We start from the raw sequence: 123968 nt of genomic DNA, 5'->3' as shown, positions 1-123968 counted from the left end.
GAGTCGGTCTCCCCAGCTCGTGCTGCGTGCTCTGTTCACCCATCATACTTCCCGATGCTACAGTTTAATAAACCCTCCATGGAACACAACATTCTGGGTCGAGGGTCCCTAGCATATACTGTAGACAGAAGAAAATAAGTAATTGATAGTTATCAAACTTTTAACAAGTGCTAGATTCTATCCCCTTTCCCTGGAGCACTTAGATCAAGGCAAATAATGAATAGGTAATTGTTAGTTATCGGCTATCAGAGTGCTAGATTCTCCCCCCCCTCATGTGGGTTGCAAAGTACATTCACTCTATCGCCAGTGGCTCCATGACCCAGTCACTGGGATTAGAGATTCCTGCCAGGGATTCCATTTGCCCTCCCTTCATGTTTCAAATCGTGCGTCAGTACTGTTACAGTAGGTATTTTTTCTCCCCTAACCTCCTCCTCCTCCCAAAGCAGTCTAGCCCAAACCGCCACGCCACTGCCTCCAGCCCCCCTCTACTCCTTAGCTGAACTGAACCGCCCAGCGCCCCTCTCACTCTCCACAGCTCAAGGTCAAGGACAACCTCCCTCCTCAGAGCTACCAAACTAGCCCTGTGAATCTCAAACTAGCCCATCTGGGCCACTGCAAGAGGAGCGATCAGGGGGGGGAGCCATAGTCTTTAACCCCTTTAGGCCACATTCTCCTCAGGGGTATTTTGGCACACTGCGAGGCATACTCCCCTGTAAAACTACTTCATGTGTAGTCCAGCGGAGGTATGTTGAACATACAGTGCATTCGGAAAGTATTCAGATCCCTTCCCCTTTTCCACATTGTTACGTTTGAGTCTTATTCTAAAACGGGATACAATTCTTTTTTCCCCCCCAATCAATCTACACACAATACCCCATAATGAAATAGATGAGATGTTTGTACAACTTGATTGGAGTCCACCTGTAAATTAAATGAACATGATTTGGAAAGGCACACAACTGTCTATATAAGGTCCCACAGTTGACAGTCATGTCAGATCAAAAACCAAGTCATGAGGTCGAAAAAATTGTCCGTAGAGCTCAGAGACAGGATTGTGTCGAGGCACAGATCTGGGGAAGGGTACCAAAAAATGTCCGCAGCATTGAAGCTCCTCAAGAACACAGTGGCCTCCATCATACTTAAATGGAATAAGTTTGGAACCACCAAGACTCTTCCTAGAGCTGGCTGTCGGGCCAAACTGAGCAATCGGGGGGGAGAAGGGCCTTGGTCAGGGAGGTGACCAAGAACCAAGAACCCCACAGAATTCCTCTGTGGACATGGGAGAACATTCCAGAAGGAGAACCAACTCTGCAGCACTCCACCAAACAGGCCTTTATGGCAGAGTGACCAGACAGAAGTCACTCCTCAGTAAAAGGCACATGACAGCCTGCTTGGAGTTTGCCAAAGGGCACCTAAAAAGGACTCTGACCATGAGAAACAAGATTCTCTGGTCTGATGAAACCAAGATTAAACTCTTTGGCCTGAATGCCAAGCGTCACATCTGGAGGGAACCTGGCACCAGCCCTACAGTGAAGTATGGTGGTGGCAGCATCATGCTGTGGGGATGTTTTTCAGCGGCAGGGACTGGGAGACTAGTCAGGATCAAGGGAAAGATGTATGGAGCAAAGTACAGAGATCCTTGATGAAAACCTGCCCCAGACAGCTCAGGATACAAGCTTGTAGCGTCATACCCAAGAAGACTGGAGGCTGTAATCGTTGCCAAAGGTGCTTCAACAAAGTACTGAGTAAAGGGTCTGAATACTTATGGAAATGCGATTAGATTACATTTCTTTGCAAAAATGTCAAAAAGCCTGTTTTTGCTTTGACATTATGGGGTATTGTGTGTAAATTGATGAGGGGAAAAAACAATTTAATCAATTTTAGAATAAGACTAACGTAACAAAATGTGGAAAAAGTAAAGTGATCTGAATACTTTCCGAATGCACTGTATTTATTCTGTTATACTCAGCGATATTCCAGGAAGGAACTACTGAATCTCTGAGCAGAGCAGGATATGACTAATCATCTCAGAAGGGGGCTGAATCAATAACTTGACTGTTAGCGGTTTGTTAAGCAATACGCAGGAATGTCATTTTATAAACACTTCCGAGTGAGTCCTTCATGAGGCAATCATGACGCACACAGATAATTAGCAATCAGCACTGTGTTTCATAGCATCTGGCTAGTGTTTAAGACACTCATAAAAATGAGGTTATTGCCAACCCAAAAACTTCAGTCCTTCCACACCAACATGCAACAAGGCACCATCCAGTTCGACGTGTCCACTTCAGACCCCTTCAAAATCTGAGGTGGAGTTAAACAAGGATGTGCTGGCACCCACCTCGCCAGCAACTTCACTTACCTTGGGTCCACCATCATCAACGGCCGCATCGGAAAAGCAGTCTCCACCTTTGGTAGACTGGCATACAGGGTATGGAACAACCACAGTACACACAAAGGTACAGTACAAAGCTTGTCTCACCAGCTCGCTCCTGTATGGCAGCAAAACCTGGACATCATACTCACAACAATAGCGAAGGCAAAACAACTTCCACCTGCACCGCCTGTGGCGAATATTGGACATAACCTGGGGAGAGCACAGCTACCCAGTATGTTCTCTCTCCTGGGGCAGCGACGACTTCGCAGGCTGGGCCACGTTCGTTGGAATTAATATTCTCTATACAGAATTGTCCGCTGGAAAGAGACCAACTGACCACCCACAGCTACGCTATAAAGATGTCTGCAAGCAAGACCTCAAGTCCTTTGCCATCAACGTCAACACCTGGGAAGCTGCCGCTCAGGACCGTCTCCGCTGGCAGCAGGGACTTCGCAGAGGGCTGCAGACAAGCGAAATTAGCCTTAGCTCAACATAGAGAAGCAAAGAGGTAACAACAACATTCGGGCCGGCCTACAAATGTGACATCTGTGGCCGAGTTTGCCTCATGGATTGGACCTCACAGCCACATCAGACACTGTGATGAGACCTAACCCCACAAGCCTGTGATGCCGACAAGTCGAGGCTAAGGAATTATTTTCTCTTTTGCATCTCAGAAGAAATATCCCAGAATTGTCTCCTTTTCTTCAACCATCTCTCTGCCTCTCCCAGGAAGTACAGACTCCTGCACATCGAAGGCATTCTCGATAGTCACATGGCAGAGAGTGGAGATTGGCCTAATGATGTTTGGATGGCTTTCATAAAAGAAGCCAAACAGCCGGCCTCCTCCTCCTCCTTGTGAGTGCATCTGCTCAGGCATAATGGGGCCCAATTTGAATGTGTAAAGTAAGGATGATTAAAAAAAACACAAAAACCACACCCACACACATTGAATTGCACTTACAAATCTCAAACGTTAAACTTTCAGAAGGCAAGCCATATGATCACAACCACCAGCCAACTACGTATGTGCACTGACAAACAAAACCCTCATTTGTTTTCCCCACTCGACCTCTCGCTGATCCCTAGAACCCATTCATATAGGCATGATTCACATTAGTCCCAACATGACTGGGGAGGAGGGCCAGTTGACAGAGAAAGAAGTTGTCTAAGCAGGAGACTAGCTCTCTCTACTGGCCAAATGGGACAAAACAAGAGCAATTATTTTGGTGAGGAAGGCATCAATAAACAGCAAGCGCTTTTGTGCCGTGTATACAAATGAATTCAATTTAAGACTTATACAGGCCCTCCTTGAGGGTAACAAATCTAGTATGTTTCTTCTTGAGAAAATAGGAAAACGCACATGATCTTTGCATTATTATGTACAGCGGTTTATTTGTGATTTTCCAAAACATTATATACTACATACAATGCACATAAATTATTGTACAATGGATCAACTTAAGAATAAAAGAAACGTAAAACATACAGAACGGGCGGTGATTGAACAAAGACGATGATAATACTATCAATTAGATCAATGACATGGCTATGTTGAAAGACATTTTGAAGCATCTAGTCTTGAGAATTACATGGTGTGCATGTATAAAAGTACTTATCTTGGGACTTTGAAATCAATTACAATGATTGATTACTAATGAGTAATAGTATGACTAGCAGAAGTCACAGTCAACCAATTCCACGTTCAACTAGTCCAAGAGTTTACCAGTTTATGTTGCATTTCTGGACCAACTTTTCACAAGATCAATTTAGATGCTACTTCATAAACTCAATAGTAACATATTGTCCTTTGAGAACACATCAAGGAAAGCGGTTAGGATTATAAACAAACATACATAAGGAGAACTCGACCACTAGTGCTTGCTAACAACTATTTACTGGCATCCAATAGGAGTAAAGATTCAGAACAGTTCACGCCGCCTTCCATTCCAGTGACACTTTCGCTACATACAGAGTACCAACTGTATTTGGCAGAAGTATACATAGGCTCTAATAACAACTACGTTAGCATAGCATGGCACTTAACATAAATATGAGGAAGAATGGCCATTTGTTGTATTTCACACAAATATACTGAACCACATCCTCTCTGCAGAGCAATGCACTATGATGGTCTATAGTATTAAATAAAAACTGTTAGGTGTGACATGGTGTCTATATACATGTTATGTTGGCCTTACGTATGTCCCTAAAGCATCACCTATGTTTTAAGGAATCTGCCTAAAGAGAGCCCCACAGCTTTAAAGATGTGAAGCATATTTGTGTCCGGTGGATCATCATTTGACATGTGCTTCCCAGAAGGGGTGAGCTGATGGTTATTCTCTAAACCACTAAAGATTGATTTGACAATAAAAGGAATGTAGTTGTGAAAAGCCACTTGAACAAGGTCTTAAAAAAAGAACAAATTTGTTTCATTAAACCCCTGATATTGTCCTAAAATAAGGCTCTGGGTTCTAGGCACACCAAGGTAACGGCGCTAAAATGTGCATTCGATGTTAAAAGACAAACTGTTAAATGACCCTGCGATGCCTACATCATTGCAGATTTGCTATAGTGATCATCAGTAAAATAATTCAGACGTAAGTCAGAGCACAGAGACAGAAACATGAGTATATCATTGGCAAAAACTGCTGGTGAAAGTGTGGACACCGAGTGTGTGCACATATTGTAGTTCTGTGTTTGTTTGTGACATGTGTGTGAGCAAGCGCATATTAAGAGGTAGCAGATAACGATCACAGCAAAACGAAAAGATTCCAAAAGTGACCAATATGACTACAGACAAAAAAAAAAAAAAGAGGCTTTCCTCCTCAGAGATATACACATTCCATCATCTCTTTTCTCATCGCTCTCTAGCAAAAGAAAAGCTTTGCCTCAAGAAGAAAATAAAGACAGTTTCACCCCCCCTTCCTATGATTACACACACATCTTCCTTGAGTCCTTTACAGAAACATTTAAAGAGCATGCTTTGTTGGTAAAGCACTGTGCCACCATAGGGCTGTGTCTTGTACGTCAGCGTTTTTACAATAAAGACCTGGATTCCAGAGCAATGAGCTATAAGTAAGAGGGGCAGTAGAACACTTTGCTGAGAGCAGCCTGAGCAAGCAATGGCAAAGACATAAGACAACTAAAACATCAAGACAGGATCCCAACATAACCGTTTCATAAAACCTTTCAGAAATCTTGACACTACATCATACACCTACTAACTCTGTATGATTGCTAACTGACGCTAACTGAGGCCTCTAGCATGAGGAAGCAATGTCATAATATCCCAGCTACAAGCTGTCCAAACCAAGTTGTTAGCATAAATGCATTGAAGGCGACACAATAAAAAGAGGAGCCATTTCAACCCCTCCAACACTAAGAGACGTGGAGTGGCGACAGCCCCCTCTTGATCTGTAGGCTTATTTTGAGATGTGTTGAGGTAAATCATCCAGCATTTGAGAAGTAAAAGGAATAAATAAAATGAATTAGTGTTAAAATAGATGAAACAATCATGGCAAAAATACATGTGCGGATGGGAGAGGTAGTTTGTTTTGGTTAACACAGCGCCTGGCGGCACAACTCTGTATACAATCAACTCTAACTGGGATTCAGGATTCGGGTTGCAAAATTCCAGGAACTTTCAATAAAAGTTTTTTGCAACTCTATTCAGAATTCAGCTGGCTTCACATGTCAATAGAGGAATATAACAGAGCCACCAAAAATCTGGCTGGGCCGCTGTGAGCAGTGCCTTCTCAGGAATCTGTCTGCAACCTTTTACAGAGCTTAATATTACACTGAAACAACACATTTATTACTTCTATGTATTCTTTTTGCCAAGTCAGGTTATTTCATGTTGGTAAACCTGACAAGGCACTGATCACAGAGACATTGCCTCAAATCAGCCATGGTGACTGCATGATATACATATTATTAGTCATTCCTCAGCATCACTTATTCCTCTCAATAAAAATACTGATCAGGACTGGACACAGTGGCAGCGGGATCCATTGAGTCAGACGCACTATGACTCAGTTTTTTTTGTGTGAAATGTTGCGGCCTGCCTCTTGTACACATGATTGTCTTGCTGTGATAAAGAAAAACAGACCGACACCTTGTGTGAAAATAATGGGATCCCTCTACACTGGGTCTGCAACGCATCTCTCTAGGCAGTTTCACTTCAAACAAAGAACTTGACGAAAAACAGAACACTGCAGAGGTTGCCGAAGAGAAAGTCATGGCGTGTGTGTGGATGTATGCATGTGTGTTTGTGTCACTGTGTTACGTTTGGTTCCCTTCTATGCTATTATGAACGTTTTCAGTTTCAATGAGGTATCTGTTAAATGTTGAACTGAGAGTTTTGTAAGGCTACCGAGGTGAAGTTGCTGACCTGCGTCGGGAGAGAGGGGTGCAGTTTTTGGGGTGTGTCTTTCTGAGCCAGCTTGGCAGCAGGCAGATGGCTCTTGGAGGAGTTCCTCCCATTAGAGCCCCTTGACCCCATCTTCCCTACATTCCTTTACATTGGTTTATGCACACGTGATAGGTGTCTCCACATGACCTGGCGTACACACAGTGGGGTCTGGACAAGGGCTGCAGTGTGAGAAAACCACTTTGGGCCGGGAGGAGGACACATCAATATACGCTCTGCACACCAGTATTCTATGATTCTTATTCTGAAATGTATCTTTAAATTTGCTATACAGTCTCAGGGTTCACTCCCGAGTCCAACTCCCCAAGTGCTCCTCGCTAGATCAGTTCAGTCACTTCCTAGGTAAGGGATGTCACCTATCTGAGTGACAAATTCAAAGCCACTACACACGAATTCAGTCCCATCAGCCCTTGGTGCACTACAACCATCGAGTTGGGCCTGAATGGCTGTGGTCGCGTTAAAGCTATGAAGAGTCCTGCGAGGCTGGCTGCTGTTCTACTGCAGAAAAAGAGGCGTTGGTTGGCTTGTTGAAGAGAGGCATGCCCGTCGCTACGGTAACTGATTGATTGGCCTGTATCCTTGTCAGTTTGAGTTGAGGCAGTGTTAGTAGTAAAGCGCATGTTTGTGTTTGTTGTCTTTTTCCTGGTTCCAACGGTATGGTAGCTTTACAGAGCAGCTTTACAGAGCAGCTTTATAGAGCAGCAGGTTGAGTCAGAACGTCTCCTTGGTATGTGAGAAGGTCTTGACGCAGCTGAATGAACGCTGATTTTAGGAAACAATCTTGATTCAAATCAAACCAGTCCAAAGTAAAACAATTATAGATATATAGTTGTCAAAGCTTATTGAGACCTCGAAGATAGGTACAACATAAGAAAATAGTCCATCTCATTTTTGCATATATCTCCAGAGCATTCTTCTCAACTGAATTATCTTAGTATTTGCCATCTTTTTCCTTATGTACAGAAATAACAAGTGGTATTTACAGGCAATGACCACAAGAGGGAGAGCCAGACCTGCAGAACACTACTGTGATATGCTGACCCTTCAACCTACTAAGCAAAACCAAACGGCTCTCAAACAAAACTGGTGGGAGTGAATTTGTGATTGTATTTTATTGTGATTAGAATTTGATCTAGCCTTAAAAACATCTTCAGATTTGATTAAAAAGTTTGAGTAATTACTATGGTAATTATTACATCATGACAGGCAGGTTTGACTAAAGAGGACAACCGTTTTTGTTTTTCACTCCGATTGTAGGCTTGCATACAGTTGAAGTCAGAAGTTTACATACACTTAGTTTGGAGTCATTAAAACTAGTTTTTCAACCACTCCACAAATTTCTTGTTAAACTATAGTTCTGGCAAGTGTGGTAGGACATCTACTTTGGGCATGATTAGTATTTTTTTAACAATTGTTTACAGGAAGATTATTTCACTTATTATTTCACTTACTATTTCACTTATATATAATTAACTGTATCACAATTCCAGTGGATCAGAAGTTTACAAACACTAAGTTGACTGTGCCTTTAAACAGCTTGGAAAATTCCAGAAAATGTCATGGGTTTAGAAGCTTCTGATAGGCTTATTGACATCATTTGAGTCAATTGGAGGTGTACCTGTGGATGTATTTCAAGGCCTACCTTCAAACTCAGTGCCTCTTTGCTTGACATCATGTGAAAATCAAAAGAAATCAGCCAAGACCTCAGAAAAAAAAAATTGTAGACTTCCACAAGTCTGGTTCATCCTTGGGAGCAATTTCCAAACGCCTGAAGGTACCACATTCATCCGTACAAACAATAGTACGCAAGTATAAACACCATGGGACCACGCAGCCGTCATACCGCTCAGGAAGGAGATGCGTTCTGTCTCCTAGAGATGAACGTACTTTGGTGCGAAAAGTGCAAATCAATCCCAGAACAACAGCAAAGGACCTTGTGAAGATGCTGGAGGAAACAGGTACAAAAGTATCTATATCCACAGTAAAACGAGTCCTATATCGACATAACCTGAAAGGCCGCTCAGCAAGGAAGAAGCCACTGCGCCAAAACTGACATAAAAAAAGCCAGACTACTGCACATGGGGACAAAAATCGTACATTTTGGAGAAATGTACTCTGGTCTGATGAAATGAAAATAGAACTGTTTGGCCATAATGACCATTGTTATGTTTGGAGGAAAAAGGGGGAGGCTTGCAAGCCGAAGAACATCATCCTAACCGTGAGGCACGGGGGTGGCAGCATTATGTTGTGGGGGTGCTTTGCTGCAGGAGGGACTGGTGCACTTCACAAAATAGATGGCATCATGAAGATGGAAAATGTGGATATATTGAAGCAACATCTCAAGACATCAGTCAGGAAGTTAAAGCTTGGTCGCAAATGGGTCTTCCAAATGGACAATGACCCCAAGCATACTTCCAAAGTTGTGGCAAAATGGCTTAAGGACAAAAAGTCAAGGTATTGGAGTGGCCATCACAAAGCCCTGACCTCAATCCTATAGGAAATATGTGGGCAGAACTGAAAAAGCGTGTGCGAGCAAGGAGGCCTTACAAACCTGACTCAGTTACACCAGCTCTGTCAGGAGGAATAGGCCAAAATTCACCCAACTTATTGTGGGAAGCTTGTGGAAGGCTACCCGAAATATTTGACCTAAGTCAAACAATTTAAAAGAAATGCTCCCAAATACTAATTGAGTGTATAACTTCTGACCCACTGGGAATGTGATGAAAGAAATAAAAGCTGAAAGAAATCATTCTCTTACATTTCACATTCTTAAAATAAAGTGGTGATCCTAACTGACCTAAAACCGGGACTTTTTACTGGAGTTAAATGTATTTGGCTAAGGTGTATGTAAACTTCCGACTTCAACTGTACATATGTATTTAGCAAAGGCTAACTTCTCCCTGAGGCATGGTCGTTAGCCACCTTACTAGGTTATTTTAGCTAGCCAATAATCCATAATGAAAATGAACTAAAAACATGTTGCTCTTTCCTCTTATGAAGGCAAGAGCTTTTTGAGTGGCAAATGTGTATATTTTGAAGGGGGCAACAGATCCAAATAGTTTCCAGATTTTCCACACATATCCCGTGTGGCCTACACTTTAACCGATCCATTAATTGCTACTTAAACACAGATGTTAGTCCCACTACTAAACACTCAGTCAGAGCCTGTACACAACACCCTCTTGTGGTCATTCAATATACAAACATCAAAAATAGAAGGCCCCTCACACTCTACTCGGGGTGTGTCTGTGCGTGTATGCTTGCATGCATGCATTATATTTTTTACATTTGAAACACCATGTCAACACATACACACATTCATATGCACACAAATAGGGCCTACATATCCTATAATATACAATAGATTACTCATCCATTTGTTTTAATCGAAACAACCTTTCTTTAAATATAGATATTTGCTTATGTATGTATATATATTTATAAATACATTCTGTTTGAAATTCCCTTTTTCTTATCAATGGGAAATTCCAACCTTATCAAAGCCCCTCACTCCTCTCTTTACTCACAATCCCCTAATTAACCCCCCAAAACCTTCTTTGACAGTGTGACTATCAGGTCCATTCGGCTATCCCCCTCAGATACCCTTCCATCGCTGAACCCTCCATCCAGCATCTCAACGCCATCTAGGGGGTCCCTCATGGGGAGGGGTCAGAGGGGCTGCTATGACACCTCGCTCCCAAACACCTCCAGCACCAGCGGGGTGAGCTGCATGCTGTGCTCTGGCTGGAAGGACAGCGAGCGGTACTGCTTGGAGTGCTCCTCGTTGAGGCTGCGCAGGTCGGCCAGCTTCTGGATCATCCTGGCATAGAGCAGCCGTCCTCCTGGGTGGTTCACTCTGATGTAGGCCTGGAGCACCTCCGACAGACGGTCCTGGAGAACCTCGATCTTAGCGTGATCCTGCACCCCAGGTCGATCTACAGGGAGGAGAGAGGCCCTTAAAAGGAGGGGTGGAAAGAGGAGAATGCACACAAAAACACCATGCAAACAGATGCTGCACATGTGCCCACAAACATGTACAAAAACATGCAAAGCACACATGACAGCAAGTGGGTAGATACCTGGAGACAGCAGGCAGATGGCCATGAGCAGCACGTGTTCCTCCTCATGGAGCTTGAGTTTCTTCAGGCCCACCTGGAACTTCACCAGTGGCTCCAACAGGTCCAGAGTGTGACCCGCTACAGGGAGGGGCCGACAGTGGGTAAGTGTGTGCTCATGTGGTTTGACACGGTCCTCCATATTTGTTTGGACAGTGAAGCTAAAATGTTTACATTTGTCTCGCTACTCCAGGTACACTAAGTACTTGGACAAATTCACTTCGTGTATTAAAGTAGTCAAAAGAGTAGTGTTTGGTCCCATATTCCAAGCACACAATGACTACATCAAGCTTGTGACTCTACATACTTGTTGAATGCATTTGCAGTTTGTTTTGGTTGTGCTTTGTATTATGCTTTGCCCAATAGGAACTGAATGGTGAATGAGTGTCATTTTGTAGTCACTTTTATTGAAAAATTAAATAAGATGTTTCTGAACATTTCTACATTAATGTGGATGCTGCCATGATTAGGGATAATCATGAATGAATCTTGAATAATGATGATTATACCCCAAAATAATGAAGATATTTTCCCCCCAAAATGCTAACCTCTCACCATTAACAATAACAGGGGAGGTTAGCATTTTTGGAGGGGGTATGGTCTTTGTGCCTCTAACATTCTCACTCATCTGCGTTGCGTTGTACTTAAAAGCTCTTAGCCGTGGTATACTGGCCATATACCACACCCCCTCGGGCCTTATTGCTTAACTATTCCTAATTAAGGTAGCATCCACATTAAAGCTGCAATATGTCCGTTTTTGGGCGACCCGACCAAATTCAACTTAGAAAAGTGTGTTACAGATCTGTATGTCATTCTCATTGAAAGCACGTCTAAGAAGCGGTAGATCTGTTTTATGTGCGCTATTTCTATTTCCTGTTCTTAAGTTTCGTTTTTCCGTCTTTTACTTTCGGGTTTGTACACCAGCTTTAACCTGTTGGGGCTAGGGGGCAGTATTTTCACGGACGGATAAAAAAAACGTACCCGATTTAAACTGGTTACTACTCTTACCCAGAAACGAGAATATGTATATAATTAGTAGATTTGGATAGAAAACACTAAAAAGTCTCTAAAACTGTTTGAATGGTGTCTGTGAGTATAACAGAACTCATATGGCAGGCCAAAACCTGAGAAGATTCCATGCACAAAGTGCCCTGTCTGACAATTTGTTGTCCTTCTAGGGCATTTCTATCAAAAATACAGCATCTCTGCTGTAACGTAACATTTTCTAAGGCTTCCATTGGCTCTAAGAAGGCGCCAGAAAGTGGAATCAGAGCTCTGCAGTCTTTGGGCGAAAAACAGCAGGAGTGTTTGTGAGTGGTCAGGCAGGGAACACTGACACTGGAGCGCGCGTGGACGAGAGGAATTTTTTCTTTCTCTCTTTGAACGAATACAACGTCGCCCGGTTGGAATATTATCGCTATTTTACGAGAAAAATTGCATAAAAATTAATTTTAAACAGCGTTTGACATGCTTCGAAGTACGGTAATGGAATATTTTGACATGTTTTGTCACGAAATGAGCCTGCGCGTCACCCTTTGGCTTGTGACCTGAACGCACGAACAAAACGAAGCTATTTCAATATAACTATGGATTATTTCGAACCAAAACAACATTTGTTGTTTAAGTAGAAGTCCTGGGAGTGCATTCTGACAAAGAACAGCAAAGGTAATCCAATTTTTCTTATAGTAAATCTGAGTTTGGTGAGGGCCAAACTTGGTGGGTGTCAAATTAGCTAGCCGTGATGGCCGGGCTATCTACTCAGAATATTGCAAAATATGCTTTCGCCGAAAAGCTATTTTAAAATCTGACACCGCGATGGCATAAAGGAGTTCTGTATCTATAATTCTTCAAATAATTGTTATGTTTTTTGTGAACGTTTATCGTGAGTAATTTAGTAAATTCACCGGAAGTGTTCGGTGGGAATGCTAGTCACATGCTAATGTAAAAAGCTGTTTTTTGATATAAATATTAACTTGATTGAACAAAACATGCATGTATTGTATAACATAATGTCCTAGGATTGTCATCTGATGAAGATCATCAAAGGTTAGTGCTGCATTTAGCTGTGGTATTGGTTTTTGTGACATATATGAATGCTTTGAAAATGGCTGTGTGATTATTTTGGCAGGGTACTCTCCTGACAATCTAATGTTTTGCTTTCGCTGTAAAGCCTTTTTGAAATCGGACAGTGTGGTTAAATTAACGAGAGTCTTGTCTTTAAAATGGTGTAAAATAGTCACATGTTTGAGAAATTGAAGTTATAGCATTTATGAGGTATTTGTATTTTGCGCCACACGATTCCACTCGCTGTTGACTAGGTGGGACGCAAACATCCCACCTTGCCCAGGGAGGTTAAACAGCAGAAAATACAATATTTTTTATGGAAAATATAATTCACAGCGGTTTACATGGTACAATGATACCCTACACTATGCTTGTTTCGTCACAAACAAACATTTGGAAAAACTAGAATTTTAGCAACAAAGAAATTGGAGAGCAATTTCTGTATAGTGCATCTTTAATGTAGAAGCATTCATAAACATCTATTCTTATTTGCAATAAAAGTGACTCCAAAATGTGAATTCCTTATTTGCCATTAATATGTATATTGGACACAACCAAAACGAACAGCAAATGCATTCAACACGAGTCATACGCTTGATGTAATCATTGTGTGCTAGGAATATGGGACCAAATACTAAACTCTTGACTCATTTAATACACTATAAGTGAATTTGTTAACCTGTTAGGGCTAGGGGGCAGTATTTACACGGCCGGATAAAAAACGTACCCGATTTAATCTGGTTACTACTCCTGCCCAGTAACTAGAATATGCATATAATTATTGGCTTTGGATAGAAAACACCCTAAAGTTTCTAAAACTGTTTGAATGGTGTCTATGAGTATAACAGAACTCATATGGCAGGCAAAAACCTGAAGATTTCATGCAGGAAGTGGCCTGTCTGACAAGGTGTTGTTGTTCTTGCCTCTGTTTATTGAAGACAGGATCTTAGCTGTAACGTGACACTTCCTACGGCTCCCATAGGCTCTCAGAGCCCGGGAAAAAGCTGAACGATATCGAGGCAGCCCCAGGCTGAAACACATTATCGCCTTTGCCAAGTGGCCGATCAGAGGACAAAGGGCTTAGGCGCGTGCCCGAGTCGACCCCATGCTGTATTTTCTTTCGGCTGTTTACCTAATTGCAGATTCCCGGTCTGAATATTATCGCTTTTTTACGAGAAAAATGGCATAAAAATTGATTTTAAACAGCGGTTGACATGCTTCAAAGTACGGTAATGAAATATTTAGAAATCTTTTGTCACGAAATGCGCCGTGCGCGTGACCCTTATTTACCATTCGGATAGTGTCTTGAACGCACGAACAAAACGCAGCTGTTGGAACATAACTATGGATTATTTGGGACCAAACCAACATTTGTTATTGAAGTAGAAGTCCTGGGAGTGCATTCTGACGAAGAACACCAAAGGTAATCAAACTTTTCTAATAGTAAATCGGAGTTTGGTGAAGGCTAAACTTGCTGGGTGTCTAAATAGCTAGCCCTGTGATGCCGGGCTATCTACTTAGAATATTGCAAAATGTGCTTTCACGGAAAAGCTATTTTAAAATCGGACATATCGAGTGCATAGAGGATTTCTGTATCTATAATTCTTAAAATAATTGTTATGCTTTTTGTGAACGTTTATCGTGAGTAATTTAGTAAATTCGCCGGAAGTTTGCGGGGGTATGCTAGTTCTGAACGTCACATGCTAATGTAAAAAGCTGGTTTTTGATATAAATATGAACTTGATTGAACAAAACATGCATGTATTGTATAACATAATGTCCTAGGTGTGTCATCTGATGAAGATCATCAAAGGTTAGTGCTGCATTTAGCTGTCTTCTGGGTTTTTGTGACATTATATGCTAGCTTGAAAAATGGGTGTCTGATTATTTCTGGCTGGGTACTCTGCTGACATAATCTAATGTTTTGCTTTCGTTGTAAAGCCTTTTTGAAATCGGACAGTGTGGTTAGATTAACGAGAGTCTTGTCTTTAAAATGCTGTAAAATAGTCATATGTTTGAGAAATTGAAGTAATAGCATTTCTAAGGTATTTGAATATCGCGCCACAGGATTCAACTGGCTGTTACGTAGGTGGGACGATTCGGTGCCACCTACCCTAGAGAGGTTAAAATATAAAAAACAGAAATACCTTTATTTACATAAGTATTCAGACCCTTTGGTATGAGACTCCAAATTGAGCTCCGGTGGATCCTGTTTCCATGATCATCCTTGACATGTCTCTACAACTTGATTGGAGTCCACCTGTGCTAAATTTAATTGATTGGTCATGATTTGGAAAGACACACACCTGTTGATATAAGATCCCACAGTTGACAGTGCACGTCAGAGCAAAAACCAAGCCATGAGGTTGAAGGAATTGTCCGTAGAGCTCCGAGACAGGATTGTGTAGAAGCACAGATCTGGGTAAGGGTACCAAAACATTTCTGCAGCATTGAAGGTCCAAGAACACAGTGGCCTCCATCATTCTTAAAATGGAAGAAGTTTGGAACCAAGACTCTTCATAGAGATGGCTGCCCAGCCAAACTGAGCAATCAGGGGAGAAGGGCCTTGGTCAGGGAGGTGACCAAGAACCCGGTGGTAACTCTGACAGAGCTCCAGAGTTCCTCTGTGGACATGGGAGAACCTTCCAGAAGGACAACCATCTCTGCTGTACTCCACCAAAATCAGGCCTTTATGGTTGAGCGGCCAGACAGAAGCCACTCCCCAGTAAAAGGCACATGACAGCCTGCTTGGAGTTTGCCAAAAGGAACCTAAAGGACTCTGACCATGAGAAACAAGATTCTCTGGTCTGATGAAACCAAGATTAAACTATTTGGCCTGAATGCCAAGCGTCACATCTGGAGGAAACCTGGCACCAGCCCTACAGTGAAGCATGGTGGTGACAGCAGCATCATGCTGTGGGGATGTTTTTCAGCGGCAGGGACTGGGAGACTAGTTGGGATCGAGGCAAAGATGAACGGAGTAAAGTAGAGAAAGATCCTTGATGAATGCCTGCTCCAGAGCGCTCAGAAACAGACTGGGGCAAAGGTTTACCATCCAAGAGGACAATGACCCTAAGCACACAGCCAAGATAACGCAGGAGTGGCTTCGGGACAAGTCTCTGAATGTCCTAGAGTGGCCCAGCCAGAGCCTGGACTTGAACCCGATCGAACATCTCTGGAGAGATCTGAAAATAGCTGTGCAGCGACGCTCCCCATCCAACCTGACAGAGCTTGAGAGGATTGGCAGAGAAGCATGGGAGAAACTCCCCAAATACAGGTGTGCCATGCTTGTAGCGTCATACCCAGGAAGACTGGAGGCTGTAATTGCTGCCAAAGGGTGCTTCAACAAAGTACTGAGTAAAGGGTCTGTAAATCTATGTAAATGTTATGTAAATGTTATATTTCATATATATATATATTTTTTTATTATAAATTTGCAAACATTTCTAAAAAACAGTTTTTGCTTTGTCATTATGGGGGTAGTGTGTGTAGATTGATGAGGAAACTATTTAATCAATTTTAGAATAAGTATAACGTAACAAAATGTGGAAAAAGTCACGGAGTCTGAATACTTTCTAACTGCACTGTACATAGTACTTCCATTTCTAAACGGTAAAACAGATATGAAAATACCCTAAAATAACTGCAGAATGTCACCTTTTGCTTTATATGAAACATTTGATCTCAAAACCAAAACGCTGGAGTATAGAGCCAAATTTAAACATGCGGAGGGGAGTTTAATACATGTATTGTGTGTGTACATGTATTTCACCCTTGGTGACGTCGTTGACGCAGTACTTGAAGTCAGGACCACCACCACAGCTCCAGGACATGTCCTCTAGGTTGAAGGACTGGTTGGAACGTAGCATGATGATCTCGATGGCACTGGATTTCAGCAGGGCGATCTGGTCCTCAGCAGTCAGCCCTCTGGAAACACACAATACATGTATTGAGCCAAACATGCAGATTGACAGGGTGCCCTTACCCCTCATCGCATCACACACAGAGGACCTTATCTGCTTTTATTTTACCCGATGAGAAACTGTGGCAATAGCAACCTATTTCTCCCAATGTGAAATTCATTCCAGATGATGGCAGAGACGTAAAGACAGTGTTTCGTTGGTACCAAAAGATGGGGGAATCGGCATAACAACAACCAAAGGCTGGAATCTTACAGCACATTGGGCGATGTCATTCTTCTATTTCCAAACTAAACAAAGTAGTTCTTATCCTTGAAACTGGAATTGCCTCTGTCTGACAAACAAATATTTAATTGCCATCTTATGCTCGTTTCAATTTTTTGTACACACAGATGAATGAATGAATGAATGAATGAATGAGCACTGTTTTCTAGAATTGTCTAAGGGAGGGGGAGACCGGAAAGGACAGGTAGTACAATGCATTTTATGGTTACCGGGACAACAGCGTTCCATAGTGCACTGCAGCGTGTGCTTCACTTAAATGTTGCTATTGGAGGCATGAGCACTTTACCTCATCCAACCTTCCATATTCACACACTTGTACGAAGGTTAACACCAAACTAACGAGAAACTCTATCCGCTCTGCCTCTGTGCCTATTCCCTTCTTATGATGAGTCATCATGAGCCACACTAACAAAGGCTGTCAGGCTAACACACAGCCAGCCATCCTCCGACACAATGGGAATCCTGAATACATGCAACACTGACTGACATGGCTGGAAATGGAGATCTGTTTACACCTGTGATCTAACCCTTCGTCACAAATACAGGATTCAGCCATTTACCTGAATGCTTTCTGAGACCGAAGTTTAAATAACGTTTCTTACCCATTTCGTTTCATTTGATTCAAAAACAAGCATATAGCCTCCCCTCCTCTTAATAAAAAGGCAGTTGTTTTTGTCCTGCCCAATGCAAATCAAACTGTCACCTGTGTCGAATACAACATGTGTAGACCTTACCGTGAAATGCTTACTTACAAAGCCTTAACTCTTTCTTGAACTGCACTGTTGGTTAAGAAAATATTTACGAAATAAGAGTAAATTTTTTTTAATAAAAAGTAACAATAAAAATAACGGGGCTATATACAGGGGATGCCGATACGAATTGGTGTGGGTCTAGGGTATCCGGGAGGATGCTGTTAATGTGAGCCATGACCAGCCTTTCAAAGCACTTCATGACTACTGATGTGAGTGCTACGGGGCGGTAATCATTTAGGCAGGTTACCTTAGTGTTCATGGGCACAGGGACTATGGTGGCCTGTTTGAAACATGTAAGTTTTACAGACTCAGTCAGGGAGAGGTTGAAAATGTCAGTGAAGACACTTGCCAGTTTGTCCGCTCATGCTTGGAGTACACGTCCTGGTAATCCGTCTGGCCCCGAGGCTTTGTGAATGTTGACGGTGAAGGTCTTGCTCACCTCGGCTACCGAGAGCGTTATCACACAGTCGTTCAGAACAACTGGTGCTCTCATGCATGCTTCAGTGTTGCTTGCCTCAAAGCGAGCATAAAAGGCATTTAGCTTGTCTGGTAGACTCGCATCACTGGGCAGCTCGTGGCTGGGTTTCCCTTTGTAGTCCGTAACAGTTTTCAAGCCCTGCCACATCAAACGAGCGTCAGAGCCGATGTAATAGGATTCAATCTTAATCCTGTATTGACGCTTTGCTTGTTTGATGGTTCATCGGCAGGCCTAGCAGGATTTCTTTTAAGCATCCGGATTAGTGTCCCACTCCTTGAACGTGGCAGCTCTAGCCTTTAGCTCGATGCGGATGTTGCCTGTAATCCATGGCTTCTGGTTGGGATATGTACATACAGTCACTGTGGGGACAACGTTGTCGATGCACTTATTGATGAAGCCGATGACTGAGGTGGTATACTCCTCAATGCCCTTTGATGAATCCCGGAACATATTCCAGTCTGTGCTAGCAAAACAGTCCTGTAGCGTAGCATCCGCATCATCTGACCACTTCGGTATTGAGCGAGTCACTGGTACTTCCTGCTTTAGTTTTTGCTTGTAGGCAGGAATCAGGAGGATATAATTATGGTCAGATTTGCCAAATGGAGGGCAGGAGAGAGCTTTGTATGCATCTCTATGTGTGGAGTAAATGTGGTCTAGAGTTTTTCCCCCCTCTGGTTGCACATGCTGGTAGAAATTAGGTAAAACGGATTTAAGTTTCCCTGCTAAAGTCCCCGGCCACTAGGAGCGCCGCTTCTGGATGAGCATTTTCTTGTTTGCTTATGGCCTTATACAGCTGGTTGAGTGCGGTGTTAGTGCCAGCATCGGTTTGTGGAGGTAAAAAGATGGCTACAAATAATATAGATGAGAACGCTCTTGGTAGATAGTGTGGTCTACAGCTTATCATAAGGTACTCTACCTCAGGCGAGCAATACCTCGAGACTCCTTTCATATTAGACATCGCGCACCAGCTGTTATTGACAAAAAGACACACACCCCCACCCCTCGTCTTACCAGACCTAGCTTCTCTGTCCTGCCCATGCATGGAAAATCCCGCCAGCTCTGTATTATCCATGTCGTCGTTCAGTCAAGACTCGGTGAAACATAAGATATTACAGTTTTTAATGTCCCGTTGGTAGTATAATCTTGATCATAGGTCATCCATTACGTTTTCCAATGATTGCACGTTGGCCAATAGAACAGAAGACAGTGGGAGTTTACTCACTCGCCTATGAATTCTCAGAAGGCAGCCCGAAATCCCCCCCTTTTTCTCCTTATTTTCTTCACGCAAATGAAGGGATTTTGGCTCGTTCCTGAGAAAGCAGTATATCCGTTGCGTCGGACTCAAGTAGTCAAGACTATCAATAAGGATTTGGCTTGTGACACCTCTTTGAAATAAGTCTTAATCACCAAAACTTTATTAAACTAATCAAGTTTTGAATGTGCGTAAAAAACCCTTGGGAAAGTATTCATACACCTTGACTTTTTTTTTTTACATTACAGCCTTATGGACTGTCGTTTCTCTTTACTTATTTGAGCTATTCTTGCCATAATATGGACTTGGTCTTTTACCAAATAGGGATGTCTCCTGTATACCCCCCTACCTTGTCACAACACAACTGATTGGCTCAAATGCATTAAGTAAAGAAATTCCACAAATTCACTTTTAACAAGGCACACCTGTTAATTGAAATGCATTCCAGGTGACTAACTTATGAAGATGGTTTAGAGAATGCCAAGAGTGTGCAAAGCTATCAGGGCAAAGTGTGGCTACTTTAAAGAATCTCAAATATAAAATATATTTTGATATAATAATTTAACAGATTCATACACGAAAAAAACAGAGCACAAAATGTAATCAAAATGTTGTTTTAAAGTGTCCTATAGCTTTCTTATATAAGTACGATCAGGAATGTATTTTTTTAAACATTGAACCATATTTAACAAAGTACTAACATTTTTAAAAAAACTTACCAGGCTACCTTCAGACGAGTCTTGTGAGGCATCCTAGAGCAAAACAACCAACGTACGTGTTGGTGGAAGTCTCACCTTTCCATAGAGGGGTCATATTAGTGTGTAGCCCAAACGGTTCAGACGCTACAGACAGAAGTTGGCAGAGTCCCGTGACGCTTGTGGGGGTTGTAGAGCAAAATGGAGAACACCATTGTGTTCGTGACACGTAGGCCAAACCGTTCAGATGTTTTCATGAAAAGACTGATTTTCGGGACAAACACCACTGTAGCTTGGCCACCTTCCACCGCAGATGCGAAAGGCCGCCATTTGCGGATGCGGTGGATTGAGACGTAGCTCATGTAAAAAGACATAACTCTAGTTTAGACAGACTTTGTTGGGGATATTTATTATAATGCTAATTAGATTTCCACTTTAGATGGTATAGAAATATACCAAGTCACTACAAAAATAACTCAGTTGCTGGAGACGAGGGAAACTGCTTAGGGATTTCACCATGAGGCCAATGGTGACTTTAAAACAGTTACAAAGTTTAATGGCTGTGATAGGAGAAAGCTGAGGATGGTTCAACAACATTGTAGTTACCAAATAATACTAACCTAATTGACAGAGTGAAAAGGGAGCCTGTTCAAAATACATTTATTCCAAAACATGCATCCTGTTTGCAACAAGGCACTAACGTAATGCTGCAAAAAATGTGGCAAAGCAATTCACTTTTTGTCCTGATTACAAAGTGTTATGTTTGGGGCAAATCCAATACAACACATTACATATTTCCAAGCATAGTGGTGGCTGCATCATGCTATGGGCATGCTTGTAATCATTAAGGACTGGGGAGTCTTTTTTAAAGAAAAAAAAAACAACAAATGGAACGGACCTAAGCACAGGCAAAATCCTAGAGGAAAACCTGGTTCAGTCTGCCTTCCAACAGACACTGGGAGATGAATTCACCTTTCAGCAGGACAATAACCTAAAACACAAAGCCAAATCTACACTGAAGTTTCTTACCAATGAGACAGTGAATGTTCTTTAGTAGTTAAGTTACAGTTGACATAAATCTATAGCAAGACCTGAAAATGTTTGTCTCGCAATGATCCACAACCAACTTGACAAGCTTGAATAAATTGGAAAATAGTAAATGGGCAAATGTTGAATAATCCAGGTGTGGAAAGCTCTTAGAAATTTACCCAGAAAGACTCACAGATGTAATCTCTGAAAAAGGTGCATCTGGAAAGTAGATATCAATACATTTGCAAAGATTTCTAAAAACATGTTTTCACTTCGTCATTATGGGGTATTGTGTTTAGATGGGTGAAAAAAAAGAATTAATCCATTTTGAATTCAGGCTGTAACAAAATGTATAATAAGTGAAGTATGAATACTTTCTGAATGCACTGTGCATCTGGGGAGCAGATGGATAGGGAACCTTAACTGAACTGGTGTTGTACCCACTCTGTTCCAGTGTATTCCAGGAATACCACTGAGCCATAGGGCTTTATTAAATGCCTTACATACATAATAACACACTGTACCAAAGCATGTAGCTATGCAATTACCGAAGTCATCCACCCACAAATAACTATTACAAGCTTAATGGACAGTAGAAGCCTGACTAAGATCCAATTTCAGATTGAAAGGTTGTTGTGTAATGGCCTAATTAAAGATATATGGTGGAGCAATCATGTGTCCTACACAATCCTTTTAATGTACCATATTAAGGCTCCTGGGCGAAGTTTCCACTACGTACAGATATAGGATCAGTGTCCCCTTCCCCAATCCTAACCTTTAACATTAGTGGGGGGAAACACAAAACTGACCCAAGACCAGAATCTAAGGGCAACTCCACCCTACACCTTTAGTAGGCACACGATATGCTAGAGTCCCACCTGAAGCCAGGAATCATCTTAGCGAAGCCGATGACCTTCTGGATGCTGTAGCTGACCAGGTCAGCCAGGTGGGGCAGCATAGAGAGTTTGGAGCCATCGTCCTCACTGGAGTCTGGGCTGCCAGCACTGTCCTGGTACATCATCAACAGACTGCTGAAGTTCATCAGCTTGGTGTCCACAGACTCTACATACACAGAGAGAGAGTGAGAAAGATATACAGAGAGAGAGCGATACAGAAACACAGAGAGAGCGCGAGAGACAGAGCGAGAGACACAGAGCAAGACACACAGAGAGAAAGAAAGACCGAGAGAAAGAGACAGAGCGAGAGAGCGAGAAAGAGACAGTAAGAAAGAGCGAGAAAGAGACATTGAGAACGAGAGAGGGAGAACGAGAGAGGGAGAACGAGAGAGGGAGAACGAGAGAGGGAGAACGAGAGAGAGAGTTGGAGAGAAAGACAGAGTGAGTGAGCGAGCAATCAGAAATATAATAGTTCATGGGGAATATGAACAAATGGTTGCTAAAAGAAGCAACAGGTTTACAATGAAAGGTACAAAAGGCTGCAGCCCATTATGCCATTATGTAGTGTAGGAGTAAGGCAGGGACACAAGTGTTGTTAAAGAACCTTGGTACAACTGGACACTATGTTTGAGAGATTTTTCAAAAAGACACACAGGCAGGCATTTTATAAAAGCAAATGTATGGTACACAGCAGCTGTGTAACAAACCTCGGCGTGGTGTGTGATTGTGAATTTTTCCACAGCCAAGTTATGGCCTTTGGTTTTACCCTATCACTGTAAGGAGACCTTTGAGACGTTTAATGCCAACACATCTTGCTAATGGAAAATGTGATTGTGGTGCATGTATACCGTGTGTACGAGTGCTATATGTGCGTGTGCATGTGTCCCTCACCTGGTGAGTGGTTGAAGGAGTCTGAGGAGGCATCTGACAGAGAGTGAAGGGAGGCTGCACGACTGGCACTGCGTGTTACTGGGCCCTCTCGCACTGGGGGCTGCAAACACACAACACATACAATTGACATATAATGCAACATATTTTGATTTGTCTTGGAATGTGCACATAGAAGTGATTGATAAAACAGACCCATGATCACTTGAAAAGAGAATGGTAAAACATTACATTAACATCATGCAATATCTGTGATTAATATATAAAAACAATATTGCAAAAAAAGTGAGAACGTGAGCGGCTCGGCTAGTTTGACCAGTACTGACCCTGAAGCGTGAGAAGTCAGAGTAGGAGTCATCATAGGTCTTGTGGTGGGCCTCCACCAATGAGGCGATGACCTGGCTCTGCTCGTCGTTCAGCCTAGGTCTCAAGGCCTCCCGCGCCGCCTCTTCCTCCTTCCTCTTCTGGATCAGGTCCTTCTTCCTCTGCACCTCCTCATCTGTCAGGATGACTGGGGCAGAGAGAGAGGCGAGGGGGAGACGGGTGAGAAGAGGAGCGGTGGGGGACAGAGAGAGAAGGAAGAACACAGCTAGCTTGATTGCCTCACACAGGAGCCTCAGATCTACTGACAACCATGTTCGTTAAGTGACTGTCACTTGCTGATAGTTTTCTTCACACAAACAACAGCTAGCTATGAGAGACTCTAGAATGTGTAGGCTTATAACCTTCCAAGGAGAATACCATTAGCCCCACGAGTGCTGCAGTGTAATCTGAGCCGTGCTGTTTCTCAAACTAATCTGACATGCCAATACACCATGAATCAAACTCATTCCACAGAGGGCAGAGTGTCCGCGGGTTTTTGCTCCTCCCTTGTACTTGATTGATGAATTAAGGTCAATAATTAAAAAGGAACTCCCCTCACCTGGATGTCTAGATCTTAATTGAAAGGAAAAACCAAAAACCTGCAGCCCTCCATGGAATGAGTTGCACAAAGATGATGCACAAAGCAATGGATGAATCAAATCAAAATAGAACTGTACCAGACAGAGGCTAACAACTACAAAATAGAACTGTACCAGACAGAGGCTAACAACAACAAAATAGAACTGTACCAGACAGAGGCTAACAACTACAAAATAGAACTGTACCAGACAGAGGCTAACAACAACAAAATAGAACTGTACCAGACAGAGGCTAACAACAACAAAATAGAACTGTACCAGACAGAGGCTAACAACAACAAAATAGAACTGTACCAGACAGAGGCTAACAACTACAAAATAGAGCTGACCCCTTTTAGTCGACTGATCGATTGTTTGATCGATAGGCTGTTGGTTGACCAAGATTATTTTTGTCGAGCAGTCGTTAATATATATACAGTACCAGTCAAGTGTGGACACACCTACTCCTTCAAGGGGTTTTCTTTATTTTATTTTTTTACATTGTAGAATAAGTGAAAACATCAAAATGATGAAATAACAAATGGAATCATAACCAAAAAAAAAGTGTAAAATATATACAGTGGGGCAAAAAAGTATTTAGTCAGCCACCAATTGTGCAAGTTCTCCCACTTAAAAAGATGAGAGGCCTGTAATTTTCATCATAGGTACACTTCAACTATGACAGACAAAATGAGAAAAAAAATCCAGAAAATCACATTGTAGGATTTTTAATGAATTTATTTGCAAATTATGGTGGAAAATAAGTATTTGCTCAATAACAAAAGTTTCTCAATACTTTGTTATATACACTTTGTTGGCAATGACACAGGTCAAACGTTTTCTGTAAGTCTTCACAAGGTTTTCACACACTGTTGCTGATATTTTGGCCCATTCCTCCATGCAGATCTCCTCTAGAGCAGTGATGTTTTGGGGCTGTCGCTGGGCAACATGGACTTTCAACTCCCTCCAAAGATTTTCTATGGGGTTGAGATCTGGAGACTGGCTAGGCCACTCCAGGACCTTGAAATGCTTCTTACGAAGCCCCTCCTTCGTTGCCCGGGCGGTGTGTTTGGGATCATTGTCATGCTGAAAGACTCAGCCACGTTTCATCTTCAATGCCCTTGCTGATGGAAGGAGGTTTTCACTCTGAATCTCACGATACATGGCCCCATTCATTCTTTCCTTTACACGGATCAGTCGTCCTGGTCCCTTTGCAGAAAAACAGCCCCAAAGCATGATGTTTCCACCCCCATGCTTCACAGTAGGTATGGTGTTCTTTGGATGCAACTCTGCATTCTTTGTCCTCCAAACACGACGAGTTGAGTTTTTACCAAAAAGTTCTATTTTGGTTTCATCTGACCATATGACATTCTCCCAATCCTTTTCTGGATCATCCAAAAGCCCTCTAGCAAACTTCAGACGGGCCTGGAGATGTACTGGCTTAAGCAGGGGGACACGTCTGGCACTGCAGGATTTGAGTCCCTGGCGGCGTAGTGTGTTACTGATGGTAGGCTTTGTTACTTTGGTCCCAGCTCTCTGCAGGTCATTCACTAGGTCCCCCCGTGTGGTTCTGGGATTTTTGCTCACCGTTCTTGTAATCATTTTGACCCCACGGGGTGAGATCTTGCATGGAGCCCCAGATCGAGGGAGATTATCAGTGGTCTTGTATGTCTTCCATTTCCTAATAATTGCTCCCACAGTTGATTTCTTCAAACCAAGCTGCTTACCTATTGCAGATTCAGTCTTCCCAGCCTGGTGCAGGTCTACAATTTTGTTTCTGGTGTCCTTTGACAGCTCTTTGGTCTTGGCCATAGTGGAGTTTGGAGTGTGACTGTTCGAGGTTGTAGACAGGTGTCTTTTATACTGATAACAAGTTCAAACAGGTGTCATTAACCTGTTGGGGATAGGGGGCAGTATTTGCACGGCCGGATAAAAAACGTAACCGATTTAATCTGGTTACTACTCCAGCCCAGTAACTAGAATATGCATATAATTGTTTGATTTGGACAAAAAACACCCTAAAGTTTCTAAAACTGTTTGAATGGTGTCTGTGTATAACAGAACTCATTTGGCAGGCCAAAATCTGAGAAGATTCCAAACAGGAAGCGCTCTCTCTGACCATTTCATGGCCTTCTTGATCATCTCTAACCAAAACAGGGGATCTCTGGCATAACGTGACATTTTCTAACGCTCCCATAGGCTCTCAGAAGGCGCCAGAACGATGAATGGTGGCTTTGCAGGCCATGGCTGAAAAACATTAGCGCATTTGGTAAGTGGTCGATCTGAGGACAATGAGACTGGAGGCGCGTGCACGAGCCGACACCATGTTTACTTTCTCTCTCTTTGAACGAAAACAACGACTCCCGGTCGGAATATTATCGCTTTTTTACGAGAAAAATAGCATAAAAATTGATTTTAAACAGCGTTTGACATGCTTCGAAGTACGGTAATGGAATATTTTGAATTTTTTTGTCACGAAACGCGTCGGGCGCGTCACCCTTCTTTACCCTTCGGATAGTGTCTTGAACGCACGAACAAAACGCCGCTATTTGGATATAACTATGGATTATTTGGAACCAAACCAACATTTGTAATTGAAGTAGAAGTCCTGGGAGTGCATTCTGACGAAGAACAGCAAAGGTAATCAAACTTTTCTAATAGTAAATCGGAGTTTGGTGAGTACCACACTTGGTGGGTGTCAAAATAGCTAGCCTGTGATGGCCGGGCTATCTACTCAGAATATTGCAAAATATGCTTTCGCCGAAAAGCTATTTTAAAATCTGACACCGCGATGGCATAAAGGAGTTCTGTATCTATAATTCTTAAAATAATTTATGTTTTTTTGTGAACGTTTATCGTGAGTAATTTAGTAAATTCACCGGAAGTGTTCGGTGGGAATGCTAGTCACATGCTAATGTAAAAAGCTGGTTTTTGATATAAATATGAACTTGATTGAACAAAACATGCATGTATTGTATAACATAATGTCCTAGGATTGTCATCTGATGAAGATCAAAGGTTAGTGCTGCATTTAGCTGTGGTTTGGGTTTATGTGACATTATATGCTAGCTTGAAAAATGGGTGTCTGATTATTTCTGCCTGGGTACTCTGCTGACATAATCTAATGTTTTGCTTTTGTTGTAAAGCCTTTTTGAAAATCGGACAGTGTGGTTAGATTAACGAGAGTCTTGTCTTTAAAATGGTGTAAAATAGTCATATGTTTGAGAAATTGAAGTAATAGCATTTCTAAGGTATTTGAATATCGCGCCACGGGATTACACTGGCTGTTGACTAGGGTGGGACGCAAACGTCCCACTGGCCCAGAGAGGTTAATACAGGTAACGAGTGGAGGACAGAGGAGCCACTTAAAGAAGAAGTTACAGGTCTGTGAGAGCCATTAATCTTGCTTGTTTGTTGGTGACCAAATACTTATTTTCCACCATCATTTGCAAATAAATTCTTTAAAAATCCTACAATGTGATTTTCTGGATTTTCTTTTTTCATTTTGTCTGTCATAGTTGACGTGTACCTATGATGAAAATTATAGGCCTCTCATCTTTTTAAGTGGGAGAACTTGCACAATTGGTGGCTGACTAAATACTTTTTTGCCCCACTGTATAAGTAGCCACCCTTTGCCTTGATGACAGCTTTGCACACTTGGCATTCTCTCAACCAGCTTCATGAGGTAGTCACCTGGAATGCATTTCAATTAACAGGTGTGCCTTGTTAAATTTGTGTAATTTCATTCCTTCTCAATGCGTTTGAGCCAATCAGTTGTGTTGTGAAAAGGTAGGAGTGGTATACAGAAGATAGCCCTATTTGGTAAAAGACCAAGTCCATATTATGGCAAGAACAGCTCAAATAAGCAAAGAGAAACGACAGTCCATCATTACTTTAAGACACAATGATGAATCTGGCTCTCATGAGGACCGCCACAGGAAAGGAAGACTCAGAGTTAACTCTGCTGCAGAGGATAAGTTCGTTAGAGTTAACAGCCTCAGAAATCAGCAATTAACTGCACCTCAGATTGTAGCCCAAACAAATGATTAAGTAACAGACACAACAACTGTTTAGAGGAGACTGTGTGAATCAGGCTTTCATGGTCAAATTGCTGCAAAGAAACCACTACCAAAAGGACACCAATAAGAATAAGAAACTTCCTTGGGCCAAGAAACCTGTGCAATGGACATTAGACCGGTGGAAATCTGTCCTTTGGTCTGATGAGTCCAAATTTGAGATTTTTGATTATTCCAACCGCCGTGTCTTTGTGAGACACAGAGTAGGTGAACGGATGATCTACGGATGTGTGGTTCCCACCATGAAGCACGGAGGAGGAGATGTGATGATGTGCTTTGCTGGTGACACTGTCTGTGATTTATTTCGAATTCAAGGCACACTTAACCAGCATGGCTACCAGAGCATTCTGCTGCGATACGCCATCTCATCTGGTTTGCACTTAGTGGGACTATCATATGTTTTTCAACAGGACAATGACCCAAAACACACTTCCAGTCTGTGTAAGGTCTATTTGACCAAGAAGGAGTGAGATAGAGTGCTGCATCAGATGACCTGGCCTCCACAATCACCCAACCTCAATCCAATTGAGATGGCTTGAGATGAGTTGGACCAGAGTGGGAACTCCTTCAAGACTGTTGGAAAAGCATTCCAGGTGAAGCTGGTTGAGAGAATGCCAAGAGTGTGCAAAGCTGTCATCAAGGTAAAGGGCGGCTTTGAAGAATCACAAATATATTTTGATTTAACACTTTTTGGTTACAACATGATTCCATATGTCTTATTTCATAGTTTTGATGTCTAAACTATTATTCAACAATGCAGAAAATAGTAAAAATGAAGAAAAACACTTGAATGAGTAGGTGTGTCTAAACTTTTGACTGGTATTGTATTTATTTTTTTATTTTTTATTTTTATTTTTAAATGGGACACACGACACCTATCGGATCCACGCCTGTCTCAGTGGACTAATCCATTGTGGAGGCCGCGGGGATGGCACACCAACATTTACCGTTCCTATAATTTTCTAATCTGCACTATTTGTTTGGTTACGGTAATTTCTGTTAATGCATTCAATATATTATTAGTCTTTTACCGTTGTCATTGTCGGAGTGAACACGTTGTGGAGGACCGCACAACCTAGGCTACACTTGTGAGGAGCAAGTTGATTTACTTCATTCCATTTTGGAGTTGTCCATATATTCACTGACTTTTGTTTGTGGTGCTCCTGTCAATGTTGAGTAAGGACGCGCAGCTGATTATGCGTAGAAGTTGGCCCAGGCTACCTGGCTTGCGCACAAATGTGTGCCCATTTGGGGATCTGGTATCTGAAATATCTTTCCAGATCTCTTGGTAACCACTGGGCGTTATAGGGGGAAAAGTATTGCTCTTATCTGGTGGAAACGTTATAAAATAGGCCTACCTGATTACTTCTTATCCCTGGCGCAAATAGCCTACAGCTATGTCACGAGCTCACTGGGCAGGAAACTCTGAGGGCCCCGAATATTTTATACAATGTTGCAAGTTTGCTAGTGCCAGCTTCAGGCCAGACCCAAGTTCCACGTTTCAGGCCATGTGTAGCCAATGTTTTTACCAGGATATTTTCTACCTTCAGACTGCAAGGTTTTTATTGCTGGCTTTATGCCAACTATGTTAAAATAGCCTACAATGACAATATAAGTTATTTTTATTAAAACACATAGGGTGTGTCTATATAGGGAAAAATACACGTCAAAAATGTAGATCAATCGATTGGTCGAAAGAACAAACTACTCTAGGTTGACCAGGATATAGACAGTATATATATTTAGTCAGGGACAGCTTTACTACACACTGGTAAATAAATAGAAACTAAACTAAAAGCACATTTTAGTTTCAATGATGAAACAAATAATCATCCAAAATGTACCAGACAGACTAACTGCTACAAGTTAGCCTTGTAAATAACTTGCAATTAAAAGCTAAAAGCCTTTCCTGCATGTGAATAGGGCTGAGAATTGTCAGGGACCTCACGATATCACAATACTTAGGTGCCGATATATGTATTGCGATTCTCACGATTCTGTGTGTATTGCGATTCAATACTGTTATTTTATTGCGATTGTTGCTCTTGAATTACTTGTTACTTTAATTTCTTATCCGTATTTTAAGCTGCATTGTTTTAGGGGCTCGTAAGTAAGCATTTCACTGTAAGGTTGTATTCAGCGCATGTGACTAATAAAATTTGATTGCCTCCTCAAACACCATATGTGTGCTGCACATGGACAAGATACAACATGAGAAAACGAGTTTCTCAGTCATGGAAATAAAAGTGCTGAAAACAAATTGGCTCTCTATGAAGGAAAAATATGGGAGTTTTGTTGCAGGTACAGCCAACTAGCGCAAAAATGATATTGTGATTGTCAAAACGATACAATATATCGTCAAAAATAATACCCCAATATGCAACTGTATTGATCCCCCCCCCCATCACAAAATGTGAATCATCTTCATGGCAGGGCAATCTTGTCATGCCTGATGTTTTCTACAAACTCCTGCACACTTCATTAGCAAAAAATTGCTTTTACCACCCTTTTACCACCCTGTATTACGCAACAGTAAAACAAATGTTGCCTATTTCACACACGGACAGATCGAATTCCTGCTAAACCAAGTTTGCCTGCCATTAACAGCAGCTGTGGTAAAATACATTTTATGTTTATGTCTATCACTTGCCAATAGTCTTCACTGAACAGCAGATTGAAGGAAATGTACATGATGTAGGTGATAAAACCAAAAGACTTTAGGAGCTGACTACATTTTTACATTTACATTTTAGTCATTTAGCAGACGCTCTTATCCAGAGCGACTTACAGTAGCGAATGCATACATTTCATACAAACCACAACCAGGCAGCTGGTTTGTGTTATATGCTAGCTTGTAGCTACCTATTGGACTATTCCACTGCGGCTAAACATTTTATTGAATCTATTGCCATATTTAGGGATTATCAACAACGGAGACAACATACTGCTCAGAACTAGAGTTGGACCAGCTTTACTCTATGATAGAATCTTATTTTACTACTGCTGCCTGGCTGACATCAGGCCAGAATGGGACACCGAGTAGCCCATCGAGCATGGTATAGTCAGAAGGACCGCCGCCGCAGCCAGGCAAGCATGTGGTCATTTCCCAGAGTACACCAGCAATTGTCTGCTGTGCTGGCTGGATAGTATTTCACAGTGCCTTTTTGTTTGGATGGCACAGCGGTGAAGTGTGAGACAGCGGAGGCCAGAAAATCGAGCTGTTTACCACAAAATTGTCCACAATTATTCATTAGCCTCATGCCTGGATCGACATGGCAGAGGACTGAGCTGCAGGGTGAGAGAGAGAGAGGATTAAGAAAGAACGAAAGAAGGAGAGAGAAGGTGAAAGAAAGGAGGAGCACGAAAGAGATGAGAGGAAGGAGAGAGAGAGGAGAGGAAGGAGAGAGAGAGGAGATGGCAAGAGAGAGATGAGAGAGAAGAGAGCAAAGAGAAAGGAGAGAGAAGAGAGCAGAGAGAAAGGAGAGGCGAGAAGGCGAGAGAAAGGGGAGAAGTAGAGTGAAAAAGGAAGGAGCGAGAGAGAGAGGAAGGAGCAGGAGAAAGAATGAGCGAATGAGGAGAGAGAAAGAAGTATAAATAGGAGAAATAAAAGGAGAGGAAAGGAGAGCAAAGGAGTAAGAGAGCAGAGAGGGAGAAGGACATAAGAGTGAAAGAGAAGGAGAGAGAAAGAGGGGGAGAAAGAGAGGAGAGAGAAAGAGGAGAGAAGGCGAGAGAGACCTGGTCAGAGCAGAGTAAGGGAAGCAGCAGCGACGTGAATTTGTAAGCTACTTTATTAACAGAGCTGATAAAGTGCGAGGGAGGGACACTCTAGCAGGTGTAGGAGGGGCCTTGAGGTGTGAGTAATGTGAGCGAGTGATACAGGAGCAAGGATGAGGGAGAGAGACAGCAACAGACCATACCAAGCAGACTCGCGCTAGTGTACTAACTTCTAGTTTGTCACAGCTAGATTTTTTATCATTCAATATGATTATGTGGTAACTGTTTTGACTGCATCAATCCAAATAATACCTCCATTCAGATTATTAAGTAGCAGCGTACCTGTTGGCTCTTGGTTGTTGTAGCATATCTTTCATTTTAATTCCATTTTCCATTGATTAGATAATCTTGTAACTTGCTTTGCCACACAGGGAGGCTCTTTGACTGTAGTTTCGCTTTGACTTGTGAGTGGCCGACAACAAGCCACTGCATAGGATATTCTTGTTGAGCAGTGGCGACATACAGTTAACGTTTTATCCACAACTCTGTCCATCGCCATTGTAATCTGTGAAGCCAAAATGTTCCCAAACAGAAGATTTAAACGATTTTCTTGGGGCGCGGACATCAACTCTAGGGTGTTAATACTCTGGGTCAGGATATAGTTAATATCTCCACAACTACTACAATCCCTCTATTACTCAGAGAAAGTAAGGAAGGAGGCACCTCCATGCAGAATGAGGAGAGAGGCGCTATTCCTGGCAACCCTGCAGCTTAAGGGAGCATGAGTAATTGTGTACTGCTCACTGATTTGTCAGGCTGCGCCGAGTGGGCAGGCCTGCTCTGTTGTCTTGGCACTAACACTAACAACTGCGGACAATGTGGCTGGATCCTCAGCATGGCAGCGGTGCTTTGAAGAAGCAACAAAAAAACTTTAGGGGCGAGGCTTGAATTGACCAATTACAGTGTTAAGACTACACCCACAGGTCATCAACGTCAACTGTCATTAACACACACAAAAACATGATTTATTAATGTGTACATACAGTGCTAAATGAGACGCATACCGTAACTGTAGCAGTCCAAAAATGAGGACCAACAGGCAACATTTAAAGAACATCAACATTTTAACACTTTAAATAACCGCCTCCGCTTGTATCCACATCAAGCTTAGCACAGCTCGACAATTGCTCAGTCACCATGCTCATCCAATCGCAAGTCTCATTCTGTGCCACACCTCTGCCTGAAATGTTTTGTTCCACATAGTTTTTTTTACATGAGTGAGGTCCACATGACTGGGGCATGCAGCGCCAGGCAGCTCCCTCCTCATCCATGACCCCATGGCCTGGAGCTATAGCACTTGTGCAGACAAAGAGGCCATTTTAGCGGTTTGGATCCTTTTTATTTTCCAGGGGGCTCATTTAGGCTTGTGACTGTTTGCAGGCTAGGCTACAGGGCAGCAGCACCACTCTGTATCAGACCATTGTGTAACGGGCAGGAGAAAGACTATCATTGTTGGACTGGTCTTTATTTCTCTCCCATCTCCTCCCACTCGTTCCCCTTCTCTCTGTCACCTCAAAATGCACAACTTGCCTATTTTCATAACCATGCGGATTTGTTGGTGTTCCGGCACAGTAAAGTGGAGGGTATTTCATAAAGCAGGATTAATATGACTTAGCCAGTAAATTTGTCTAAATATTCTGAAACCACCACATATTTCCTAATACGGTACAGAATGTAACAGTACAACCCTGGTCTATTTTCTGGCTGAAGGCAACCCAAATGTGACCGACCGCCTTGATTCAATCTTGTGTAGCAAAATTAGTGTTTACACATTGGATAAAAGCAGACACACAGAGCTACAAAATGGTAAATCATACATGATATTTGAGGAACAAATATTTGCTTTGAAAGTGGCTAAACTTGTATCTTCACTTTTGAGAAAATGACCTTTGAACGTTTTGGTACCAACTGGAGAGCTCTTCTTTGTCTACACCCATTCACCATCGTTCACACCCTCTTAAGCTTTAGAGATGGGTCGGGCTAAGGGTCGACACAAGCGTTCTGTACTAACAGCAGCAGTCAAGCACCCAAGCTAACTGGCTAACTACTTCCAGACACAAATGAGAAAACAGCTCACTGAACATTACTCACCCTAGCAGAGCTGGTTAGGCTGTTTTTATGTTATCCAGAGCGTTGGTGGCTGCAACTGTGCTGTCAGATTGTCCATTCGTAAAATCAGAGCATTTCGCTCTCGGAGCTTTCAGAGCGCACACTGGACACTATTTGATGAGGTGATCCCAGCCTTCTGACCTCACAACGGAAGTCAAGCACCCAAGCTAACTGGCTAACATTGGCTAGTTTGCTAGTTACTTCCAGACACTAATGAGAGATCACCCCACTCTGACCACTTTACTTGCCCTAGTAGAGCTGTTTAGGCTGTTTTCATGTTATCCAGAGCATTGGTGACTAACTGTGCTGCTGGCAACAATTTAATTATGCTTTTTTGCTGGATGTTTACTGACACCAGTCATATTCAACAGGTGTTGAGCGTTCGTAAATTCATCAGTTATTCTGCGTTCTGGCACAGTCAGACGAGAGTGCTCTGAAATCGAAGTAGACGGCAAGACTGAATTTACGAACGAACCCGAAATTGTTACTTGCATAGCAGAGTCTTTTGTTAAGACATGTAGCTAGCTAGCTAAACAATTAACCATAATCCCAACTCATGACGTTACTACCCTGCATGAATCTGCAAGTAGCTAACCAACCAGGTTCAGTGTTAGCTAGCCAACATTAGACTATAACTAGCCAAGAAAAATGGCTCAGATACGAATAATAAGATCATACATGTAACGTTAGCTAGCGAGCCAGCTAGTTAGCTAATAGTACACTTTAACTTGAAAGAAAATACTATGTCAAAATTTGAAATGTGTCAAATCTGAAAATGTAGCTAGCTAGACTATCTTAGCCGTATACATCATGGATGGACGCCTCTCCCTGTCACAGATGCCATGGGTGCCCTTAGTTTGAAGATGTAATCCGGAGACAGGTGTTCTCCATCTCCTTAGCTATCATACTTTAATTCCACTGATTTCAAAACTCGGTCCTCCAGCAAATGGAGAGCAACACTTATGCAGTTCTACTATGTAAAAAAAAAATTAAAATTAAAACCAGCGTTAGACAGGATTACCTACACATACTGACCAGCTCAAATAGACAGAAGCGTGCTATATGGCAGAACAATCCAAACTCATCTCTCGGCATGTCCAGCCCACTTATTATCTCAGCCAATCATGGCTAGCGGGAAGGTTGCTCTCCTTTTCTGTGGCTAAACCAACTAGGCTCGTAATTTAGTCATTTTATTCATATTTACAGATGGCATACAAGTTTGTTATTAAGGCACATGAAAGTTCACATGTTCCAGAAGGCATTTCTGCCAAAAAAGGCATTTTGATAAAAAAAATTAAGATTATATTGAAATGGCTCTCGTGTGAAGTAGTGACCCGCGACATACGCCTAGTTTCCTGAAACAGGTCAAAAATACAGATATCTTAAACATAAAGAGCATGTCCAGGCAAAAATGACTATGCATGAATGTACAGTAAAACAGATTCTACTAAAATTCTATACAGTACACCGTACTGCTTTTTCACATTTGGCCTATATGATGTAGTCTTAAGCCAGCATGAGCCTAGCACTTAAAGTGCTGAAGTTACTGTATTTATGACCATTTAGCAATCAGTCTCTGAGCACTCACACTCCTTCATCATGCCGATGTCCACGCAGCGTTTGAGCCGGCAGGCCTGGCAGTGCCGCCGGTTGTCCTTGGTGATGGTACAGCTGCCGTTGAAGGGGCAGGTGAAACTGGCCTTACGCTTCATGCTGCGTCTGGTGGAGGCAGCGAGAAGGAGATATTGAAACCTGGCTCACTGACACTTTCAAATATACAGAGACATTAAAAACACTGAATTTATTTGCAAAATGGAGGCAGATGGGATTATTACGCAACTGGATTACATTTGCAGACACACAAACGGAATAAGAAAGACAACCTACCCCTCTCACAGAAAAAAAACGAACATATCATGAGCAGTCACGCAGCGTGCCCTTTGAAGGAATTTGTTTTTTTCATACAGCCTCCCATTTACAGCAAGTGCGCACGCACACATACACAGGTAGACACACACACACACACACACACACAGGTAGACACACATACGCACAAAGTTCAGAAATTGATCAACACACCAAAAGCATAAATAAAACAAACCCATAGATAAGTACTTGAGTCCCTATTGTTCCCACATATTCACACACTGGGGTACCTACAGGTGTCAGCTGACCTTTCTCCAAAAGAACAAATTGGGAACGACAGACATGAGAGGACAGCTGACTTAAGAGTTAATGGTTGAGTTTAATGAGAACAGCATGATGCCTGAGAAAGACAGTCTGGCATTTTTTCCCTTCTTTCTTTTAGGAACTGCCTCTCATCCATATAAACTCAGCAAAAAAATAAACGTCCTCTCACTGTCAACTGCGTTTATTTTCAGCAAACTTAACATGTGTAAATATTTGTATGAACATAAGATTCTACAACAGACATAAACTGAACAAGTTCCATAGACATGTATGGAATAATGTGTCCCTGAACAAAGGCGGGTTCAAAAAGTAACAGTCAGAATCTGGTGTGGCCACCAGCTGTATTAAGTACTGCAGTGCATCTCCTCCTCATGGACTGCACCAGATTTGCCAGTTCTTGCTGTGAGATGCTACCCCACTCTTCCACCAAGGCACCTGCAAGTTCCCTGATATATCTGGGGGTAATAGCCCTAGCCCTCACCCTCCGATCCAACAGGTCCCAGACGTGCTCAATGGGATTGAGATCCGAGCTCTTCGCTGGCCATGACAGAACACTGACATTCCTGTCTTGCAGGAAATCATGCACAGAACGAGTAGTATGGCTGGTGGCATTGTCATGCTGGAGGGTCATGTCAGGATGAGCCTGCAGGAAGGGTACCACATGAGGGAGGAGGATGTCTTTCCTGTAACGCACAGCGTTGTGATTGCCTGCAATGACAACAAGCCCAGTCCGATGATGCTGTGACACACCGCCCCAGACCATGACGGACCCTCCAACTCCAAATCGATCCCGCTCCAGAGTACAGGCCTCGGTGTAACGCTCATTCCTTCGATGATAAACGCGAATCCGACCATCACCCCTGGTGAGACAAAACCACGACTCGTCAGTGAAGAGCACTTTTTGCCAGTCTTGTCTGGTCCAGCGACGGTGGGTTTGTGCCCATAGGCGACGTTGTTGCCGGTGATGTCTGGTGAGGACCTGCCTTACAACAGGCCTACAAGCCCTCAGTCCAGCCTCTCTCAGCCTATTGAGGACAGTCTGAGCACTAATGGAGGGATTGTTTGTTCCTGGTGTAATTCGGGCAGTTGTTGCCATCCTGTACCTGTCCCGCAGGTGTGATGTTCTGATGTACCGATCCTGTGCAGGTGTTGTTAAATGTGGTCTGCCACTGTGAGGACGATCAGCTGTCCGTTCTGTCTCCCTGTAGCGCTGTCTTAGGTGTCTCACAGTACGGACATTGCAATTTATTGCCCTGGCCACATCTGCAGTCCTCATGCCTCCTTGCAGCATGCCCAAGGCACGTTCATGCAGATGAGCAAGGAACCTGGGCATCTTTGTTTTGGTGTTTTTCAGAGTCAGTAGAAAGGCCTCTTTAGTGTCCTACGTTTTCATAACTGACTTTAATTGCCTACCGTCTGTAAGCTGTTAAAGTCTTAACGACCGTTCCACAGGTGCATGTTCATTAATTGTTTATGGTTAATTGAACAAGCATGGGAAACAGTGTTTAAACCCTTTACAATGAAGATCTGTGAAGTTATTTGGATTTTTACGAATTATCTTTGAAAGACAGGGTCCTGAAAAAGGGACGTTTCTTTTTTTGCTGAGTTTACATCGGTTACATTATACGAAGCTGCATCAAGTAGCCTAGACTGAGTTATGATATGGCCGACCCTTTGATGTGGTGCTTTCTGCGCTGCAGTAGTACTTCTATCACTATGAACCCTATAGGTATACGCTATAGGGGCTAGAAGTCGACCGATTAATCGGCATGGACGATTTCAAGTTTTCATAACAATCGGTATTTTTTAACGTCGATTATGGCCAATTACATTGCAATCCACGAGGAGACTGCGTGGCAGGTTGACCACCTGTTACACGAGTGCAGCAAGGAGCCAATGTAAGTTGCTAGCTAGCATTAAACTTATCTTATAAAAAACTATGAAATCTTAACATAATCACTAGTTAACTACACATGGTTGATGATATTACTCGTTTAACTAGCTTGTCCTGCGTGCATATAATCAATGCAGTGCTTGTGAATTTATCATTGAATCACAGCCTACTTTGCCAAACGGGTGATGATTTAACAATAGCGCATTCGAGTCAGGGTATATGCAGCAGTTTGGGCCACCTGGCTCATTGCGAACTGTGTGAAGAACATTTCTTCCTAACAAAGACAGTAATTAATTTGCCAGAATTTTACATAATTCTGACATAACATTGCACAACCAATGTAACAGCAATATTTAGACTTAGGGTTGCCACCCATTTGATAAAATACGGAACGGTTCCGTATTTCACTGAAAGAATAAACGTTTTGTTTTCAAAATGATAGGTCATTAATATGGTCAAATCCGGAAACTAAGGCTCGTATTGCTGTGTTAATTATAATATAATAAAGTCTATGATTTGATATAGAAGTCTGACTGAGCGGTGGTAGGCAGCAGCAGGCTCGTAAGAATTCATTCAAAACAGCACTTTCCTGCGTTTGCCAGCAGCTCTTCGCAATGCTTGAAGCACAGCGCTGTTAATGACTTCAAGCCCATCAACTCCCGAGATTAGATTGCCTATAAAAAAATTCAATAGCCAAAAGGTATATGAAATACAAAATGGTATAGAGAAATATTCCTATAATTCCTATAATAACTACAACTTGGGAATATTGAAGACTCATGTTAAAAAGAACCATCAGCTTTCATATGTTCTCATGTTCGAAGCAAGTAATTTAAAAGTAAGCTTTTTTTTTTACATGACACATATTGCACTTCTACTTTCTTCTCCAACACTGTGTTTTTGCACTATTTAAACCAAATTGAACATGTTTCATTATTTATTTGAGACTAAATAGATTTTATTTCTGTATTATATTAAAATAAGTGTTCATTCAGTATTGTTGTCATTATTACAAATATATTTAAAAAAAAATTAAAAATAAATGAAAATATTGGCCGATTAATCGGTAGCGGCTTTTTTTGGTCCTCCAATAAATCGGTATCGGCGTCGAAAAATCATCATCGGTCGACCTCTAATAGGGGCAGCAGGTATACCCTATAGGGGCGGCAGGTAGCCTAGTGTTTAGAGCGCTGGGCCAGTAACCGAAAGGTTGCAAGATCGAATCCCCGAGCTGACAAGGTAAAAATCTGTCGTTCTCCCCCTGAACAAGGCAGTTAACCCACTAGGCCGTCATTGTAAATAAGAATTTGTTCTTAACTGACTTGCCTAGTTAAATAAAAGGTTAAATAAAAAATAAATAAAACCTACAACCCTACAGTTTTTTAGATGTTTCTTGATTTTCTTCATGTTTCAAGAAATCAAAGTTAAAGAATCGAAGGGAAACCGCTCAGCTTTGAACTCAGCAGCGAACTGGTCGTCTATGACATACTTGATTTTACTTCTAAAGATATACAGTGGCGTTGGACTCGCTGATTACGATCACTTGTTTCTATGATCGACTAAACTAGTTTACTGTGAACAAGTTTATAACAAGGCTGTGGTTTCTGACATCGTGTGCTGTAAAATAGCCACAAACGACAGATCTTGGCCACATTAATAAAGTTACAACCTCTCGGCCTATTCCTTGTCATTAAACAAAAATACATTCTCCCGTTCCTGCTCAAAAGACCAGCTTGTTCTAGCTTTAAAAAGATTCCAGATAATAAGCTTCCATATGGACAACACTTTAGTTTGGCTTGGATCAGAGGCTGTCAGAATTTCAATATTGCCTACATTGCTTTTATTCCCGGACAGTGTGGTATGTCCTCCGCTGTGTGGGAAGTATTGAGCCATAATAAGCCCTGGAGCCCCACAGGCTACTCCACTACATTGTGTTCATTAGGGCAAGCAAGCAGAAATAAAAGACAACCCTGGATAACCCTTTCTGTTCCAAGTCAAACTGGACCCTCCAGCAAACCCATCCCATGCATAGTGTACCTGTCCTGGTCAGTACCCACCTGAAGAAGCCTTTGCAGCCCTCACAGGTCATGGCGTTGAAGTGGAAGCCTGTGGCCTTGTCGCCACAGACGCCACAGATGCGCGGCGCGTTGCGGTCAAACTCATCAGGCCCCACCAGAGACGTGCTCACAGCCATGGTCTCCATCACTGCAATGAGAGAGGAGAGAGTGTGTTTGGTAAGCAGTGGTCTGGTGCAGTCCATCCTTCCCATGTGTTGCAACTCAAATTATAGAGACAGGTGTTGGGGAAATCATCATAAGCCACAAGACAAGAAACAGCCCAATATTTGTTCCTGTTATTGGCTCTGTAGTGAGTTAACGCCATTTGTCCCTGTCAATGAAAAGAACTGAAGTAATGCACACCCGAGGTAGCACACCCAAACCCCTTTTCAATCTCACTCTGCCTAATTTCCTTTGACAGCCAAAAGATCCTCTGGCATTGTATGGAGAGAGAAGAGCAGAGAGATATTATATTCTAGTAGCGGTGTTAAATATAGGAATTAGGGACCTCCCAGGAAGATGAAGCAGATCTAACACGGAACAGGAAGCTGGACCAAAGAAAAGAGAACCGGGAAGAGGTTATGATTGACGGGGTGTGAGAAAGTGTCAACAGTCAGTCACATGGCCAGACAGGGATTAGCCTGCCTGTAGGGCAGGGTTCCCCAACTGGCTGCCCGGGCTCAATTTGGCCTGTGGGTGATTTTAGACTAAAAACACCAGCAAATGAGCTTCAAGTGGTTTTACATTTTCATAATCTGTTCCAATGTATTCCCACGCATAATTAGAGATGTGATTGTATATAAATGTAAGAAAGATTTGAAATAATGTTTTAGTAAAATTTTATAGCATTTATTATTTGTAATCATGTTCTGACCGCTGACCATCCGCTCAAGAAATACAAAAAAATGTGTCTGAATGTAGTTGATGATCCCTGCAGTAGAGGATGAAGCAGGAAACTGGGAACAGGTCCAGGAAGGTAGCGTAGCGATTAAGAGCGTTGGGCCAGTAACAAAAAGGTCGCTGGTTCAAATCCCAAGCCGACAAGGTGAAAAAAAATCTGTCGATATGCACTTGAGCAAGGCACGTAACCCTAATTGCTACTGTAAATCACTCTGGATAAGAGCATCTGATAAATAACTCAAAAGTTAAGGAAAAAGTAAAACCAGGGACAAACAAACATGGAATAAATCCAGTCACCCGGATTAGCAGGGCAGGGTGATACGACCTAAAAATCACCTCAATTTTTTTCTAAATTAAGAGTGATTCACAACATACATCTTGTTTATTAACTGTTGTCTAAATAAATGTTGATGTACTATTAAAAGGTAAAATAGACAGCATTTCAAACAGTCACCAATAATCTAATTAATTCTGGGTTTGTTACATTATATCTAGGCTAAATATAGGCCCAAGCCTTCCACAACCCAGTAATAATTATATTATTTTAACATGTCATTTTTTTTCAATATTCACTGATCTGGTTTTTAAGAGTCTATAAAAATGCTATTTTTGTTACAAATTTAACCAGAACCATGCGTAACTTCTTAGAATAAGCATGAGACTATATAAAATGAACACGGGTATTACACTGAACAAAAATATAAAACGCAACATTTAACAATTTCAAAGACTTTACTGAGTTACAGTTCAGATAAGGAAATCAGTCAATTTAAATGAAGTCATTAGGCCCTAATCGATGGATGTCACATGACTGGGAATACAGATATGTCGGTCACAGATACCTTAAAAAACACCTTCGTATAGAGATAATCAAGTTGTTGATTGTGGCCTGTGGAATGTTGACCCACTCTTCTTCAACGGCTGTGCGAAGTTGCTGGATATTGGCCGGAACCTGAACACGCTGTTGTACACGTCGATCCAGAGCATTCCAAACATGCTCAATGAGTGACTTGTCTGGTGAGTATGCAGGCCATGGATGAACTGGGACATGTTCTGCTTCCAGGAATTGTGTACAGATCGTTGTGACATGGGGCCATGCACTATCATGCTCAAACATGAGGTGATGGCGGCAGATTAATGGCACAACAATGGGCCTCAGGATCTCGTGTTTGTTGTCCGTAGCTTATGCCTGCCCATACCATATCCCCACCATGGGGCACTCTGTTCACAACATTGACATCAGCAAAACCCTCACACATACACCACCGTATGCCCAGTACAGTTGAAACGGGAATCATCCGTGAAGAACACACCTCTTCAGCAGGCCAGTGGCCGTCAAAGGTGAGCATTTGCCTACTGACGTAGATTACGACGCTGAACTGCTGTCAGGTCAAGACCCTGGTGAGGATGACGAGCACGCAGACGTTTTAACAGTTTGTACAGTAACTCTTCAGGTTGTGCAAACCCACCGTTTCATCAGCTGTCCGGGTGGCTGGCCTCAGACGATCCCGCAGGTGAAGAAGCCGGATGTGGAGGTCCTGGGTTGGCGTGGTTACTGTGCGGTTGTGAGGCCGGTTGAACAACATTGGAGGCGGCTTATGGTAGCCAAATTAACATTAAATTGTGGCAACCGCTCTAGTAGATTCCTGCAGTCAGCATGCCAATTGCACGCTCGTGGCATTGTGTTATGTGACTAAACTGAACATTTTAGTGGCCTTCTATTGTCCCCAGCACAAGTTGCACCTGTGTAATGATCAGCTGCTTGGTATGCCACACCTGTCAGGTGGATGGATTATCTTGGCAACGTAGAAATGCTCACTAACAGGGATGTAAACAAATCTGTGCACAATATTTTTGAGAAATACGCTTTTTTGTGGAAAATGTCTGGGATCTTTTATTTCAGCTAAGTATATAAACAACCTCTCAAGCACAAGACCACCTGCTTGTGAGTAGCTAGCTAATCTTTATATTTCAAGTTTAGCCAACTTAGAATTGTTATGAACACACCCTTCGGTCCGTCCCTAACTGTTTGAGCAGCATGTTAGCTTGTCCACTTTGTTCAGATGTTAAAATCAAGTGGCCTACCTTATTCCTCAGAATAACAATGAGTTGCCAATTCCTTATAATTGTGATTATTGTTGCACATTTATAAAACACAGACTAGACAGCTAGTACAACAGTCTTCAGCTATAAAGCTGCTAACAGCATGTGGTACCACAACGATGCACCCGACAAACTGTGCGTTTATTTTCCAGAATCAGTGCTCATTGATGGTCTCATTTTAGTAGTGTCTGCTCTGCTCACAATTTGAAGAGTTGAAACATAAAAAGGTTATCAATAGAAAAGGTTAACTTCTCTATTACAGTAAAATAATGTCTCAAAACGTTTGTGTCCATATGACCGATTCTGTTGGACCAAACCTCAAATGCAAAAAGTTGAAACAGCTCGTCAGAGAGGAAGAAGTGATCGCTCATCTTTGTTGTTTTGAGTGGCAGGGGCTTGGTTTGTGTGTAAACCATAGAGGGGAAGAAGCAAAGCGAGAGGTTTCACTCTCGTTATAATCTGTCCAAAATAAAGCCAATGCGTTTCTATGGGCTTATTTTGGGCCTAAGCTTGTTGCCTGCCTTCCCGCCTTTGGGACAACGACTCCCATTGTTAAGGCAGAGACATAAGCATCTCGTCATTATATACTAATCTCTGGTGTAAATGGGAAGGTATACAGAGCATAGAAAGAGCATAGGAGACGAGACCAAAAAGACAACACGAGAACAAGTGCACAAAAGCTCATAAAAACATTAAAAAAAATATTACAGGCATTAGGAATATCACACAAAAATAGAATTCATTTGATATAGGTCGCCCAACCCTACTGATTAGGCAGTTCCATCAAAATGCCAAACACCAATAACCCCCTTATACATAGAAAACAAGGACATGCCATTTCTCAATACACAGTACTAGCACATTCTGAACCAGACTGAAAAACAGCAATAATAAAATTCTTATTTAGCAAGTAATGACCCATGTGTAACAGGGGTGTGTGTACATATGCATGGGGATTCAATGCAGACACAGGATGTTGATTGATAAACATGGGCAACACACTATCAAATCAGCCCAACCACAGACCATAACATAATTCATCGCTGTACTAGAGAAATCAACAAGGTTTAGCCAAGATGTGAATAACTGAACAGCTGTCATCTGTTTCTCTGCTGACAAAGGCACTGGTTGGTTTGAGCATTTTGTTCTTTCGTCCACGGCTCACCACAGGGCCAGAACAGAAAAACAAGTTGTTTTTCTTTAGCTGGAAGCTGAAAACATAATGCAGACTGGCGAAGCGAGTCCCTCTCTATTCCTGGAAGCAATCATTAGGTTGTTGGTCTGACTGGCAAAGAATTGCATAGAGACAGAGGTGCCTAATATAAAGCCAGGCTGCCCCAATGGTAAACTATTCCAGCGTTGCCACTTGCCAGTCTCATATGAGATAGAGGACCAATCCCAAATCAACCCAAGCCCCTACACCCTAGCCTATCAGAGGGCAAGATGGAACGATTACCATATTTCTTACACCTGCCAAATCCACTCAGATCTCCACAAGTGCATAGGGAGTAGGGCTTAGGGGTCGATTTAGGATTGGGCCAGGGCTTCCCCATCATTGTGCCAATCATTGAAACACAGGCTTTTAAAGCCCCAAACACAGAGCTGAATGAAAACTAGGACTAACTTTCCTAATAGTGCTGGGTCAATGTATGTGCACTTTCAACATCTGCTGTATTTTTGTTAGCTTGGCTGGTAGCTTGGTTTAATTGTCATTTTGACATGGATAGTGGCGGTTGTCCCATAAAACAATTCTCTGCGCTCTCCACAACATGGGGATAATCCCTTTCTTTCGAAACATGATCCACCAGCCAACAGTGCTGTTTAATGAATAGAGCAAGAAGACAAATCTCTGTCAGGTCAATGCCATTTAGTCCTTGAGCAGATGCTCAACAAGACCCAGTAAACATCCAACTATCAACACATGTGGTGCAGCAATGTATGCTATTTCACTGGATGGGGGCTCTTATGTAAACAAATGGAACAAGTGCAATAAAGCAACAATATTAAGCTAGTTTCATCTAATTTATGCAGGCCAGGAGACAAAACATGGATCCTCCACCCTGCTTTGACTGCATCTGTCTTCTGGTCTCTTGACACACACCATCCACTAACAAGTAGTACAGTGCCAGTCTTCTCTTTGTGAGTTCTTGCCATCACAAATCTGATGTTCCACAACAGACCTCTGACAGTGAACGACCGCCTGCCTGGAGTCTCACACTGAGAAGATAATGAAAAGAAAGGTCAGGGCTCCAGACTAACTTTCTCAGTTGGTGGCACCAGCCCATTAAATTAGTAATCACCTTATAAATGCATTCAGCGCGATTTTTTGTTGTTGAAAATTTGACTACTGAGATGGTATGATAGATTTTTCAAACCAAATATGTCCAACCTAAAACGAGTGATTTTAATACATTTTTGGTTGACAATTAGGTTATTCTTGATATATTCTACTGTCAAAATAGCACTCCAGAATTGAGATTTTATTTTTGCTCAATAGAGATCCATTTGCACTCGCTAACAGGCTAATTCATTTGGGGATAACTCAAGACCTGAGGAAGTGGAAACACATTAGCTAGATGGGCAACTTTAAATAGTGCTGATAGTTAGCTGTGTAGTTGATTCATCTAGCAGTAATATCCTAAAAACATTTGCACGCTCTACAGCTGAAAGACATGCCAGAAACGTTGGTTTTTAAAACTGTGTCAATCGCACAATATTGAGTTGAGAAAAGACACTCCTCTCTCCAACTAACAGCATATTTTATTACTTATTTTTTTAAACAGTTTTTCCCACAATTGCATTTTGAAGAATGCATTTCTTTCCTCAAAATGCATTGCGCAGGGGAGGGAGAGGGAATGTGAGTAGCTCTCTCATCACAGCAGGAACAGTCAGAGGCAGGGCATGCACTTTCATGGCAGAAATCAATGCACTTTAATTTAGGTGTACGGTTTGACCAAATCATGGTTTTAGACGCCAAATGCTTGACATTAATGGTTGTCCGGGACAAGTAAAAAAAGACAAGAACATAGATTTAAGTTGTCCGAATGGCTACACCTTCATGTCCAAAACAGACGCAGACATGCAGACATTAATTATTTTATCAAGACAAATAGTATTTGGTTGTAAATTGTAATGTTGCAATATTTTAAATTGAGGTCGACCAATTTTGCTTTTTCAACGCCGATACCGATACTTGGAGGAAAATGTAACAAAACTTTAATGAGACTTTTTAATTATATAAATATAGGCTAGACGCCAGTCATGTTTGACAAATATAATGAAGGATAATTTACATTAAACGTCTAAAAGACTTCATTCTGTCGACATACTTGAGGCACGGTTCGTTCAGATCAAATGGTCACAAGACCGGAGAGTGAAGGACAGCACCTCTTGTGCACCACACATCACCCACATGGAATCTGAGCAGAGGCAAATCAGCATTTTGAAACTTTAACCATAAACGTAATTGTTTAAAATCAACGTTTTATGTCATTTTATGATGCATGTCTTACCTTGTTTCAAAGAAGCCTAGCCAAAATATAACTATAGACATGTTGAGGGTATTTTTTTTTTTTTTAATAAACACTTCACATGTCATTGAAACCAGCATTTCTCTCAAGTTCTATAGGTTTTCAAATCAATGTTACTTAACTGTCCAGCAGCCAAAGGCACAATCCTAGTCATATTAGTAACCCATGCCAGTTGATGCATCTTTAGATCTCCCCTCTAACAGATATTTATCTTCCTCACATGAAACCGCTCACACGTGTGGTGAGCTTTTAAGAACTGTCAATATTTTACGCTAAATGGTCTGATCTGTTGCATCAGCCTCATTGCTTTACAATATTTTGATGTGGAGTGGTTGTATGATTTTTGGATCTGTCATCCCAGAACTGTCCCAGTGTGTTTTGGTCTTCGCCATTTTTTTGTAATCGTCCCAGGGACGCCTTTAATTTCAAGCCCAGGAAGGAATTCTTTTATCAAGACAAATAGTATTTGGTTATAAATTGTAATGTTGCAATATTTTAAATTGAGGTCGACCAATTATGCTTTTTTAACGCCGATACCAATACTTGGAGGACCAAAAAAGGCTGATACTGATTAATCGGCCGATTCTTTTATTTATTTGTAATAATGACAATTACAACTAGAGGTTGACCGATTAATCGGAATAGCCGATTAATTAGGGCCGATTTCAGGTTTTCATAACAATCGGAAATTGGTATTTTTGGACGCCGATTTTTTTTAAGACCTTTAACTAGGCAAGACAGTTAAGAACACATTCTTATTTTCAATGACGGCCTAGGAACGGTGGGTTAACTGCCTTGTTCAGGGGCAGAACGACAGATTTTTACCTTGTCAGCTCGGGGATTCAATCTTGCAACCTTACAGTTAACTTGTCCAACGCTCTAACCACCTGCTTTACATTGCACTACACGAGGAGCCTGCCTGTTACGTGAATGCAGTAAGAAGCCAAGGTAAGTCGCTAGCTAGCATTAAACTTATCTTATAAAAAACAAAAATCATAATCACTAGTTAACTACACATGGTTGATGATATTACTAGTTTATCTAGCCTGTCCTGCGTTGCATATAATCGCTTAGGTACACGTTGCTCCAACCATAAACATAAATGCCTTTCTTAAAATCAATACACAAGTATATATTTTTAAACCTGCATATTTAGTTAATATTGCCTGCTAACATGAATTTCTTTTAACTAGGGAGAATGTGTCACTTCTCCTGCAAACAGAGTTAGGGTATATGCAGCAGTTTGGGCCGCCTGGCTCGTTGCGAACTGTGAAGACTATTTCTTCCTAACAAAGACAGCCAACATCGACAAACGGGTGTTGATATAACAAGCGCATTTGCGAAAAAAAGCACTGTCGTTGCACCAATGTACCTAACCATAACCATCAATGCCTTTCCTTAAAATCAATACAAAAGTATATATTTTTAAACCTGCATACTTAGTTAATATTGCTTGCTAACATGAAATTGTGTCACTTCACTTGCGTTCATTGCACGCAGAGTCAGGGTATATGCAACAGTTTGGGCCGCCTGGCTCGTTGCGAACTAATTTGCCAGAATTGTACGCAATTATGACATAACATTGAAGGTTGTGCAATGTAACAGGAATATTTAGACTTAGGGATGCCACCCGTTAGATAAAATACGGAACGGTTCCGTATTTCACTGACAGGAAAAACGTTTTGTTTGAGATAATAGTTTCCGGATTCGACCATATTAATGACCTAAGGCTCGTATTTCTGTGTGTTTATTATATAATAATTAAGTCTATGATATGATAGAGCAGTCTGACTGAGCGATGGTAGGCACCAGCAGGGTCATAAGTATTCATTCAAAACAGCACTTTCGTGCGTTTGCCAGCAGCCCTTCGCAATGCATTGCGCTGTTTATGACTTCAAGCCTATCAACTCCCAAGCCGGATACGCGCTAATAGAGTTTCAAACGTCACTCGCTCTGAGACTTGGAGTAGTTGTTCCCATTGCTCTGCATGGGTAACGCTGCTTCGAGGGTGGCTGTTGTCGATGTGTTCCTGGTTTGAGCCCAGGTAGGAGCGAGGAGAGGGACGGAAGCTATACTGTTACACTGGCAATACTAAAGTGCCTATAAGAACATCCAATAGTCAAAGGTATATGAAATACAAATCGTATAGAGAGAAATAGTCCTATAATTCCTATAATAACTACAACCTAAAACTTCTTACCTGGGAATATTGAAGACTCATGTTAAAAGGAACCACCAGCGTTCATATGTTCTGAGCAAGGAACTTAAACGTTAGCTTTTTTACATGGCACATATTGCACTTTCTTTCTTCTCCAACACTTTGTTTTTGCATTATTTAATCCAAATTAAACATGCTTCATTATTTATTTGAGGCTAAATTGATAGTATTTATGTATTATATTAAGTTAAAATAAGTGTTTATTCAGTATTGTTGTAATTGTCATTATTACAAATAAAATAAAAAAATAAATTATATCTTTTTTAAATAATAATTTTTTAAAAACTATTTTTTTACGTCCGATTAAATCGGTATCAGCGTTTTTGGTCGTCCAATAATCGGTATCAGCGTTGAAAAATCATAATCGGTCGACCTCTAATTACAACAATACTGAATGAACACTTAATATAATACATCAATAAAGTGCAATGGAGTGCAATGTAAGGCAGGTGGTTAGAGCGTTGGACTAGTAACTGGAAGGTTGCAAAAAGGAATCCCCCCTGAACAAGGCAGTTAACCCCCATTCCTAGGCCGTCATTGAAAATAAGAATGTCTTCTTAATCTGACTTGCCTAGTTAAATAAAGGTGTAAAAAAATAAATAATACACACATACATATAAAAATTAATTCGGCAAATCGGTGGCCAACAAAACCGATTATTATGAAAGCTTGAAATCGGCCCTAATTAAATCGGCCATTCCGATTAATCGGTCGACCTCTAATTTTAAAGGTTTCCAAGGGTAGCCAACCATCCTCCAGGAGAGCCTTAAATGGGAAAAGTTGTATTTTTAGACGGCTCATTTAGCATATTCAAGCCTAATAGGCAGAGTATAGCCTACATTTGACTGGTTCTATGGAAAAAGGATAGTAAAGCATTGTATTTGTAAAGTGGTTCCTTGCATAATACAATGCAGCAAAAATGGTTTTAAGACTTCAGCTTTCGGACAAGTGAAATAAATAAATATATCTTTCCTACTTGTCCAAAAGAACAAGTGGCAAAAAAAAGTTCACTTCAAGCCTTGGTTTTGAGTGAGGTGACCATTGAATTTGACACCTGCACTGACGCGACCAATTAAACATTTTACTTGCGCAGCCATGTCAAAGGGTCGCAAAATGCGACTAAATGGTCGCAGCCTAGAGCCCTGGGCTAGGTTGAATGTTACGTTGCTGTGCAATAGTTTGCTACTCAGGGACGTAACTATTAATCAGGATGATTAACCAGTCACTACACGTTGTTCCTATTGTCGCTCCAGACCTGACCTGAGAAACAACCAACCTCAGTGCAGCTACAGGACATCACACAAGAGGGAAGAAAGCGCTGATGTTATCTAACCGGACACTCGCTCATAGAGCAAACGACCCAGAAACCATTAAGATGGGGGGCCATAGGAAAGGGGCCATGTGAGAGTCGCATTTAGTCACAGACATAAAACCCAACGACGGGGCAAAGCCTTCCCCAGGCCTTCCCAAAAAAATTCACACAATGTTCAGATTGGCTAACGCGGCTACCGCGCCCCCCATGGACACATTGCTCTGATTGGCCAGTGAAACCACACCCTAAGTTACACGCAAAAAAAATAACAAAGACCAGGTCACAGCACCATTGCGTGCTGCCTCACTTGTTGTGCATGTTATTACAGCAACAATCATAGGGGCAGAATTGAGCTAAAGGGCCAAAAAAAGCAGGTGGGCGGCCTCCTATTCTTAGTGAGTTGAGGGCAGACAAGGAGCAGGCGAGGGTGAGACCAGGGTGAGATGCACAAACGTGACATGCCAAAAAAAACACATGGTGGCATACGGGCCAAGTCATCAATCCTGTGTACTTCTGCAGCAGAGACATGGCTGTTTAACAATGGGCACAGTAAGCCCAGGTTCAACACATGCCCAGCTGTACAGTCGTGGCCAAAAGTTTTGAGAATGGCACAAACATTAATTTTCACAAAGTCTGCTGCCTCAGTTTGTATGATGGCAATTTGCATATACTCCAGAATGTTATGAAGAGTGATCAGATGTATTGCAATTAATTTCAAAGTCCCTCTTTGCCATGCAAATGAACTGAATCCCAAAAAAGCATTTCCACTGCATTTCAGCCCTGCCACAAAAGGACCAGCTGACATCATGTCAGTGATTCTCTCATTAACACAGGTGTGAGTGTTGACTAGGACAAGGCTGGAGATCACTCTGTCATACTGATTGAGTTTGAATAACAGACTGGAAGGTGTAAGTGCATCTGCACACACAGTGAGGCCAAGACTTTTGGACGTTGGCCTGGTGTCAAGAAGGGCAGCAAAGAGCCACTTCTCTCCAGGAAAAACATCAGGGAGACTGATATTCTGCAAAAGGTACAGGGATTGGACTGCTGAGGACTGGGGTAAAGTCATTTTCTCTGATGAATCCCCTTTCCGATTCTTTGGGGCATCCGGAAAAAAGCTTGTCCGGAGAAGACAAGGTGGGCGCTACCATCAGTCCTGTGTTATGCCAACAGTAAAGCATCCTGAGACCATTCATGTGTGGGGTTGCTTCTCAGCCAAGAGAGTGGGCTCACTCACAATTTTGCGTAAGAACACAGCCATGAATAACAAATGGTAGCAAAACATCCTCTGAGAGCAACTTCTCCCAACCATCCAGGAACAGTTGGGTGACGAACAATGCCTTTTCCAGCATGATGAGCACCTTGCCATTAGGCAAAAGTGATAACTAAGTGGCTCGGGGAACAAAACATCGATATTTTGGGTCCATGGCCAGGAAACTCCCCAGACCTTAATCCCATTGAGACCTTGGGGTCAATCCTCAAGAGGCGGGTGGACAAACAAAAACCCACAAATTCTGACAAACTCCAAGCATTGATTATGCAAGAATAGGCTGCCATCAGTCAGGATGTGGCCCAGAAGTTAATTGATAGCATGCCAGGGCTGATTGCAGAGGTCTTGAAAAAGGAGGGTCAACACTGCAAATATTGACTCTGCATCAACTTCATGTAATTGTCAATAAAAGCCGTTAACACTTATGAAATGCTTGTAATTATACTTCAGTATGCCATAGTAACATCTGACAAAAATATCTAAAGACACTGAAGCAGCAAACTGTGGAAATTAATATTTGTGTCATTCTCAAAACTTTTGGCCATGACTGTACATAACAGATAATATGCTAATGAAATCACCAGGCTTCCCTAAGCATCCCTGGATATGGGCATCCGAAACTGGATAACTAATATTATTCTCTTGCTCATCAAAGCAATAGAATAAAATAAACAAAAAACATTATCCCTGTCCCCAGGTCCACACTGCTGCAGCGACTCTGAACTTTGGACCTTGTTTTCGGCATTGGCTGGAAATGAATAGGCCGCCGTGTTGTTGGCAGGCTGACAAAAGTGAGAAGGGAGAGAGAAAAAAAAAAACACTTGTGGTTTAGAGTGGTATGGGGGGCCCCAAATCCCTTCGGCAAGGCCTCGTAGGGATGAATAACAGGAACATAAACTTGCATAGCAGCATAACTGAGCTGAGCTTTACGATGCCGACTGTCCACACACACACCTCTCTCGCAACCATGGTGGAATGTATATCTGAATTCTACTAGCTATGTATTATTAGTAACTAAGCCAACTTTCCCTTTGATCAATCTTTTATTTACTTCAACAGTAAGAGACTGTCATTACATTAATAGATACATTTAAGAGCAAACTAAAAAGAGAACTGTAGTGCTTATGGTCTCCGAAACTGGACAGGATGAAGTATGGCATCTCTGACTGGGGTCAAGGTGTGTCATCTTGTGACCACACAAAATCTAAACCTCTCACCCCGTCCCTTCTCTAAAATATGCTTTCAGCCCATCCTCCATTTGCCTTGACTTAATCAAGAGAGGGCTGTAGTTCAAAGTTCAGAGGCGCAACAGTCAGAGGATGCACACAGACAGAAACACAAATCAGATTACCACAGCAAAGAAATCCCTCTCTGTGGGAATGATTGCCTGAACTCTGATAAGTGCATAAAGCAGTTAACAAAAACAGACTGGCTTGTAACCTTTGGGATGTAAACTAGTGTGAGACACGTCCAACGGTGTAGCCTATCGGGCTGAGAGGTTATCACAGTGCATGATGAGCTGGAGGGAGATGAACTTCCTTATAGAGCAGCAAGCCATTTGTTACTCCTAGTAAGACTGATATGTCAGCCATCTTACTCAGGCAGCTTTGACTGACAATTAGAGAGAATGGAGGGCAGACCGATAAGGTAAAAGGAGAGATGACTTGTATGTTCCCCACAGGGCAGTAATAACATACATGGTCAAAGGTTTAGATGTGGCAAATCCTCCTACCTTGCGGAAACAACTAGTCAAATAACTGCATGAGAGCACAAGCATGTACTACAGCCCTGTGTAATGCAAAGAAAAGTAGAGTACTTTTAAACAGCTGGGAAACAGGATATTGTTAATGTGTAAAATAACAAGCAAAAACCAAATAAGGCAAATGACTAGAGCCCGACCGAAATGTGATTTTTGGGTCAGATACTGATTTTAGGGAGGCAAAAATCCCCAATTACATCTGCCGATAGTGTGGAAAGAAAAAAATACTTTCAAATATTTAAAAATTGTGCTCCAAAGGATTCGCAGATATTTTAAATTATGTTTTCTTAACATTACAAGTACATTACTTAAAGAACATTGTGGTTTACATGATAACCACCAAAAAGCAACTTTATCCTCTATAAATATGAAAGTAAATACAAAACACTTCTTCAGTTTACCTTCTTAGACATCTTTAAGTTGTACCCATCTATGGGAGTAGATAAGAATGTAGAAGTGTTTGTGCTGAAGAACCACAAGCACACTAATAAACAAGGGCTGAATTAATTGAACTTGGTCTCAAAATAAACCTGAAACTGCACTTTTCATAAGATCAAACTATGCAGTAAAATCCTGTAACATGCGGTTCATAATGCCACCACTTTGCATTGAGTACATTTACTAGTGCTTTAAAACAGTCAAAGGTCATGTAAATAAACACTTTACGGCAACCTCGCAATGAGAGCTTGTTCAGAGATACTTTCGAGAGATGGGGAAACTCCATTGTATTAACAGCCATTGTGTATGTTTCCCATGCATCGTCAATGAAACGCGCAGTGCATTCTGGCAATTCTGGGACAAGGAGAGCTTTCCTTCAATGACTGTATGGGAGTCAATTGGGAACTAGCTCAAAAACAAAAACCATTAGCATGAATTTTGTCAACAAGAAGTACAACATTAAATATTTTTCAGAGATGTGAGTTAATTAACTTGTTCTCTGTAATATCGCAGTTTTGGAATTGTGATATTACGTAGTTGAGGAAAATAGGCAGGTTTCTTGACTCACCCTGACTGAGAAGCAATTGCCTGGTGAATAGCTCGGCAACCACGCAACACAGCATGACAACGTGAACGCGACTGATCGAAAGTGCTGTGAGGCGTTATACGTTCCTCCATTCATTGCCCATTGGGATTCCTATCTCCTCTTTTCTCTCTCTCTCTGGCTTGTTATCACAATGTACTGTGTTATGACAAGCTGTTCATTACAAAAAATTATTCTTACTGAAACCATAAATTACTGTTTTTCAATACAAAATGTACTGGCTATATATTTCAACTGCAAATGGCATGCACTGATGACAAAACGTTAATGCAGTAAAACGCTTGCCTGCCGCACTGGTTTTAATTTAGTCTTAATTTAGCTAGCTAGCTAACATTCTCATCACTAATGATGCACATGGGCAGAATGATTTATCTGCGCCATCTAAATAACGCCATTAACATAACAGGCCCAGATGGTAACAGTGTTATTATTGTATGAAGGATGAGTCAGCGTTGACTTGGGCACCAGTCTAGTGTTTGCACATAAGTAGCACAGATTGCAAGCTAGCCTGGCTAACTACCTTGCTGGCTAGATAGTGCCTAACTACCTTGCTGGTTAGCTAGTCAGCTAATGTTAACCAAGTGAGCATGTGATGACAGGGCTACTTGTTTGGTAAAGTGTACTTTTAATTATAACCACCATGCACCACCGTCAAACCACCATGCCCACTTAGTCACGTTGGGACTTTCGGGCTGAATGATGTTCAATGAGCAGCAAACGAGCACATTTGTTCATTCTATGTATATACAATTTGTGCTTTATCGGCGGAAAAAAGACTTGTACAAATATTTCGGTGAAAGGCTAATAATCAGCCGATAATATCAGCCAACCGATTTTTCGGTTGGGCTCTACAAATGACACAGCATTTCTGAACTCCTCATTTAGAGCAGAACTAGGAAAGTAGCCAATTTTGTTAGGAAAGGAATTTCAAAAACAACTGAAAGAGATTTACCAAAACTGCAAAATACAAGGGACTAGTATATTCATATTTTGCTGTTTTTGCAAATCCCTTTCACTTTTTTGTTTGTTAACATATGTTAAGACTGTCCGTAAACAAAATAGCTGCTCATGATCAATATAGGCCTATGTTGTAGTAAAGTGATCCTCCTGTGGGGAACAATGCCCCTCTGCTGGAAAGCCACGTGGGGTCTCTTCAAGTCAGATTTCAACACCAGTGTGACAACTCAGCAATGGAATTCTGTCAATTACAGAATTGCAGTATAGAACCAAAGCGTCAATGAAAACGCCCAGCAGACAGCTGCAGTGCATGAAAAATGAACTGAACTGACACACTTATAGCTAATGTGGGGCAGCAAAGTCCGACTAGGCTAGATTTTACTATGGCCACCATCACTTTTCCCTGAAGAGTCACATTAAAACTTGCCCATTAAAACCCAAGAGGCTAGGTACTCACATTCAAGTATTAGATGGGCTCACTAAGCATTCACCGAGTGGAGCTGTCAATGAGTGCTCAGTGCTCACCGTGTGGTCTTTTTCTGTCGACAGCTTGTGTTCACACATTCATTGGCCCGGGCATTGAACACAGGCTAATTTAATAGTCCAATGCACAAAGATAAGCTCCCAAAGAAACTGCTCAAAAAAGTGTTCACCTCCTAAAATAAAAGCTAGAATACCTTACATACAGTGGGCACTATTAGGCAGAAACTACAAGCAATTCTTAAATGACTAAACATAGAATTGATAAGTCAGACTTCGTCAAACTAGGTAAAACACAGGAGCACTGACCTGAGCGACTCAGAGAGGGGTCTGTGGATCCATTTCCTCTGAATTAGAAAATACAGTTCCAGACAAAATCCCCCAAGGTCTGCGAGAAAACGAGTATTCTCCTCTCTCCTCTGCCCAACACTCCTTTAGGTGGCTCTCTTATTCTTTCAACCCCTCAGGTGCAGTAATGTCTCTCTTTGTACCGGTTCGGTAGTGATGCAAAAGAGGCGAGTGGTGCTAGCTAATGTTTAACATAGTCATGGGGTCAGCAGTGCAAACTCCAGGACTGGCGTGGGCAAAGGAGAGAGGTCCACAAATGTGCTCATAACATAGGGAGACGCATTACAAATGTTCTCTCAACATCCTGACATGCAATTCCATTAATCAAAATAAAAAGGACCATGAGCAAGGAAAGGCTAGGTAGTGAAACCGCAACAGTTAACAGACCAGCCTTTAAAACAAGAGTATGTACTTGACATTCACTTAAGTGGGGACATAATTACATAAACACAGTAAGTAGGATGTGTGGACAGATCAAAGTTAGCATTATATTAACATAATGCAGCGTAACGGTATTGTGGTGCTCCGATAGTTAGTGGGGTTGCTTTCAACCAATATTTGGCAAAGCAAAACTTACATTCTAGCTGAATAAGCCCTTTGATTTAGATTTTTTTCTATGGTATTGGCTATAAGCTGGAACAGCCCACATGACATTGGAATGTTGTAGGTTAGCAGAACCATGTTCTGAAATGTCTGAAGAGTTTAGCTCTGCTATGTTGTTACATCACCTGACCAATGGGAGTAGGGCCTACAAAAAAAGTTTGGATTTTATTACAGTACTGCATTACAAAAACAAACAGGTGATGGAAAGTGTAGGGGAGTGCACTTAACCTCAAGACAAGACATGGCAGATGAGCCCTTGAGAAGAGAATCATCCGGCTACGCATCTCTATTAAACATACTGGTAGCGACATATGACCTTCGGAAACGCCACATTGTCTGTACAGCACTGAGACCAAGTTTGTGAGGGGGTTGAGGAAACTATACATTAAGTTCTCCTCAGCTAATAGGGGCGGACTCAACAAGAACATTGAGATTTCATCAACTTGGTTCAGAAGGGGAACAGATTAAGATCTGAGCTTTGTCCACTGCCAAATCTTCATGTTAGGCAAAAAGAAGGTGCCAAGCGTAACATATTAGCCTGTTGAACAAAAAGGTGCCTAATATGGCAGTAATAGCCCTACAGGCAACATGAGGAGATTTATGATTAGGAACACATTCATCTTCACTTCAGCCACTCAAAATAAACTCATTTAAGAAAATCCCTTCATTTTAGATCTGTAGATTGTTGAACAATTACTAAATTGGTTGAGAGTTAGGGTAAGCGTACCTATTAACCCTTGGGTGGTGTTCATGTTTTTGTTATTCACCCAATGTTCACAGGTCTGACGGACCCACAACATTGGGTTTTTAAAACAATACAGCCATAACAATTTACGTAAAAATACTTAACTTAGATGACTTAAATTACAAGCAATAGACAGCATACAATGGTTAATATTTGCCATTTACCTCTGCTAGATAACATTTATCAATAAAAGCGCTATTTGAAAAAACATTGGTGGAATAAATCATGTTATCATAAACAAATATAAATGAAACAAGGTTTATCACTATTGATGTTTACTGCTTTGAAATGAACAAATTGGAAGGACAAACTGTACATACAGTATTTTATGGAAATTATTTTAAAAAGTCCCATTGATCACAAATTAAGGCCGGTCTACACACCACGAGGGACAGAATTTTACTGTGTGTGTTGCAAATGTCTTTCTTGCACGTGTATTGTGTCTTCCTGTCCTTCTTGGGTCCAAACATACGTCACAGCGCTTCTTCTTGTTGCTACCAGCAGCAATCTAGAATAAAGAACACTTAGTTCAGGAATTTTACTCTCACACACACCAGGGTAGGAGAGTCAGACACACACACACAACATCACTCACACTTCCTTCCAGTATTGGAGATGTTGGTTCTGTGGGTCGGGCAGATGGGTCACCAGCACCCTCCTCACGATGGCTGCAGAAGCTGTGGTCCTTGGGATATGTTGCCTCCTCTGGATTTGTGGCCTTACCAATGCCTTGCCCAGCTCCTCGAGAAAGAGACGTTTCCTTCGGAGCTTCCCTCTGTTCCAATCTGGGTTCAACGCCTTCCAGATGACAAACGTGTTGTATGCCGAGATGTCCAAGATGTTGAAGAATATCACAGGTGGCCAGTGCAGGGTGTTCCTTCTTTTGCAGCTGTAGCCAGTCACCAGCTTGTCTAAATTGTCCACCGCTCCTTTTGTGGCATTGTAATCCATTATGATTTCAGTTTTTTGTTATGTTCCTGGCCACAGATTCCCATCACTATGCAGAGTACTGACGAGTACCACAGTTTGCCTTTATTTGGCACGTAGGACACTAGGGACGTGTCGGCCGTGAACACAAACTTAGAGGAATTGATACGCCTGTTCCGTGTATTTAACAGCTGAGGTGGGAGCTCTGGCTTGTTTTTTCGTACTCTTCCTACCATCATCAGCTTCTTCTTGAGGAGCTCCTGTCCCAACTTGTGCTAAGTAAAAAAGTTATTGCATGTGATGTTGTGGCCACGGAGTCCCTGTGTCACATCCAGGACAACTTGCATCCTTTGGTTCTTCTCAGGGGCTCCTCCATCTGGCTTCCCCGTATACAGTTGCAAGTTCCACGCATATGATGAAGCAGCATCACAGGCAGCCCAGATCTGATTCCATATTTTGCGGGTTTAGACAGTACGTACTGCCTGAAGGGGCACCGGCCCCTAAATGGCATTAGCTGCTCATCAACTGTAACGTTGGGCCCAGGGTTATTAAAAAGGGGAAGGCGGTCCACCCACTTGTCCCACACTGACCTGATTGCAGCTAGCTTGTTTCTCTGCCGCCGAGCTGGTCTGGTGTCTCGGTTATCGAAGCGGATAATCCTGGAAATAAATGTGGAAGTTTTCCAGAGACATTGTTGCACAGAAAAGTTCTCTGCCAGTTTCTGCATCCCACAAGAATTACATGGATTCCCCACTGGATTTGAAAACACCAGCAAGGATAAGAACCCCAAAGTATGCATGTAAATGAGTTGGGCCCATCTCCGTCCATCCATCGCTCTCCAAAAACACATCTTCCCTCCAAATTAGTGCAGTCCAGAATCATTTTTGGGAAGGTGTCTGGGATGAACAGTTCAAAAGAAGACTATGTCCTGCAGATGAGTAACCGCCATCCGTGTTGGCCCTGGTTGTATCCTTATCTCATTGGTAGCCATGCGGGGTGGCTCATTCCTTCAGCAAGAAGACCATTCAATTTCACAATTTTTTGACATCCATATTTCTCCTCCTGCAGGCTGTTGATGAGCTGGTTACTGTCGAGCTGGTCCTGGGGCTGGCTGAGAGTCAATCTCATCCTCTTCTTCCAACTCACTGTCAGACTCCAAAGTGACAGAGACATGAGCCTCATATTTAGAAAATTCTTAATCTTCCAAAGTGAAGATGCTCCTTCCACACTAGCTTCTCTCTGCAAAAAATGTTTTCTAAGGCAGAGATTATTTTTGCCATACTGATTGTGGTAAGGAGCCACACATGCTAAGCTATTTATTTGTTGTCCCTCCCTCAATGTGCACCTGGCTGGGGTAGAGCAGGAATGTACTGAATTATTTACAATGTATCAAAATAATGTATTGTAATAACATTGTGCAGGTTCCCGCAAGACATTGTGTAGTTTCACACACTAGAAAGGGTAAAGAGTTTGAGAAAAGCGGGAGACAGGCAGGTTTTTGGTGCTGTTGAAACAGCAGGCACAGGAAGGAGGAAGACCGTGAAGGCAAACCTTTTTTGTTTAATTTTTACTTGTTTTCACCTACACAAACACACATTTTTATTACCCTCAGATGCATTGGACCTGAACACCACATATGTAATATAAATGTGTAGGGAGGTACACAGTGTGCTCTCAATGAAAATGTGTTATTTTGCATGTTCTTCACAGAAAATGAGCCAAGGCCAATGTGTCTCAGATTGAAAAAATAATTAATTGTATCATTTTTCTTTTAGTAATAACTGGATATAGGTCCCACAGACCCAAACACCACACCTATGGGATGGTCTGCAGAATGCATTTTAGATTTGGAGACTAGAGAGTCATGGAATCAGAAGTTGAAGTGCAGAGGTTTGAATATGCATCAAACTGACTACAAATGCATAAGAGACCAAGAAATTCAGTGATTGAGCGGAGAGGTGGTGAGACAAAAAGCATTCCTTGGGAACAAAAATAAAAATTGGAATATATGCTTCAAAAAACTGTTTTGATCACATCAACTGAAAAATGTTCCGGTTTGCCTCAGAACAGTAGACACATACAATGACTCGGTGACTGAGTTAGCCAAACCATGGATATATGGTAGCATTTGCACAAAACTGAAAGCGCGAACCACCGTATTTAACCACGACAAAGTGACTGGGAACGTGGGCGTGTACAGACCAGACCAGCTGTGACCCCCATAAGGCAATCAAAAAGGCAAAACAGTACAGGGTCAAAGTGGAGTTTTAATTCATCGGCTCAGATACGAAAAGTATGTGACAGACTCCATACAATCACGGATTAAAATGGGAAAGCAAGCCAAGTTGCGGACGCCGACACCTCGTTACCAGACAAGCTTAACATCTTTGCCCGCTTCAAAAGAATAAAAAGGCCACCACTGCTCACGAAAACTGTGAGCTCTCGTTCTCCGTGGCCAATGCGAGTAAGACATTAAAGTACAATAACCCTCGCATGGCTGCCAGCCCAGACAGCATCCCAAGCCGCATCCTCAAAGCATGTGCAGACCAGTTGGCTGGAGTGTTTAGACATATTCAATCTCTCCCTATCCCAGTCTGCTGTCCCCACTTGCTTCAAGATGCCCACCATTATTCCAGTACCCAAGAAAGCAAAGGTAGGGGCCTCCAGAGTGGCGCAGCTGTCTCAGGCACCGCATTGCAGTGCTTAAGGAATCACTACAGACCCGGGTTCGATCCCAGGCTGTGTCACAAATGGCCCAGGGTTGTCTGGGTTAGGCCGGCTGGGAATTCCTTGCACATTCACACTCTAGCGACTCATGGTGGTCCAGGCGCCTGCAAGCTAACTTCGGTCGCCAGATGGACTGAGTTTCCTCCAACACATTGATGCGTCTGGCTTTCGGATTAAGCGAGCAGTGTGTCAAGAAGCAGTGCGGCTTGGCAGCATTGTGTTTTGTAGGATTCATGGCTCTTGACCTTTGCCTTGCCTGAGCCCGTAGGGGAGTTTCAGTAATGGGACAAGACTGTATGGGGGAGAAAGCAAGTTAACTAAAGAGGCGAAATAATTACAATTTAGCATTAACACTGGAGTGATAGATGTGCAGTTGATGATGTGCAGGTAGAGATACTGGGGTGCAAAAGAACAAGAGGAGAAGTAACAATATGGAGATAGTAGTTGGGTGTGCTATTTACAGATTGGCTGTGTACAGGTAGTGATCTGTAAGCTGCTCTGACAGCTGATGCTTAAAGTTAGAGAGGGAGATAAGACTCCATCTTTGGAGATTTTTACAATTCATTCCAGTCATTGGCAGCAGAGAACTGGAAGGAAAGGCAGCCAAAGGAAGTGTTGGCTTTGGGGATGACCAGTGAAATATACCTGCTGGAGCATGTGCTACTGGTGGGTGTTGCTATGGTGACCAGTGAGCTGAGAAGGTGGGGCTTTACCTAGCAAAGACTTAGGTGACCTGGAGCCAGTGGGTTTGGCGACGAATATGTAGTGAGGGCCAGCCAACGAGAGCATACAGGTCGCAGTAGTATATGGGGCTTTGGTGACAAAACGGATGGCACTGTGATACTGCATCCAATTTGCTGAGTAGAGATGTTTCTACAACTTGGAATTCACCTGTGGTAAATTCAATTGATTGGACATGATTTGGAAAGGCACACATTGGTCTATACAAGACCTTACAGTTGACAGTGCATGTCAGAGCAAAAACCAAGCCATGAGGTCAAAGGAATTGTCCATAGAGCTCAGAGAGGATTGTGTTGTGGCACAGATCTGGGGAAGGGTACCTAAAAAAATTCTGCAGCTTTAAAAATGTCCCCAAAAACAGTGGCCTCCATTCTTAAATGGAAGAAGTTTGGAACCACCAAGACTCTTCCTAGAGCTGGCTGCCCAGCCAAATTTAGCAATCAGGGAGGTGACCAAGAACCCGATGGTCACTCTGACAGAGCTCCAGTTCCTCTGTGGAGATGCGAGAACCTTCCAGAAGGACAATCTCTGTAGCACTCCACCAAGCACGTCTTTATGATATAGTGGCCAGACGAAAGCCACTCCTCAGTAAAAAGGCACGACAGCCCACTTGGAGTTTCCCAAAAGGGTACCTAAACGACTCTCAGACGATGAGAAACAACATTCTCTGGTCTGATGAAACCAAGATTGAACTCTTTGTCTTGAATGCCAAGCGTCACATCTGGAGGAAACCTGGCACCATCCCGTCGGTGAAGCATGGTGGTGGCAGCATCATGCTGTGGGGATGTTTCTCAGCAGTAGGGACTGGGAGACTAGCCAGGATCGAGGGAAAGATGAGATCATTGATGAAAAGTGCTCTGGAGCAGGTTAGGACCTCAGACTGGGGCGAAGGTTCACCTTCCAAGAGGACAACGACCTAAACACACAGCCAAGACAACGCAGGAGTGGCTTCGGGATAAGTCTCTGAATGTCCTAGAGTGGCCCAGCCAGAGCCCGGACATGAACCCGATCAAACATCTCTGGAGAGACCTGAAAATAGCTGTGCAGCGATGTTCCCCATCGAACTTGACAGAGCTTGAGAGGATCTGCAGAAACTCCCCAAATACAGGTGGGCCAAGCTTGTATCGTCATACAAGGCAGTAACGCTACCAAAGGTGCTTCAACAAAGTACTGAGTAAAGTGTCTAAATACTTAAATGTGATATTCCAGTTTATTTTTAATACATATGCAAAAACCATACATTTCTACAAACCTGTTTTCACTTTGTCATTATGGGGTATTGTGTGCAGATAGATAAATAAAAATCCTCACCAATTTTAGAATAAGGCTGTAACATAACAAAATGTGGAAAAAGGGTCTAAATACACTGTATATAGTTTCACTTTCAAGAGTAGAAACATCGACCCTTATACAATCTACATTTGTAATTTTATTTTCCAAACGATTTGTCGCTCAGTAAATATACCAAGGCGAGAATAAATAATAATTGTAAGTATGCATGGGCTTGGATCACGACATAACAAACATCGTCAGTAATAGAATAATTATACGGAGAGACAAAGTAGGCCTACTAAACAACACCAAGTAGACAAACAAAAATAAACATATGGCTTCAGCAACGTGTACAGAAAATAATTAGATTGAACAATGTCTAGCTACAGATTCATACATCATCTTTGGAGAAGGGGAGGCTTGTGCCCTGAGATAAGTGAGTGAAACGGAGTCGCGCGTGCCTGTCTTGGGAAATAAAGGGGCTTGTTCTAGTCGCTGCAGCAGGCTCAACCGATACCCCGCCCGCTTCATTACAGACAGAACTAGCCAATAGGATATCATAAGGTGAACGCACCAATTTGTAAGTCGTTCTGGATAAGAGCGTCTGCTAAATGACGTAAATGTAATAGCTGTTTGGAGCACACAGCGCTTCACACGGTGAAAGAGATGCGTGCTGACAGCTGAAAATAACTTTGCCGATCACTGATCACGAAAAATTCTCCATATCCGTTATAATACTCATTTTGTCAGAGTACTCAGCACACCGTTAGTTAATACTACTGTACAGAAATGCAGCTGATATCACAGTAATAACAGCAGAAAACACCAATTTATGGGACATCTAGTTGACAGAGGCTAGAGGATATGAAAACTCAAGTGATGTTTGTTTTTGGCAGGCATAGATGGCTTACATGGTCATTTTAATAATCGTGTAACCGACGATTATGGATGAAGACCATAATGAAAACACAATAAGTCATAATCGTTATATTTTCTGAACTTCATTTAAGACCAACTTTACCCAAAAAGCAGTTCAATTACACCTGGTTCACATTTAACAACGGATAAAAGGAGAGAAGGAAAAAACGACAGTTTTTTGTTGGTATGAAACAAACAGCTGACTGAAGACTGCTGCAGCTGTGCAGTGGGGTCCATTTTCCATGGTAACAGACACTTTCTAACGTGAGGAAACTTTGTTGCTCCTTGTTCAGCAACGTTTTGTAGCAAACGAGTATCATGAAATTCATGCACCAAAAACAGGGCACACTGACAGTCAGGAGCAAGAGTGAAAATGTGTGTTTTGGGGGGTAGGCAAGTCAGTTAAAACCTGTTGAGGCCAGGGGGCAGGATCTTATCCCGGTATTGGGATTCATTGTCATGTGACCATGGCGGGGAATTCAAAACTGCAAGAGTAATCATTTCAAATAATCAAATAATCAACTATTTTCCTCCATTTGAAAGATATATCTCCTAAATCTAACCACGCTGTCCGATTTTCAGAGGCTTTACGGAGAATGCATAAAGTTAGGTTATGTGAGGAGAGTACATTGACAATAGCTGCGTGTAATGTTTAGCCAATTCAAAGAAGGGCATCAACAGACAGAAAACTAGCTAGAATTATGCACTTACCTTTGACAATCTGCATCAGATGACACTCATAGGACATTATGTTAGACAATACATGCATTTTTAGTTCCATCAAGTTCATATTTATATCCAAAAACAGCATTTACAGTCGCGGTGAAATTCAGAATTTTTTTTCGGCTCGAATGCTCCCAGTGAATCCGGCATTACAAATCACGGAATTACTATTCGAAAACATTGGTAAATTATAATATTGTCATTCAAAGAATAATATATTATCATCTCGTAATTGCTACCGAATGGCCAGATCTCAAAATAACTTTACTGGGAAATCACATTTTGCTATAAACTGGGTACTATGCTAACAACATAAGCTAAGCTATAAGCTAAGCTAAGCTAAGCTATACCGTTAGCATCATCTAATATCGATAATAACATTCTAAATATCCCCTTACCTTTGATTATCTCCATCAGAAGGCGCTGCCAGCGATCCCAGGTCCAGAACAAAATGTGGTTTCTTTTAACACAGTTCATAATTTATGTCCAAATAGTTAGCGTTCAGTAGGCTCCCACAAAATGAGGTGGGCAGTGTAAAGTCACGCCGAAAAGCTAAAAAAAACCTAGTAAATAATCTATTTATGTTTGTTCAAACATGTCAAACGTTGTTTAGCATTAATCTTTTGGTCCATTTTTAACGTGAAACATCAGTAAACATCAGTAATATTTTCACACAACCTATCAAGTGTCTAGAATAAACGATTATGACAAAGACACTCTTCTCAGATTCATGCGCAGGCGCAAAAAATGAAGTGATGACGTGTCAACTTGTAAGCATTCTAATTCGGTCTGTATTCATGACAGATGCTTCCAACAACTTTCTAAAGATCGTTGACATCTAGTGGAAGCAGTAGGAGTTGCGAACTGAATCCTTTCTCACTGTGGTATCTATAAAACAATGACACTAAATAGTACAGTCACAAAATTCTCATTTTTTAAAATCTATTTTTCACAGGTTTTTGCCTGCAATATGAGTTTTGTTATACTTACAGACACCATTCAAACTGTTTTAGAAAATTCAGAGTGTTTTCTATCCAAATCTGGTAATAATATGCATATCCTAGCTTCTGAGTTGGTGTAGGTGGCAGTTAAAAATGGGCACATATTTTTTCCAAAATTCTCAATACTGCCCCCGTAGCCCGTAGAGGTTAAGAACAAATTCTCATTTACAATGACGGCCTAGGAACAGTGGGTTAACTGCCTTGTTCAGGGGCAGAACGACAGATTTTTACCTTGTCAGCTCAGGGATTCAATCTTGCAACCTTTCGGTTACTGGCCCAACACTCTAACCACTAGGCTACCTGCCGCCAGTGACCGTGGTCATTTGACTGACAAATCACCGTCATCCAAAATTCCATGACTGTCACAGCCCTAGGCAGACAGGGGTAGAGTTTGTTGCACTTTAGTAACCGTCTGGGCCAAGACATCAGAGGTGGTTACAAAAACAAACAAGGGAAAGTTAATCAAATAAATGTGGGTTTAACCAAACAAAGTTGTGGCTGCACTCAGCAGTCTACAACAGATGCTGCCCCCATGGAGCAAACCAAACAGTCACGCCTCTAATGCTTTACCACCATCAGGCCCCCCGAGCCCCTTAGTTCCAACTGTCAAATCACCCTCAATATCTCCATGTTGTCATTGATTGCAACCATACTGATCTCATGAACACTGGCCTCCAAAATATACTTAACACAATCCATCCCAAAAGATTAAGCTTTAAACTTGACACCTCATATCCATCCACATCAGACTACTGTTTGGCAGAAAATGTGACCTATTTAGATAGCTCACAAAATGCTAAGGTGAACTGGTATTTTTGTGTGGTGGGGAGGCCAAAAGCAGAGGATAACCTCAACAGGTAGGCCTATGCAACTCTATCCCATCTTCTGTTCCGACCAGGAACAGTCAGAAGGCAACATGTTTATCCTCCATTTTGTCCACATCTGAATGAACAGATACTGGCAATGAAATTGAGGAAAGCAGTTTCAGGCTCAGACAGTCATATGTGGGTACCTAAACACAAGAAACGTATCAGCAGAGTGCACCCACAAAGTAGGCATGCTTGACTACAAAACAACAAATCAGCAAATCCAAATAGCGCCCACACAAATGCATAAGCTAGGCCAGCCTATACCTTCATTGAGTCATGCAGATTCTTGCCTCCCGACCCATTCACCTGACTCGTTGTCTCGTAGACAAAGTGTGAAGGACGGCTAATTAATTCCATCTGAATTGCTGCAAATGCTTGTTGAAAGTAATGATGTCAACATTACCTTAAGTATCACCACTAATGATCATGGGAGCACTGTGATGAGTGCTCCGGTCTACGCAGCCAAGCATGTAGACCCTCCCCCCAGGCAAGGGTGACGATCAACCAAGAAAACTGTTTCTCTCTGCCTTGTGCCATTGACTGAAGGAGTGGTGTGCTAGGAGATTGATTTCATCATTTAGCTAGGCAGTCTGATAATCAAAACAAAGATCAATATGAAGCTCTCATCGAAATTATCTCAGATTGGCCAGTGCAGCTCACTTGAAGGAATTTCATTAGCAACTCACTCATTTTCCTAAAAGGATGAAATAGAAACAAGAGTAGGGATAGGAAAATGTGGAAGAAAAAAAGATCTTGGAAGAAAGTGTAGAAAAAAGTTAAGTGGTCATGCAAATGGTAGTACTAAGTGTACCATACAGGCTAGCATAGGAATAGGTATCAGGGCAGAGTGGGTCACCATAGTCATCCAAAGCCCCTCCTTCCTACTCTCCATCCTCTACTCCTTATGCACCATATCCACAGATCACATGACATTTACAATGCCTTCAGAAAACATTCAGACCCTTGACTTTTTTCACATTTTGTTACATTACAGCCTTATTCTAAAAGTGGACTAAATAGTCTACAACCTACACACAATACCCCATAATGACAAAGCGAAAACAGGTTTAGACATTTTTGCAAATGTATTAAAAATAAAAACAAACACCTTATTTACAAGTATTCAGACCCTTTATTATAATACTCGAAATTGCGCTCAGGTGCATCTGGTTTCCATAGAGTTTCTACAACTTGATTGGAGTCCACCTGTGGTAAATTCAATTGACTGGACATGATTTGGAAAGGCACACACACACACACACACACACACACACACACACACACACACACACACACGTCTAGATAAGGTCCCACAGTTGACAGTGCATGTCAGAGCAAAAACTAAGCCACAAGGTCGAAGGAATTGTCCATAGAGCTCCGAGACAGGATTTTGTAGAGGCACAGATCAGGGGAAGGGTACCAAAAAATGTCTGCAGCATTGAAAGTCCCCAAGAACACAGTGGCCTCCATCATTCTTCAATGGAAGAAGTTTGGTGGTTCCAATCAGACCATTATAGTAAAGTGGTCAGACGGAAGCCACTCCTCAGTAAAAAGGCGCATGACAGACCACTTGGAGTTTGCCAAAAGGCACCTAAAGGACTCTGACCATGAAACAACATTCTCTGGTCTGATGAAACCAAGATTTGGCCTGAATGCCAAGCCTCACGTCTGGAGTAGAGGTTGACCGATTAATCGGAATGGCCGATTTCAAGTTTTCATAAGTCGGTAATCTGCATTTTTGGACGCCGATAATATTGCAATCCACGAGGAGACTGCGTGGCAGGCTGACCACCTGTTAGGCAAATGCAGGCAGCAAGGAGCCATGGTAAGTTGCTAGCTAGCATTAAACTTACCTTATAATTTTTTTTTTTTTTTAATCTTAACATAATCACTAGTTAACTACACTGTGTGAAGAACATTTCTTCCTAATAAACACAGTAATTCATTTGCCAGAATTTTACATAATTATGACATAACATTGAAGGTTGTGCAATGTAACAGCAATATTTAGACTTAGGGTTGCCACCCGTTCGATAAAATACGGAACGGTTCCGTATTTCACTGAAAGAATAAACGTTTTGTTTTCAAAATGATCGTTTCCGGATTTGACCATATTAATGACCTAAGGCTCGTATTGCTGTGTTTATTATATTATAATTAAGTCTATGATTTGATATAGCAGTCTGAGCGGTGGTAGGCAGCAGCAGGCTCATAAGCATTCATTCAAACAGCACTTCCCTGCATTTGCCAGCAGCTCTTCGCAATGCTTGAAGCACAGCGCTGTTTATGACTTCAAGCCCATCAACTCCCGAGATTAGGCTGGCAATACTACAGTGCCTATAAGAACATCCAATAGTCGGGGCCTCCCGGGTGGCTCAGTGGCCTAAGGCACTGCATCGCAGTGCTAGCTGTGCCACCAGAGATCCTGGTAGGGACTGAAGCTCTGCCGCAGCCGGCCGCGACCGGGAGGCCCATGGGGCGGCGCACAATTGGCCCAGCGTCGTCCAGGTGAGGGAGGGTTTGGCCGGCAGGGATATCCTTGTCTCATCGCACACTAGCGACTCCTGTGGAGGGCCGGGCGCAGTGCACGGTGTTTCCTCCGACACATTGGTGCGGCTGGCTTCCGGGTTGGATGTGCGTTGTGTCAAGAAGCAGTGCGGCTAGATTGGGTTGTGATTTGGAGGACGCATGGCTCTCGACCTTTGCCTCTCCCAAGTCCGTACAGGAGTTGCAGCGATGAGACAAGACAGTAGACACTACCAATTGGATACCACGAAATTGGGAGAAAAATAACATCCAATAGTCAAAAGATATGAAATACAAAATGGTAGAGAGAGAAAATCCTATAATAACTACAACCTAAAAACTTATTAACTGGGAATATTTTAGACTCATGTTCAAAGGAACCACCAGCTTTCAAATGTTCTGAGCAAGGAACATAAACGTTAGCTTTTTTACATGACACGTATTGCACTTACTTTCATACACACACACACAATATATGTATGTATGTATGTATGTATGTATGTATGTATGTATGTATGTATGTATGTATGTATGTATGTATGTATGTATGTATGTATGTATGTATGTATGTATGTATGTATGTATGCATGTATGCATGCATGTATGCATGTATGCATGCATGCATGCATGTATGCATGTATGCATGTATGCATGCATGCATGCATGTATGTAACGCCTTTTTTTGGTCCTCCAATAAAATCTGTATTGGCGTTGAAAAAACAAAATCGGTCGACCTCTAGTCTGGAGGAAACCTGGCACCATCCCTAGGGTGAAGCATGGTGGTGGCGGCATCATGCTCTGGGGATGTTTTTCAGCAGCAGGGACAAGGAGACTAGGCAGGATCGAGGGAAAGATGAACAGAGCAAAGTACAGAGAGATCATTGATGAAGTCCTGAGAGCTCTGGAGCAGGTTCTTAGACCGGGGTGAAGGTTCACCTTCCTAACAGGACAACGGCCCTAAGCATACAGCCAAGACAACACAGGAGTGGCTTCAGGACAAGTCTCTGAATGTCCTTGAGTGGCCCAGCCAGAGCCCTGACTTAAACCCGATCTAACATCTCTGGAGAAACTTGAAAATAGCTGTGCAGTGATGCTCCTCATCCAACCTGACAGCTTGAGAGGATCTGCAGAGAAGCATGGGAGAAACTCCCCAAATACAGGTGTACCACGCTTGTAGCGTCTTACCGAAGAAGACTCGCGTCTGTAATCACTGCCAATGGTACGTCAACAAAGTACCGAGTAAAGGGTCAGAATACTTATGTAAACATGAGTTCAGTTTTATTTTAATGACAAAGCAAAACTGTTTTTTAGAAAATGTTTGCAAATGTATTATGGGGTAATGTGTAGATTGAGGTGAAAAAACGATTTCATCCATTTTAGAATAAGGCTGTAAGGTAACACAATTTGGAAAAAGTCAAAGGGTCTGAATACTTTCCGAACGCACTGTACATATCAGAGCACTGATCGCTTTACTTACTTCATAGCGTTTCTATCAGATAAAGCCAGCAGGCATTAGCCTATATATCAAACACAGCTTGGAAAACGTTACGACAGGGAGCGATTCAGGTCAGTGAGTGGTATGCTGGGTAATTATGGGGCAATTCCACAGTAAGAGTGACAGACTCAGATCTTTCACTTTAAAATGTATGTCTAACAAAATCCAATGATTGCCAAGTTAAGCCATACAACTCAATGGAAATTGTAAAAATTAAGCATTGTGCAGAGTTACAGGTTCTTTAACTTTGCAATCATTGATTTTTGTTTGACAGATTTTAAAGTGAACAATCTGAGTCTCAGTGTCACTCTATAACGGTGGAATTGCCCTATGGTATCACACACCAGAAAACTTCAAGCGTGAGAGTAGTATGGCTATAAATCAATCAGCTAACTAATCAGAAACTTTTGTTAATCCAAATTGGAATCAATGTTTAGGCTATGCATATCAGAGTGTCTAGCCATGTCGTACTGGCCGTGTACAGTAGGTTTGGTAAAGGGGCAAAAGGCCACACTCTTTCTTCATGTACTTTTTGGAAGGAAATGGTTGTGATTGGTACTCCAGATAAAAAGCTGTTCCGGGCAGTTTAAAAATGGTGAAAAGTAGCACCCTAGAGGCAGAGAGCTCCTCGAGGCCAGGGAGACAAAATGTATACAGGCTCCCCACCGAGCCTCAGTCCCCACCATCGCCAATTTGACACCCCTTGGCCTTCGATCTGAACGCACTGAGATGAACGGCAGGACAACTTGAAAAGGAAAAACCTGCACTCGCTGAAATATTTGTTTTAATGTATTTTTTTTAGCAGCAGAGGTGAGAAGAAACGGGCGCATTTAGGCGGCAGCCTTCGTAAACGCTGGTGAAGGATACTGCCAAAACCTCTCAATTTTTTTCTTACCTCTGCTGCTATTTTTTTCATTAAAATCTAAATAATATTTGTGAGCGCAGGTTTTTCCCTTTTTCATGTATATTCCTTTAGAACCCAGCACCTGAAGATATTTTGTCACAACAGACATTTGAGCTGAACACAATCTTTTTATGAACAGGACAAGGCATCTTCAGTGTTTCCCATATTTCCTTTAGCAGCAGCGAGCTGCTAAAATCTTTATAAGCCTTGTGACAATTGTGACATGGATTGTGTAACGTGTGCCATTCAGAGGGTGAATGGGCAAGACAAAAGATTTAAGTGCCTTTGAACATAGTATGGTAGTAGGTGCCACGCGCACCGATTTGTGTCAAGAACTGCAACGCTGCTGGGTTTGACACTCCCCAGTTTCCCGTGTGTATCAAGAACGGTCCACAACCCCAAGGACATCCAGGCAAATGGAGTCAACATGGGCCAGCATGCCTGTGGAATGCTTTAAACACCTTGTAGAATCCAAGCCACAACGAATTGAAGATGTTCTGCAGGCAAAGGGGGGTGGAACTGAATATTAGGAAGGTGTTCCTAATGTTTGGCATACTCAGCAGTTACAGTGCATTCAGAAAGTATTCAGACCTCTTGACTTTTTCTACGTTGCTATGTTACAGCCTTACTCTAAAATTGAACACATTTACACACAATACCACATCATCACAAAACAAAAACAGGTGTTTACAAATGTTTGAAAATGTATAAATGTAGCCCAATGTGTAAGTCGCTCTGGATAAGAGTGTCTGCTAAATGACGTAAATGTAAAATGTAATGTATAAAAAATTACTAATATCACATTTACATAAATATTCATACCCTGAACTAAGTACTTTTTTGAAGCACCTTTGGCAGCAATTACAACCCTGAGTCTTCTTGGGTATGACGCTACAAGCTTGGCACACCTGTATTTGGAGAGTTTCTCCCATGCTTCTCTGCAGATCTTCTCAAGGTCTGTCAGGTTGGATCGGGAGCGTCGCTTCACAGCTATTTTCTGGCCTGTCCACAGATGTTCGATCGGGTTCAAGTCCGGGCTCTGGCTGGGCCACTAGGACATTCACAGACTTGTCCCAAAGCCACTCCTGCGTTGTCTTGGCTGTGTGCTTAGGGTCAGAGTGCTCTGGAGCAGGTTTTCATCAAGGACTTTTCTCCATCTTTCCCTCGATCCTGACTAGTCTCCCTGTCATTATGGGGTATCGTGTGTAGATTGAATTGTTATTTAATCCATTTTAGAATAAAGCTGTAATGTAACAAGGCTGTAACGTGCACACACAGAGAGCCTTTAGAAATTATTCTTATTCCACATGTTACTTACAGCTTGAATTCAAAATGGAAAAAAATAGATGTCATTATGGGGTATTGTCACCCATCTTCACACAAAGTGAAAACATTTTTAGAAATGTTTGCAAATGTATTGAAAATGAAAGAAATCTAATTTACTAGTATTCACACTCGAGTCAATACTTTATGGAAGCACGTTTGGCGGTGATTACAGCGTTGAGTCTTCTTGGGTATGTCTGTATCAGCTTTGCACATCTGGATTTGGGAATTTTCTCCCATTCTTTCTTGCAGATTTTCTCAAGCTCTGTTAAGTTAGATGAGGAGTGGCAGTGAACAGCAATCTTCAAGTCTTTCCACAGATTATCAAATGGGATTCAAGTCCGGGCTTTGGCTGGGCCACTCAAGGACTTTCACATTCTAGTTCTGAAGCGATTCCAGCGTTGCTTTGGCTGTATGCTTGGGGGCATTGGCAGGACAATGTTTTTTTGTTTTATTTTCCATTTATGATGATTGGTACCCGTTATCACAAACCAGTACTAATTACACTGATTTTAATTGCAGCAGAAAAGATTCAACTTCATTTAAAACACAGATTCACAGCCCTACTGTAGCCTTGAGGGAAAAATGTATAGGGTTGAAGTGGGACAGGGAACTTCAGAGACAAAAAGCTAAGCGCCTGTCTCCGAGGAGAGGGAGAGCCTACAAACCAAGGATCTATAAAGTCCTGTGATCTAAGTGGCTCTAAACCTTGAGGAACTCAGGTGTGCCACCAATCCTTTCCTAATCTTGCTATATATATTTTTTTACTCCACAGGAATGCCTGTGGAATTTTGACTTGGGATGTACATGTCAGTACATTTTTCAGCCGACTAACCGACCCTCATTAACAAGTCAACAAATGGTTACATTTTTTCCAAACAGTAAAATGACGAGACCAACAGAAAATACTATGCATGCATACAAGGAACTGACATTGGGTGACGCACTGATAGCCTATGCACTCTAATGGAGAATGGGAGGTGAGCTTTAATTACGAGTTGAGAAATAAAAAGTAATAGCCATTACAGTTTAACACACGGTTGCATTTAGAATTGCTATTTGTTGCACAAAGATTGGGCTTATAAAAGCATGTTTCACTCCAGTACCAGCTGACAGGTGATGGGTAATGAAAATATACGCACCAATTTAAACTAAATTACGCAAAATAACCTATACACGGTAAGCATAACCAGTCAAATGTAATTTTGGCAGCTATCCGATTATCATCCCTACTTAGGAGCACTAGCGCCGCACAGATAATACATTATAAAAAAACGGCACACGTATAAATCTGTGAAATTTTACTTTGTCTGAAAACCATTAGCACAGGCAAGTCTGATTAGGTATACCACAGCCTCTGCCTGTGGTTGCACCTTCACAATACAGAAAACCGCTCGTCGGTAGCTCAAGCCATTCAAAACTAAAAAATACCCATTTTACTGGAGCTACATTTTCTTTCTGGCTCAGAAATTCAGCACAAAATAAATAATGGCATAATAAGGAATAGTGGGGATATGACAACAGCCACCAATTGTCAATTATTTATTTGTTGGATACCACGGCAAATGTGTTTCCAGGCGGCGTCATGGTCACGTTTCTTAGTCATCAAAATGATGGTAACACATGATCGATGAAGCATTACCATGACATGGTTTCTCCAAAGAAAGGTATCCCATACGTCTGATCAGCTCTCCATATACACGCTCTTTCCACCGAATGCTCCACATACACACAGGATTGAAATGAATGCTTCCAGCTCATCAACAGACAGATCCCAGGCAGTGTCTCAGCCACAGTAGTCCCTGCTGTGCTGTAGCATCATCCATCTCACATAAACAATGAAAGCTGGCGAGTGCATTGCTGATGTTTTTTTGCTTAAGAGGTGTAGGGCCTGACATTTTGTGCTGATAATTGTCCCGTAGCATTGTCACACGCTTGTTCTATCCAAATGGTGCCGTCCCTTACCCTCTCACCGTTTCATTTGGGTGGTGGAGCGGGCCCCTGCTCAGTGTGCACCATTCTGGCTTTTTTGTGCTTCAGGCTGAAGCCCAGAATCAGAAGAATAAATCAGCGATGTCATGATTCATTTCTTTCCCACTAACCGAGTCGTTTCATTCAGATCTTGTAGCAGCGCTAACCTAGCATGTGCATCCATTCGTCTTGGTCTTCTTGACATGGTAAATTGCGCACGCTCTCACTGTGTACTCCAAGTAGGCCAGAGTAGACTGATAAGACTGCTTGGATTTGGTGGACTGATATAGGGTACATACCATTTTGAGATTATAATTAGAAAATAAAAATACAACACAATGGCCAGCCATGTTCTTTATTCACAATTGGTGATTACATAACTATGCATTGTTCACATCAACTCACCCATCATACTTTACTTCATTCATTTCATCTGTTGAGATACATAACTTAAATTAGTGACGGTATAGTTTAGGTTCAGTTGAGGCAATTTGGGAGAAGGCGCAGATCGGCCCTACTGTCGGGAAGCTGGGCAACGAGGGGAAACCATAAAAAAAAAAAAAAGACATACCCTCCTACAACTTGTTATAACTCCAGTTCTGTTTGTGATATTAACATTTAAACAACAGCATGTTGAAATATTTAGGAAAAGTCAAGGACAGAGGGGGTCATGACTTTAAAAATGGCAGAGAAAATGTTTATAATCATGAGCAGTCAGAATGACTGCTTTAGTGGTTCTAGTGTTAAAGGACTACACAAATTAACCATCATGAGTATAAGAAACTATGAAAATATTTCTAATAAACCCCATTTAAATCTTTTTTAAATTCTTAGAAAATAGATGATTTGCAGTAGGTCTCACTTTGTAGAGTTCACCTAATATTAACCCTTCCTGGAGTCACATGTCCAAACCCACATCTTCAGCAGACAGACACACCACCACTCAATCTGCTCAGGGATTCACACAACCCTGGCATCAATTAATGATTAAAAAAAATATATATAGAAGTGGAAAAAAGGTTTGCATGCAACAAAGAAAATGACTCATCCTTTTAAGAAAAAAAACACAAATATACAGGCTGTTCAAGAAACTGACAGCGAGGAAGAGCGTGAGTGAGCGGGTGAGTAGACAATCATGCCAGCTCAAATGCAGCCCACAGCTGAAGTCAGGGGAGGATATTTATAGCAAAACGTAGAAGAGGGCAAGTGGGGAAAGGACATAGATGCCACTAATTCAAGACCCACTTGCTGCACTTACCACACTTGACTAGGACAGCAGAAAAAGACCTCACACACAGCAAGAGTCAGAGTTCATTACTGTACAGTGTGGGAGGTACCTGCAGGGAAAGCTACTCTGCTCCCCACAGACAAGCCCCAGACTACACATACACAGTGTTGGATCCGACCACTGCTGCCTGCCATGGAGACAAATAGTTCTCTATCACTGAGAATTATCACAAAGGAATTAAATCAGATTGATCCATCATAATTTTAAAAAAAATTATAAAATCAGGTCACAGTAAAACATTTGTTTGAACAGTGAATATCTGATTGCAAAATCTGGTACACCACCTCTATCCAACAGAAGTGTAAACAAGGCCTTTTGACAAAATGGGCACAGCAGCACACAGCTACATTGTCCCTCCAGTCCAGAGGAGCTGGATGTTTTTCTGTATTCCTCAGCCAGGCATGAGTCGCTCCCACATGAAACCTACGTGAGGGAGGAAAAACAACAACCAAGTCCATATGGGGAAAATAATGAGAGAGAGCAGGAGAGGCAGTTCCGAAAATCATTACCTCACTCTTATTTGGTGTTGGCTTAGTTTGTTTCTCCCTCCCGCCCTCACTCAGGGAAACGACTGATTGCCTGTGTTAATGCAGCAGCAGTGCACATGAGAAAAAGGCACAGTTTTGTTGGCTCTTGGCTAGTACTGCAATGGGGGAGTGTGTTGCAGCCTGCCATCACATCATCCACTACTACTGCACCACCATTACACTACTGCTGTAGCCTACATCTCCTAAAGCTGACCAGGCCCAGCTGGCACACAGGACAGAGTTATGAGTGCAGATCCATTGAAGGATTTAAATTCCTGGCAAAGGGGAATTAAAGGAGTAGTTTACTATTTTACAACATGTTAGATGGTTCCTCACCCTAAAAGTAGGCTATGAGCCAGAAGAAATTCTACTCCATAGTTTAGTTCTTTAAACCACCACTACAATATTCAGCTAAAAATCTAAATCGCCGTGATGGGGGCATGATATCACCTGTGACCACAATCACTGGAAATCAACTTCATATTTGGTTTGATGTTACTTAAAATGGTGATTTGGTCATTTTAAAGCTTCAATATGTCGACCTGACCAAATTCACATAGAAATTAGTGTTATAGATCTGTTACGTGCACTATTTCTAATGCTTCCCGTTCTTAAGTTTAGTTTTTGCATCTTTTACACCAGCTTCAAACCACTGAATAAACAAAATATTTTTTGTTATGGAAAACATACTTCACAGCGGTTTAGATTAGAGGTCGGCCGATTATGATTTTTTTCAACACCGATACCGATTTATTGAAGGACCCAAAAAAAAGGCCGATGCCGATTAATCGGACGATTTTTTCCCTGTATTTGTAATAATGACAATTACAACAATACTGAATAAACACTTATTTTAACTTAATATAATACATCAATAAAATCAATTTAGCCTCATAAATAATGAAACATGTTCAATTTGGTTTAAATAATGCAAAAACAAAGTGTTGGAGAAGAAAGTAAAAGTGCAATATGTACCATGTAAGAAAGCTAACGTTTAAGTTCCTTGCTCAGAACTTGAGAAAGCTGGTGGTTCCTTTTACCTGGGGATATTGAAGACTCATGTTAAGAAGTTTTAGGTTGTAGTCATTATATGAATTATAGGACTATTTCTCTCTATACGATTTGTATTTCATATACCTTTGACTATTGGATGTTCTTATACGCACTTTAGTATTGCCAGTGTAACAGTATAGCTTCCGTCCCTCTCCTCGCCCCTACCTGGGCTCGAACCAGGAACACATCGACAACAGCCACCCTCGAAGCTTCGTTACCCATCGCTCCACAAAAGTTCTCAGAGCGAGTGATGTTTGAAACGCTATTAGCGCTCACCCCGCTAACTAGCTAGCCATTTCACATCGGTTACACCAGCCTAATCTCGGGAGTTGATAGGCTTGAAGTCATAAACAGCTCAATGCTTGAAGCACAGCGAAGAGCTGCTGGCAAACGCACAAAGGTGCTGTTTGAATGAATGCTTACGAGCCTGCTGCTGCCTACCATCGCTCAGTCAGACTGCTCTATCAAATCATAGACTTAATTATAACATAATAACACACAGAAATACGAGCCTTTGGTCATTAATATGGTCGAATCCGGAAACTATCATTTCGAAAACAATACTTTTATTATTTCAGTGAAATACAGAACCGTTCCACTACTGTGCATGTCTACCACTCAAAGAAGCAAGTCCCTCAGATCTTAGACCAGTCAGTCAATTCACTTTTGTTATAGTATGACTTGACTACAACTAAGGATGTGACAATTGGACAATCTTTAAGACACCTTCCCTGATTGTCCATTAAAATGCTATTAAAATAAATCCTAGAAATCCAGAAATTCACAATGCAGCTGCGCTGCTGCCTGCAATGGCTTGGGTCCAGTGGAGGCTGAGGCGAGGACGGCTCATAATAAAACGGCAGGAAAGGAGCAAATGGCATCAAACCAGCGGCGTAGCCACGGGTAGGCCTGGGTGTTTGATCTCAGGCCTACCCCAAAAAAGTTATTATTCTTCAATATACATTTATATTGGTATTTTATTACATTTTTAAAAGGAAAGCATGTGAGATTTATTTTCTATGGGTAATTTTAATATAAACGTAATAGTCCGTGACGATCAAGTTGGCTTCCAACTATTGGTTACATTTCAAATGAAATCATATGGTGGTTTACCTGAACAACGTGGATAAACTTTGTAGCGCATAAGCTAGCAAGCTCTACCACGCTAGCTTACTCGAATTGACTCACCAGCTGAGGTCATTTAGTAGTTCTAGCAATGGCAAACCAAATGTTGATCGCTAGGTTTTTCAAAAAAAGACAACTGAAGGAAAAAGAGTGTGCCAGAAAATAATTTGGATCAATCTACCGATATCTTCCAGAACGAGACATTAACAGGTGGCGCCAGGATAGAAACAACCGCAAACGCCATCACAACCGCCAATGCCACGTTGAGCCAGGCATGCTTGCCTACCCCACTGTCTCCACTCGTTCTTGATGCTGCGGGTGGGGGTGAACCTGCAGTAGGTCCACCTACAGATTTGTCTGCCGTTGATGAACCAGCCTGTCAACCAAAGCTAGCAAAGTTCCCTTCAAGTATGATAAATCACGCTGCTTCTCTTCAAGGTGGTATGACCAGTTTGTGTGGATTGAGTATAGTAAAGCAAAAGATGCAATTTATTGTAAGTTTTGTCGTCACTTTCCTGGGGCAAATGTCAAATTCAGATTTGTACGAGATGTATTTAAAAACTGGAAACTCCCAAGAAATGCTTGCTGCAAGCACAAGAATAGCAAATTACATGCTAGTGCCCTTGCAAAATGTGAATCCTACAAGGCGACCCATGAGCCTAGAAGTCGTGGGACTGTTAAACCAAATACATGGTGATGCAAACATGGATTTTATAGAACAAAACCGTGCACATGTTAAAGTGGTCACAGATATTGTTCTAATGTGTGCAAAGCAGGATATTCCACTCAGAGGGCATAGAGAAACCAGAGGCAATCAACAAAGGTAACTTTTTAGAAATCTTCAATTTCATCTCAAAGTATGACTCAGAAATACAAAAACAGGCTTAATGAGCCATCTCACAATACCACGCTTATGAGCCCTGAAATTCAGAAGGAGTTGCTGGAGTGTGCAGCATCATTGTCACTGTGCAGGATAAAAGATGAAGTTCATTCTGCCCCTTCCACGTATTTTGCCATACAAGCAGATGAATATAAAAGAACAATCTAAACGAGAACTTACTGCTGTGTGCATCTGATTCATTCATGCTGGAATGATTAAAGAAAGAGCTGTTGGGTTTGTGGAAACCGTTGATTTGTCTGAACAAGGAATTTCTCGGAAAATACTTGAAGTGTTTCAACCCCTGGAGTTGGATCCCACTCTGTGTGTGGGTTTTTGTTTCGATGGTGCTTCAGTCATGTCAGGGAACATGTCCTACTAAAGCAAACATTTAAGCAAGCGGAATATGTGCATTGCAACTCCCACCGTTTGAATTTGGTTCTGTGCACCGCGGCAAAAGTGTCGGGACATGTCAGTAGTTTTTTTGACACAATAAACCAGCTACACACATTTGAGTGGATCCCACTGACATGCTCTATTCATAGAAGTACAAAAAGAGTTGCATCCCGATAGACCATGTATTGAGCTAGAAAGATCCACAGATGTACGTTGGCGTTCAAAATCAGGGTCTGTGAGTAAAGTGCTTTTAGAGGTTCTTGCAAATTTTTCAGAGGCTTGTGGAAAAACCAAATTAGAAGCCGATGCCCTCTTACAACAAATGCAGAACATGAAGTTTTTATTCCTGTTAGTCACTTTTCGCTAAATGTTTGACACTAGTGATTTTGCTACGAAGGGATTACAAAGCTCTATATTATCTGTGACGGACTGTATTGGTTTAATTGAAATCCTCAAAAGCAGCTTTTCTGCATTCAGAGATAGCTTGAACTTTATCAAAGTCTCCCCCGAGTTAACTGAAGAGATGATGATTAAGCATGATATTAGTAATTGGGATGTGAGTGCATCACGGCAGCGAAAACTGCCTGTAAAATTGGCAGACAGTGTAGTCACAACTTCATTAGGGAAAACATCCAGCATCAAGAGTGACAGTAACCTGAAGCAACTTTGGAACAATATTCTAGACAGACAGATTACTGAGTTAAACTCAAGATTTCAAGAAGACACATATGGGATCATGCAAGCGCAGTCTCCTTTTCCAAAGAATCCCAAACCTGCGGCCTTAAAAGAGCAGCTGAAGACCATATGCGATCATTATGCAATATCAATTGAGGATGCTGAATTCACTGTTTTTATTCAGCAGTTGAGTCGCAAAATGAACATGGGCAAGAGTGACTTTTCCTCCATAATGAATGTACTTGACAGCTGCCCTGAAGATATTTTCCCTAATATAAACTTTGTTAAGGATCACTGTCACACTTCCAATGACAGCATGCAGTGCGGAGAGACTTTTCTCATCAACAACTAGGATTAAAAAAAATAGTCTTCGCACATCAATGACAAGCGCCCGGCTGAACCACTTCAGTTTGCTGTCTTTTGAGCGTGAACTGAAATACATTGGATTATGATGAAATCATCACTATAGTCAACTCAAAGCCTCGCTGTCTGCACCTTGTGATGTAGGTCACGCCTTATGATACGTCTACTAAAAGGTACCTTTTTATAGTACTACTGCCCGACGTGGTATACATGGTAACATCAAACATAGGCACGTTTGCCCATCGAGATTAAAGTGCGCCTGAAGATCAGTTTTATGTTATTGGCAACTGTCTTATTTTAATATGCTGGGATATGTAATTATTTGTATATGCAACGAGGTTTCTCCAAGTACTATGCACTAGTATAAAACGATTGTATTACGAAATAATATACGGTGCACATCGCAAAATAAATGTAATAAACAAGTAGGAAAAAAATGCCTATCCACATTTTTCTAGGCCTATCCTCCCAAAGAATTCTGGCTCCGCCCCTGCATCAAACACATGTTTGATACCATTTCACTTATTCCGCTCCAGCCATTACCACAAGGCCATCCTCCCCAATTAAGGTGCCACGGACTTTCTGGGCTTGGGTCTCATGTGTCCCTTTCAGATGGTTAAGCATTGCAACTGTACTAACATTATTGTAGGCCCATCTCAATTCCACAAAGCAAAGTTTACATTTCCTTCTCATTAAACTGCCATACAGGACTTTGTTGCTGTTGCTTGCCTTTCCTCTGCTATTTTTCCCCAACGGATAACGACGTACTGGTGGTGAGTTGACTAAAATAATTGATTCCTCAACTCCTTGCATGTCGACTCACATTTGAGTGTAAAGATTAGTTTCCGCTAGGAATCGACACCTAAGATTCAGTATTTTTGGAACAGAGGAGACTGTTGTCTGAAGTACGGCAGCTAATCAAACACTTGTATCTTTCATAAGAGAGAGAAAGAGGCACAGTATAGGCCCCCAGCTAGACAGTCAGAGCTGTGCACTAGGCCTATCAATCGGCAATCAAAAGCTGTATCTTGCAATGTAATGCTTTATCTCACAATTTCGCAACTTCAGTAGAGTAGGGCCTAGCATTAATGAATAGGCAAGGATATTCTACACACAACATACACTTGCATCAGAAGAGAAAGAGCAGGGGTGTAATCGTTCAACTAAAATGAGTTTCTATTGGCCAAATTCAGGAAGGTCCCATTTGCACCCATTTAAGAAACGTTTTGTAACATTATTCAGCGTAATGAATACACCCCAGGCGAGCCAGAGCGACAGAGAGAGAGGGGCAGGCCGGGTGTGCATGTGTCTTGGTAATCTGTCTTGCATGCTTTGCAAATTTCACCAAAGTTGCCTAAAGTTAACCTTTTCCGCTCTGGTTTTATTTAAATTACACAACTTTTCCCAGGCCTTTATAGCCTATTGTCTAGTTGGGCTATAACGCGGATAATAATGTTTGTGATAACTGCACTGTGATTTTAATTTTGTGGAGGGGACATTTCAGTTTAGGATTTTCATAACGTTAAGGATCCCAATTTTGTTTAAACGTTAACACCCCGCACTACAACAGTGCAATAAAGATGAGTGATGAGATTACAGACACATTATGCAATAGAGACAATAGCCACCCACAGAACTAAGGTTTCATGGTTTCCTGTGTTAACGAGCAGCATCAAAGAATAAGCATAAATGTCAGATGTCCTTAGTTCTCACAATATTTGCAATCACACATTGTATCCGTTCTCTTTAGGTTTTCCATATGCATTCCAGAGGTACTCCATTTCAATAGTCAACAGCATTTTGTTAAGTCAATAACATCCCTGTGATGAAAGGTGAACACAGGAACGCAGCATGAGCGTAACTGTAGCCTGTGGTGTAGACAGAAAGGTCACTGAAGCATAGTGGTGTCCGCTTTCACCTCCATACGGGGAACCCCACATACAGCAATCAGACAAATACATCATGCCAGAAGAAACCAAACAAAATATTATATCTAACTACCCCATTAAGTCACTCTAATGCATGCTGCGTCACTGGGTAATATCTGTCATCTGATCTGACAGAGTTCCTAAGAGAGAGGTAAGTGGGTGTTGGTTTAAAGCATACTATGGCTGGCAAACTACAAGCACAGACAAAACAAATCTGACCCGAGAAGACCTCAGTGGCCCAAAAAAATAGCACAGAACCACAGAGGCTACTAAGGACAAGAACAACAGGAAAACAAAGATGGAAAACCAGAGCGAGAAAAACATTTCAACAAGCTACCTCATATTACACACCTCTGTTTGAGACAGACACCAAAATGAAAATCAGAACCATTCAAAAACAGGAGGAGAGAAGAGAAGAGGAGACAGGAGTGGAAGGAAAGGGGAGAGAGTGTGGACAAGAACACTTCAAGCCAAACATGCTCAGTCCTGTTCCATGGGCTTACCCCTGTGTTCTGTATTCACAGAAGATCCACAGGAGTCAGCAGCTCTTCTGTGCAGTAGTGGCGGTGGTGAGGATGAGAGGAGGGGGGGGTCTGGGGTGCGCATGACTAGGACACAAACAGGAAGGGGAGGGGGCTGCAGTGGGGGGCTTGTTGTCTCTCAACCAATCCTATCCAGTGGACTCAGTTTACACCCCATCCCTCCCTGATCCACTCGACCCATGAGCTGCAGAGAGAGGAAGGAGGGGAGCGAGAGAGCAGGAGGGAGGAGTGGATACCCCCCTTGCGCTGGGCCTCTTTGTGAGGACAACCGGTCAGAGAGCGAGAGCTCAGACCAGAGTCCTTTACAAAACACAGCCCCTCCCTGCTGCTATGCTCTCTCCAAGTCCAGGGATCATACACTGCACAGGACAAAAGCATGTGAATTCCTGCACTGCAAGCCCCAGGGATACACTTTACACAGCAGCACATCAACACTGCCCATTAAGGCTTAATGAGCACTACGAGCAAATGTTATTGTAGCAGTAAAAACATTAAGGTAATGGTAGTTAAACTAGTGTAATCGAGTAGCCAAAAGTAAAAAAAATCTGAAGTAAACCTTGGTCTCTGGTAACTTTAATTCCATGTTGTATGCACTGTGCAAGGCCTTTACAATTGATCGAGCCACCTACTTAGAAAAAAATGAACACTATGAAAACCTTTTGAAAAAGTCAAAGTCCTCTCCAAGAGCTGTTTTGTGAAAACATAAATTGTTCTCAATGGAGTACTTCAACTTGTCGTTTTCTCATTGAATGCTAGCACAGGATTAACCAGCCATGTGGCTTCTGTCAACGTGCTTGGAGACTAACAGTGTCAAGGTGTACAGATCAGTCACAGAAAGCCGCCTGGCTTGCCTGTTACAAACATTGGCCGCCCCTGGGGATCTCAAAGCCCCTAAGGCCAAGGCCTAATCACAAAACTATAACATCAGCGATTTTTCTAAAGGCCTGAATTATACCTACACTTATTTTGTTCCATTGCAATTACACTCATGTGGAAACCATTAGCCCCTTTTTCAAAGTAATCCACTACTCAGGCTGCAAGGCTACTGGAGTGTAGTGATTTAACAGTTAAATACTTAGGCGTAAACTGCATCTTCAAGGAAAACAATGAAAGACAGTGAGGCAAAGGGTAATAATTAATAATGGCATGGGTCTCTACTCATTAAAAAAAAAAAAAAAAACGGACCATTTTTATCTTGTTGAATGATCTCCCTCGTGTCACTCATAGCTGGGTGGTCCTACGCAAAGCGCAAGGGGCCTTTCAGCACAGCAAGTTATTTGTTTGCAATGTGTGGTTGGGGGAACACAACGAATGATACCCATTCAGTTCTGTTTTCAAAGCATGTACACAAAATTTCACAAGCCTTGCCCATATGGGAGCCGTCAAGAGAAAGCCCACCGTCTGTACAGCAACACGTGCACTCACACCACAAGCCAGGGAATTGCTGTAGACCAGCAATAGCCAAGATACTTGGACGTGTTTGTTTATGGTGTTGGAAACATTTCTGCTTGACAGTTTGTACTGCACTTTGAACTAACCAGCTACTAGGGCAGAACTCAGATGAGCTGGGAACACTTGCCTGAATGGGGGCCTATTATGTAAGGCCATATAAAATGCGGAGAACGCGGAAGGAATACAGACAAAATCGTATTCAACAATATTCAAAAATGTATTGACACTGAAGGAATCAACAAAATGTATTGAAAATGTATTCATTTGCCCAAGTTTATCATAAGACATGAACAGAATGCATCAGTGATGTGTATCTCCTGCAACTTTCTAAAGAGACATTGAGAATTCCCCGTTTGGGTATGTGTGGTGTGCGAGTCTACCACTTTGTGTAGCCATTAGCAATGATGCTAATGAAAGTCTTCTGGTAGATGGAAACTCTTTCCCAAAAACCTTCTCAATTATATGTTAACTACAAAGTAGCCTATGCTTACTTGGCAGAATGATATGATTATTTGCCAACTCCACCATCACATAAAATCTCTTTGATAACAACTCTTGCCTACAGTTGGGGGTAAACAAAGATCATTGGCAGTGCTAAATCTTCTGGCTCTTTCCCTATCGAAGTGAACCTCTTGTTTTGCTCTGGGGAGGTGAGGGGTAAAGGGTTTTATCAGCACCGCCTCAGAAAAGCATGGAGTACCTCACAATCTGACCACATCAAATAGCCCAACCATGCCAGCCAAGATCTCTGCATGGTAATGGCTTCTGAAACAATACAGTGACTCCCAGCGTAATATGGCCATCGGCCACAAAAAGTACCGTAGACAAAGTCTCTTTTCACAAAGGTACGAGATTTAGCCTATGGGTTAATGGTGCTAAAAACAAAACGTCAAATTTACCCATACATCAGACCACAAATAAGGCCAGACTACAACATTTAGGAACAGTCTGAGCTGCAGAGAACACTGACAGAATCCAGACATTAAAATTAACAATATTTTTTTAAATGTGTTTAACTTTCATTGAAATCAACTAAATGTATTAACTTATTAGAAAATGCATTACATTTGCCAAAGTTAAACATAAGACATGAATAAAATGCATCATAAGACAAAATGCAAAAGCACAGGAATGCCTGTCTGTGTGTGGTGCGTGCGCATGTCTACATGTGTAGCTGTTAGCGACAATGCTAACGATAACCATCTTCTGATTCAGATGGAAAGGCTTTCCCAAAACCGTCTCAATTAAATGTGAACTACAAACAAGCCTATGAATCCAGTGGCCATTTGTTTTGCAAACTCTGCAATCACATGAGGGTTACAGAAACATTGCTAATGAAACAATAGTCTCTTGCTGGTATACACTTCCATTAAAAAAGTAACTACTCAAAAGAAACATTTTATATTTTTCCCCAGACCTCAAAAGTAGTCTGTAGTTTAAGCAAGTGTTTTTTTTTTTTATTAAACAAGTGATTGACAGTAAAAAACCTGAAGCAACAAAACAGAGAGAACAGAATTTTTGGGGGAAATAAATTAAATGAACCACTCAGGCAAAAAAAGCTAATAGTCTGGCAAGGTTATGAACACTGCCATGTTACTAGAAATGTGTCCGCAACAGAGAATGTCTATAGAGTCACATACAGGAGGATATAACGTTACCCACATAGTTTTTTTAGTGAGTAGGGTTACATGCACACAATAATGAGTATTGTGGATAGTCAGATTTAAAAAAGGCGACTCGGCAACCTTTCAATCTAATATTCATTATCTCCAGAATCAAACCAGTGTCTGTGTGTGAAAACGGCACATTTGTAAGTTGTAGGAAGAAAAAATAAATCAAGTGCGTTAAGTCATTTTCAAACACAGATTTGCAGTGATATGGGGGAGAAAAAAAAAACCTCCCTAATTGCAGGTTTTGAAAATCATTGTTTCTCTTACTTTTAAACACTTGAAATATAATTAACATAATTTTTTTAATCCATCTGTTTAAGATAGGTTGCACATTTTGGGGAATATTCAGAAGTGGAAACTTTACAGAGAATATATGCAATTAATATTAAGATACCATTTAAATGTAGAGGTTTTTATATCATATGGAGACAGAAACCTTTTACCTTAATATAAGTAGACATAATTGCAAATGATTAAATCATTCCAATAGAAAAAAAAAAAAGAAAAAAACAATTTAGTTACGAACTGAACTTTAATTAAATGAGTTGACGCTTCACATGGGAAGATTTCACTGAACAACAAAAAGGGAATACTGATAAGGGAATAATGATCCCCAATGATCTCCCAAAAACATTTAACATACATCTGTAAAATTATAGTCCTGAAACTAAAGCTTTGGTTGTGTTCCTCTTCTCCCTGGACCTCCTCAATGTCCACCTCTTGAACATCAGACTGTGAGGCCTCATCTTCCAACCTTGTTGAGGATGGCTCGTTGTCAGGCTCAAAAACCCTCAAAATTGCCCGGATGGCCACCAATTTTTCAACACTAGTATTGGTCTGACTGTTGCGTGCTTTGGTGTGTGTTCCCAAACAAGGACCAGTTGCGCTCTGAGGCGGCTGATGTTGGTGGGATTTGGAGGATGATGGAGGCAAAAGAGAAAAGAGCCTCAGATCAACAAAGTCCCTGCCACCAGGTGGCTGATGAGATATGTTGGCACGACTCCCATATTGCATCTCCATCCCAAAGCCCTTGCTTGGAAGTGTACTTCTCCAGACGCTTTTTGATGTATTTCAGAACTGCCGTATCCTCTGCTTGGAGCAACACTGAACTGGGCAGGGCAGTACAGATTTATTCTCTTACATCTGCAAGCAGTCTGAACATCAGACAGGATGGCATTGTCTCCCTCAATCTGTGCAATGGCTACTGCTATAGGTTTCAGGAGTTTCAGGCTGCTTACCCACTCTCTCCCAAAATGCATTATCCAGGAGGATTCTCTTGATGGGGCTGTCCATATGGGCAGACTGTAATATGGCCATTCCTTGGAGAGACTCATTCCCCTCAAGGAGACTGTCAAACATGATGACAACACAACCCAATGGGTGTTGCTGGGCAGCTTCAATGTTGTGCTCTTATTCTTCTCACTTTGCTTGGTGAGGTAGATTGCTGCTATAACTTGATGACCCTTCACATACCTAACCATTTCCTTGGATCTCTTGTAGAGTGTATCCATTGTTTTCAGTGCCATGATGTCCTTGAGAATCAGATTCAATGCATGAGCAGCACAGCCAATGGGTGTGATGTGAGGGTAGGTCTCCTCCACTTTAGACCAAGCGGCCTTCATGTTCGCGGCATTGTCTGTCACCAGTGCAAATACCTTTTGTGTTCCAAGGTCATTGATGACTGACTTCAGCTCATCTGCAATGTAGGGACTGGTGTGTCTGTTGTCCCTTATGTCTGTACTCTTGTAGAATACTGGTTGAGGGGTGGAGATGTAGTTACTTATTCCTTGCCCACGAATATTCGACCACCCATCAGAGATGATTGCAATACAGTCTGCTTTCTCTATGATATGCTTGACCTTCACTTGAACTCTTGGTAGATAAAGCATGTCTGGTTGGAGGGGTGTATGCTGGGCGAAGAACATTCAGAAATCTCTTCCAATACACATTGCCTGTGAGCATCAGAGGTGAAACAGTTGCATACACGGCTCGAGCAAGACTTTCATCAGCATCTCTGACTACGTCCCTCCATTGAGTAAAAAAAAAAAAAACTTGATTCCAGGAGGACCCTGAGCTGTTGCTATCGATAAGGTGTCTGATTCATCATTTTCACCTCGAATAGAAGTAGAGGGACTTTTGTCAGAGCTTGTTTGTTGCGAGTGCTGAGGGAACTTTATGCACTTGGCCAGATGATTCTGCATCTTTGTTGCATTCTTCACATATGATTTTGCACAGTATTAGCAAATGTACACAGCTTTTCCTTCTATATTAGCTGCAGTGAAATTTCTCCACAAATCAGATAGTGCCCGTGGCTTTTCCCTGTAAAGATTAGATGATGAAAAAAATGAGTAAAAAAAAATACAATTCCATGTAGAGATAAATAGTTAAGCAGTTAAACAACTCCTTTATAAGATAAATGTTTTAAAATGAAACACTCAGTTAGCAGGCTCAACCAAGCTAAAACCCACATGGTAGTAAAAACTGACTTAATAATTTCTAACGTGTTACAATTTCTGCTAAACACACTTTGCTGTAGGCTACTATTTACTAGTTAACAACAAATCATGTGTCATAAAATATATTCACCCGACCCAGTATTGTAATCAAAACTTACCAGAAAGCATGTAGTCCTTGGCTCAGACAGTGTAGTAGTGTGGGCTCAAAAGCATCTCATTAGTGTGCAAGATCTTGAGAATCAGCTGCACATGTGATGGAAGAATGCACTGTGCATGCAGAGGGTTGCAATTCCATTGAATTGGGGATAGTTTAACCAAAATAGGCCACAATACCTAGAATTTCCTTATGTGTATCATATCCCACAATAAAGTTCACTGTTACAAGCTAACTTTTTTGATGAATTTAAGCAAAATTCCTGGGCTTAAATTCCCATGGAAAATTTCCAGAGAAATTCCAGGTAATTTCGTGGAAGGTTTCAGACAGTTTGCAAACCTAGATAGAGATGTTTTTTTTTGTTGCATGGGCTGCGTCTCAATCCACCACATCCGCCAATATCGCCCTTCCGCATCTGCGGTGAAAGGTGGCAGAGCTACAGTGGTGTTTGTCAGACCATAGACTTCACAAAAATCGATCTTATCACAAAAACGTCTGTAGCATCCAAACAGTTTGGCCGATTATGACCACTATTGAAACCAGAGACTCTCGTGAACACGATGGTGATCTAGGATGCCCACAAGCCTCGTATGAAGGTACCTGGAACCAGTTTTAAAAAATGAATGGAAGTATATGGAGATAGTTTAGTGTCTGAAATAAGGGACCCATATAGCTATTTTAGTGAGTAATTAGGGTTTGTGGATACTCATTAAAAAGGGCAACTCAGAAACTTTTCAACCTCATATTCATTATCTCCATTATCAAACCAGTGTCTACATAAGAAAAAAATTGCACATTTCTAAGTTGCAGAAAAAAGAGAAAAAAATGGAATGTAAAGAAGTTATAACTGATGATATCAAAAGTTTCAACATTTTAAAAGTAGTGATTTTCAAACAGATTCACAGTGATTTGGGGAGAAAGAAATACCATCCCTATGGCTAGAAACAAATTGCAGGTTTTGAAAATCATTGTTTTTCTAACATTTAAATCCTACCCTGCATTGTTTTAGGACCTTTCTGATCTTTTTTGACCACAAAAGTGCCTTTTTCACATATGTAGACAATTGGCTTGGTGCTGAGATAATGAATATGAAGTGGCAGAGTTTCCCTTTAATATAATAGTTAAAAAAAACATTCACATGCTTTCAAGAATAACTATTTCCCTAATAATCTTGTTTACAAGGACACATTTAAAAGCAGGCTACCTGATGGGACGTAAAAGAAAATCACACTACCACATTTTTGCAAAGCCTATTCGATTCGATTTAGGACAGACCTGTCAGAACCTTATGATTTATTTTTTGACTGTCTGTTTTGCCATGTACAAATGAGTAATTCAATGTGTTTCTATGGGCTATAGCAGCAAAGGCCAAAGTACATTTTAGAAATGTTAGATATTTTAAGTCGGTGTATTAGCAAAAAGTTATTAAAAATATGAATTTCAGCAGGACCGCAGTTGTAAAGGAAAAACAGAATCGTTTTCAGAATTGACATTTTCACAAGGACCGACTGATAGTAACTCAATAAGTAGGTTTACAATTAGTAAGTTTACCCAATAAAAATGATATTAAACCGATTATGCAATAGTTATGTAAACACCATACTCTGCTTATCTTATCTTAAAAAAGGTACACTAGGTAGAAAATCACTGTCCTGGTTGCTAAAATTCAAGTAGTTTGCCTAATTTCAGTTTGTGAGAAAACAAGTGTAAAGAATCATTGTACCATTTAAATCGCTGTTAAATATATTTTCAATAACCCCAAATATTGTATTTTTCAGATTTTTGAAGCTGGTGTACAAAACAGAAACTAAAAGATGCAAAAACAAAACTTAAGAATGGGAAGGTAGGACAGATGTACCTTTTCTTAGACTTGCTTTCGATGAGAATGACAGATCGATAAGTCACATTTCTACATGAATTTGCTCAGGTCCCCAAAAAGTTACATATTGCAGCTTTAATCTGCGTAAAGTCAAAATCAAGAGAGCATTCGCGGATTAAAACACCTGGTTTTCTGAGCAATCTTTCGAAATGATTACGACACGTAATGACCTTAAATCGGCATACCAGCGGTGCATTTGATCTGCGCATGTGCTAGCACCAACCGAGCGAGCCTCCCTCTTCAGCGTGAGTGAGGTGTTTTCGGAACTGAATGCATGCATCTTGGAAGGAGTTTGCACATACAAACTCTATATGTACGAACTCAGAATCGAATATGCTTAGCAAAAATAACATGTTCGCTGTGGTGGAACGTTTATTTTGATTGGCAGTTTTCTGCTAGTGCCGAGCAAGTTACTTTTTGGTTTTCAAACAACTAATAACAGTTGCTTTGGGAAGCATCTACTTGAAAATACATGATCTAAGGGATTGATAGTTGGTATTCAGCAGTCATAAAAGTATGCCTCATTTACTTTGAAGAACTACAAAATAGTGATTTTGTCAGATAGCATAGGCAGCATTTCTATAGAGATGAGATGACTTGGAATGAAATAGTCAGTGAATAAAACAAAATATACACAACTGAAATATTTGAATTAAGTAAAATAATGTGAATAAATGGTTAATAAGTGATAAGCAGTAATAGGCGGTCACTACCATCATGGGACTTTTATTGACCGTTTTATTCTGTCTTGTTACAGCATTCAACCCGCATAATGCATTCGATGTTTAAAAATAATTATCGAACCCAAACCAAAAAACACTAATCACTCAGCACTATTTTCTGCATTTATCAGATTGCCATCATGTAACCTGATTTCAGATGTGTTCATGTAAAAATTATTATTAGGTTCTAATTGCAAAGTAAGTAAACGTTTTAATCTAACTATTATAATAATCCGACTATACAAAATAATCGTTTTTGTGTGCATGTAACCGCACTGAATGTTGTTGCTAGCAAATCCCGCGACCAGATATCAAAACTCAATTCAGCCTCGATAAGAAAAAGGAGTTGAGCGTTCCTCAGCTAGCTGCATCACAGTCCCTGCTGTTGTGGATGAATCGAGTTTGTGACTAACGTTAGTTAACTAGCATTATGCAAACTTGCTAAAAAGCTATGTTCATACCTGATGTGGCATGTCACGTTTCTTTACTTTGCTGGGTAGGGTCTCGGGAACTGCTAAACTTGTAGCCAGGTCAAGAATTTCCCAAATGTTTGGTAGCTGGTGAACGTATTCTTCGTTCAATGGAAACTTTTCTGGTGTTAAACTGAAAGAAATGGCAATGGATCACACAAACCTTACGTAACCGTAACGGGCTAGCTATGAATAAAGACGATAAATCAAAACATGTATTATGCAGAACAAAATAGCTAACGTTAGGAGTATAAACTCGCAAACAAGTAATATTGTAGCAAGATAGCTAGGTAGCCATATTAAGTAGCTCGTAAAGTATAACAATAATATTCACCAACATTACCAAATTAAACGCAGTAAAATGACATTAGCTAACTACATTGTCAGCAAGTTCAAATATTAACAAACTAGCTGCCTACAAATGCCGCGAGCTAGCCGCGCAGTTGCGAAGCGCCAGAAAAGCGTGCAGCGCTGCGCGAGCGAACAATTTTTTCAGTCTCAAACGCATCAAAACACATATTACTGAAAGTCCGTGCATCATTATCAAATGTATTTAAAACGTGTGCATGTTATAAAGACCAAATTGAAAGCTTATTAGTAAAAATACTTACATTAATCCGTACGGAGGCAAATCTTTAATCTATCCATAAATAGCTACAACCACCACTTCTGCGTTGTCCCGCCCCACAGCTCAGCAGAAAGGTATATCACCGCAAGTAACCAATCATAACAAACATGTAAGAATAATCTCTCTTTTTATTGGACAGGAGGAGCATGACAGTCTCATGTTTTTGGTCGAATAGAACTCCTCTGAATTTATTGAAGACGATGCCCCCCCTGCCATATAGGGGTGTGTCCTGACGTCATAGAAAACCAGCTAAGAGCTCAACAATTCGGCTGTTGTGAAGTTTGGAATTATGTGTATTTGGGGATTTCTCATAATGACTGAAAGGAGAATTGGTGAATGTTGTTGTTTTTCTACAGTGAGCTATGATTCTATCGCAAGAAAGAGACATTAACAATGTGGATACAAAAATGTAAAGTGTTTCTGGTTATGAATTATACATTGTCAAAGGCTGCATCAAAGCCTCTCTTCCTCTCTGCATTGAAAACGAATGCCACATCCCAAAGAGGAGGAGAATCAATTGGTTAGGGAAACTGATTTTGTATGCAGCCCAGTGTTGTTGAGTTAGAGCTTAACTTGGGGCACATGCCTTTCTGGAGGTAGTCTGAAGGAATTAATGTCAGGCCTCTTTGTCTGTCAGTGATCATGTGTGAAGGCTGCGAGCTGAGCATGGCTAGGTTGGTTTCACTTACAAATAATGGAGAATTTCAGACCTTTAAACCAGAGCCACATCTTTGACCAGTAGGCTATTAGAATTTTTATAGCACCAAGTGGTTCCCCAAAGCCATATTGTGAACAGCAGGACACATGCTCACTCATCACTCATTGGAAAGTGATGTTGTTGTAGGGTCACATGGGCCCCACTCAGACGGTTTCCTGCGACCTGGGTGTGTCTCTCAAATCTAACCTACCAGAACTCTCCTCACAAAGCACTTTGCAGATGGCTAGATGTGTGTAGTGTGGAGGAGGAGGCTCAGTGTGTAACAGTGACCGCATGAAGCTTTGTCTGCGTACCTTGTGTGGGCGTATACATGTGTGTGAATGTGTAGGCAATGGTTAGTAGTCTAGTCTTTCAACGTGCTCATACACACAGCATATGATGGAGTGTGTGAATCTGGCGTGAGCGCCATTGTGCTATGTGTACATGTAAATGAACATCTGGCAAGGTATGTGGGTTGCATGTGCAACAGAACAGGCATGTGTAATATTTTCCCTGTGCCTTTATGTGCCTGCGTCTGCACGTGCAGGAATCTAGGCCATCCCTGTGGCTTTGTGTCTGAGGGGCGGATCAGTGTATGTGGGGGAAGTGAGGCATGGGGGTGTGTGGTGGTGCCTGGGTCAGGGGTGTGTCCACTGTGTAAACACAGTGCAACTGAGGAACAGGAGACACTCTCTCCCTCTCAAATTCCACCCCATGCTCACACCCCCTCCATACACTAGGCATCCTCTCTCCCGAATGCAGACTCCACTGGAACATAAACAAGCCACAAATTCTCTGGATTCACCTCCAATGGTGGAAATTCCCATTTGCCCAGTGCTCTTGATGGTGAGTGAAATGTGTATTAAAGGATGATGCACAAAGGACGTTTGCAATTTTCAGTCCATCATGTTTACTGTTCTGCTTTTACTGTGTTCACCACAAGGGCACATATCCCAGACTGTCCTATTTAAAAAGCCCCAGAGCCACAGTGAGTCCAGCTGGAAAAGCAAATAAAAGCTCACTGACCAGGCCCATGACTCTATGAATGCAGTCTTGAACTTGAACTCATGGTGAATGTAGTAAGTTTAAAATGAATTGAAATAGAGGCTCTTTCCGCTATAAAAGTAATAATTTACCATTTAATTATCAATGATATGACATATTCATAAATCCTAACACTTATTGTGACCTCTTGCTGCATTATGACTTATTTACAAAAACTGACTTCATTTTATACAGCCCTGTAGGCGGCTTGGGTGAGTTCCCAGCCCACTTAGCCCAAGAGAAATGTTTGATAGACAATTTCCACTTATTTGAGGAACATTAACAAGCAGCAGCTTTGTCTGAAAAGGATTCTCACCCATCTACGTATAACCCTTCCTCTGAGATAAAGTATAGAGAAAAACAATACAACACAAATCATCCTGGTAATAAACACATAATCAACAATGTGAAAAAATACTGGTAACTGCCAAAATAAAGGAAACACCAACATGAAGGGCCGGTTTTGCGGACACAGATTAATAATCTAATCATAGACTAAATTGCTTTTAAACTGGACTAACTGAATTGGCCTTAATCTAGATCTAAGTGAAGCCTTAAATGAAACCTGGCCAGAGACAGGTTAAACTTCGGATGAATGGATGTTGGTACCCAGGTTGACCTTGGCAATGGAGGAAAATGGATTACCTGGACTTTCAATGATGATCACAGAGCACCTCCAAGGCCAGGCAGAAAGGCAGTTATAGACAGGAGCAACCCACTGAATGATTTTGATGAAATCAATTTCTGTGACAATTTCCGTATGTACAAAGAAAATGCTGCTGACATAATTTGTATGCTTGAGCCAAGGCTTTCATCTGACTCTCTTAGGGGAAAGCTCATCTTCATATAATAGGACCTGAGCAACAACGTTACAACCGAGCTCATATCGGCACCTGAGGTGTAGTGGAGCGCACGTTTGGTGTATGGAAGAGTCATTTCCAGTGTCTCAGAAACACATTGCGCTTTCTACCAAGAAGATGCTGCATTGTCATAATTCCAACAGCAGTGCTTCACAATTACCTCTAACAGCATGGCTGTCCAGATCCTCGCATTGAAGATGAGGATGACCCCATGTTCCCATGGTTGAGGCAGAGAATGACAGAAATGGACTCGCCTGCAGAGATGCTTTTGCTATGCAGCACTTCCAACAAAGATAGCTAAGTAATATCCAAAACATTTTCTTTCACAAATGGAAATATCTGGACCCCGAACTGGTGCTGATTTGAGAAGAAGATTGGTACTACTGCTGCTTCATGTTTCTCTCCTACTCCTTCATAGCCAACTCAACGTGAAAGATGTGCATCTTCATGTCATGCTCTTCTTTTAAATACACTGCTCAAAAAAATGAAGGGAGCACTTAAACAACAATGTAACTCCAAGTCAATCACACTTCTGTGAAATCAAACTGTCCACTTAGGAAGCAACACTGATTGACATTTATTGTCACATGCTGTTGTGCAAATGGAATAGACAACAGGTGGAAATTATAGGCAATTAGCAAGACACCCCCAATAAAGGAGTGGTTCGGCAGGTGGTGACCACAGACCACTTCTCAGTTCCTATGCTTCCTGGCTGATGTTTTGGTCACTTTTGAATGCTGGCGGTGCTTTCACTCTAGTGGTAGCATGAGACGGCGTCTACAACCCACACAAGTGTCTCAGGTAGTGCAGCTCATCCAGGATGGCATATCAATGCGAGCTGTGGCAAGAAGGTTTGCTGTGTCTGTCAGCGTAGTGTCCAGAGCATGGAGGCGCTACCAGGAGACAGGCCAGTACATCAGGAGACGTGGAGGAGGCCGTAGGAGGGCAACAACCCAGCAGCAGGACCGCTACCTCCGCCTTTGTACAAGGAGGAGCAGGAGGAGCACTGCCAGAGCCCTGCAAAATGACCTCCAGCAGGCCACAAATGTGCATGTGTCTGCTCAAACGGTCAGAAACAGACTCCATGAGGGTGGTATGAAGGCCCGACGTCCACATGTGGGGGTTGTGCTTACAGCCCAACACCGTGCAGGACGTTTGGCATTTGCCAGAGAACGCCAAGATTGGCAAATTCGCCACTGGCGCCCTGTGCGCTTCACAGATGAAAGCAGGTTCACACTGAGCACATGTGACAGACTTGACAGTGTCTGGAGACGCCGTGGAGAACGTTCTGCTGCCTGCAACATCCTCCAGCATGACCGGTTTGGCGGTGGGTCAGTCATGGTGTGGGGTGGCATTTCTTTGGGGGGGCCGCACAGCCCTCCATGTGCTCGCCAGAGGTAGCCTGACTGCCATTAGGTACCGAGATGAGATCCTCAGACCCCTTGTGAGACCATATGCTGGTGCGGTTGGCCCTGGGTTCTTCCTAATGCAAGACAATGCTAGACCTCATGTGGCTGGAGTGTGTCAACAGTTCCTGCAAGAGGAAGGCATTGATGCTATGGACTGGCCCGCCCGTTCCCCAGACCTGAATCCAATTGAGCACATCTGGGACATCATGTCTCGCTCCATCCACCAACGCCACGTTGCACCACAGACTGTCCAGGAGTTGGCGGGTGCTTTAGTCCAGGTCTGGGAGGAGATCCCTCAGGAGACCATCCGCCACCTCATCAGGAGCATGCCCAGGCGTTGTAGGGAGGTCATACAGGCACGTGGAGGCCACACACACTACTGAGCCTCATTTTGACTTGTTTTAAGGACATTACATCAAAGTTGGATCAGCCTGTAGTGTGGTTTTCCACTTTAATTTTGAGTGTGACTCCAAATCCAGACCTCCATGGGTTGATAAATTGGATTTCCATTGATTATTTTTGTGTGATTTTGTTGTCAGCACATTCAACTATGGAAAGAAAAAAGTATTTAATAAGATTATTTGATTCATTCAGATCTAGGATGTGTTATTTTAGTGTTCCCTTTATTTTTTTGAGCAGTGTACATTAGTTTACGCTCATGAAATTCCATGGTCAGTTTCTCATGCATGCTCAGCTTGTCTTTGTCCTCCAGCCCGGGTTAGTGACAAAATCTTCCCTCCTGGCTGCTGCAGATGTAGTGATTTGCCCTTCATCCTGTCTTGTCCCCTACAATCTAAGGTGATCATCTGCCTCTAGAAAATGATTACATTGCTGCATTAGAGAACATTATTTCTTCAAGAGTTGAGTTCCTTACATTATGTTTTATTATGGGAGTGCAAGAGATGACTTACAACATTACATATTCCCTGCAGTCCGGGGATGGCACATGTTGAATGAATGTGTCCTACCAAATGAGGATTGGAACGGTCTCCAATCTGAACTGTCTTTGGTCTTACTAGGGGGTCAGCCACCAGTCTTGAAACACTCCCTATGAGCAACAGCATTTGTCTTCTTTTAGTTGATTTTTATGTTTTTCCACAGGACCTTAGAAAGACAAGATAATAAAGAAATGATTCGTAATTATGTATGATATTGTTTTGTTACATTTTAAAAATAATATATATTTTTTGTATACATTTTTAGCGATATCTAATTGGTAGTTAGTCTTGTCCCATTGCTGAAACTCCCGTACGGACTTGGGAGAGGCAAAGGTCGAGGGACATGCGTCCTCCAAAACATGACCCCTTCAAGCCGCACTGCTTTTTGACACACTGCTTGCTTAACCCGGAAGCCAGCGCACCAATATTTCAGAAGAAACACAGTACAGCTGGCGACCGAAGTCGCCCGGCCCGTCACAAGGGGTCGCTAGAGCGCGATGGGACAAGGACATCCCAGCCAGTCAAACCCTCCCCTAACCCGGACAACACTGGGCCAATTGTGCGACACTTCATGGGTCTCCCGGTTGGCTGCGACACAGCCTGGGATCGAACCCAGGTCTGTAGTGACGCCTCTGGCACTGCAATGCAGTGCCTTACACCGCTGCGCCACTCAGGAGTTTGTTACTGTCACAAATACATTTAGGCCCCACTGTGTTACTACGCAAGAAAACTGACATTTCAAAGTGATTTGTAAAAGTGAGGCAACAATAAATATAGCATTTTGTCTGAAGTTATTGTAGCGTCCTTTTGTTAATTTCTTTTACTTTATTAGAGTTCAATTCATTACAAATGGTAGTCCAGGCATTCTTTTTCTTATTTTCTGTTGACTAATCACTCTGTTTGTTCTCGATAATTGGGTGATTTGACACAATTCAATTTCAAAGTTTTCTTTTACCTCTGTCCATTGTTTGGTTTAGATGACTTGCTCCAATTCCAGTCAATAATCAAATTCTTATTTACAATGATGGCCTACCACGGAGAAAAAGGCCTCCTGGGGGAGGGGGGCTGGGATAAAAAAATAAAAAATGTAGGGCAAATCACACATCACGACAAGACATCACAATACCACATAAAAGAGAGACCTAAGACAACACAACATGGCGGAAAAACATGATAACACAGCACAGTAGCAACACAGCATGACAACAACAAAGCAGCAACGCAACATGGTAGCAGCACAAACATGGTACAAACATTGTTAGGCACAGACAACAGCACAAAGGGCAAAAGGTAGAGACCACAAATACTTCACGCAAAGCAGCCACAAGTGTCAGTAAGATTATGTATTAATGTCCCATCCCTGGTTTAGAAGCATCCTTAGTTTAGCACAAGGTCCACATTCTTTATCTAATTAGGCTTCACAAAAACGAACTGAGTTGTCCTTATTTACCTTAGTCTGGGACTCCCTAGTCTAGAACTAATTAGTCTGAAGTTAAGCAAAGTCTCAGAAAGCCATTTTTTAAATCTGGATTCATTTAAGTAGAATTAGCCTGGTCCTGATTTCAATTAATTTCTGTCCAAGAAACCGCCCGCAAGTTTCTTAATAGGGCGTTGGGCCACCACAAGCCAGGACAGCTTCAATGCACTTTTGCATACATTTGACAAGTATCTGGAACTCTATTGGAGGGATGCGACACCATTCTTCCATGAGAAATTCAATAATTTGGTGTTTTGTTGATGGTGGTGGAAATTGCTCAGGCGCCTCTCCAGAATCTCCCATCATGCTCATCAAACCATTCAGTGACCCCTTGTGCACTGTGGATGGGGGCATTGTCATCATATGGGGGAATAGCCATTTTTATTCATGACCCTAAGCATGATGGGATATTAATTGCTAAGGAATTGCTCAGGAACCACACCTATGTGAAGCACCTGCTTTCAATGTACTTTGTATCCCTCAGTCACTCAAGTGATGCTGATCCATCACGACTGATCGCCGTGTCTCCAGCCCGCCTAGCGACTCACTGGACCCCTATGATCCCTCGGCTACGCATGCCTCTCCCTTATGTCAATATGCCTTGTCCATTGCTGTTTTGGTTAGTGATTATCGCCTTATTTCACTGTAGAGCCTCTAGCCCTGCTCAATACACCCTAACCTTTTAGTTCCACCTGCCACACATGCTGTGACCTCACCTGGTTTAAATGATGTTTCTAGAGACAATATCTCTCTCATCATCACTCAATGCATATGTTTACCTCCACTGTATTCACATTCTAACATACCTTTGTCTGTACATTATGCCTTGAATCTATTCTATCACGCCCAGAAACCTGCTCCTTTTACTCTGTTCTGAATGTACTAGACGACCAGTTCTTATAGCCTTTAGCCGTAACCTTATTCTACTCCTCCTCTGTCCCTCTGGTGATGTAGAGGTTACTCCAGGCCCTGCAGTGCCTAGCTTCACTCCCATTCCCCAGGCGCTCTCATTTGCTGACTTCTGTAACCGTAAAAGCCTTGGTTTCATGCATGTTAACATTAGAAGCCTCCTCCCTAAGTTTGTTTTATTCACTGCTTTAGCACACTCTGCCAACCCGGATGTCCTAGCCGTGTCTGAATCCTGGCTAAGGAAGACCACCAAAAACCCTGACATTTCCATCCCTAACTATAACATTTTCCGACAAGATAGAACTGCCAAAGGGGGCGGAGTTGCAATCTATTGCAGAGATAGCCTGCAGAGTTCTGTCTTACTATCCAGGTCTGTACCCAAACAATTTGAGCTTCTACTTTTAAAAATCCACTTTTCCAGAAACAAGTCTCTCACTGTTGCCGCTTGCTATAGACCACCTTCTGCCCCCAGCTGGCCCTGGACCATATGTGAATTGATTACCCCCCATCTATCTTCAGAACTCGTGCTGTTAGGTGACCTAACTGGGACATGCTTAACACCCCGGCCATCCTACAATCTAAGCTTGATGCCCTCAATCTCACAAAAATTATCAATGAACCTACCAGGTACAACCACAAATCCGTAAACACGGGCACCCTCAGATATCATCCTGACCAACCTGCCCTCCAAATACACCTCTGCTGTCTTCAACCAGGATCTCAGCGATCACTGCCTCATTGCCTGCATCCATAATGGATCTGCGGTCATACGACCACCCCTCATCACTGTCAAACGCTCCCTAAAACACTTCAGTGAGCAGGCCTTTCTAATCGACCTGTCCTGGGTATCCTGGAAGGATATTGACCTCATTCCGTCAGTAGAGAATGCCTGGTTATTCTTTAAAAGTGCTTTCCTCACCATCTTAAATAAGCATGCCCCATTCCAAAAATGTAGAACCAGGAACAGATATAGCTGTTGGTTAACTCCAGACCTGACTGCCCAGCACACAAACATCCTGTGGCGTACTACATTAGTATCGAATAGCCCCTGCAATATGCAACTTTTCAGGTTAGTCAGGAACCAATATACACAGGCAGTTTGAAAAAGCTAGCCTTTGCTTTCCTAACAGAAATTTGCATCCTGTAGCACAAACTCCAAAAAGTTCTGGGACACTGTAAAGTCCATGTAGAATAAGAGAACCTCCTCCCAGCTGCCCACTGCACTGACGCTAGGAAATACTGTCACCACCGATAAATCCATGATAATTGAGATTTTCAATAAGAATTTTTCTACGGCTGGCCACGCTTTCCACCTGGCTACCCCTACCTCGGTCAACAGCCCTGCACCCCCCACAGCAACTTGCCCAAGCCTCCCCCATTTCTCCTTCACACAAATCCAGACAGCTGATGTTCTGAAAGAGCTGCAAAATCTGGACCCCTACAAATCAGCTGGGCTAGACAATCTGGACCCTCGCTTTCTAAAATTATCCGCCGAAATTGTTGCAACCCCTATTACTAGCCTGTTCAACCTCTCTTTCGTATCGTCTGAGATCCCCAAAGATTGGAAAGCTGCCGCGGTCATTCCCCTCTTCAAAGGGGGTGACACTCTAGACCCAAACTGCTACAGATCTATATCTATCCTACCCTGCCTTTCTAAGGTCTTCGAAAGCCAAGTTCACAAACAGATCACGGACCATTGCGAATCCCACTGTACCTTCTCCGCTAAGGAATTTGGTTTCCGAGCTGGTCATGGGTGCACCTCAGCCACGCTCAAGGTCCTAAACGATATCATAACCGCCATCGATAAGAGACAATACTGTGCAGCTGTATTCATCAACCTGGCCAAGGCTTTCAACTCTGTCAATCACCACATTCTTATTGGCAGACTCAACAGCCTTGGTTTCTCAAATGACTGCCTCGCCTAGTTCACCAACTACTTCTCAGACCGAGTTCAGTGTGTCAAATCGGAGGGCCTGTTGTCCGGACCTCTGGCAGTCTCTATGGGGGTGCCACAGGGTTCAATTCTCGGGCCGACTCTCTTCTCTGTACACATCAATGATGTCACTCTTGCTGCTGGTGATTCTCTGATCCACCTCTACGCAGACGACACCATTCTGTATACTTCTGGCCCTTCTTTGGACACTGTGTTAACTAACCTCCAGGCGAGCTTCAATGCCATACAACTCTCCTTCCGTGGCCTCCAACTGCTCTTAAATGCAAGTAAAACTAAATGCATGCTCTTCAACCGATCACTGCCCGCACCTGCCGGCCCATCCAGCATCACTCCCCTGGACGGTTCTGACTTAGAATATCCACATATTATATATATATAATATTCACCCTTCCAAAGAAGGGCCAAAAGTCCCTGTCTTAGGTCAGTTAGGATCACCACTTTATTTTAAGAATGTGAAATGTCAGAATAATAGTAGAGAGAAGGATTTATTTCAGCTTTTATTTCTTTCATCACATTCCCAGTGGGTCAGAAGTTTACATACACTCAATTAGTATTTGGTAGCATTGCCTTTAAATTGTTGAACTTGGGTCAAACGTTTCGGGTAGCCTTCCACAAGCTTCCCACAATAAATTGGGTGAATTTTGGCCCATTCCTCCTGACAGAGCTGGTGTAACTGAGTCAGGTTTGTAGGCCTCCTTGCTCGCACACACTTTTTCAGTTCTGCCCAGAAATTTTCTATAGGATTTAGGTCTGGGCTATGTGATGGCCACTCCAATACCTTGACTTTGTTGTCCTTAAGCCATTTTGCCACAACTTTGGAAGTATGCTTAAGGTCATTGTCCATTTGGAAGACCCATTTGTGACCAAGCTTTAACTTCCTGACTGATATGGCTTGAGATGTTGCTTTAATATATCCACATAATTTCTTCCTCATGATGCCATCTATTTTCTGAAGTGCACCAGTCCCTCCTGTAATAAAGCACCCCCACAACATGATGCTGCCACCCCCATGCTTCATGGTTGGGATGGTGTTCTTTGGCTTGCAAGCCTCCCCCTTTTTCCTCCAAACATAACGATGGTCATTATGGCCAAACAGTTCTATTTTTGTTTCATCAGACCAGAGGACATTTCTCCAAAAGGTTCGATCTTTGTCCCCATGTGCAGTTGCACACCGTAGTCTGGCTTTGTTATGGCGGTTTTGGAGCAGTGGCTTCTTCCTTGCTGATATAGATACTTTTGTAGCTGTTTCCTCCAGCATCTTCACAAGGTCCTTTGCTGTTGTTCTAGGATTGATTTGCACTTTTCGCACCAAAGTACGTTCATCTCTAGGAGACAGAAGGCGTCTCCTTCCTGAGCGGTATGACGGCTGCGTGGTCCCATGGTGTTTATACTTGCGTACTATTGTTTGTACAGATGAACGTGGTACCTTCAGGCGTTTGGAAATTGCTCCCAAGCATGAACCAGAGCTGTGGTGGTCTACAATATTTTTTTCTGATTTCTTTTGATTTCCCCATGATGTCAAGCAAAGAGGCACTGAGTTTGAAGGCAGGCTTTGAAGTACATCCACAGGTACACCTCCAATGGACTCAAATGATGTCAATTAGTCTATCAGAAGCTTCTAAAGCCATGACATCATTTTCTGGAATTTTCCAAGCTGTTTAAAGGCACAGTCAACTTAGTGTATGTAAACCTCTGACCCACTGGAATTGTGATACAGTGAATTATAAATTAAATAATCCGTCTGTAATCAATTGTTGGGGAAATTACTTGTGTCATGCACAAAGTAGATGTCCTAACCAACTTGCCAAAACTATAGTTTGTTAACAAGACATTTGTGGAGTGGTTGAAAAACTAGTTTTAATGACTCCAACCTAAGTGTATGTAAACTTCCGACTTCAACTGTATATCCAGCCAGCCGCTACATAAAGCCCATTTCATGAGTGTTGATTCATATTTTGTTCCAACTGTTAACCCACTACACATTGGGCCATATCAACAGAGAAACTGTAATATTCTGTAATTGTTTTGTAGAACACCGGAATGTACAATGACGCAACATACTATATGCAGGTTTCTTATTAACTGCAGTAAAATTATTGGTTGGGTGAAAGACATACAGAGAAGTGAGAGAGACGAAAAAAGGAGCAGCAGGAGGAAAGGAAAAGAGGAGAGAGAGGAGGTGGGACGACTCAATGCACCAGAGGAAGAGGAAAACAACAATGTGTGTATTACTAGAGAATCGAGGCACAGCAGAGTGAAAAGGAAGGAGGCATGTTGTATGGCTGTTTAACACCAGTAAACTGCAGAGTCATTGCTCATCAGCCCCAGATCAATGTCAAGTGTTGCACAACAACCGGCCCTGGGAAAAAAAACGTCCCCGACCCCCATTGCCCTGGCTGTTCCTCCACCTCTGCCCCACTTGGCTCTGTGTGGAGATAAGGGAGGGGTTGACACACAGCACAGCACCATGCATGTGAGAACTACCCCAGATCAGAGGTTAAGGAGCACACAGAACATGTGACCGTCCCTGGAAAAACGTATAGCGAAGAGAACAAAAGAGAGAGCGGAAATGAAAGAGACATGTCAATCATAGACCCTAGTGTGTAAGTGTTTTCTGTTTTGAATTGATTATCGCTTCCCACTGGACACAGACATCCGTTCAACGTCTAGTTTTGATTTACATTTAATCGAGATGTCAACTAACGTGAATTCAATGTGAAATCAACAAAACATTTAACAATGTCATTGGATGAAGGTAAAAAAAGTGGGTGAAAAATAGACAAACATTCCCAAAAAGGTCTTTACAGTGATGATTTTTTGCAAATCCAATCAATTTCCACATTGATATAACATCCATCAAATTGAATTTGTTTGTTGAAATGACGTGGAAACAACATTGATTCAACCAGTTTGTGCCCAGTGGGTTGTCACTTGGGTGTGGAGGTTGATATATACTCTGTTTGCACATGTTCATATTGATATATGTTTGAAAATGTTAATTTACTTTATGTTTGCACATGTTCATATTAACATGCATTGGCAGCACATGCAGCACATGTTGATATACTGTAATTTTGTACTAGCTTTTTTCCATAGGAAATAAATACATTGTTGAGTGAAAGATGAAATGAAGAGTAATCAGGATAGGTTTAAATGTTAATAAATAAAGATTTTGTCACGACTTCCGCCGAAGTCGGTTCCTCTCCTTGTTCGGGCGGCGTTCGGCGTCACCGGTCTTCTAGCCATCGCCGATCCATTTTCCATTTGTTTTGTCTTGTTTTCCTACACACCTCTGTTCCCCCCATGTCTGTGTGTGGAATTGTTTGTTGTTTCGTGTATGTGCACGTCTGACTGGTTTGTGCCGGGGTACGTCTACCCTTAGTTGTTTAGTGTTCTTAGTGCCGTGTGTTTTGTTCACCGAAATAAACTGCTCCGTTTGCTACCCAATTCTGCTCTCCTGCGCCTGACTTTCCTGCAGCCAGTTACGCAAACGCTACAGACTTACATTTATTTTATGCAGGATACTTGTTGCACATTGAGTCTAGACCAGTGGTTCTTAACCTTGTTGGAGGTACTGACCCCCACCAGTTTCATATGCGCATTCACTGAACCCTTCTTAATTGGAAAAATGGCTCTCTTCACCTTGAATTCAGCGAGCGTTGTGTTCTTGTATTGTCCATCTCCATGCAGCTTAAGGAAGTGTTCTCTTAGTTTTGCCGGTGCTAGACTAGAATTGCTCAACTTGGCATTGCAAATCATGCAGTTAGGACGCTGACTCTCATCACGTTCCGTTATACATGTGAATCCATATTGTACATATTCGTCCGACCACTTTCTTTTTTTGCTCGACATAGTTAGTATGAAGGGATTAAAATATTAAGAAAGAAATCACACGACGTACCATCACGACAGTCACAATTCGACTACTGAGAGCGCCAAATTCCCTGCAGCACAGATAGGCCAAGCGATGTTGCGTGATCACCTGCAGCCAATGATGGCCAAGCGGGGCGTGTCATCACGAATCATATGAGTCGGGTGTGTGTCTTGACCTCCGCCGAACCCCTGAGACTGACTCACCGAACCCCTGGGGTTCGATCGAACCCAGGTTAAGAACCACTGGTCTAGACAGTGTGCGTAAAACGTTGGACCAACTTTTAATATTTCCCAATCATTTGACCTCTGCCACACAGACTAACGGGCGTGTGGAAAGAAATGGGCATACATTATCTCATGGGGGTGCCCTGATTTGATGGGATTGCCCTGCCTGCCAGGGCACCCTTGTAACTCAAACCGCAGTTATGTCTTATTTTCTTCTAAAAACAACAGGTGCATACTCTGTACATGTTCAAATGTTTAGTAAACCAAATACCTTTATCCCTTATAGTACAGAGTGAGATTTGTGACAATAAAGTGGGATATCATCACCCTGTCAGATGCACTTTCAGAAACATTGCAACAGCTGAGAAGAATGGTCTCTAGTTACCATGGCACCATAGCCTCTCATAACTGTGATCATGGAACATCTAAATATGTCCTGAATAGGTGGTTTGATATAGCTCAGTTGAACAGAACAACATTTGAACAGTAGTTATCAAGGCTTCAGGTGGAATAACACAAAGTTGGTATCCAAGCTAGATTGCAGACCATTATGTTTGTTATTGTTGATGGTCGGCTCTTTGACCAGCCCTGATTTATGCAGATGAGATTATATGGTATAGTCAGCCATGTTCTCCTTAGGATTGACTTATGATGAGGCATCACAGCATGTCATCCTGCTGGACCTTCAGACGTAACCTACTCCTCCCAACACTGTAGTCAGCTTCACATGTCTTGTTTTCTCCTGAGACTTCCTTCCTGCAGAGAAAGAGAGAATAGACAGAGGTGGGAAGGAAGAGTTGAGTTGCTACAGGAGGACTTTGAGTTGTCCGTCTGAGCCTGTGTTTGGATCCAATTTAAAAAAGCAAACATAAACTGGCAACCCATGTCCAACTACCCCCTTAACCAGGGTTATACTTAGAAAATTACACACTTCCCTGCCAAACCCTGCTGACACTGCCCTTGAAAAGTACAAGGGAAGATGAGACAGAGAGGTAAAATAAGAGGGTTCCCATCACAACTTGACCGAACACAAGTAAATAAAACAGCACTCTGCTGTCTTATTTACCCCGGTTGTTTACAGCACAGTAGAGAGATGGCCTCTTTGCCAAACCAGTGATGCAATGTGGACTTGTCCAATCTTTAAATGGTGGTTCGTAAAATAAGTAAACAGGCCTTGTGAAACTCTCCAGGCAACGCTATTAGCTTCTTGCCCGAGATGAGTAAATGTTTGACTAACTGTGTGTTCATCGTTGCTATTTATGTCACAGGGGCCCTTTGGAGGTGGCCTCCTTATGACTGTGACCTACCAGAGTTCTGGTATAATTTGCAGTGCCCAAGTAGTAGGTCTTATGTAACAGACGTCACAGATTAGCTGTCCCCTTTCCCTCGCCCTTCCTCCCCCAGGAGGCCACTGGCCTTTTTTTCCCCGTGTCTATCTCTGTCTTTCTCATCTTCTGACAACCTCCCCTTTACACTTATTGCTACTGTAGCGATGTTTTGTGATAGTTATTACTACATTTGCACACGCTGTATATAGATTTTTCTATTGTGTTATTGACTGTACGTTTGGTTATCCCATGTGAACTCTGTGTTGTTGTTTTTGTTGAACTGCTCTACTTTATCTTGGCCAGGTCGCAGTTGTAAATGAGAACTTGTTCTCAACTGGCCTACCTGGTTAAATAAAGGTGAAATACATTTATTTTTTTAAATAGTTGAGTTCCTTGGTAGACATATCTGTCAAACATGATCGTGTTTGCAAATTCTCTTAATTCGTTCAAATGAGTGTGAAATGGTTGTCTCTTTCTTTCTTGTACTACAAGTTTAATTCTCAATAGAGACTTGTCTGTCTCTTGTTACAATTCACTATTTACAGACTAGATGAAACAAGAGCCAAATTCAAAATGGCCACTTACTCAAAGGATGAGATTACAATGTCAACAACAAACAAACAATAAATCCAGCTGAAACTGATACCATATTATCTCCACCTCTGATCCCAAGAAGCAAGAATGGGCTCATAGGCCTATGAAGTACTCCAGATACAGTATACATCAGCATGACCGATTCACCCATGATGAAAATAGATATGCGTCCTCACACCCCGCTGGCCACATAGGCATGGTACATTTGACAAGAGCACTATTGAGACTATGCAACACAAATACTCCTCATTCATTCCTGTGAAGCCCGGCTTGCAATAAATCTCTAAAGCTGTTGTGTTTGCTCTCGACCTGACTTGACACAGCTAACATTCTAAGTCCACAAACTGTTCCCTGTACCAAAATCCCACAAAAAGGATTGTTTTTGTTTGCTCTATTGAGGTGTGTCCAGAGAGAGAGAGAGATAGAGAGCGAGATGGAGGGAAGGAGGAGAGAGGGGGAATGAGAAAGTCCATCATTCATTACCATCCACAATTTGAATATGAACTCTTTATGTAGCTCCATCCCAATTTGAGATTCTCTGGACAGCAAATACAGTTCCATGGCTTTTTCTAAGGATATTTTTAGTCGCTGGCAGTTCACTGACGTGTGATTAATCTATAGTAAGTGTATGTCTAAGTACATTCAACAGATATAGAAGTCTTCACTACAAATAAATGTATATATTGGGAATAGACCTGAAGGTTTCTGACAAAGCCATTCATCCTGCAAATGTATACATTGTGTTTCTGTAGCTGCGTTTAGACAGGCAGCCTAATTCTGATCTTTTTTCAATAATTGGTCTTTTGATCAACCAGATCATCTCTGAAAAAGAGCTGATATGAAAAGACCTGATGTGATTGGTCAAAATACCAATTAGTGGAGAAAATATCAGAATTGGTCTTCCTGTCTACACGCAGCCTATGTCGTCTGCTTATAGTCCATTGTGGAATTGGTTTGCCCTTGTCTGAATGTCTTATTGTGAGTCTGAGGGCTTTGTAAGAGCCCTGGGATTCCAAGGTGTCGGCTGTGGAGGCAGGTCAAGACAGCTCTGTTCTGGTTAATCAAATGGATGAGAGGAGACAGTACCAATACATACTTAACATGTCCAGCATCCCAGTGACGGGTTGGAAATGCAGATTAGCAAAGGGTCTAGTAGGAGGTGCCAATTAGGCAAAAATGTTGATTAACACTCATCAGGGTCTTAGCTGAAATCGGATTAAGGATTGTCTCAGATACATTCTGTCCCCCCCCCCACATTCTGAAATTGCATTTTTGTCCCCCCCAGTTTTATCATTGGAATGTGAGGACCTCCCAAGTGGCGCAGTGGTCTAAGGCACTGCATCGCAGTGCTAGAGGCGTCACTACAAATCTGGGTTTGATCCTGGGCTGTGTCACAGTCGGCCGCTACTGGGAGACACGAGGCGGCGCACAATTGGCCAAGCGTCATCTGGGTTAGGGGAGGGTTTGGCCTGCCGGGATGTTCTTGTCCCATCGTGCTGTTGCAACTCCTGTGGCGGACCGGGCACATGCAAGTTGACATGGTCGCCAGTTGGATGGTGTTTCCTCTGAGACATTTGTGCGGCTGGCTTCCGGGTTAAGCAAGCAGTGTGTCAAGAAGCAGTGTGGCTTGGCAGGGTTGTGTTTCGGAGGACACGTACAGGAGTTGCAGCGATGGGACAAGACTAACTACCAATTGGATACCATGAAATTGTGGAGGAAAAGGGGTAAAACATTTTTATAAAATAAAATAAATATATTGGAATGTGATATAAAACGAGGCTTTAGGACCATGCAGATGCCGCCGAGCGGTCGGGTAGGCTGTTTGGAGTGTTTATCATACAGGATACATTTTTTTTAATAAGAAATAGTTATGTCCCCCCCACTTCTAAAACCAAAGTTGCGCCCCTGCCTCTGATGCACAGGAGATAGTAAAGAACTACACATTTTGAAGACTGTAGATATCCCCTGTAAAGATTCAAATTGACAGGGACATGCAGTAATTGATTTCTGGCCACATGTTGCTACTTCCATGGCTGCATTTACATAGGCAGCCCAATTCTGATATTTTTCCACTTATTTGACTTTTGACCAATCACATCAGATCTTTTCACATTAGATGTTTTTCAGCGCTGATCTGACTGGTCAAAAGAATAATTAGTGAAAAAAAAAGATCAGAATTGGGCTGCCTGTGTAAACGCAGCCCATGTGGTTGACCTTAATGGTGAATTGTGAAGAGGTCAAATACATTTGGGTGGTATGGACACGCACACCAGTATAGGAGGATTGTCATGACGGTGTACATGGTAAACCTTCGGCGATCAAGGTAATGTAGCCTTAGTCCATAGATCCATGCTCATCTTCTAGTCTCGGTCTAATTTTTCCATAAGACAAAATGTTCCTCTTCTAATTTATGTGGCTGGAGTGACATAAGATTACGCTATTATAACCCTCTAAACTGACAAAACTGTTAGTGTTTTCTAGTATGACACAAGACAGAGATGAAGATCATCATGTCAAAACAAGAACATGCCAGATGGACGCTGAGTAAATCTGTAGGCTCTAGCGCTCTCTGGTGGTAGTAACCTAGACTCAGACTTATGTTTATAGTCATAGCGAAACCAGCTGCTATGATTGAGATATTTCTAAACAAGACACTTACTATAACACCAACCTGATTATCTAGGGCAGGGTTTCCCCAAACTCGGTCCTCGCAAACCCAAGGGGTGCACGTTTTAGTTTTTACCCTAGCACCACACAGCTGATTCAATTAATCAACTTATCATCAAGCTTTAATCATTTGATTCAGCTGGGTAGTGTTAGGACAAAAAACAAAATGTGCACCCCTTGAGGTCCTGAGGACAGAGTTTGGGAAACGCTGATCGAGGGCAACATAGATTTTGAAAGGGTTCTGTGTACCTAATTTCTTAATGCTGACTGATGAGCATCCAGACAATATTTTCAGTTGGGGTCCCATAAAGGCTGAAGCATGGGCCCTATGATAAGCTGCCCTGGCCTGGTTGACCAGACAGATAGTGATCCAATTGCAGCAAGAGCCTATCTGTCTGGTCAAACCAGCTAATCTAAAGCTACCCAAATGGGACTCATCAAATTTTGTTTTTGAGTACTGGTCAATCCCATGGTAACCTAGCGTAGCATGCATAAAACGACACCTGAGCGGAGTCCCCATATCTGTTTTTTTAGGGGAAACAGAAGTTAGTTTGAAAGTACCGTATCCCTAAAAAACCAAAACATCTGGTTTATCCAACCCTGCAGAGAGTGATCCCATGGTGATGGTGGTGTAAGGGCAGGTTTGCAGGTTGTGTTACCTATTATGGTCATGACAAAAACATTGAGTGAGGTGACTTGATTTCCATTGTCTCTCCGACGGCCAGAGAGTGTGTGCACTCATAAACATCTTGGAGCTCAACTAACTGTGAAATGGCGTGTTCTCTGAATTTGTTTGACTAGTCTTCCATTGCTAACATTCACTTCAAAGCTGATATAATATTTATATTATCAATGGCAACACTTGCCAGATATAGCAGCAATGGCACCCAGGTGTGTTGTAAAGGGACAGCACTTACCATCACTGGCAGGCCTATTCTGAAAAGTTCTTGGTGTGTATGTTTTGCAATGGCCTAAAGGTCTAGCCTGCTACAGTGCCATAGAGAGGGACTAGGATGATGAATAATGGATTCAATCACTTTCACACCTCACTTCAAACATGGAGCTCTGGGTTTACAGCATTTATGTCGATGCACTGGTTATGCCTGGCCTGCAGAAACCATTATTCATTTATTATAGACATGATGATTGGCATGTACCCATATCTGCACTGGCGTCATGATATTAATATTTTGTATAGAAACAGGCTAACAGTATTTTAGTTCAGACTCATTTTTCTAATTTGCAGTGCAAATTTAGCATGGAAGAGCTAAACTAGCTATCTAGGTTGTTCGCATGCATAATCTTTGATATGGTTTACTACTATTTAGCCAGCAGATCCGACCCCCTTGCTTACAGCTGCACTAGGGTCAGACAGCATTCCTGTGTAGATTAAGACACCTCGGAGCCGGCGAGAGATAAGTCTTGGAAAACGTACCTCAATCCAGGGATTGTCCCATTATCCCAACTGTTACACCAAGAAGATTAAATGACTGTCCGACCCGAGTGCATCTGTAACCAAGCGGGTTCTGATGGCTAACCGCCGTTGAGCTACTGCACATCATTGCTTTGAACTTCAAGAGATTAATACTCAGGTGAATCAAAATGTCAAACAGTGGAGTAGTTTTGTTCTGAATACAGGAAATAGAATGTTGCTGTGACCATCTTTAATAAACTTTAATTCAGCTGCCATGTTGTCATCCATTCCTAGTGTGTAATGGATAAAACTTTGGACTTTGAATCCAGTGATCCGAGTTCAAATCTTGGTAAGACCTTATAATGTCACCCAGAGTTCTGATGTTACCGGTGGTGGGCCGAAGCATCTTATCTGCTCTAGATCAGACCCTAGTCAACATATCCAACCCGCTTGCTTACAGCTGCATTAGGGTTGGACAAGCTTCCTGTGTAGATTAAGACACCACGGAGCTGGCGTGGAATATGTCTCGGAAAAAGTACCTCAATCCAGGGATGAGAAATGCATTGTACTTTTGAACTGTCCCATTATTCCAATTGTTACACCAACAAGATTGAATGACAATCTTCTCGGTGCAACAGTTTGGATAATGAGACAATTCGGAGTACAATGCGTCCCTGGATTGAGGTATGTTTTCCGAGACATATCTTGCGCCGGCTCCACATGTCTTAAAGGCACTGCATGGTCTATCCAATGTCTGCATTAGACGTGCAGCATTTACAGTGATACGGCCTCTGCAGAAGTCAGAACATTCATACTTATTGCGCTTCGAGGAGCAGCACAGAGCTGTTAGCAGAACTGTTGTGAAGGAAGTTGCCAAGGAAGTGAGTTTGTGTTTATACAGGACCTCCCGCCCCCATCTACTGTCAACCAACCTATACTGAGCCCTCTGCATTGTTACAACATTTTGGAGGCCCACAGCGATGCGGTACGGGGCTCAATTTGGCCTCTGCGTACCTCCGGAGGCTCAGGAATTGCGTCACACCATCCATACGGAGTCTACGACCACATTTCCGGATTAAGCATAAATTGTCTCATAATCTACACAGGAAGCCTGTCCGACCCTAGTAAAGCTTTAAGCAATGAGTCAGATCTGCTGGCTAGTCGGTCCCTGGTGAAGGAGGAGCTGGTTTCTACATAGTGTATATTTTTTTATACTGAACACATTTCCGCGTCCAGCGACTGAAGCCAACCCCCAAGAGGACAGAACATCTTGATGAGGTTGCTAGGTGTTTGATTAAGGTCACTACACTACATTGCTTGACGGTTTGTACTGAATGACACATTTCCCCAAAATGGTGTGCACTGTTCTTCAACAGCTTTTTTTGGGTAGTGAAACTTAGTAAAATAAATATACAGTACCAGTCAAAAGTTGGGACGCACCTACACATTCAAGGATTTTTCTTTATTTTTACTATTTTCTACATTGTAAGATAATACGGAAGACATCAAAACTATGAAATAACAAATATGGAATCATGTAGTAACTAAAAAAGTGTTAAACAAATAAAAATTGATTTTATATTTGAGATTCTTCAAAGTAGCCACCCTTTGCCTTGATGACAGCTTTGCACACTCTTGGCATTCTCTCAACCAGCTTCATGAGCTAGTCACCTGGAATGCATTTCAATTAACAGGTGTGCCTCATTAAAAGTTAATTTGTGGAATTTCTTTCCATAATGCATTTAAGCCAATCTGTTGTGTTGTGACAAGGTAGGGGTGGTATACAGGAGATAGCCCTATTTGTTAAAAGGGCAAGTCCATATTAGGGCAAGAACAGCTCAAATAAGCAAAGAGAAACGACAGTCCATCATTACTTTTAGACATGAAAGTCCGTCAATATGGAAGATTTCAAGAACTTTGAACGTTTCTTGAAGTGCAGTCACAAAAACCATCAAGTGCTATGATGAAACTGGCTCTCATGAGGACCGCCACAGGAAAGGAAGACCCAGAGTTACCTCTGCTGCAGAGGATATGTTCATTACAGTTACCAGCCTCAGAAATTGCAGCCCAAATAAATGCTTCACAGAGTTCAAGTAACAGACACACCTCAACATCAACTGTTCAGAGGAGATTGTGTGAATCGGGCCTTCATGGTCGAATTGCTGCAAAGAAACTACTACTACAGGACACTAATAATAAGAAGAGACTTTCTTAGGCCAAGAAACACGAGTAATGGACATTAAACCGGTGGAAATCTGTCCTTTGGTCTAATTCACCTACTATGCATCTTTGTGTGACGCAGAGTAGGTGAATGGATGATCTCCGCATGTGTGGTTCCCACCATGAAGCGTGGAGGAGGAGGTGTAATGGTGTGGGGGTGCTTTGCTGGTGACATTGTCTGTGATTTATTTAGAATTCAAGGCACACTGAAGCAGCATGGCTACCACAGCATTCTGCAGCTATACACCATCCCATCTGGTTTGCGCTTAGTCCCACTATCATTTGTTTTTCAACAGGACAATGGCCAACACACCTCCAGGCTGGTTAAAAGCTATTTGACCAAGAAGGAGAGTGATGGAGTGCTGCATCAGATGATCTGGCCTCTACAGTCACCCGACCTCAACCCAATTGAGATGGTTTGGGATGAGTTGGACTGCAGAATGAAGGAAAAGGAGCCAACAAGTGCTCAGCATATGTGGCAACTCCTTCAAGACTGTTGGAAAATCATTCCAGGTGAAGCTGGTTGAGAGAATGCCAAGAGTGTGCAAAGCTGTCAAGGCAAAGGATGGCTATTTAGAATCTCAAATATATTTTGATTTATTTAACACTTTTTTGGTTACTACATGATTCCATATGTGTTATTTCATAGTTTTGATGTCTTCACTGCTAATGTAGAAAATATAAAAATAAAGAAGAAACCCTGGATGAGTAGGTGTGTCCAAACTTGACTGGTACTGTATATATTCACCTAAGTTTAGCTTATTAAATGGAAACATACATTATAGTAAGTGCCTATTAAAGTAACTGGGTTGACAATTTCATTTTAAATCAGCCATAAATCCTGTTGTGATGAGGGGAGGGAAGTTTGCTTTGTGCAACAGGAAGGGACAATTGAATGCAAGCTTCACCAAAACATTTAATTGTTAAAACATTTTTAACCTGTCTATCTTTTTATTTATTTTTATTTTATTTCACCTTTATTTAACCAGGTAGGCAAGTTGAGAACAAGTTCTCATTTACAATTGCGACCTGGCCAAGATAAAGCAAAGCAGTTCGACAACATACAAAAACACAGAGTTACACATGGAGTAAAACAACATACAATCAATGATGCAGTAGAATAAAATAAGACTATATACAATGTGAGCAAATGATGTGAGATAATGGAGGTAAAGGCAAAAAAATGCCATGGTGGCAAAGTAAATAAAGTATGGCAAGAAAAAACACTGGAATGGTAGATTTGTAGTTTGAAGAAAGTTAAAAGTTAAAATATAAATAATATGGTGCAAAGGAGCAAAATAAATAAAATAAATAAATACAGTAGGGGAAAAGGTAGTAGTTTGGGCTCAATTAAAGATGGGCTATGTACAGGTGCAGAGATCTGTGAGCTGCTCTGACAGCTGGTGCTTAAAGCTAGTGAGGGAGATAAGTGTTTCCAGTTTTAGAGATTTTTGTAGTTCGTTCCAATCATTGGCAGCTGAGAACTGGAAGGAGAGACGACCAAAGGAGGAGTTGGCTTTAGGGGTGACCAGAGAGATATACCTGCTGGAGCGCGCGCTACAGGTGGGTGCTGCTATGGTGACCAGTGAGCGGAGATAAGGGGGGACTTTACCTAGCACTGTCTTGTAGATGACCTGGAGCCAATGTGTTTGGCGACGATGATGAAGTGAAGGCCAGCCAACGAGAGCATACAGGTCGCAGTGGTGGGTTGTATATGGGGCTTTGGTGACAAAACGGATGGCACTGTGATAGACTGCATCCAGCTTGTTGAGTAGGGTATTGGAGGCTATTTTGTAAATGACATCGCCGAAGTCGAGGATTGGTAGGATGGTCAGTTTTACGAGGGTATGTTTGGCAGCATGAGTGAAGGATGCTTTGTTGCGAAATAGGAAGCCAATTCTAGATTTCACTTTGGATTGGAGATGATTGATGTGAGTCTGGAAGGAGAGTTTACAGTCTAACCAGACACCTAGGTATTTGTAGTTGTCCACAAATTCTAAGTTAGAACCGTCCAGAGAAGTTATGCTGGATGGGCGGGCAGGTGCAGGCAGCGATCGGTTGAAGAGCATGCATTTAGTTTTACTTGTGTTTAGGAGCAGTTGGAGACCACAGAAGGAGAGTTGAATGGCATTGAAGCTCGTCTGGAGGGTTGTTAACACAGTGTCCAAAGAAGGGCCAGAAGTATACAGAATGGTGTCGTCTGCGTAGAGGTGGATCAGAGATTCACCAGCAGCAAGAGCGACATCATTTATGTATACAGAGAAAAGAGTTGGCCCAAGAATTGAACCCTGTGGTACCCCCATAGAGACTGCCAGAGGTCCAGACAGTAGGCCCTCCGATTTGACACACTGAACTCTGTCAGAGAAGTAGTTGGTGAACCAGGCGACGCAATCGTTTGAGAAACCAAGGCTACTAAGTCTGCCGATGAGGATGTGGTGATTAACAGAGTCAAAAGCTTTGGCCAGGTCAATGAATACGGCAGCACAGTAATGTTTCTTATCGATGGCGGTTACGATGTCGTTTAGGACCTTGAGCGTGGCTGAGGTGCACCCATGACCAGCTCTGAAACCAGATTGCATAGCGGAGAGGGTGCGGTAGGATTGAAAATAGTCGGTAATCTGTTTGTTGACTTGGCTTTCGAAGACCTTAGAAAGGCAGGGTAGGATGGATATAGGTCTGTAGCAGCTTGGGTCAAGAGTGTCACCTCCTTTGAAGAGGGGGATGACAGCAGCTGCTTTCCAATCTATGGGAATCTCAGACGACACGAAAGAGAGGTTGAACAGGCTAGTAATAGGGGTTGCAATAATTTCGGCAGATAATTTTAGAAAGAAAGGGTCCAGATTGTCAAGCCCAGCTGATTTGTAGGGGTCCAGATTTTGCAGCTCTTTCAGAACATCAGCTGAATGGATTTGGGAGAAGGAGAAATGGGGGAGGCTTGGGCGAGTAGCTGTGGGGGGTGCAGTGCTGTTGAATGCAGTAGGGGTAGTTAGGTGGAAAGCATGGCCAGCCGTAGAAAAATGCTTATTGAAATTCTCAATTATAGTGGGCTTATCGGTGGTGACAGAGTTTCCTATCCTCAGTGCAGTGGGCAGTTGGGAGGAGGTGTTCTTATTCTCCATGGACTTTACAATGTCCCAGAACTTTTTAGAGTTGGAGTTGCACGAAGCAAATTTCTGTTTGAAAAAGCTAGCCTTGGCGTTTCTAACTGCCTGTGTGTATTGGTTTCTAACTTCCCTAAAAAGTTGCATATCGCGGGGGCAGTTCGATGCTAATGCAGAACGCCACAGGATATTTTTGTGTTGGTTAAGGGCAGTCAGGTCTGGGGAGAACCAAGGGCTATATCTGTTCCTGGTTCTAAATTTCTTGAAAGGGGCATGCTTATTTAAGATGGAGAGGAAGGCATTTAAAAAAATAACCAGGCATCCTCTACTGACGGGATGAGGTCAATATCCTTCCAGGATACCAGGGCCAGGTCGATTAGAAAGGCTTGCTCGTTGAAATGTTTCAGGGAGCGTTTGACAGTGATGAGTGGAGGTCGTTTGACCGCTGACCCATTACGGGTGCAGGCAATGAGGCAGTGATCGCTGAGATCTTGGTTGAAAACAGCAGAGGTGTAATTAGAGGGCACATTGGTTAGGATGATATCTATGAGGGTGCCAGTGTTTGCGGCTTTGGGGTTGTACCTGGTGGGTTCATTAATAATTTGTGTGAGATTGAGGGCATCAAGCTTGGATTGTAGAATGGCTGGGGTGTTAAGCATGTCCCAGTTTAGGTCGCCTAGTAGCACGAGCTCTGAAGATAGATGGGGGGCAATCAGTTCACATATGGTGTCCAGAGCACAGCTAGGGGCCGAGGGGGGTCTATAGCAGGCGGCAACGGTGAGAGACTTGTTTTTGGAGAGGTGGATTTTTAAAAGTAGAAGTTCAAATTGTTTGGGTACAGACCTGGATAGCAGGACAGAACTCTGCAAGCTATCTCTGCAGTAGATTGCAACACCGCCCCCTTTGGTCGTTCTATCTTGTCTGAAAACGTTGTAGTTAGGGATAAAGATTTCACAGTTTTTGGTGGACTTCCTAAGCCAAGATTCAGACACAGCTAGGACATCCGGGTTGGCAGAGTGTGCTAAAGCAGTGAATAAAACAAACTTAGGGAGGAGGCTTCTAATGTTAACATGCATGAAACCAAGGCTATTACGGTTACAGAAGTCATCAAAAGAGAGCGCCTGGGGAGTAGGTGTGGAGCCAGGCACTGAAGGGCCTGGATTCACCTCTACATCCCCAGCGGAGCAGAGAAGGATAAGTATGAGGGTACGGCTAAAAGCTATAAGAATTGGTCGTCTGTGACGTCCAGAATAGAGAGAAAAAGGAGCAGGTATCTGGGGGCGATAAAATAGCTTCAAGGTATAATGTACAGACAAAGGTATGGTGGGATGTGAGTACAGAGGAGGTAAACCTAGGCATTTAGTGATTATGAGAGAGATATTGTCTCTAGAAATATCATTGAAACCAGAAGATGTCATAGCATGTGTGGGTGGAGGAACTGAGAGGTTGGATAAGGTATAATGAGCAGGGCTAGAGGCTCTACAGTGAAATAAGCCAATAAACACTAACCAGAACAGCAATGGACAAGGCATATTGACATTAAGGAGAGGCATGCTTAGCCGAGTGATCAGAGGGTCCAGTGAGAATCAGACAGCTAGCCGGGCCATAGGTAGCAAGCTGGTGGAAGATGGGAGGGAGGTCTGTTTTTAGCCGCCTCGTGCGTTTCCGTCTGTGGGTTAGTGGGGTTCCGTGTGGAAGGGGGGACCTGTCCAAGTTGGCAAAATAGTTAGTTATAGTGGCCCAAGAAAAGTGTCCGACAGACCTATTCAGATCGCAGCCGAAAAGACAGCTAACGATTAGCTGGCCGCAGATGGGCGATCAGGTTACGTCGCGACGGAGGGGCCAGTTGGACAACTCCCTCGGGCAGATAACGTCGGTGATCCAGTCGTGAAGACCCAATGGGGCTCCGCATCGGCAGTAAAACGGGTCAGGATAGGTGAGTTGTAGCCCAGGAGACACTTCAGCTGGCTAGCTCAGGAGTAGCCCACGAGTGGCTGACGGAATTCTTCAGCTGGCTAGCTAGCTAGCTCCGTAATAGTGTGTGTTAATTCCGAGACCGACGTTGCCAATAGTCACTCAGGTAGCAGCTAGTTAGCTGCAAGATCCAGGTGTAAATGTCCAGAGCCTGCGGTAGAAATCGAGGAAAGGAGAGAGAATAGGATCGATATGCACTGGTCTGAGTCGCGCTGTACAAAAACTGGCGATAGCTTTTCGAGCTAATGGATAGCTGAGGACAGCTAACCGTAGCTAGCTGAACTTCAACGTTAGCCAGTGAAAATGGCTAACCTCTGGCTAGCTTCTGTCGTGGAATTCAGATGAGGTAAATAATACTTTCTTCTTTTTTTTTAATTGATGAGGCGGGTTGCAGGAGAGTGCTTTGAGGTTGAGTATTTAGAATAAAAAAATGTAAAAAGATAAGTGAAGAAAAAAATATGTAAATATATATATATATACACGGGACACGACAGGACGTCTGAACTGCTACGCCATCTTGGAGGCGTAATGGGTAACAGGGTTGGCGTGTTATGCTCGACCCGCTCAGTTTTCCACCATAAAACACCAGAAAATGTCCAAATAGAGTAGAAACAGCTCACCTGCTTTTACACTATGATTTCACTGTTACAGTATATGTTCAATGTTTCTTTTGAAATGAATAGTTTAACCATATTAAAACGAGAGTTCAGTTCACTGTTCAGTTGAAGGCATTCAGTTGTACAACTGATTAGGTATCCCCCTTTCCTTTCACTTAACAGGGTTGACCTTACAATGAGGGACAGACATTTCATGTGATTAGATGAATCACATGAAATAAATAATCTTCAGAAATGACTTTGTCAAAGCAACAAAATAACTAGGGCTTTACAATAATGGTGAAATGTTGGAGTTAAGTGGGTTAAAATCTTCCTCGAAGTCAGAGAGGGAGCATAGAGAGACATGTCAAAATGCTGAATTTTGGCTCTTCAGCAAGTCTTTATTCATATTTTAAAAAATCAGATGCATTGAATTTTCTATATTAAAGTGCACTTCATTAAATAATAACAGGCTTTTTGGTGTTTTATTAGGATTTGCATTAGCTGTTGCAAAAGCAGCAGCTACTCTTCCTGGGGTCCACACAAAACATGAAACATGATATAATACAGAACATTAATAGACAAGAACAGCTCAAGGACATAAATAAATACAGAAGGCACACGTAGCCTACTTATCAATAAATACACAAACTATCTAGGTCAAATAGGGGCGAGCCGTTGTGCCGTGAGGTGTTGCTGTTCACTTGAGCAATATGAGATGGAACGGAGTTCCATGCAATAAGGGCTCTATTTAATACTGTACTCTGTCTTGAATTTGTTCTGAGTTTGGGGACTGTGAAAATACCCCTGGTGGCTAGCATCTACTAGCAATTGCGCCAATGCTAGTAAGAAACCTCCTTCAAACTGCACACAGAGATATAAAAATGGTATCCACAAGTTCATCTGACTCTGGAGAAGTAGAGAAAGGTAGACCCGGCTCGAGGATAAAGTGACTAAGGAGGCAGTTGTAATCGGTAAGGGGCCACAATTCTGGGAGGGTTCTTGCATTGGAATTATATTGAATTCTCCTTATATCACAACAAAGTTAAAATGCAGAGACAGGTAGGCTACAGATTACGTGCCAATCTCCGCTGTGCTGTATCAGCACAATGAACAGCGCCCTACACACAAAACTGTTGAAAACCTAGGCCTTTCTAAGAAAGTAATTTTGTCATTCCATAGACTACATTTTTGCTGAAATGACTCCACTGGCTATACCGCCAAGATTTTAATGTTTCTTACCTTTTCAGAAGTGTTGCAGCCTCCTTGACGCACTGTGGAACTTCCTGAGTAATTGATCATTTCAATCTCCCCGAAATCTTCTAGTAAGATCCCTGTCAAATGCTCGTTGCATAAGTTGAGCTGTCCTCGGGTGTAGCATGCTTCTTCTGCGCTGACTGAACACGTTTGTCAAGGTGGAAAATTAGTTATTGCATGTAGCTGTGGACGCCCTACTCATGAACCCTATGATTTCATTTTGAATATCGTGTGACTTGTATGTAGCATTATAGGGTATGGCTCTAAACACCTTGGCTAGTTCCTAGTCTTTCAAATGCTCCTTGCTTGATGCGTGCCAAGCGAATCCTTTGGTACTATCAATCGCATGCTTCCAGTTAGAATACCCAGTTTGGGTGAAGGCCTTGTCTGCGTTAACATTGGACCCAACACAGAACTTTCGACATGGGAAATGTTTTTTTTGCATCTGCAGCAACCAAGTATTCCAACCACTCTCTTCCTATGACCAGTTGTTATTACTTGAACATTTTTGGACAGAACCTGTGGCTAGGGTAGGCTCCTACGCTAACCTGGGCTGGCTTCTCTGTTCCAAGGTCGTCAGGAACAATCGGAGGGGGCTGTGGAGCCATTATCCTGTTGGCGCTTGGGGAAGGGTGGGTAGGCTGTGCACACAGAGCGAACTGGAGCTCGGCAGTATAGTTCTCTTACTGTTAATGAACTAGCTTAAATATAGATTGTGTTGTTTACAAGGCCTACTTGGTACCACTGTTTTGTTCTGTTTGCATTCATTTATTCTCATTCGCAGTTGTCAGTTGCTATTTAGTATTTCTGTTGCCTATCTCTGCTGTATCAGCACAATGGACCGTGCCCTACACACTAAAGCAAGGCGGTTTTGGTAATGCATATAGGCTACAAGTGTCACCTCCTGACCAGTAAAAGGGGTCATTTGTCATTGTAGTATGGCCAGGGCGTGGCAGGGAGTGTTGTTTTGAGGTTGGTTTGTTTCATGGGGATTTGTTTTAGTTTTCATTTTCTATGTTCATTTTCTATGTGTGGCCGAGTATGGTTTCCAATCAGAGGCAGGTGTCTTTCGTTGTCTCTGATTGGAAGCCATACTTAGGCAGCCTGATTTTTCCTTTGGGTTTGTGGGTGGTTGTTTTCCGTTATAGTCTTTGTACCTTATGGAACTGTTAGTCGTTGTATTTTTCTGTTTAAGTGTTCTCCTATAATAAATTAAGATGAGCACTCTACACGCTGCGCCTTGGTCCAATCCTTCCGACAGATGTGACAACAAGATAGATACACTGTTTGTAATAGTTGAATTACCCTATGTGAATGCAGTCGTAATTTTGGTAAGACATACCAAAATAATGCAAACTAAATGCTGAAAGTAGTAGCCTAGTTATACATGCATGCAAACAAAAATACTGAATAGCAGTTTGGCTTAGGAAACTGACACAACCGTGAATACGAACAAATGAATGCAAACAGAACAAAACAGTGATACCAAGTAGGCCTAGTAAACAACACATTCTATATTCAGGCTAGTTACATTAACAGTAAAATAATGAGGCTGCCGAGCTCCAGTTAGCTCCGCGTGCAGAGCCTACCCACCCTTCCACAAGCGCCGCCACGATAATAGTTCCACAGCCCCCTCCACCTCCGACTGTTCCTGATGATCTTGGAACAGAGAATCCAGCCCAGGTTAGCTTAGAATCCTACTCTAGCTGCAGATCTTCTGTCCAAAAACATTAATTTAACAACAACTGGTCATAGGAAGAGAGTGGCTGCAATACTCGGTTGCTGCAGAAGACATTTTGTTTCCAATGTGGAAGGTTCTGTGTTGGGTCCATTGCTAACGCTGACAAGGCCTTCACCCAAGCTGTATGTATTCATATATAGTATTAATTTATGTGTCAATATTGTCCCTGAGTTTCTAGCAGATACCATATGGTTCAAGAGAAAATAGCATAATTAATTTAAAAAACTGTCTAATCAACAATAGCATTAACATTCAATTAACTCTGCAACTTTTCCAACTATTTACTTTCTTTACAACTACCACCAGTTTGACTCCAAAACATTGACAACAAATACATTTGTTGACATAATAAAATAAATAACAATTATATATTTTTGATTTTATTTCACCTTTATTTAACCAGGTAGGCCAGTTGAGAACAAGTTCTCATTTACAACTGCGACCTGGCCAAGATAAAGCAAAGCAGTGTGACACAAACAACACAGAGTTAAACATGGAATAAACAAGCGTACAGTCAATAATACAATAGAAAAAGTCTATATACAGTGTGTGCAAATGAGGTAGGATAAGGGAGGTAAGGCAATAAATAGGCCATAGTGG

At 42.1% G+C, this 123968-nt stretch overlaps 1 protein-coding gene and 1 long non-coding RNA gene across 4 annotated transcripts; both read right to left on the bottom strand.

The window, feature by feature from the left end:
• Positions 1-9672: 9672 nt before the first annotated feature.
• LOC115165835 (vitamin D3 receptor A) lies at positions 9673-93210 on the bottom strand. 3 transcript variants are annotated; one of them, XM_029719255.1, is made up of 10 exons: positions 93074-93210; positions 92454-92595; positions 40222-40369; positions 35669-35799; positions 23507-23691; positions 23184-23283; positions 22275-22458; positions 16758-16912; positions 10886-11002; positions 9673-10741 (listed from the first exon to the last, which is right to left on the bottom strand). In XM_029719255.1, the coding sequence occupies exons 3-10, from the start codon at positions 40365-40367 to the stop codon at positions 10488-10490; spliced, it is 1272 nt and encodes a 423-aa protein (XP_029575115.1). In that variant the 5' UTR covers positions 40368-40369; positions 92454-92595; positions 93074-93210; the 3' UTR covers positions 9673-10487. The 3 variants fall into 3 exon arrangements, with proteins under 3 accessions (XP_029575115.1, XP_029575114.1, XP_029575116.1); XM_029719254.1 differs by lacking the exons at positions 92454-92595; positions 93074-93210 and adding an exon at positions 83621-83738; XM_029719256.1 differs by lacking the exons at positions 92454-92595; positions 93074-93210 and adding an exon at positions 56102-56611.
• Positions 93211-106718: 13508 nt separating this feature from the next.
• Positions 106719-122118, bottom strand: LOC115166418 (uncharacterized). The gene is made up of 2 exons (XR_003870318.1): positions 121613-122118; positions 106719-107232 (listed from the first exon to the last, which is right to left on the bottom strand). It is a non-coding gene; the product is annotated as an uncharacterized LOC115166418 (long non-coding RNA).
• Between the last annotated feature and the right edge of the window lie 1850 nt (positions 122119-123968).

The sequence above is a fragment of the Salmo trutta genome, chromosome 28, assembly GCF_901001165.1.
Source record: "Salmo trutta chromosome 28, fSalTru1.1, whole genome shotgun sequence".
Taxonomy (NCBI): Eukaryota; Metazoa; Chordata; class Actinopteri; order Salmoniformes; family Salmonidae; genus Salmo; species Salmo trutta.
The sequence above is the reverse complement of the archived record's forward strand: the minus strand, read 5'-3'. Positions and strand labels throughout refer to the sequence as shown.

What these genes read in the sequence shown, in the direction of transcription:
- LOC115165835 (XM_029719254.1), bottom strand. Translation starts at nt 83,723, where the DNA reads ATGCGCACCCCAGACCCCCCCCTCCTCTCATCCTCACCACCGCCACTA. An exon ending in CGTCAACGACGTCACCAAGG is followed by an intron (nt 11,003 to 16,757) that starts GTGAAATACATG and finishes CCCTCCCTGTAG; the next exon opens with CGGGTCACACTCTGGACCTG. An exon ending in CATCTGCCTGCTGTCTCCAG is followed by an intron (nt 10,742 to 10,885) that starts GTATCTACCCAC and finishes TCCTCCCTGTAG; the next exon opens with ATCGACCTGGGGTGCAGGAT.